This window comes from Sinohyriopsis cumingii, chromosome 16, assembly GCF_028554795.1.
Source record: "Sinohyriopsis cumingii isolate HCF-2022 chromosome 16, ASM2855479v2, whole genome shotgun sequence".
Classification (NCBI taxonomy): Eukaryota; Metazoa; Mollusca; class Bivalvia; order Unionida; family Unionidae; genus Sinohyriopsis; species Sinohyriopsis cumingii.
The window spans coordinates 73615230-73737125 of NC_142976.1; the positions used below are offsets into that span (position 1 = coordinate 73615230).

At 34.8% G+C, this 121896-nt stretch overlaps 3 protein-coding genes across 5 annotated transcripts; all 3 read left to right on the plus strand.

The window, feature by feature from the left end:
- The first annotated feature begins 21231 nt into the window (after window positions 1-21231).
- LOC149780783 (uncharacterized) lies at window positions 21232-24742 on the plus strand. Its single transcript, XM_089936231.1, has 2 exons — window positions 21232-21307; window positions 23190-24742. Exons 1-2 carry the CDS (start codon window positions 21265-21267, stop codon window positions 24740-24742), a joined length of 1596 nt encoding a protein of 531 aa, XP_089792357.1. The 5' UTR covers window positions 21232-21264.
- A 12625-nt stretch (window positions 24743-37367) lies between these two features.
- On the plus strand, window positions 37368-81340 carry LOC149780784 (carboxypeptidase B-like). 3 transcript variants are annotated; one of them, XM_089937860.1, is made up of 12 exons: window positions 37368-37561; window positions 47231-47329; window positions 49657-49732; window positions 50903-51039; window positions 53626-53725; window positions 55233-55337; window positions 60808-60912; window positions 64050-64160; window positions 65550-65643; window positions 66441-66658; window positions 77299-77383; window positions 81080-81340. In XM_089937860.1, exons 2-12 carry the CDS (start codon window positions 47247-47249, stop codon window positions 81262-81264), a joined length of 1299 nt encoding a protein of 432 aa, XP_089793986.1. In that variant the 5' UTR covers window positions 37368-37561; window positions 47231-47246; the 3' UTR covers window positions 81265-81340. The 3 variants fall into 3 exon arrangements, with proteins under 3 accessions (XP_089793986.1, XP_089793987.1, XP_089793985.1); XM_089937859.1 differs by lacking the exon at window positions 77299-77383 and adding an exon at window positions 72826-72910 and having other exon boundaries at window positions 37377-37561; XM_089937861.1 differs by lacking the exon at window positions 77299-77383 and having other exon boundaries at window positions 37371-37561.
- A 13396-nt stretch (window positions 81341-94736) lies between these two features.
- LOC149780785 (carboxypeptidase B-like) lies at window positions 94737-116499 on the plus strand. The gene is made up of 11 exons (XM_089936413.1): window positions 94737-94865; window positions 95107-95182; window positions 95875-96011; window positions 98183-98282; window positions 99076-99180; window positions 101565-101669; window positions 104154-104264; window positions 106024-106126; window positions 107494-107711; window positions 112161-112245; window positions 115830-116499. The coding sequence occupies exons 1-11, from the start codon at window positions 94783-94785 to the stop codon at window positions 116012-116014; spliced, it is 1308 nt and encodes a 435-aa protein (XP_089792539.1). The 5' UTR covers window positions 94737-94782; the 3' UTR covers window positions 116015-116499.
- The last annotated feature ends 5397 nt before the right edge of the window (window positions 116500-121896 follow it).

Sequence of the window (121896 nt, forward strand, 5' to 3'; positions counted from 1 at the left end):
GTCATCTTCTTGATAAACATTGTAGCTATGAAAATGGAGATTTATTCTTTATACTTATACAATATCGTAATATTGTGGAAATAAAAAAAAAACAACATATTAAATAATCAGTTATATCCCGATGATCGGATTTGTCAATTCAACACGTAAATGGAAGCATCAAAATTTAACTACAGAACTTTTATGTGCCAAAAGAGTTTGCAAAACAGATATCTTAAAAAGCAGAGGCTTGAATATCAACCCGTAATCTCAAGATTTACACATTCTCAATGACAAAGGTCTAATCCAGGTCATAATATGAGAAGAGAGAAGAAAAAAAAAAAAAAAAAAAAACAAGGTACTTAACACTGTCTGTCTGTCTGTCTGTATGTATGTATGTATGTATGTATGTATGTATGTATGTATGTAAAACAAAGAGATGTCGCTAACGTGCTATACTTTGTTAAACGTAAACATTCATTTTACTTCCTTTTGTCTATGGACACAGCATCACATTAAAGGTTACATAGTGCCTCTGCAATAGGCTTACGTTCAGTTTAAACTTTATTTATTTTACGTCCATTTCACAAAACATCTTCCAGGATGCAATAATTATAAAATGCCTTCCAGAGAAACAGCATGCTCTTCCATATGATGGGTCCATTTGCCATGATACAACCGCGGGAACCTGACAATTGTAAAGATATCGATCAGAGGTTCAGACACGATCTTGGTCAGCCGAAAAAAGTTATTATTTGTTCAGATATCCCTCTGTCCGATTGAAGAAATGTCTGATGGGTACATTTGCATGGCAGCTGCTCACTTCTGGAATGTGAAGTCAGAATGATATTTGTTCTTTCAGGAGTTTATGGCGATATCTCCGGAATGATTGAGTCCAGTACATGTGAGTAGGTTTTCCCCCATATACCTGATGTTTGCCACTGCTATGCTGTTCTTGTGTTTTGCTTGGATGTGTTGATTTCGACGAGAAGATGCAATATATACGGCATTCACCTCCAAAATGACTCTTTTTTGCAGACCATCTCTCTGCCATTGGATACTGCCTCAACCATTCCTGAGAAGAGTCTGTTGTAATTCTAAGGTATGAACCAGGAAAGTGATTAGGTTTCAGTTTACTCTGTGGAGTTTCTGCATCTATCTGCAGCTCGTGTACTGTTTGGGGTGAAAGGTTCATAATGATATCACTGGTTCAGCATTAGAGCACTGGAGTTGTTACTTTCCAAAGCGTAATCAAAGAGAATTGGTTGTAAAGTCAAATGTGGTGCCCCAACAACCTCTTGGGTTACGAGATTGATGATGACAGTGATGATAAAAATATAATCAGTAGTGGAGGGGCATGGGTAGACTACGAGAAAGGTTGTTACTAAATGGCGAACCACTTGAGCAACGTGTCGTATTGTGGGAGACTCTGTAGTTGTAAAGTGTTAACTGTTTTGCAACATGAGCAGGCTTTAGTCTTTAGGAAGAAATATCAATTTGACTCTAATTCTGAAAAAGAGTGCAACATTCTTGGCATCCAACTGGTAGGTTCTGGGCGTCCACAGAGAGTGTAAAACCTTCGCATTGAAGGAAAGCTATTGATGGTCTGGTCCAGATTTTGGGCCAAAGCAAAGACACAAAAACACGAAACTACCGTTGTTCCAAATGAATTGCTGATACTTTAGATGATATTTTGTCATGGGTTTGCTGTTGTAAGGATCGCAAAGGTCAAGACTAGTAGGGAAATCTCCTTTCTGAATTAAACTTAAGGCTGTTTATAATGGTTTCCAATTTGATATGAAAAGTCCAAGCAAAACGACTGAGTGGTCTCCGATTTTTAAATCGGTCTCACTTCTTCCGTTTGCTTCAGTCACAACCATGTGGTGAACATATATTCCGGAGCTAGAAGAATTTCTCCATTCTGCAGGAAAGAGACAAATTTTGTGTAAATAAATTTTCTTTTATCTTGATTTCTTGCTAATGGAGTATTTGAATCTGATTTGTATATGGGCTGTTGATAAAGCTGATGATGTACCCATGAATGAGATTCAAAATGTTTTGATTCGTAGTCAAATGTTGCCAGAAGCTTTTCTTGTTGTTTGTTGCTGTGGGGTTTTTCTTCTGGGAAGAAAAATGATTTGTACATTGTTGATTGCTATGATTTCTCGCTAAGTACATTTTGCATGAAAAGAATTTTTCCGAATGACTTTGCTAAATGAGAATGGGGAACTTGATTTTCATGTTTATTTTGGCAACTCTTAAGGTATTAGTAAAATGTTTGCTTGTTGTAATTTCACTAGGCTCTTCTATTCTCCAACGTTCCTCATGAACAAATAAATAAATAAATAAATAAATAAATATGAGTAATAAGCATCTAAAAAAGACCAGAACGGTAGTCTTCCAAAAGGCATTCCTTATGTATACCACACTAATCCATCCTATACTTCGCAGTTAATTCAAATTGTTAACAAGACTGTCAACTACGCTGGGTGACTGAGCGAATAATACATGGCGTCAGTTCTGAATGAAAGAGCTGTATTCCATAATTAAGCTAATTAGAACATGAACTAAACGCTGTATTAAAACTTTAATTCTTTTACCTTGACCTGAACACTGAGTTTCTACATTCGGCCAACACTGTGCGAAATTATAGTCCTTTGTAATTGGCTGACACGAAGGTAACGTACAAACCCTGCCTCAGACATTTTAAGATAGTGCTAGTATACATACTCCTGATGGTGTACATTGAGCATTGAGTTAAAATTGTATATATATATATATATATATATATATATATATATATATATATATATATATATATATATATATATATATATATATATATATATAATGAGGACTTTGTATAGCGCCTAATCTTTACAAGCCCTAAGCGCTTCACAGCATTAGACAGAACCTATAAGATAAGAAACATAATAATATTATTACAAAAACAAACAACATGAAATTATAAAAACATTAAACAATAAAAAACATGCTGAGAATATTTCAGGTAGGAAACATTATTAGGTCTTTAAGCTTGTTCTTGCAGTCGAAATAGGTGAGTTTTGAGAGCCCTCTTGAATGTGTTCACTGTTTCTTTGTGCCTAAGTTCAGTGGGCAATTCATTCCACGTTGCTGGGCCCTGGTATGCAAAAGAACGTTGTCCATATGACTTTGTTTTCATAGTGGTAATAATGAGTATACGATTGTCAGAAGAGGAGCGTAAGTATCTTGCTGGTGTGTACACTTGGGTGAGGAGGTTGGACAGGTATGTTGGACTAGAGTCCGACAGTGAAATGTAGCACAGAGAACAAATTGTGTGCTTGATTCTGGATCGAATGGATAGCCAGTGTAGGGTAGAGAGCAGCGGGGAGGTGTGCTCTGATCGTGGTACTCTAAATATGACCCGAGCAGCTGTGTTTTGAACTTTTTGAAGTTTCTGGAGCAGATATTGAGATGAACCAGACAGAAATGAGTTAAAATTGTCCAGTCCTGAAATTACTAATGAACACACATGAGTTTTAGTGGTATCAACTGAAAGATATTTGCGAATTGAGCTGATGCGTCTCAGCTCAAGATACACAGCCTTGCATATGTTCATGACATGTTGGTGCAATGTGAGAGTACTGTCCAGAGTAACACCTAGGTTTCGTAGCGATTGTGTGAATTTAATGTTGGTGTTGCGGATATTTATTGTTTGAGGTAAAGGATGTGAATGGGAAAGTCTTTGTGCTGTGATCAGAATGGCCCCAGTTTTATCATCATTCATCTGCAGCTTGTTACATATCATCCATGCTTTCACATCAGAAATGCACCTCTCTACACCTTGGATGGTACCATCAACTTCAGTTGGGTGGCTAGATTTGTATATTTGGGTGTCATCAGCGTACAATTGGTGAGACACTGGATGATGATCTATGACACTTGAGAACGACTGAGTGTACAGAATGAAGAGAACAGGTCCAAGAACAGACACCTGTGGAACACCACAACATAGATCAACTGGGCTGGAGTGTATTCCATTTGCAGATACAATTTGTGTCCTGTTGACCAAGTAGGACTTGAACCACAGTAAGGCTGTATCAAGAATGCCAAATGCATGCTGGAGACGGTGAAGTAATATATCATGGTCTATTGTGACAAATTCTGCAGACAAATCAAGGAGGGTGAGGACTGTAATCTTTCCGCTATCCAGCGCAGAGAGAATGTCATTAACTACTTTTACAAGAGTAGTTTCAGTACTGTGGCAAGGGCGATATGCAGATTGTACAATGCTAAAAGACTGTTTGAATTTAGATGAGATAAAAGCTGGGATAGAACAACCTTTTCTAAGATTTTTATATGAATGGGAGATTAGAAACTGGGTGGTAGTTTTTTAAATCGTTATGGTCTAGTGTTGTTTCTTCAGCAGAGGCTTTACAATGGCAGTTTTGAAACATGATGGGAATTCCCCGGATGAGAGAGAGAGAGGTATTAATAACATCAGTTAGTGAAGGCAATACTGGATCTAAGCACTCAAGCAGCAGTGATGTTGGAATTGGATCAAGTTCACATGACTTTGGTGCAATTTTCTTCAGGACTGTACGTACAAAATCCATAGAGACAGGTTCAAATGTTGCTAATGGTTGCCGCTCAAATTCTGTATCCCAACTGTATGGTGACGACGAGTCAAATGAAATTGTGGCGTCAAGCTTGTATCTAATGGTTTGTACTTTGTCATGGAAGAAATTTGCAAACATGTCCGGAAGGTCGACTGGCGAGAAGGTAGTTGGAAGTGGTGTAGATTTTTTTCCTTGACATTAGCTTGTTAGCAATCTCGAAGAGCTCTTTGCAGCTGGAACTTTCCATGATCTTAGTAGTGTAGTAGGCTGATTTCACTGCATGGAATATATTTGTGACATTCTTCTTAGCGGCTTAATAGATTTGCTTATATATACATATATACGCTCTCACTCGCAATGAAGGATTCAATATTTGCTCTTTGACTTCAAATCCAAGTGGAGCTGTTTTCATAATGTATGATATTGGCTGGAATTCTTGCGTCGTGATCATTGTGGATGGAACGATAAACAGACCGAGTATGGTCATGGAACATTCGCAAGATTCTTGGTGCATCATATGCGTTGTTTCGTCGTTTGATTTAATACGAGCATATCCCAAAGTTTCTGACTTTTGTAGTTTTTCTCTTCTTTTTGTCATGTCCTTGTTATTTTAATATTTTACTACGTCTCTTCCTGCGTGGGCATCGCAGCAACGGTTTCATTGACAATTCTCTCTGTGAATGAAAGAAACAATTTCTCCGAGCATATAGCATGTCGTAAGGTGCTTTTGAGACTTTGTTAATCGACCATTACTTCTCTCCAAATCATGTCCTGGTTGTCGATTTACTCCTCGACAAGGAATACATTATTTACAAAATATTCGAGAATCAGGCTCCAAAGTAAAGCTGCACTGCTGTTTTTCCTTTGGCGAACACAATAACTGGTTCACGATCTCCTTTGATACCAATATGCATACTGTCGTGATATAATTTATTGACAGGAAGATAGTGCGGGTGAACAAATTCTACGTGATACATGTTTCTCACGATTGTTGAAAGTAGTAGAGCTCTCTTCAGATGGATTGCCCACATTGTATTCTTCTCCCTCTGGGTATGCAACCATCAAACTGAGTCCTTCGTTCATTTGGAAGGGGTATCCAAATAATGCAAGAATCTCTTGTTGCTGTTAATGTCTTCTAGGTAACAAACTAGGGGTATGTTTCACCCCAAGCCAGCACATGTGGAAACATGGTATAAACCGCGTTTTGCTGCCAGAAACACTCTTTTTGGACATAGTAGTGAAGAAGAACACTCAAAAACGTCCGTTCAAATTGGCGAGTGCCTCATAAAACCGATCACTCAGTGTATTCCAAATCGCATCGACGAGATGTCGAGTATTATAAAAATATCCCTCAGGAGTATTCATGTCACATTCAGTTTGGGATTTAGCAGTACATGGTATGTACATGCTGAACCACTACGATATACCAATAAAGCCTGTTTATTTCATTTTTCAAAAATGAATACCTTACCCACCACGACACAACACTAATATTTCAAGAACCAATGCACTATCACCCACGATATTTCTAAGACATTACTCTTCCAAGACAAGCGACAAAAACCTAATTTTCATTTATCATAAAACAAACCAGGAGACAAAAACAAATTAATAGCAACATGGAACTTAGCTCTGATGTTTCAAACCATACTACATAAATCATTAGCCATATCGTTGTCACACTAGCGTGCGAGCAACGCGAGGTACACAATCGTCGTAGTTGATTAATTTTGACTTTAATTTGGTTTTATAATCATTCAGCATAGAATCCAAAATCCTCTAAACACCAATTAAACTGAACTACCAGACGCTAATAATCAAAATTTAATCTTACCACCCCTAGATATAATAACCAAATATCAGCAGTTAATCACAGTCATTCAGTCGTTGTCATTCATGTCATTGTCCAGCTTAATCAATGTCCACTCAGTCGTTGTCTCCTAAGTGATAACTGACAGTTATCAGCATTGGACACTCAAGACCAAATTGTTATTATGTAAGACAGCATCACGCCCGATATTCGCGATAAAAAATCGAGTAGTAATTTTTCCTGCATATACTCCTTGTAATTTGTTTTCGACTTAAAATTGCATAACTTCAGGAAAACATCAGCATTCAGTCAGACCAATGATTCGTCAGGTCAATGACCAAAGGGTATTACATTATAAATAGATGACTTCATTTATAAAGTATGCGGTATAATAGAACAGTTCAGTAATATGTACATTTTAAGTTCTTTGGAGACAATGCTAGGACTTTAGCGTTTTTCATTAAATAAAGTTTTTAAGAAAGGCTGTACGACATTAAAAAAATTGTAATAAAGTCACATACATATACAAATAAGCTTGTGAGCTTGTGAGATTTTTCACGACCATATATTATATATATTTATGAGGTTTGTGTAATATTGACCTTATTGGACTGCCGGTCTCGCTTTGATTTTAGGATAGATGTGGCGTCAGCTTAGGTGCGCACACCTCTATGGTTACCTGAGACACTTTGTACCTGAAAAATTCCGCACGTTTAGACTTTCTCCTAGTGTAAAATACATAATTCTGTTTCAATCTCTGTTGTCCGGTATGCGATATCTCATGAGTGTATGGCAGACAGACGCTTTGTCTGCTAACATTTTTTTCGTACTTGTTATGACTAAAGGCTATGTCATATTATATCTTCTTATCACGACCGAAGCGATATATCCCTCTTAAATAGATCGGTTGCCATGACATGCGCATGAACATTTAAATACCATGCCATGCAATGTACCGTGTATTCGAATGACACCCAGACCAAAGTATTTTCATTTATATAATTGGGAGGGGGCACTGTCTTCTATTCCTTATTCATTCTTCAGAATAATGGTCTACTTGTAATCACAAGTTACACACACCCTTGATCGTAGACAAATCAACAGAGTTTCTAAAACGATTGATTGTACTCTCTCACTAGCAACATATATAGAACCCCTACGTAAGACGGTGATATTTTTCAGTTACACTCAGACAATCAAAGATTGAGGATGGAAGAGGAAGAAAAAGATTAAACTTCTTGTGAGAAATGAATAGAAAGTAAATCTAAACTACATGTCGTCACTCAAGACCTATACAGAGACTTCAAACCACTCCCGAGATAAAGGTGAATATACCTGTTACGCCCGTCAAGAGAAAGGACATTGGGCCATATAATAAAAGCAACCACATATCCTACGAACCGTGAAAGCTGGTCACGAATCAAACGTACAGATGAATGTTTACTGTGGGCTTTATGAAATGATGTGTTTCATTCCATTTCAACCCGAATGTACACAAAGTAAACAAGAATCTAACAGTCTGATTTCTGTATTATTCTCCTTCCCCCTCTCTCTCTCTCTCTCTCTCTCTCTCTCTCTCTCTCTCTCTCTCTCTCTCTATATATATATATATATATATATATATATATATATATATATATATATATATATATGGCTTGTCCCTTCCTTTTCATTTACAAAGATCAAACATGTTCATATTTACAAGGTTGACAACGTTGTAAAGTAAGTCAAGATTTCGAATCATTCGGTACAGGATAATTTTACTACCGATTCTAAAGAAAATAGATAACTATAATGTTCACAAAACCTCTTTTCAATTGACCTTTATGATAACCCGTGAACTAATTTGACATTCTACTGTAAGTTCCATCGTCACTTGAACATTCTTTCACAATAATAAATATCAATGTTAATTTCAAGACATTTTACTTACTAAAGCGACCGCTCCGGTGGCTAAGTGGTTAGAGCGCCCGCCTCGGATGCGGAAGTGGTGGGTTCGAACCTCGGCCGAATCATACTAAAGACTTACAGAAATGGTACTAACAGCTGCCTCGCTTGGCGCTCAGCATGAAGAGGTTTGTGTTAGACTGGTTGGCCTGGTGTCAGGATAATGTGACTGGGTGGGACATCGTACTACATGTCTGAGGCATGATGCCCCAGTGCTAGACATCACTATAAACTGCCACACTGCAGACATCGTAGCGATATGACTGAAAAATTGTTAAAGCTACGTTAAAAATCCAAATCTCACACACACACTTACTAAAGCGAGCAATGGTTCATGTTAAATGTTCTTACAAACACAACGTTTGATTGACTTAGTTATAATACAGTACTAATCGTCATTAAGCAGTTTCGCACTGGCTAACTTAGCCATATTATGTACCGAAATTAAGTGCTCCTCAAACACACAGTTTCGTAGTGATTTATCTAGCTATATTACGTTCTAAGCCACTATCAAGCCGTTATGCAGTGATTGCCCTTGTAACACATGTACTAAAAGCAAGCAATCGCAATCTGATTAAAATTGGATCTCCACTGTCCTACGTGAAGATCTGACAGCGACCGCTTAAGTGTCATGTTCTGGTGACCATCGAAATGGCCAGTGGAACTGCAGCTGTCAAATATCTCAAAGTGAATCAAATCGTGCGGCACACATTGATGCTCTTCTGCCACTCTCCTCTGTCTCCCGAACGCTAAGATATAAGATTTCATGTGATTGGCTGATAAATTTAGTGATTATGATATAACATAGGTCACTAGAAAACGACCCCTAAGCGATAGCTCTTAGATCTTCATGTAGCACAGTGAAGATCTGATTTTAATCCCCGCAAACACCCCGTTCCATATTGAGTGATCCACCAGCATGAACGACCTAATAAGTTACTGTGGGCGTGCAGTACCCAATGACATATTGTCAAATGAACGCAGTAAAAATTTTCCAAAACCTATAGCTCAAGCGATGCAGCTAAAGAATAATACATATTTCAAGTACAACTACGGCAAATTTTCGAGTGGTATGTTCAGGTGAAAACAGATGCCATTATATAATTTATAACCTTTGACTTAGTGCTGTAGAGTAGCCAAATCGACTTACATTAAAACTTACGATATCTTCAATTTCATTTATTGCCATTTTTCAATGTAAAATATTTTTATTTTCACCTTATTCATGTAATACTATTTAAACAAAAGTGAAACGTATGTGCGGTCATCCTCGCTACAAAAGTATCTTGGCGTCTTCAGAGATCATTTAGATTATTTTTTACAATCATACAGTTCTTATCACCGTTTGGTGTTCACTCCAAAACCAGCAGGTACTGGTGATCCACTGTATTATAATGTATGCAGCATGAAATCATTATCGCAATGAATCAGAAAGGAAAATGTTATCGTTACTTCGGATTAAAAAAAAATTGACATTTGTTTCGAAAGGTGCTTCTTACAGTGTTGCATCAGTTCTCTTTCGTTTGATTCGAGGGCACAGTACTCAAAGGGAGGTAAGTAGTATAGCATTCTCAAAGGTTGGTCGCTTACTTAGCCCCCTTTATTGGAGACTGACAGGAAAATACATTAAAAGTAGCGATATCATGCCCAATAAATCATCAATTTTAATTGGTTGGAGATATTGATTATATTTTAATCATGTCATCTTCGCATACTTAGAAATGGTTAAGTTGTTTGCATGATATAATGTCGGACGGTTTGACCGGCTTGTTGTCTGCCAGGTTTTTGAATGAGTTGTACAAAACAGAAGGCTATATTTACTGAAACCTGTTTTTAGTCACAAATTTTATTTTTCATCTATGATTTGATCCCAAAATGCGGATCCGATGGAAATAAAATAATATAAGCAAATTATATTTGATTGCTTCACGTTTCCGACCAATCTTTGCAGGAACGGTATTAGCAAACGCAGGGCCCGATTTGGATCATTTTGCACCCCCCCCCCCCGGGATTTACCCTGTGATCACGCCATTTGGAAATAAACGTTTAAACAAGTTTTATATGATATTGAATTTAAAGTTTTCTTCCATCGCTTTAAAATTACTTTCGCTCTATAGGTATAGTTTTAAATATTACTAACGCGCGGGGCCCATGAGAGCGTGGGGCCCGATTGGGCCTAGTCGGTCCAATCGGCCTAAGGCTGGCCCTGAATATATGACTATTTTGATTAATTACAAACTTAGGGTATACAGTAAGCATGAGAAAAGTAAGATGTCAGAAGTACATATATTCAAAAATCAAGGGTTAATAGACGCAATATTTTTACACATTTCATGGCAATTATTATTGTTTATTATTTGAAATTCTAAAATTCTAAATTACACATCGTTGAGTTCACATGTCAACCCATGTAGGTTTGAAAACAATATAATTTTGTTTTAGTACTGCGTTCATTTCATGGCCTTTGAAGCTATATCCACTTACTTTGCACATACATACATACATACATACATACATACATACATACATACATACATACATACATGTGATACAATATGATATAAAGTAGCTAGAAACTTGAAAAGCAACTGGCGAAGTATTTCAGAATTGTTTTATGTTTTAAATTTAAACAATCATTTCGGTCTCTATGCCCGAAAACCTAAACAAATTTTTTTATAATCATGCCCTATTATCTTTTGATACATTAAAATTCCAGAAATATTATTTTCTATCTACTTATGCAAATTTAAATTATTACCGTGTATTACGAAAACATTTCTGAACTACTAAAATTTAAAAGGAAATAACCTAAGTGATGTTTTAGAACTGGACCACTCGTATAGAAAACCATAACACCACAAAGGTGCATGAACCATAAGTGATATTTCAGAGCTGGACCACTCGTACAGAAAACCAAAACACCACAAAGGTACATGAACCATAAGTGATATTTCAGAGCTGGACCACTCGTGTAGAAAACCAAAACACCACAAAGGTACATGAACCATAAGTGATATTTCAGAGCTGGACCACTCGTGTAGAAAACCAAAATACCACAAGGTACATGAACCATAAGTGATATTTCAGAGCTGGACCACTCGTATAGAAAACCAAAACACCACAAAGGTGCATGAACCATAAGTGATATTTCAGAGCTGGACCACTCGTATAGAAAACCAAAACACCACAAAGGTACATGAACCATAAGTGATATTTCAGAGCTGGACCACTCGTGTAGAAAACCAAAACACCACAAAGGTACATGAACCATAAGTGATATTTCAGAGCTGGACCACTCGTGTAGAAAACCAAAATACCACAAGGTACATGAACCATAAGTGATATTTCAGAGCTGGACCACTCGTGTAGAAAACCAAAACACCACAAAGGTACATGAACCATAAGTGATATTTCAGAGCTGGACCACTCGTGTAAAAAACCAAAACACCACAAGGTCCTTGCACCACAAGCTGGATCCTATTAATATTTCAGGTAAGGACCACATTCAAATTTAAATTTTTACCAATCACGTATAAGGGTGTGAGAACATTTTAGACCATTTATAAGAAACCAACTATACTTCAAGATCCATTGACTATAGTTCTATAGTCAGAGCTGGACTATAGTGATATTTTCAGCAATACACAAAAAGCAAGAGACTGAGAAATCTGATATGAACTCTACAACGAAAGTGAGTATCAACAACATCAGAGCAGATTTCATTGCAGTCGCAGAGCGTCATAGCCTGGGACAGGTTTCTCCAGAGTGACAAAAGCCTTTGCACAAAAAAAGGACAGAAAATAGTCAATTGGCATTTGTAACATCAATAATGGCACACAACTATATTACGATAAACTGAGCTGCCTTTAGAAAAGTGTTTTAAATATTTAATGAGTTTAGCATAAAACAAAAATATCGTGTCAATGAAAAACGTGTATTTGTTTTCAAGTTTGGATGGGATAAAGGTATAGTCAAAGCTAGATGGGTAAATATAATTTTTCAAGAGAAATAAAATGTTGATTTGTCAATTTAAAACATAAAAATTACATCCAACAATGCTTAAGAAAAGATGTAGATTTACAGACTACGTTGAATGATCATAGCAGACGACGAAGACAGTGCAATGTGTAAAAGGAAGAAATTACGCATTGGATATGAATAAGTAAACAAATTTGAAATCTGATAAATTAACAATACAACTTGATGAGATCGATCTGTTACGAGTCTACAAAACATAGATAAAATTTGTGGAAAAAAGCCATCGTTTCAAAACTCGAAATATGAAATAGATGTTTTTAAACCAGCTCTAAAATTAAACATAAATTTGAAATCATTCATACTTTCTAAAAGATGGAAGAAATGTTGCTGAAAATAAAAACACCTGTTTTAGAGGATCAGCTGTTTTTGCCTGTTGATAACACTTAAAGACAATTTGTCAAGCGTATTCACTATATGTTTGTATACCGTTTTACATCACGTTAGTGACATTGCAGAGCAAGACACAGAAAATCATTGAAGGCATCTTTACTACGATCCTAAAAGTCCAGTTGCTTACACAAATATCTTTCAATTACTGGAGCAAATTAAACTGAACAAAAGAAAAGAAAATACACTGAATTGAAAGAAGGGTTACGCAATACACAAGGAAGCGAGAAGAACGATTTCTATACAGAAAGGTACATGTTAGTGGATGACCAGGTGGATGTTGTTGACATGCAGACATATGAAAAACGCAACAATGGATACAAATACACCCTGAAACTGATACATATCTTCTCTGCTTAGGCTGAGCAAGTATAAACTAAATATGGAGATCACATGCACGATACTTTCAGACAAATCTTCAAAGGTATAAAGCCAGAAAAGATCAAGTTCAATCGTGGAAGATACTTTTACAACAGGGAAGTTAAGAATTTTGTTGCAAAATGAAAACAATGAATACATTTCAGCTTACTCAGACAAAAACGTATTTGTTGTGGAAACTTTTTAAGAGAACTCTGAAGACTAGGATATATGCGTTTTCCTGGCAACTGATATTTTTGGAATTCCTAATTGTTGATTCTCCAACAGAGTTTCTAATTACACAAGACTATTTGGAAAGGATGGCCTTCATTTTTTTACCTAAGGAATATTCAATAATTTTAAATTTAAAAACCAGGAGATTTAAGAGAAGAAGATACAGAAGGTGCCTTTTAGGATCATGACCTACATATGTCAAACAAGAAGACATATACAAAGTTGAAACGACTTTGAAGACTATAGCAACGCAAGTTTAAAAGCTACATGTATTTTTGACATCAAAGGACTACAAAAAAAATCATTTGACAGTTGAGAATCAGCTGAAAACATTGCTATGTTAAAGTAAGTGATATATATATATCAGAATCAGTGAATATGAAGACGTATAGTTTTTCAAAGCTAACAAGGTTTTGGGATATAACCGAATCGGAAAACAGCTGTTTAATACATGACGGATTTAAAAGGTGTACTACATGATAATTGTTATTTATCAGAGGGAAAAAGTTATATATCCATAAAGAAAAATATCCAAAATATCATAGTTAAACAAAAAAATATCGTATACGTGAAACTGATAATGCCACTACAATATCCTTAATGGTAATAAATGAAACCACAAAAGAAATAGAAAGAGACAACACTGAAAAACAATAAGCTTCTGTTCAATAAATTTAGAAGAGCTAATAAATAAATACGATGTTGAACACAAAAAGCCCATCTTAGAGATAAAGGGCGATGGGAATCCATAAAGACGTTCATATACTCATTAGAACGATTAATCTTATTTTAAATTTCACTCAAAGAATGTATATCAGAGACATATAAAACTATTCAATCAACAATGCCGTTTCCAAAATATTTACGATGCTGAATGGAAAAGCATCCATGAAACCATTAATCTCAAAGGATTACCGCAAAATTAACCAAAATGAGTTGATGTGGGAAGAATTTGTTGACCCATCTGTATGAAGTAAATACCAGTACACCTTCACAGGACATAGTTTGTCACATATATTTATTAGTAATTTAAATCAAGTTGTACACATAAATGGTACAGCGAGTTGAAAAATATCCAAACGTGAGAGAGAGAGAAACATATAAAGCGATTTGAGAACATAAAATACAAAATATCAGAAGTGTGAAGATTAAAATTGTATTACAATGGAAAAACTAATCAAAAGAGTGAAAAATCCGTTGAGAATTCCACGTGAATGTGTTTAAAAAAGTAAATAGATGGTCGAAGTATTTGCACAAGAAAAGCCAATGACGTATACCGTGTACATATTTTGTTCAACAGTTTTGTCATAGAGAAATGGACTTCAAATTTAAATACTTACAAGTATATCACCTTATCATAAAACTTACTTTTACGCTCCAGTGAACCAGGATATTTAAAGCATATTTAGCACGATACAAAATTACTACGGTATAAAAGATTTTAATTCTCCCCACATACAAATCAGTCAGCATTTATGAAAAGTACTCTTGAAATTTTAACAGCGATGATGCTATGAAAAATACAGATTACGGTATAACATAAAGGTTTGAATCAACTGAACTGGGCGATTGGATGTCAACAGCTGGTTGCATGGTTTCCTGCTTGCATTTGTTAAATAATTTTTTATATATAAAACATATACAAAGTTATACACATATCATATTTATATCCAGATGAATGAAAAACTGTCATGATCACAATGCAAATATCATATCAAATAGCAATAGCAATGATAAGAAACAATTAATTTGATACGTAACATTTTTAAATATCTGGGAACACATCAAAAGGATAAACAAATCACTCGATCGATAATAGACCAAAAGAACATACAACTCTACATAAAGTCTTGCAGAGGCTACATGTATTGTTGTATTAACTACTGACACTCTTGAATATAAGTATCTAGCATATATACAAATATACAAATCTAGCCACCCAACTGAAGTTGATGCTACCATCCAAGGTGTAGAGAGGTGCATTTCTGATGTGAAATCATGGATGACATGTAACAAGCTGCAGATGAATGATGATAAAATTGAGGCCATTCTGATCACAACACAATGACTTTCTCATTCACATCCTTTACCTCAAACAATAAATATCAGCAACGCCAGCATTAAATTCACACAATCAGTACAAAACCTAGGTGTTACTCTGGACAATAATCTCACATTGCACCAATATGTCACGAACATATGCAAGGCTGCATATCTTGAGTTGAGACGCATCAGCTCAATTCGCAAAGATCTTTCAGTTGATACCACTAAAACACTTGTGTGTTCATTAGTACTTTCAAGACTGGAATATTGTAACTCAATTCTGTCTGGTTCATCTCAATATCTACTCCAGAAACTTCAAAAAGTTCAAAACACAGCTGCTCGGATCATACTTAGAGTACCACGATCAGAGCACACCTCCCCGCTGCTCTGTACCCTACACTGGCTATCCATTCGATCCAGAATCAAACACAATTTTTTTTCTCTGTGCTACATTTCACTGTCGGACATACCTATCTGACATCACCCATGTGTACACAACGTGGAATGAATTGCCCACTGAACTTAGACACAAAGACACAGTGATCCCATTCAAGAGGGCTCTCAAAACTCACTTATTTCGACTGAAAGAACAAACTTAAAGACCTAGTTATTTTTTTATATTTTAATGTTTTTCTAATTTCATTTTGTTTGTTTTTGTAATAATATTATTATGTTTTTTTTTATCTTATAGGTGTTGTCTAATGTTGTAAAGCGCTTAGAGCTACTAAAGTCCTCATTATTATTATTATTGTCATTATTATTATTATATACGTAAGTACAATATCGAAAATAAAGGAAATATACGTATCGAACATATCTAAAATATAAGTATCGTACAGGTACTGTTGCATAATGGAGAACATTGATAGCTTGTGAAATGAATAATACGGTAGACCAAACATGAGGAAACAGGCCGAACTGATTTCGTTCTGTGATAGAACAATGTAGTGGCAGATGAGTGAATATCTAGATTGAGTCAAATTATGATGTATTACGCAATTTGCATTTCGGTCCACATATACAAAATTGAATATTTACTTTACGGTCCGTTTCGACAGAACCAAACCCTGTTAAAAAAGCTAAATGGGGCTTGTTTTTTTGGAGTGCAAGGTCACCACACAGATAACAAAATTATGGTGATATTTTAATTATACACAACAAATTAAAAATGTGTAATTGAAATATGTTGTTATTGGTGATGGTGGTTTTTTTTAACCACGTGACATGGTTACGAAATCGGGTAGAATAGTAGAATATAACAACAGTTTACAAAACTCCAGTGACTAGTTTGAAATGAGGTTAAACTGTAGCGTCAAAACAGATGTAGCAAAGGGGGGGTGGGGGTCAACATTTTTATAACAATCTGTGGCAGTAAGCAAGAAACTGTAGAAGAAAAAGTTAAAGAAAAAGTTGGCAAATAGTATAATGAACACTGATTGTAATAATATTCATAATGTCCGGTCTGCCAATGCTATCGGACACTCGGAGGTTCAAAGAATACAGGGTAATTATGAACTGTAAACATATTTAAAACACGCAAAACTAAAACAAAAATAGGCAAAATAAAAAACAAAAACAGTATTGACAATGAAAAATAAATCAACAATCATTTCTTTCAATTTACATGGCTATGGAAGCTTATGTGCTTTACTTTAATGAAACAATTTACTATCTATTACTAATCTAGATACTTGGCTTAAACCTGTAATCAAAAATGCAAATAATAAACCCACTAATGCCAATTAGCAATTAGCATATTCAGTAAGGAAAGAAACTGTACAGTACTCCAAAGCAACCAGTTTGGCACGCCAGTAATTCCAGATAATTTTGATGCTGCTTGTTTGCATAAATCAAACAAACATTCAGCTAAATTTTTCAAAACAGTTTTGATTTTATCAAAATAAATGATTCGCCGTGAGTCGTGAGAAGGAAGAGTAGTTGGGCCAGGAGTAGGCGGTTTACCAGCGCAATGTAGAAAAGAAAACAACAAGAATACCAAATTTGTCATAGATATAGCTGTTATTGATATTGCCAATGCTATCAGTTTAGCTAAAACAGCTATTGTTTGCACTTTTTTCTTTAATAGCAGTTTTTGTCCAGACAGAAGGTTCCCTTGTCATTTCTTCAGATTTTGTCCATGCTGAACATGCATATACATCATTTAAAATTTTTGACATCTACCACTTGTTCTCACCTTATCATGTCAACTTTGTCAAGTTCATTTATCTGGGACCGCTAAGGAGGTCTAGTGGTTAGAGCGTCCGCCTCAAAGGCGGGACGTTGCGGGTTTGAACCCCGGCCGACTCATACCATGGATTTACAAAAGATGGTACTAACAGCTGCCTCGCTTGGTGCTCAGTATTAAGAGGTTAGTGTTAAGACTGGTCGGCCTGGTGTCAGGATAATGTGACTGAGTGAGATATGATGCTACATGTCTGCGGCATGATGCCCCAGTGCTAGACATCACTATAAACTGTCACACTGCAGACATCGTAACGATATGACTGAAAATTGTTAATGCTACGTTACAAATCTAAATCACACACACATTTATCTGGTAATATATTTGCTGTCACGATCATTGTTTCTTTTTTTAATTTCTTCTTCGAGTCCTTTAGTCAGTCCGTCAAAAATAAAATGTTGATGCATTTTATTTTGTGAATGATGGTGAAGCTGACATTGGAAAAAATCTACATTATATGTTTCAGACATTTATAAATGTAAACGTAACCCCATAGGATGATAATTTGTGGAATGAGTATTTGCGTGGAAAACATTGCACAAAATCTGATAGAGACTAATGATAAAGAATTTTTTCCGATTAGGTCAATAACATCTATCCTTATTGCCTGTGTAACAAGGCTTACATTAAAAAGTGGTTATTCAAGAGTGAAAAGGTAATCCAGATGATAAATTAGATAAGTGGCAGGGGTAACTAATTTACGTTTATCAAGGTAAACAAACTTTATTTTAATGGATGATTGTGCAAACACAAAGATATCTTTCCATCTTTCTTTGAGTAGTGGTCTTGATGTGCCTTTGTGTATATGTATATGTTTCACTTACTCCACTACGAATTTCATTTTCAATCATTGACAACACGTCAAAAAAGTTCAAACGCAGAGCCAGGAATCTTCAAACTTACGTCATGAACTTACGCTAGTTGATATATGTTGTGGGTTTTATTGCCATTCGTCAGCACATAATAAGCAATACATAGCAACCAGTATATTTAATACATAATACATAATAAGCAATACATTGCAACCAGTATATTTAATGAAAGAAGAACCCGAAAACCCCCCATCGATCTGAAGCCACTAGAAAGCTTTCTCACATAACCCGGTTGGCCGAGTTAGAGATTGGAACCCGCGCGGAAAGAGGTGAGATGTCAGTGATCTGTAAAGACGAGGGTCATAGACCATTGCACCCAATCCCTACATTGTTAAAGCATTCAAGGCTAAATTTGGTAGCACTATTAAGGCTCTCAGGCGTTAGCAACGTATCCTTTTATACTGTACAGTATACGTGATATGCATTAAGGATTAACATTAACCCGAGAGCCTCAACAGTGTCAACAAATTTAGCCTTGAAGGCTTTAACAATGCAGATATCGGGTGACCATTCAGCCACCGGGCCCCAGAGTGTTAGGGCAAAGTATATAGTGTTTTATACACATATTTCTAAACTCCTTGGAAATGTCAAACAACGTTAATGTATCTTTTTCCACATAATAGTTTTATCAATCATCTAATGCTTGAAGGACGAAGTATCACATGGCATCAAGTTCTTACAGGTAATCATCATTCGATATGTTCGAATCGCTCAGACTTGAAGATAACTTTTCTTTGATTGATACAGCTTTTTTAATTAAGTGTACCAAAGCTATACATATATTCGTATGGGTAAATGTTCTTTCACACTGGGTGACACTGCATCTACGGGCGCAACTCTTGTCCTTTCAACAGATGACTGTCATTACAGGACAAGTTATGAAAGGATAGTGAGATATAGTTTGAGCATCTGAAATTCAAGTTTCAGTCATTATGAACAGTACATCTAAACATTCCAGTTAAGCAATTATGGCTCTCTTTCAAATATTGTCTTTCACACATACGGCATTTGTTTGCGGAGACAAAATGTCTCTTATCTTTATTTGTGAATACTGTAGGTTTAGTATTTTAATAACAAATCTTCAGGCTCTAGTTTTGCTCTCTAGCCGATTGTGAAATACCTCAAGGAAATCAATAGCTCTTTAATCGATTGATCTAGTACCTCTTTGAACTGACTTGACGTACTGATGGAACGTGTTTAGATGTTGGTATTATCCATAATATATATGTTTCATGAATAACACTACTGCAATATTGTGGTTCGACATCACGAACAGTTGGTGTACGATACCTTTAAAATCAAAATAAAGAAGGTACCGAGATTTTAATTGGTGTTGATACTTTTTAAATTTGACAGCTGCCCTCTCTCTTTACTGCTGTCAACACGATAAAACATCCCTTCGCATTCTAATAATCTTTTCGGCCCATGAATGAAATTCAAGTATTGTTTAGATGTATTCTGCTCGTGGTGTAGGAAGTGATTGATCTATTAATCCAACGTAATGGTACATTCTATATTTAAGCTGTTCATATATATATGTTGCATATTCTTCCTAATGTGAACCGCTCCGGTGGCCTAGTGGTTAGAGCGTCCGCCTCGGATGCGGGAGGTCGTGGGTTCGATCCCCGGCCGAGTCATACCAAAGACTTACAAAAATGGTACTAACAGATGCCTCGCTTGGCGTTCAGCATTAAGAGGTTAGTGTTAGGACTGGTCGGCCTGGTGTCAGGATAATGTGACTGGGTGGGACATCATGCTACATGTCTGTGGCATGATGCCCCAGTGCTAGACATCACTATAAACTGCCACATTGCAGACATCGTAGCGATATGACTGAAAAATTGTTAAAGCTACGTTAAAAATCCAAATCACATAACACATATTCCTAATGTGTCCATTATTCCTGAATCTAACATTTAGTTACATTTTCATTCTTTTAACTTTATTGATACTCAAAGTTTCATTTTGAGATATTATTATATAGAGAAAACGTGGTTACAAGCAGAAACTGGGTCAAAAAATTATGAAATAATTTTTCCCTACTCTTCGTCTCGTGATATATTGGTAACATTAAAAGGACAGGGGTCTTATTTCCTTTGAAACGTAATTTAAGAAAAATTCAAGTAATGTTTGTGGAAATAATCACGAAGGGCAGTTAAAGAGCACTGAACCTAGTGTCGTGTGTTGAGAAACGTGTGCAATAAATTTCCATAATTATTTTGCCTACATTGACTATGTTTGTACCAAAAATCATACAACGCGCAAAAACAATTTAAAAATTAAAACATTTTAAACCAGACAGCATCCATGACAAATACGATCTGGGAAATATAAATATAGCTACACAATTCCATTTCACAAAATTTATATATTTTGTCATGAATTTTCGTCAGATGTTATTACTAATATATTATCAGTACCTACGTAAATTAGTACGTCATCTTTGTCATCTTTACAACAGGAAAGCTTGTCTCAGGTAGATGTTATCTTTGAGGAGAAACCAGCCCTAAATACTCTGAGATAATATTTTATTTCGATACTGTAAGTGACCTGTCATCATATCCGAATGCGGCAAAGGTCGCCAGTCCGTAACACGAAATATGAAGTTATCGTGTTTGTCTGTGACTGTATCAAGACAGGTGAGCTGCACCTTGACTTTGTCTTTGATATTTAATTCCTAGGTGATGATATCAGTCAGAACAAATTAGAAACAAGAACAAAGTCAAACAGAGCAGGAAGACTAGAGATCTGAAGATGGGTGGCGGATGCTTTATTTTGTTATGTCTATTTTGTGCAGGTAAGCAAAAGTTGTATTTAAGTAATATTTCAAGTTCAGTATTTAATTCAATATTTGGGACAAAAATACGCTTGACCTTAGATGTTTTTATATAAATCTGACAATATATTCAGGAACTTGCGAAAATCAAACTTTGTACACAAGTGTTTACTTAGTATATTCTTTTTTTGGCATTTATATTTTTATCAAAATGTTATTCAGTTTTAAGTGGCCGTCAAAACGTGTTTCTAGTCATCGTCGATATTCTCGAATTTTATTGAAAATGCATTATTTAGGTTTATATTTAAATTCCGCCACATGACTGCAGCATTGGAAAATGTGTTTCTTCATTTTCGTGTGTTCAGTACTAAGTACATACTTGTCGGTTTTTAAATTACGTACAAATTAGACAATGAACTCAATCGCTTTATAAGAAATTTCTGCCTGGTTTCAGCAACAAACGAGCTTGAGGGAATGAAATAAACAGTGAGATAAATGTTAAATCTCTTCATGAAATTGGGGACATATACATACTTCCAAATATTTCTGTCTCCCCGATAAATCCAAAACTGAAAAGTCTACAAAGTACAGATCATTGATTAGTTTTTCAATTTGATTTTTAGTGTGCGTCTTTGATCTAAAATTGATCACTTTTTCATCCATTTTACCAAAAATATAATTTTTGTGACAAATCTGTTTTGTAAAAATTACTATCAAAAGAAAGTGAAAATGCATTTGCTTAAATTATATATATTCACATTTATTTCACTATTTTAGTTTTTGTATTATTGCATTTGTTGATACATCACATCAAAAAAGATGATAAATATCGGGGAGAATAAAAACTGAATCGAATTAAACTGCACTTTTCAGAGCTGACTTGCATAATGAAAATGTAAGCGCCGGAATTTTCGGATTAAAGCTGTTCTTTAAACAAACCAAGCCGTGGAATAAACGTGTAAAATCGTGCAAATTGAATCTTGAGAATTTGTTTTTTGTACATTTGAAGGTGTAAACCTGTTTAGCAATTTCTCCAATGTATTCTTGCACTATCATTGTCTATTTTCTCTTTAACGCGGATGATAATTAATGCATGATTCTTTGCCGTCTCAGTAAAATAGGCTTTAGATGTCTTTCTTTGCTAATTTTGCACTAATAATAGAGCAAATAAAAAATACCCGGTCTCTTCGGCATGAAATATTCATGCATGATAGTGCCCCGGATGTGATGTATGTAACGTGCAGTCGATGGCTAAGATATGCCGTGGATGGTCTTCAGTGTGCAAGCTGCAGGAGAAACCATATAAGACCACTGAATTTGAATTGTCCTCGCAAGTGATGGAACCGGGGGTCGAACCTGGGACCGTATATCAATTGGTCATAAACGGCACATCAGGATATCAACACGTGAAAGTCTTTTCATGCCGTTATTTTTGGAGTAAAGTGCTTTTTCATAAGCATGCCGGAGCGGTTGACCAGACCTTTTATGGGCAGGTTTTGAACCCGTACCCTTCTGTATATTTTAAACAGTCATATTAATACCATCTGTTAACAAGAAGGTCCACGTGAATTCTATGGGGGGGGGGGATGCTCGAGCAAATTGTGCCATATTTGGTAACTGAACATAAAAGCAATTTCTATGTTTTCAAATTCTTTGGGTATATCATGTGTTATACAATAAGTTGTTTTCGAAATAATATTCCGAATATTTGCTAACAACATATTTAGAATAAATTTGTTAAAAGTATTCCTATGAATTATTTAAAATTAATAATCTATGAAATTTATTGTTTATAGATTACTTTTTCAAAATTATTTAATATTTACGTATGACCCTTTAAACCCAAGATATTTAGTTCTTGCAGAATTTTATCAATAAATAAAATGTATATCGTCTTTTTCAGCAGTTCAATCGTCTGTCATCATGAGACGAGAGTACGCATTTGATCCCAACAAACTGATGGATAGATATATGAACCTGAGAACAAACCAGGCAACATTTGGATCATACCATCCGGACGATATGGTCCAGGCAATTGACAGCTTTTTCAAAAATGAAGGAGCTCAGAAAGAAAATAACTGGGGCCTCAACATATACAACCCTAACAAAGCCATGCCCCAGTATCTAGGTCATCTCAGCGACAGCGCGGGTTCACTGGTCCCAGGTGGTTCGGTGGCAAACCCCAGTACGATGAAGACGGAAAATACGAAAGGAGACACACATACTGCGTTTGACCCTAATGAACTTAATCAACATTTATTGACTTCCATGAATTCTATGTATAACGCTAACGTCAATAATGGTGGGAAAAATAATGGTGGGTATGACCCAGATAAGGTGAATAGTGCTTCTGCATTGCAAGGTGGTCCTGTTCCTGCACCGTTTGACCCCGCGAAGGCAAATACATTAACAAGAAATGGTTTCGATCCAAACAAAGTTAATGAAGGTCTTATGCAGACAGCACAGTCTAAAGGATTAGGTGCCGGCGGGAGTGAGCACACAAACGGGGTTTTGACGAACAATCAGGACATGTCGAGGCAAGACGTTTCCGGAAATGATAAATCATCTCTCAGTCACGAAACTGGTCAACACTCACCAGGACAAGGTGGATTAATCGCATATAACCCGGACGAGGTGAACGCAGATTTGTACAATAACCTTGGATACAATCCGGATTCTGTAAACTACGCCGCACTGAATATGCCTTCCCACAATAATTATATGAATACGGCAGCCACAGGAGGTGACAAATCAAGCGATGGAAATCATTCCGGTGCAGATTCCACGGGAAATCTCAGTGGATATTTACAACCGAATGGACATGGTGGTCAAGGGTCAGGTTCAAATATAGGAGTTCAATCAAATGGACAAAGCGGAACTCAGACATTGCCAAACGTCGGGACTGGCATATCTAGTTCTGGCGGAGGATCAGCGACTGTCGGCCAGAATGGACAAAATACGATTCATGCATCAAACCAAAACGTGGCTGGCATTTCTGGGATGGGATCCGCAACCGGAAATCCTTCTGGAGGAAATTCTCCATCAACGACTGGTGGCGGGATAGGTGTCGGAACAGTCGCGGGTACTGGATCCGGTGGTTCTGGTCAGGTCGGTATGGACGCAGGTGGCAAAACTGGAACTGACGCAGGCCCTGGACAGGGCACAGCCCTTTCTCAGCATGGCGCAGATGTGGCTGGGATAGCTCCTGCACAAGGCATTGGTGGACTGAACGGGAATTCTCCATTCGGTGTAGCTTTAACTTCCGGTACTGGACAACATGACAATAGCAACGGACTTGGGGGGAATGCCTACGGGATTGGAGGAATGGGCGGAGGTGACCAAACCAATAACGGAATTCCACCTGGAGTTCCGTCCAACGATAAACTGCAACAAACTTCCGTGGGTGATGCAACGGCGACCGGAATTGGTGGTCTCGGTGATAATACAAAAAACTGATTCTTGAATAAAATGTCGTCAATAAACCTCACTTTATTGCTTGCAACTGTGTATTAGCATATTCTTTGATGTGTCGTAGCTGTTCTTTGAATTTTCTTAATGCGTGATTACAGATTGTTTAGAATTCGTATATTTCTTGTGAACAATTTTCTGAATTTATGAAAAATCCATATTAGTATATAATATAGAGACCTGAATATTCCAACTGAACCCTGAATGAAATTAAGTCTCAAATAATTGTCATTCTATATGTTTATATTAGAAATTGTACAATATTTAAAAATGTCATTGCTAATCACACACACACACACACACACACATATATATATAAATATATATATATATATATATATATATATATATATATATATATATATATATATATATATATATATATATATATATATATATATATATATATATATATATATATATATATATATATATATATATATATATATATATATATTATTTACCTGTCATGAGTCTAATTATATATTCTTAGCTGTTTGTTTATTTTGGTGTAATTACGTTAAGATTATGAATCGTTGAAATAAAAAAAAATGAAACTGTGACTCGGTATAGTGAACTATGAAGTCTTATATCTAATTAAACATTGTGCGACTTTTGCTGATGCTAGTGCCAAAACGATAACAGTAAAAATAAAACAGAGGTGCGTTAATTATCGCGGAGTTAATAATCATATGTAAAATTAAAGAGACTTCAGTTTAGATAAGTTCTCCGAGGTTAGCACGAATATTGTAGTTATTTTACTTGAAGGACACCAGCTATGGTTGGTACGGATCAACAAGACAGTAAACTATAAACATTAAAAAAATTAAGTTCGTAAGGTATCCAAAATATGTTTAGAATGATTTTAAGAAGTAATGTTTTGCATGAAATATGTTGACTTTTTGATTTTAGTACTGCAAATGTATTCAAATGTCTAACAATTTTGATTATGCTAATTAAATACGACAATACAACGACAATGATGAACTGATGCATACAAATATGTTAATTACATTCAGTTGCATTACCTTCATGGTTGCTTTACAAAATTTGTGTTTCAAAATTGCTTCCATTCAGATAAAATTCGAAAACCTCTGTCCGTACAATGTGAGAATGTTATAGTCCACTTCGGAGACAGATAAAAAAAAAAACGACCTGCATCGAGGCAACTTTAAACAATGTAATTCATTTTATTTTCTAATTCACATATTATAAAAATTAACGCATATAAAATTATGATCTAAACTGTTTACCCAAATATTGACTTGGCCGTTTTAATGGATGATAAATAAAATCATCACACTCTTACGTTTAAACTAAGAACATTAAATGTATGTATGTATGTATGTATGTATGTATGTATGCATGCATGCGCATGCATGCTTGTATGTATGTATGTATATATGTATGCATGCGCATGCATGCTTGTATGTATGTATGCTTGCATGCATGCATGGATGGATGGATGGATGTAAGTATATATGTATGTATGTATGTATGTATGCATGCATGCATGCGCATGCATGCTTGTATGTATGTATGTATGTATGTATGTATGTATGTATGTATGTATGTATGTATGTATGCATGGGCATGCATGCTTGTATGTATGTATGTATGTACGTACGTACCTACGTATGTATGTATATATGTATGTATGTATGTATGTATGTATGTATGTGTATATATGTATGTATACAAACACATACATATCTATTGCTTTAAAAATTAAGTAATTTCTTTTTATGACAGATAAGCATAAATAGTAACATGAAGCGAAAAGAATCGTATCCTCAAAATGTTAAAGGTGAGAACATAATTTGTTGACGACAACAATTTGAGTCATGAACCACTTCACCGTGAAGAAGAAAATAACTATTTGGTGTATGAGTCATGATAATTCCAGTCCTTTAATTGAACCTAAGAATTCCTGCAGAACAATATAATAGGTATAAAATATATAAAATAATACCTACTGATGGAGTAGCAAAGTATTGTAAAAAAAAAAAACCACACGGACTTTGTACAGAAGTCAAACGTGTTCTCATGCCCATGCGCAGTTCATGGATTCTTATCTTAATCGCTGCAAAAAGCCATTTCATGAAAACTTCAGCAACTGTCGGCTCGTAAGATTTACCCCTTTCAAATCTCAGGGACATGTGCAAGTAAAGAAATAATGTTCGCTTACATGTTATTCTGTTTTGCATGTATGGTTTTAATTAAGAAATACGGTAAGAAAGTATTATACAACTGCTATATTTTAAATCGTCAACATATGTTGCCTTATGTCTGTAACTCTTTATTGTTTTCATATGATCTCACTTGCCTCGCTGACATTTGAAATCTCTCTCTCTCTCTCTCTCTCTCTCTCTCTGCCATGCCGATCATTCAGAGTGATAAACCTACCTTGGAACATAAAGAAAATGAAGATAACACTGAAATACACATTTATACTCCCATATTAGAGAGTACTATATGTTGATTAAAAATCTTATACGTGTTACGGGATGCAATTAAGAGTTATCAAGGACGGCGTGAACATTTCCATTTCCTTATCAGTCGCATTAATAACCTTTCGTTCATTTTATCTGTAATCAATTACACAGATGACTGATTCTGAAGCTGGGACACGCGCATTTAGAAGATAGTTCAACGTGTGATGACGTCATAATGGGCATATAAATCACTAGCACTGCACTTTACTGCTGGACAATGAATAACAAAAGCAAGAGGCGAAAATATTTACATGATATATTAAATGCACAAAATTGATTTTGAAGACACCAGATGTCGAAAGAGAACTAATTGATGAACATAAAATTCTCTTTTACAACCGCGCTATTGATTTTACCTTTTATACAAAATCTTCGATCGGATATGTTCAAAAGCTCCTAAGTTTATATAAAGTTTAATACATTGTGAGAACGATCCTGGATATCGGAGATAATTCTGTGTTGAATCCTGTCAATCGAGGTAAGTATTTCTTACATCAGCTCAATAAATATTTATGTTTCTTGGCCTATGATGTTTATAGACGGATACATATTAACAATTTATAGAACGAAAGGCCATGACGTAAGAGTTAGATTTAACACATATACGTGTCTGTGTGTTTGTATGTCTGTATGCATGTAGGTGTCTCAGAAATTATGCACCGTAAATAATTTCATAATTAGAGAAATGAATTTGTAGAGAGTAAAATTGAACTTTCACAGATATATTGTTCTTGTGCTTTATTTTGTTGATTTTTATTTAGTAAGTGTACATAAAATTGGAAATAATATACAAGTATTTATCATTTTAAACGAAGTCGGATAATATACGTACACTTGTGCGGAAATTACTGTAAAACTTATGTAATCAGCTTTGTAGAAATTGTAAAAACGTATGAAAAGATGAACAGTAACCATCCAGGCAGTAATATTTCGCCAGCCAATAGTTGTATTTAGGCACATTTAAACACAATAGATACCAGTCAATATATATATTCTTAAATACAAAACGGTCGTTCATGTCCCACTCTCCAATTCGCACTCTCGGGAGTCTCAACTCACAACAATGTTTACAAATACTTACAAAAAAATGAAACATACAAACAAACATAGAACATTAAATGATCACCATACAAAGGTGTACGCTACAGAACAAGACGAAATTTCATCTGACGTGTTTGTCATGGCGAGTTGTGCTTGTTTTATATATGGTTCAATATCTATGGCGTATCCTTCCCTACACTACAGTGTTGGATATACCGGAATGTGAAGAATCTCTTCTCTACAATATACTACACTAATGTATACTGGAATGTCCTCCCTACATCACAGTATACCGGAATATCATTTAGTACAGAACGGTATACCGGAATGTCCTTCCCCCGTACTACAGTATAACGGAACGTCCTTCCCTACATAACAGTATACCAGAATATCCTTTCCTACATTACAGTAAATCGGAATGACTATTATTATCATGCTAAAATAGTGAAACCAAAAATCACGTCAATATATGTTGAGTGTTAGGAAGACAAATATCCCCTCGTAGCATATATGCCCTACTCTTAGAAATTTTGACCACTAGACAAAGAACAGGCGCTCGGATCTAATTTTATGCAAACCCATTCTATGGTAGTTACAAACGCCATCTTCGGAGTGTAGATATATCCGTAAATAATGCGTATATTGCATATTCTTAACCATATTATTTGTTGTGCTGTGAAATCAATGGAATACTTTTTTGGAAATACAACAATTTTGGTGAAATTATTCATAACATGATTTAATTTACCATTATTTTTAATTAATTCGTTAAAAGGATTGTCAGCTTAGTAAGTTGTTTGTTACCTACCTACATACCGGATATTCGGCACTTTACCAATTGATGAATGTGCAAATCCGGCATCAAATTTATTTATGAATAAATAAAGCGCATATTTCCCATATGTTGGAGAAGGAAAATGGATAAAAATTGCTAAGACATATGGAATGCAATTTAAATCATAGATTTCATCCCAAAATTAACAACAACTACAACAACAACAAAAACAACACCATCAACGCATCCTTTCCTCAGAACGTACTGATGTAAAATATATGTACTTTTTTATACGAACACATTGCTAATGTGTCATCTGGAGACTGACAAATAGTTGCATGACATCTTTCCTCGTAGTAAGCAAGGCTGGTGTTGTTACCTGAGCTCTCGTGTTTGCAAATCTATTCTGGTTTCCTTATCACATGTGTTTGCCAGGTAAGTGAATTTTCGTGATTACATGTGTTTGGAAGGCTAGTGTATTTTTCTAATCATATGTGTTTGTAAGTCTATTGTTTTTTTCCTTGATTAATACATGTGTTTGCAAGTCTGGTGTATTTTCCTGATCACTTGTGTTTGCAAGGCTAATTGTTTTCCTGATCACTTGTGTTTGCAAAGATAGTGTATTTTCCTTATCAGATGTATTCATTTACAGCGTACACTTATTCTTCAACGTGTTCACTTTAAAGAGTGGTAATTATGCAAAAGACGATGTATTTGGGATTACACAAGGGTTATCTTTACAAAAAATATGCGTGTATGTATGAATGTTTATGTCTTTTATCTTCAGTCAAGGAATACGTATGCTGCTCTACTAAACTCATAAATTATACAGTGTCACACGATTAGAGAACGATCGGATAGTAGTGCCATTAAAAACTTTTTAAAAAGTGTTTTCTTTCATTGCATTGCCTATTCATCTCGGCACTTTTCCCTCTCTCTCAAATATATTTCGAACTTAATTCCTTGAAGTTCTTTCATTGTGCACCATTTTGTGCAAGTTCCATTAGTTCATTTTAGTTTCAATAGAACTTTTGTATATATCATAATTTAGACCTTGATTCTTGCAACAATTGCTATGCTAAGGAATAGGTGGAGCTTGTCTGTTATGGTATGGCTGACATCTTGTTGCTTGGATTATCAAAGAAGCTACGGCACGTTCATGAATATTCCATTCCAACATTACAAATAAAAAGTAATTAAAACTACAGAATTTCCCCACTCAATTTTCGTAAAATGTTTAGTATACACTGAGAATATATTTTTCTTACCAAATCGTTTTTGTATAAATGCGTATCTTATCAATAGACAAAGCAATCTCTGTTTTGTTTCTCAGTATGCTGGGTTATTTCCGCTGTGCTAATCAGTAGGCGGTGCTATTTCTTCTTCGGCGATCCATCAATTACCGTCTTATGATGTTATTTAGATGATTTTCTAAATCTGCCTTTCTTTCGATTTTATAGTACGTTTCGATTCATGCACTTTCTTATATTTCGAAATACACGTGTGAACCATTCCTCATTTTCTCGTCAAAAAACAGTTGGTAAATCTCTTAGCGTGTTCACAGCGGAAACTGTCATCAAATCGTTTTTAGACCGGGAACAAAGCGCCATCCGTCTGTTAAAACATTCATTTGATAATCCCACAGTTGATGGAAACAGGAAATTTTCTTTGCTACAGCTGCTACTAATTGGCATTACAATGATGAGCTGGTCCCGCTGGAAAACTGGACACATATGTTCTTCAAAGAGGCAACGTTCTTTATTCGCCTTGCGTATCTTTTTTAACAGTTTCTACGTTCATCGTTTATAATTAGCGGCTACTTTCAAAATGGAGCGGAATGGAATTGGTGGGCATTGCAGATGGAAAGAAAGAAAAAAAATCATGTACTTGGTTCAAGTTCAAAACTGAATATTACAGAATTTTTCAAATTAAAAGAAAAGAAAAATGATGGTTTTTAGTTTTAGTTTATTGATGTCTAATGGAACTTGGAAAATAAGGCAAGACAGCAAATGCCGCCTCAAACGATATTTGTTTATTATTATTATTATTATTATTATTATTATTATTATTATTTATTTATTTATTTAAACGGCAGTTTAAACACATTATTGGCTATGTTATGTAGATGAAATAGAAGCCAAGCGCCTTTCCCAAGGATGCACAGAAGTAGAAAGCCCGACTTGGTCTGGGTGGGTATCGAATCCGCGACCCTTGGATTACGAATCCAACGCTCTCCCATCTCTGATGAATGCGACTTAACTACTTATGTAGCGTTTTGGTCAAATGCGAACACTTAAAAAAAGGGGTGTTTAAACACGACGAACGTTTACTATAAAGAAAAAGAAAGAAAATGATTTCGAAGAACGCAGCAGGATTACAAGTTTTTCAGCTGAAAACGAAGATGGTATAAATGAATGCGACTCCTCAGCAAATACATAGCACCCCCAAAAATGAGTCATGGGTATGTGTTTTGAGTGAATACATGAATTGAATTGACATGGAAGGATGCATATATAGTAATCCAGATTAATATTTAAAAAGTTACATATACGTGGATTTAAACAAACATATTTGTTAACGAACTTATTGATTTGCAAAATAATACAAATTCTAAATTTGTACCTGAATCAGCCATGTTTTTTTTGTGTTTTTTTTTAAAGCATCAACAAGCTGAAACTTTGGTAAGTACATCGTAAGTCACAAGGGACACATATTTACTGTGTGTTAACGATCATTTCTAAGGAACTGTAAAACCTTTTTATCAGTGTTCACATTTCACTTGGTATATACAGAACGCTATTTCTGGGAGAAGTATGCGAAAGCGATGCAAAATCGCTTTACCATTTGTAAATCGATTTAAAAAACAAATTTGACATTCGTCAAGGTATGGTTTTATTCAATATCGTGTGGTACCAAAAATGTATTTTACTACGTGGCGAAAACACAAGTTAAAATGTATAGTTCTTGGTACCACACGATGAAATATATCCGGTATTAACGGAGGGAAAAGAAAATTTTCTTTTTGTTATGTAACAAACTTACTTCAGAATCGATGTTGAGAAGATTAAAATGGCTCTTCGGCACAACACACTCACCTCCCATTTTCATAAATTTACCTCATTTTCATGCTCTGATCACACACATAGATGTGACTTAAGAAAACAGTAGGACTGGGTTGACGTAGTATGTTGCAGTTAATTACATTTGTGTCATTTTGTAAACTATTCGACCTTATCTGAAAACACTTAAATCTACCTTGTGCTAAAAATAGACCATAACATCATTGTGCCCGGCTGCCGCCATACTGTTTTCGGACAAAGCACCGAGAGACGCTTAGTAACACGTAGTAAGTCGCGACATATATGCAAAAATATTTTATTTTTTTTTTGCACTTCCCTGACTATGTAATGTTTTCATATATTCAACTATAATATGTGAGCGTGTAGAGTAATAATTTTGTGCATTTTATTTCTTTGTCATCCATTTTTATTGTTTTCCAATCTTTGTTTAGTAAAACTCTCCTATGTGCATATTATATATGTATTTGTGTGTGTGTGTGTGTGTGTGTGATTTAGATTTTTTAACGTAGCTTTAAAAAAAATTCAGTCATATCACTACGATGTCTGCAGTGTGGCAGTTTATAGTGATGCCTAGCACTGGGGCATGATGCCGCCGACAGGTAGCATGATGTCTCACCCTATCACATTATCATGACACTGGGGCCGACCAGTCCTAACACTAACCTCTCAATGCTGAGCGCCTGTTAGTATCATTTTTATAAGTCTTTTGTATGACTAGGCCGGAGATCGAACCCAGGACCTCCCGCATCCAATGCGGACGCTCTAACCACTAGGCCACCTGAGCGGTATGTATGTCTGTATGAATGTGTCCCAAATGAATGTGTTGAAACCAATAATATTTATTTATATCTACTTTGTTTTCTTTTCAGTTAGTGTTTGCGTGTAAAATATCTATTATTTTAAGGTTGGCTGTTGTCATTAGGGACAGCAGTTTTTGTGTTGTTGTTTCCATGAATACATGCAGAAAATTATACCTCCCGACAAACTTTAATTGTATATATATTTTAATTAAGGAAATGTATTACCTACGTAGTATAAATATAATCAACCATAACTGACGAACATAATGCATTCTTATATGCTCTAAACTGTCATTCAAAATTACGATTTGTTTGTAAAACAGTTAACATAAATTTACTCTCTTCTTTTCTTAAGTTTATTACAGAGTAACACATCAGAATCAGAAAAGGTTAATAAAATCACTAACACATAATACCAACAAAACAAACAAACAAACAAATAATACCCCAAAACCCCACATTGATGCATTGTTTTTAAATATATGGAATATCTATGCAACATTTCTAGATTATACAAGCATATCACATCAAATAAGCATAGTGTAATTTTATGCACTGAACAAAATGTAAGAAATGGTCACTTACTATATACACACCTCTCTTTTTAAAACATGACTCATATATAACAATACTTCATCGACATTATGTAAGGGGGTGGGGGCTGGCAGTTCCCTTAGAAAATGTAATTGTGTATATCCTTTAATTAAGGAAATGTATTATTCACGTAGTATAAATATAATCAACCAGTACTGTTCCCTTCAACAACATAACTCTAATGAACATAATGCATTCGTATATGTTCTAAACTATCATTCAAAATTAAGATTTGTTTGTAAAACGGACATTGAAATAAACATATAAATTTTCTCTCCTCTTTTCTTAGCTTTGTTACCGATTAACACATCGGAATCAGAAAAGGTTAATAAAATCACTAATTCATAATACACCCCCAACCCCCCCCCCCAAATAAAGAGAAAACATCGATACATTGTTTTTAACCTTATGGACTAAATATTAAACATTTCTAGATTCTACACGCATAATATCACATCAACTAAGCAAAGTGTAATTTTGTGCGCTAAGCACAATATAAGAAATAGTCACTTTCCTACATACATCCCTCTCTGTGTGTATGTTAAAATATGAATCAAATATAAGAATACTTCATCGGCTTTATTTAATGGGGTGGGGGTTGGGGTTGGCAGTTGCCTTGGAATTTTCATCTCAAAATATCTATCGGTGATGAAATGCAAGCAATTTGTCTATTATAGTGTTCTAGAAAGATTCATCAAATTTGATTATATGATTTATACAGTCTGCAGGCTTAAGCACCACTGTAACAAAATATTGGAATTCACATCTGTATTCAGATGAACAAATTTAACGTCTGGTACATGGTTTTCAGTAAGAACAATATACGAACAATATCACGGAAAAGAACAATGAATGCCATTACACCGGTTCGCCTTGTCCGAATGGCTACTTTTAGAAACTGACATCACTGCGTGTGACGTTTCACAGAGGTAAAAAGTACAAGTGCCATACAAAATCCGATTCGGTCATGCATCAGCGGGTTTTGTCGTTATTGTCAAGGAACTCCAGAGATACGCGAACGACGTCTGGTCAAATTAACTCATCAAAAATTAATTTCCATATCTGAAATGGAAGGTAGTTTCTATTTATTTGTTCTAGCTTACAAATTACTTATTTTTGTTGTTGCAGGTACAACTTTTGCAGGCATGCACAACCAAGCGTCACATGGCATGATGGGGAAATCTTATATTTTCACACGTGAAAATATATATTTTTCACATGTGAAAATATGGGAATGAAAAAAATGATTTCATCATTAAGTCTGTACATCTCATGCTTAAGTATATAATAAATCTTTATAGCTGTTTCAGTAAAGCTCAATTATTTGATATAATACCTTATCATCTGAAATATAGAAGTTCTTTTTGTGTACAAACACTATGACTTCTGTTGACTACGGCTATTGAATCATCGCAGAGTGGGCAGGGCCGTAGAGAGCGATCATGGGCCCTGGGGTAAATTAAAGTCTCGTTCGATCTGGGCCCCCTTACGGGCGCGGACCCCGGGGATATATCCCCGGTTGCCTCCTTCCCACCCCCGTCGGTCCTGAGAGCCGGGAGGGTAAAAGTCTATTGGAACTAAAAATTCACTTCCGTATTCCTAGTCCGTTTGTAGAGGGAGTTAATTACGTAACAAAGATCGCAGCTGGCTATGTGGAGATGCACCACGATAAGAAATTAAATGTTGCAGTTTTTACGTTTTTCTATCTGCAAGTAATATGTTGCGTGTGAACCTATCATAGGGTTTCATAGTTTATGATCAAATTATAAAAAAATAACCTAGCGGTGGTTTTTTATGAGTTTATAAAATCAGCTCAACAGCTGTTCACGCCATATTAGTATTAATGGCTTTGTATATCTAATGCCAATGTATATTTCTGTTTGGATTATGTGACCATGTCTTTTTGTATCGTGTTCACTTTGACTGGATAAATTGCATCAGCTCAGAGTACAGGTGTGTGTGGTACATAGTTTGGAAATATACCATTCTGTCACGAATTGGGGCGTAATTTGTCGGAGAGAATGGACTGGGGAGATAGCGCTTTAGATCCACATTGCGCACTTTAAACTAACAGGTGAGTGTAAATCTAATTTCCTTACGTTATCTCTCTTCCTTAGTAAATAAGATACAACCACAGACACATACACACGCGCGCGCGCGCACACAAACACACATACATACATACATACATACATACATACACACACATTCATACATACATACATGCATGCATACATATATATATACATACATACACACACATATTCATACATACATACATACATACATGCATGCAGACATACATACATACATACATACATGCATACACACACACACACACACACACACACACACACATATAATGAAATTTCTTAAGTACATTAATAAGGGACCCATTTTGCTAATGAGAACATTTAAATTGGGTAAATTTAAGATCGATGGAATCTTGAAGTTAAATCCGTGAACGCTGACATTCACTTGCTAATTGACAGTGTCCGAATACAGCGCTGTGTGAAAGTGGTTATTTTATGGAGGCGAAATGAAGTTATTAAACTAAATTATTATCATTACACACACACATACACACACACACACACACACACACACACACTTTCAATAATTTGGTCTTCAAGTTCATCAAATATGTTTAAACCATTAATATAAACGTAGCAAGCACTGATGAAATGGAAATGATCTCCTACACACATTGATCTAAAATGTGACGTGTTGTGCTTGTTGAGGAGCATTCCCACCAATACCACTAGCAATATAAACTTAGACACCAGAGAAGCAAAGATACCGAAAAAATGATCTTTATCATGATCATGATCATCATCAGCATGATCCTCCTCTTCCTCCTCCTCCTCCTTATCATCAACAACAACAGCAACAACAAAGACAACAACGTTTGTGACATCAGTAAATCAAAACACTTGTACTAGTCCTATTTTCTCAAAGAAATTGTAATTTCATCATGAATATTCCCGTGACATGTAAAAATCAAGACCAAATTAATAATATACTCAAATAATATTTGCCTTAGCTTAGTAGTAAGAATTATGTTTGACAAAAGAACTGTGGAAGAAGTTTGCAACATCAAAATAAATATAAGAATTGCTACTGATGTTGTTATGTGTTGTATAATAATAATAATAATAATAATAATAATAACAACAACAACAACAATTATTATTATTATTATTATTATTATTATTATTATCGTTTTCCTTTTTGTTGTTGATGATATTGTTGATCTTATAAAAGAGAATAAAAACAGAAAACGATCTCAGCATATATATATATGTTAGTCCGCTATCTTCTTCGTGTTTGCATTTATTTGAAATTGTTTATCTTTCTACATTTTTCTTGTGGAATTCAATTAAGATTTTTTCTAATTTTACTTTTGATTGGCACCATATTGCCAATATTGTACTGGTGTACCTTAAACCGTTACTAAATACATCGTCGATCACCTATCTATGGGAGCTACGATAGATCCATCCGATACCTGTATAAAGGCATTGAGTTACCATGGTATAGCCAAATAAAGCACAGAACGTGCTTTTAAAAGCGAACCAGCACCCATATATCCATTCAGTCGGTCCTCTATTCATCCGTCCATTCATCTATCTATCCATCTATCTCATTTCACACAACTGGCGTAAGACAGTCTGCACATGCAAGTAACAACACGTGTTGTACATTCATGACTTGGATCTCATTACATGGGAAAGAATACACATCCTGTTTTCATGCGAAAATAATATTCATCCCCCGTAGCAGACTCACTTCCTGAGTGTTATTGGTACTTCAAGTCGTCGCTTTAAGCCTCTATAAAATCTCTACTTTGTGGTGCAGTGTTCAGTATATTACATCCTAGATACAACACATCGAGATCAGAATCAAACAGAAGCACTGATATCTTTGTATACATTCTATTGAAGAAGACGTGAAATCTAATGGAAAACAATAGAAGGAAATTTGTTGGATTCTGATTCTCAAGGGCTAAATAATCACTTAAGGTACCGTGTTCATGATTTAATTTCTTGCATTTTTTTTTTTAAATTTAAAATCCACACTTTTCAAACTTGTCACAAGATGGCGCTACATGTCAGACTTCAGATTTACGATTTCCATACATGTGATCAAAAGTTGTTATTTTTATAGTTCCGTCGTTTCTTGACGAGGAAGGGAATACAAGTGTGCTGATTTCGCTTTAAGCAGCTGCATTATAAGCAGTTAATCACGCTTAAAATAAAAAAAAATAATTTCTTTCCATAATATATGGGGAAGTATTATTAAATGACATTGACTGTATGAATATTACGCGTAACATGAAAGCGTGAAATCTATATGAACAACTATATGTGTACTAATGCAATTCGCTATTTAAATCTGAATTGTATTGATTAGAAAATGTCAGGATGTACACGGTTTAAATAGCTTTATTATCTTCTATATTTCATATACCTTTACATATCCGACGTAAGATGTTCGTAAAACTGATTTAAGAAATTTTTGTTATGGCTCCAAAGATGATATATAAAGAAAAATGATGAAAAATGATCATTCAGTAGTTGACATAGATATTACAACTAGATGGGACTCGAAATATTAGGTTACAGTTTTAATATTTGTATAATTTCTTCTCTAGAATTTTCAGCCTTCAAAATGAGACAATTAAATTTGCCTTTGTGGACATTTTAAAAATAGTTTTACTTATTATTATTTATATTATTATTATTTATATTATAATTATTATTATTGTTGTTGGTGTTGTTGTTCTTCTTCTTTTTCTTCTTATTGTTGTTGTTGTTGTTGTTTTTCTTCTTCTTCTTCTTCTTCTTCTTCTTCTTCTTCTTCTTATTATTATTATTAAATGGATAGGGCTGAACATAATGTAGTGTTTTCATTCACACATATAAAGCGGACGTTACAAAAATTACTGTGACGGGCATCCGGTGAGTAATCACTTGCAATGACGTCATTAACAAGCCTTGCATCAGAAAAGTCAGCAGGAATAGCATCTTGGGAGATTGAACATTAGCTTCCAAAATAGCCCAAGTTTATTTGAGCAATGGTAGAGCTATGAAATTGTCTTGTAAACTTCTTTTCAGTCCATTCCAGTTGTAACTGATGATCATGTATGAATCTTATTTGTATAGAATTTTATGTGGAATAGCTATATTGAAGATTACGTTGAATCAGCAACTATAAGTTTTCTTTGATATTAAATTGTCCTGAAAGAATTATCCAAGGTAAACTTTCGCTTCTTGTACTCCTTGTCAATTCAGGTGTCTTTCTTTACACCTGAACAGGGCAGTTGTTCCATTGTAAAACCAACAGCAAACATAAAATGTCTGTCAACTTCGAGTGTGGCGAAGCAAGATATTCTGACCCCCTGCATAATTTAATTCTGGGGCCCTCTCCCAATAAAAACAGTTATTTAACGGGTTTTTGTGGGCTCACATTGTGTCTGTCCCTCCTCCCGCGCCTTTGATTGGACGTTTGCTACATTTGAAAAATATGGTCTCCTGAGACAGTCGGTTCGTTAGAAATTATTTTCCTCCACAAAAATGTATTTATAAGGAATTTGAAGACGTAAATGTTTAAAATAAGTGATTGATTGATGACGTGGTCTTTAAGGCATGCTCTGCTACGTTCGGATGGGCTGAGAAAATTCGCTTCCACAGACGTTTTTGAATCAATCAATCAATCAATCAATCAATCAATCAAACAATCAATCAATCAACCAATAAATCAAGCGGGATGTCGTGGGTTCGATCCCCGGCCGAGTCATACCAAAGACTTTATAAAAATGGTACTAACAGCTGCCTCGCTTGGCGCTCATCATCAAGAGGTTAGTGTTAGGACTGGTCGGCCTGGTGTCAGGATAATGTGACTGGGTGGGATCATGCTACATGTCTGCGGCATGATGCCCCAGTGCTAGACATTACTATAAACTGTCACATTGCAGACACCGTAGCGATATGACTGAAAAATTGGTAAACCTACGTTAAAAATCCAAATCACATCACACATCACATTATCGATTCTTCTATGATAAATTCTGTTCACCCACCCACTTGCACGCTTAATCACCTGCATACATACTTATCTCTGCACTTACTTGCTTCTCCAGCCACCCACTCACTTATTCGCCCTGATGCATGTATTCGTCATGGATATGTGTATTTCCTCTGTTTATTTCTCTTTTCCAGGCCTGTTTTATTTTACCAGTGAACACTCCTACTACATATAAACCTGCAGGAATGATGATTAGACAGTACTTAAAAACATGCGTACTAAAAATCATGATTTAAGAAACCTTTTCTCTTGTTTTCTGCAAATCCGTGTCTATTTCCGGTTGAATAAAAGACCCTTTAACAAATGTTATGAAACTTGTCAAATTTATTCCAGTCAGTCGTGGATGTCGTACTCATGACATTAATGAGTTAGGATATTGTTTTACATGTTGTTTAACGTAAAACAGGGTTCCTGTATCTACTATCTTCATATTAGGATTCATACGGTATAAATGGAACGAATGGTGTCCCCGAACAGTGTCGCCTGTCTTTATTCCAGATCGGTATTACTGGGTAATCAGAACTGGCCAAAATTAAGTTCACATCATATCAACAATGTATGTAGATATGTATGTAGGTAGATATGTATGTAGGTAGATATGTATGTAGGTAGATATACGCAGACAAAGGGGTAATTATTTCGAAAGAGTATAATACAATTTTAAATGTTCTTAATGATTCTTCAATTTTTTTAGCGGATGAATTCAAGCGCTGAGAATAACAAATTATCTACTATGCTGAAGAACCATGGTTTATATGTGTCTCTCGCTGTAATGAGAGTTACGTATGTGCACCAGTAGACTGAGCTCTCTCTGTAACGAGAGTGACGTATATGCACCACTAGACTGAGTTCTCTCTCTGTAACGAGAGTGACGTATATGCAACAGTAAACTGAGCCGTGAACAATTAAATTGCACGTGAAGTTGAGTGTTCCTCTTATGACCTTCTTTCACTGGAATTAGATATAAGAATTTTTCGGGGACATAATACTCAGTTTGAAGTTCCCTTTATAAAAAAAAAATATTTGCTCATTTATAGCCTTATTAGCATCTATAAGGACAGTTTTAAATGTTTGTATGTGTGTGTGCGCGCGCGTGCGCGTGTGTGTGTGTGTGTGTGTGCTTGAGAAATCTTAAGATAGTGTCTTGTTCAGAACATATTTATGATGGAAATTCATTTGTATGATTTATATGCTGACGTTATCTCACACACGTGATTTATGTTAAGCAAACATAAGGCTGCCATAGCGAAAAGGGAAAATAAGTAACTAATACACCGCCATTATGGATGTGAGAACGAAACTAACTTTTTCCATGTAGAAATGTTAATATTTTATTTAACAGTCATGTAAATCAGATATTTTGCCGTTAAACAATGTAACAAGATACAAAAGAGATAGTTTCTAAAACAAAAAATTTTCTAAAACAAAATCCTCACTAATGTATCAAGAGATTTTAGATTTTTGTCTGGGTAGTGTCATATTTGTATTGACAATGAAATATTTATTAAGAACACTATTAGCTACTTCTATGAATACAATATGAACATGAGACGATCGATATTCAGACGGGTTTACCTCTTCTTCATGTAAGAATAATCAGAAATGTTTGAGTTTAAGTGGTGCAAAAGTATCAACACATATTTCGAACCAGTATTTGGTTAGTTATGTACATTGTAAAGATGTAAAAAAGCTATTGTGGTCATCAGTTTATGGTTTTAATCTTTTATCGATCTACATGTCTATTAAATACTGAGCCATTATTTTCATGGAAAATTAAATCATGTTGCATATAGTACAGGCCTCAGTTCATGTCTTTGGATATGAAACTTTTTGTATATTGAAATATTATTGCACTAGTCAAAAAATATTACTGTTGGTTTATAATTGTAATAAATCTCTACGTAAACGCTGAAAAAATAAACAAAAGTGAGTAATCGCACAAACACTCTTATTGGCGTTCCCAAATGTTCATTTTTCAAAACTCCTACAACGTTTTTGTTTACTTGCAGAATGTTATTGATTTGGTCTTGTGATAGTTACAAGCATCTATATAATTGATACTTTGTTTCATATTGTCATAAAAGGTGTTTGTCTAAAAACACACACACACACACACACACACACACACCGAGTCGGTGTCAGTCATCAACAGTTTTAACAAGTTCATAGTATCTATTATTTTTAAAATCCACCATCCTTCGATCCATATAGTAACTTTTGTTTGATTTTTCTTCATATTCACAAGTATACATCGTCAATAAAAATTTTCCTTTACAACGGAAGATCCTTTTAATGTATTAAGTCTTTGTTTTCATCTTACATATCTTCACTCTTGTCCTTTGTCTAAAGGTCTACATTTTTTTCCCAGACACTTCATGTTTTCATGAATCTGAAGATATTCTTTTCAAAATCATTTTTGTTGTCGTTGTTGTCTCAAGGGCATATTCAGCTCCGTACAAGGTTTAAGCGACAGTTGTTGATTGAAAAGGATAATTCTGTGAAATTTTGTAATTTCTGTCATAATTGTATATAAAGGTTGAGATTCATGTAGTGGACAACATATTTATTTTGTCTCAAGTACAAGTGTTTAATCTTTACAATGATCAAGAAGATACCGAGGAATATCTATATCAACCTATAGTTTGTACCGATTTGATTATCGTCGACGATGCTTAACAAGTTTTCATTACCCCTTCAGCTTCATATATGCTCGTCCACATTAAGTTTTTGACACGCAAATGTTAACAAAGTGTCCAGCCATAACAATCTACATACCATTACAGTATCATTAAGAATTTGGTTCGGATTCTTCGCATTCATCGTCATTTTTTCCCCTTGCCATTTTCCACAATTTGATTACGCATAGCTATTTGGGTTCAAAGTAAATCCTCCCATAATGCCAGAGTATATGAAAAAATCTTGTATGTTAGCAACCCTAGTTCAAAATCGGATATTTTCAAACTAGCGTCATTTGTTGGTAGATGCAGTCTGATATTACGCCGGACCTTCAAACATATGTCATATAGCATCAATGAATTTTTCACGTAGCATTAAGTTTCAGCCTTTTAGTGTTTGTCTTTAAACGTCTCTTCTCTTGAACATGTCTCCTTCAATCAGTCTTATGTAAAATGTGAACCTCTTCTAACTACAGATCACGTTTACAAAATTGTTTTGAACGACAATTCGTATTTACTTTCGTATGTTGACGTAGTAACTTTGTTTAATTTCAATATTTTTTTTCTCACTAGACGTATTCGATTTTTGAACCTTGTTCTCTATCAAGTTATATTTATAAATTTCAGCTTTTGAGTTAGATTTAGTTAGTGTCTATCTGTAACACTTAGTGATAGTGTTTACCTACTTAATTTAACCTTGAATGCATTTTTGAAGTTTAATGTACCTATTGGTTTGTCTGAAACAAGCAATGACTATCTAATAAGTTCAGGTTTGTTTACAGACAAAATTTATCGATAATATGTGTTTTATTGATCCATCCTAACATCGAATTTCAAGCTTATTTTAAATTTGTGTTTCTCCACTCTACTGTCGAATTTCTGACACAGTTGTCGGCTATCGTGAAGTTTAAAGTAGCATACAACAGGCGCAGACCGGAAATCGGATTGTAATAATGATTAAGACAGTTTAATTTATACTTTTCGTACTTGTTATTACCTTTTGTCAGTTTCTCCTGTATCTGTTTTTGTATTCAGTCAATGTGTGTGTGTGTGTGTGTGTGTGTGATTTCTGCAGCAGGATGCCCCACTATAAACTACCACACTGCAAATATCGTAACGATATGACTAAAATTGTTAAAGCTACGTAAACCCCCCCCCCCCATACACACATTTATTTAGAGACACGGCATTTCAACCTTTGCCGCAGTATATGATTACTTTTTCAAAACATTACTACTTCAGTCTGCTACGACGCTATGGTCTTAAACTAAGTAACAGAAAAGAGTGATTACCAACAAGTTTTGTAAAATTGAACAAACAATTTATTTCCCTAAAATAGAAAGCGACAAATTAAAAATAACTTACAGCATGGTAAATGTAATCCTAAATCCTAAATAGTCTTGAAAGTTCTATCACTATTCCAAAAGTGTTGAGTATTCCAAATGAGTTCCAGTGGTAATCCAAATGAAGATCATTCCATTGTGCTTATGCGACAATAGTCTTGGTATATCCCAATTATAAAATTCAAAATGTCTTTAAATGAATTCACGTTAATTCCAAAACAGCTAGTAAATCCGAAAGTCTGACAACTTTGTGATTCCAATGAATAACTGAAATCAATAAATAAATCCTCTCAAATAATCACAACTATTTGCCTCTTCCTAGACTGATATTGGTGCTAGGAATAAACAATTTTCAGTCAATTATCCCTTATATGAAACACTTAGATGCAGTTTCAGATGGTAGAATAATCATCTCGAAATCACTAACTTGTCAATACGTTCAATTACTTTAGCAGCTAGCCAATCAGAAATTAAATTTACCTGGAAGTTCCAGAAACAGATGACCTACACTCATAACTCATGAACATGTTTACTCCGATTCAAAATACATCCCGCTATCTTGAGGATATGAAACGTGTTTAACTAAAATGATCTCATCTTAGAGAGCACAAACCTACAACAACAAAAAAATTAGAATTTAATGTTATTTACTCAGTGACCCATGCAATATATAATCATGAAAATTTGTAAATATGCATAACAAATCAAATAAAATAAATATTAAAATGTGAGAAATCTCTTTCATGCTATACCTTTATTTTTTCCGAAAACACAGTCATCTGTTTTGAAAAAGCATCTTCTTTCTCCACCCAAAGATAATCTTAAAAATCGGTTTTTGTCTTGAAACAAGCGTATTAATATATCAAGACTTTTTAACTTTTGTTGCAATAAAATAATTTATGGTTCTCATAAATAAAAAATTATTTTATGGATCGGAGACATATCTTAATGAAATAAATTGATTTTGATTTTGTGGGGAGAAGGGGGCAACATTCGACAATTTTGCAATGGCTTTAACAAGTTCCTTATGTCCTATATTCATTAATAACACGATTTCGTTAGATTTGTCACGTAGCAGACAACATTTCCGACACGTTTTTGATAAGAAGGGACCCAGACTTAAACCCCTTGTCTTGACCGTTGCTCTAGTAGTGGAAAAATGTCCCCGATATGACGTTGAATCCGACCATTTTAATTGCCAAACCTGCAAAATCGGAATGTAGAGTCATGTAGGCTACGATTGGCTTCAGCGTGATGTTATTGTATAATAATGTATTAGTGTCATTCATTTAAAAAATGGTTTAGGTAGGAAAAGTAACCGTATGTAAGTTATGGAGATGGAATAGCTGTCATACATAATATATCATGCACTTTGTGGAAAGATCCAGTACTGTTATCAGTCCATGACTAAATGTCATTAAAGCAAATGCCATGTTCTGTTACTATAGTAATTTCATTTTATGTTCCCAAGGTACATGTATATACAATGTACAATTTTTCCACCATCATGGCGACACAACTCTCTCTCTCTCTCTCTCTCTCTCTCTTTGACATTGGTTTTTCGAAGGTTTTCAGCAGCATGTTTTTTTTTTCTTCTGCTGTTTTACAGCACAACACTAGCACAGAGGTTATTAGTGCCGAGTGCAATTAAAATAAAGCTCTTTTTTGGGGGACACACCAATGATGTCGTTTCATGGGTCAAACTGGTATTTATTCGATAAAATTAGATATCTCATAAACAATATAAGATATAATATAAAACGCTATAAAATATCTCATAAATTCATAAAGATGTATAATAAAATTGTTCATTATTTACGATAAAGTATATATTTTATGATATATCCTACAAGTATTTTGTTATCTTATAAATCTTGTTCGATATATAAACTTTATGAAATATCATTTTTTTTAAATCTCGATATCTCGTAAATAAAAATAGGACTTTTTCTAAACTTTATTACGTAAATTTATAATATGACTTTAAAAATGTTTATTATGAAATATATGTTATATTTATTATGGAATATGTTGAGGTTAGTCAGATATATTATAACTTGATATGATATCATATAAACTTCATAGGATACTTTGTAAACATTATTAAGGTGTTTTATATAATAAATAAAATATCCGATGTAGTTTATAAGATATCATTCGGAAAAGCAAGATATCTTACAAAGTTTATAAGATATCTGATAGAATTTAAAAGATATCTAATGAAGTTTATAAGATATATTAACGTTTATTAGAAATCTGACAAAGTTAATGAGATATATGAATTAACTTTGTTCAAATAATTTCTTTTTTATTTTATAATATATCTCTTACAAACTTAATCAGAAATCGTGTGAACTTTATCAGATATCTTTTAATGTTCAGGATGCATCTTTTTAAATTATAAGATATTTTGTAAAATGTATCAGATATCGTAAACCTTATGAGATATCATACCAATTGTATACAGATATCGTAAACCTTATGAAATATCATACCAATTGTATACAGATATCGTAAACCTTATGAGGTATCATACCAACTGTATACAGATATCGTAAACCTTATGAGATATCATACCAGTTGTATACAGATATCGTAAACCTTATGAGATATCATACCAACTGTATACAGATATCGTAAACCTTATGAGATATCATACCAGTTGTATACAGATATCGTAAACCTTATGAGATATCATACCAACTGTATACAGATATCGCATAGACATTCTGAGATACATCATTACCCAGATTAGATCAAGAGACCTAATTCAGTTTATAAGATACTTTAAAAGCATATTCAACTATGTTTACAATTTATTAAGATATTTGAATTAAAATTGTATATACTATCTCTTATAAGTGCATATGAGATATATTATGAAGTACTTAAGATATCTTAAAATGTTTTTGTGACGTTAAATAAAGTTTATAAGATATCTATGTTTTGGAATAATTAGTAATCCACCACCCACCCACCCGCCATGAGATTGAAACAACCGGAACACGTTTCCCAGAGTGATGTTTCTTTTCATTTTGATGGGGTTAAAATTATGCCCCGGAAACGTTGAGGATGCAAGATATATATATATATATATATATATGTGTGTGTGTGTGTGTGTGTGTGTGTGTGTGTGTGTGTGTGTGTTCATATCATATTCTGAACTAACATGTTAAAAAGTTTACAATGAATTTAGCGCAGAGTAATCTCATCTTTAATATCTTATCGCCCTTGGGACCATTTGCTACTTTAATGCATTTATCTCCCTTGGGACACTTTCTTCTATGCGCCATGTTACCTTCCTGCTGCTGTAATGAGAATGAAATCAAGCCAAGTACAGTAAAATATTTCAATAAACGATCATAACATTTTTCAAAGCTGAAAGTATATTGCTTTTATATGCTGTTTTTATGTGTGGCGTTTTTTTTTTAAATATACATTAGATAGTATATAGTGAAACACAATCTCAAGTTTTATCTGATGCACGATAAGAAACGACAGTGTTAAAATATAGATCACGGCATGCGTCTCACAATCTATAAATTCTAGAAGATAAAAGTGACACCAGTCTTTCACTCTTCTCCAGACGAATCGATTGGAGGATGAGGTTCGCCGTCTTTCTGTTGGTCATTGAAGCAGTTTACCTGTCGTCTGCAACACCTAGTAAGCAGAAAACTTTCCATGGGTACGTTTATTTGCTTGTTCGCTTTTCAGTCAATCAAACCATATGGAATTTCGAGACGCAGGCAATACAATCATGTTTTGAAAATAGAAATTATAGAAATCCAATAATGGTGATGATGATGTTACTCCTACTGCTACTACTACTACTAATACTGCTGCTGCTACTACTACTACTACTACTACTAATAATAATGATAATAATAATGTTGCTTGAGTTGACTATATTTCAGGAACTGATATAATTTAGGAGTACATATCATTAGTAAACTTTTTCATGGTCTTGGAAATTAAATAATTTTTACTTTGACCCGATTAACATATTTGCTAACTGCATCCATGAACACATCATTCACCTACATTCACAGCGAAAACCGCTAAATAAATAAGCATTGACACTCCCCTGGTCGTTTGAGCATTTCAATACATTCCTTCAACGTATGAGTTCTTCCTTCACTTAACAACACAGATGGGTGACGTGTACTACGAGATTCAACACAAGAACATACGCTTAACTTTATGACGTAAATTCTTGCAGAAAATGAGTAATATTACAGGACCGAGCTTCTTGATTTTGGTTGCTGCGAGAGAAAAAAAAAGAAGAAAGATTTTTGGATTATATTTCTAGATAACAGTTTATCCAAATAACACATCTACGTGCTCACTCTGCCTCGACTACAGGATCGAAGAACCGACAAAGCACTAAATCACCTTTCCGATAATTAATTTGTAATTAATGACACTCATTTTCGTTCGACTTCCGAGCTATCTAAAGAGATAAGTCCCTGGCCCCTTTGCCTCAACTGATAGTTATAGGTCACTACACCTCTTCGTGGTAGATAAGGATGACGTTGAATTCATGTTCGTATTAAAGGAAAGCGATTTTTGAAAGTGATATTGTACTGAGAAGCATTTCTTTGTGTTCTTTGTGGTGTACTTATTTCTTAGTATTCGATATATATATATATATATATATATATATATATATATATATATATATATATATATATATATATATATATATTTGTGTGTGTGTACATACATACATATACTACTAATAGACAAAAATTGCTTTCTTTTTTTCACGATACGCATTAGCTCAATATATGAAAGTAGAGTCTGGCACTTTTGTGTCAATGCTAATAACTTTAATCTTTACTTCAAGCTGCTAACATTTTTAAACACTGTGCAGATTTTCTGTGATCTAATCAAGAAAATATAATTTAAAAAAAGCAGCCGGAGAAGGAACAAAATTAGCAAAACCTTGCTTGAATTCACGATGTTGTTTCTATTAGACACATGTCCAAGTACGGACAATTTTATTTCCTTGCGTCTATATCTTTGTGCTTCTGGAAATTGAAAGGCAAAAATGTTTGGAAAACAGATGTTTTGAAACTTAGTAAAAGCTGTACCTATTTTGCGAAAATAGTGATTGCTCTTTTCAGAGTAAATCCTATCCTTAAAAAAATCACGTGGTCGAAATCATATAATCATATATATCTATGCTGCAACGTACACTAATTTATCGTTTCCAAGCAACGCTGAACCTAATTCAATATTAGAACCTATGTTTGCTGCAAATTAAACTTGAGGTTTTAATTTTCTTTATTTAAAGTGTAACAGATGTTGATGCTATAATAAATGTAGACGCGTTTTTAATAGCTATTCCCCCTCCATTGTCAACATGAATTTATGAAGTTGAACCTGCCATCACTTATTTAGTATAGTGTTAACTTGAACTGAATATTCATGCGAACATGAATGATTCTTGTACTCAGTCCTAGTTTCATGTTATTTCTTGCGCAGGCCACGAAGCATGGCTGTTAGATAAGGGAAAGATTGGTTGCAAGTTCTAAATGCCAGTGAATGAAAGATATGTCGTTGATTGCGAGGTTTTCACCTAATTGGCTTATTCAGGGAAAGGGCTTGTCTCCACGTGGATTTAGAGTAAAATTCAGAATTAATGTAAGGTAGTTAAAAAATTTTGGTAATTTTTTGGTACATTATAGCCATTTTTGGTACATTATAGTCATTTTTAGTACGTTATAGTCATTTTTGGTACGTTATAGTCATTTTTGGGACATTATAGTCATTTTTGGTACATTATAGTCATTTTGAGTACATTACAGTCATTTTTAGTAACTACTTATAGAAAACAGAACAGAATATAGCTATAATTATCAAATCCAAAATAGTCCCAATTTCCGTTTCTAGAGAAATTTTGAAATCATTAGCCGAAGCAGGACCAATCGCAATTTTCAACGTATATAACTCTCGTTATTTTGCCGTATTGATCTGATGTCCCGTTTCATTTTGTAATTTTTTTTTCAGACATAAGGTGCTAGATATATTACCTACGACAGAGAACGAGCTGAAATCAGTATTAAATCTTATAAAGGAATATGAGGTAATTTTTTTAATTTATATATCAGCTTGCCGTGTTTTACATATGCTATTAAATATTTCTGACACTTTGGAAATATTATTGCTGAATAAATAAATAAATAAATAAATAAGTAAGTGAATATATAACACTTTAAATATACCCCATTTCAACTTAATACGTACGGTGCTGAAATTAGGCGCGACTAACGAAGTAATTCAAAATTACAATTGTCATAAAACATACATACACACATACATACATACCGCACGCACGCACACGCCGCACGCACGCACGCACGCACACACACACACATGCATACATACATACATACATACATACATACATACATACATACATACATACATGCATGCATGCATGCATGCATGCATGCATCCATACATACATACATACATACATACATACATACATACATACATACATACATACATACATACATAGAGAGGGGGAAAGAGTTGGCATTACCTAAATGTTGACTTTTTGAAGCAATCTGTTAGACTAGATGGGTCATCTACATATGAACTGTGATTGGTCAGGTTGGTATATCTAACTTATACATAGCAAGGTAAGAAAAATCTATTATGAATTGGTTGATTTCACTATGTGCGAAGTTAAAGGCTAATTAGAATTATTCGACAGTCAGTTTATACTCATAGATTGTGCAACACGGTATCAAACTTCTAGGGGCCACTGCCATCTCACCTCTGTCTGCGCGGGTTCGAGTCTCAGACTCGGCTAACGTGGGTATGTGAGAATTTCTGCCAGTAGCTTCTCGTGAGTCGGTGGTTCTTCCCGGGGTTTTCCAGAGTTCTTCTCCACCACTTATACTGGCCGCCATGTATAGCCTATCTTGTGCTAAAAAATGGCGTTAAACACTACAACAACAACATCAAACTTCTATTAATGAATATATCATGTGGCTACCGTGTCAATCCAGTCAATGAGATCCCGACCAAACGTATCTATCCACGATGACTGCTATGTAGAGTATGACCCACCGTATTGATTCTTCCTTTTATTTTGGACTTTCTTCCTTTAATGTTAAAATACAGTGAAATGACAACGTCAAGCAAGATGAAACAATCAAGTCCCGTCAACCGACTAATTAAGTAAGGTGCCCAGGCATAATTTCTACCAAAAAATGTCCAATATTTATTCGTTTCTTCTTTTCAGCTAGACGTTTGGCATGAGCCCAAGAACTTGAATGACAGTCTTCACGTACATGTAGAACCTGAAAAACTTGGACAGGTGCTCAGTCATCTTAATAATTTGGGTTCACGGGTCAAAGTCTGGATTGAAGATGTCCAAAAGTGAGTACACTATATGTTTGAAGTGGAATTTTGCCGTATCGATTTTTATTACACTAGATTAGATGTTCATTCAGCCAACTGAAATTGCCGTCAATTTGTTGTTACACTAGATCAAATGTTTTAACAACCAATTGTTCTGAGGGAAAGCTTTATTTATGGCTATCAACTGCGTGTCTGATCAATCTCACAATTTTCGTTAGACAAAGCACATGTTCATCAACTGTTAAATTATGCAAAAGGGGTCGGGCAACAAGTTCCCAAAAAATTACATTAGCCCTTCATCATACTTATATAGTTGGAGAAATTAATCACACATGACAAGAAGCAGAATAACAAATAATGATAGCGGTTTGTAAAAGGAAATAAAATATACCCAAGACAAGTAAAGGAAATAAAAGATACACAAGGCAAGTATATAATAGTATTGCCACAGTTCGGAAAGAATAGTGTTTACAGGGACGCCCGTAGAACATTTTCGGGGGAGGGGGGGACAGACACATTGTGGCCAGCTATTAAGTTTTATAAATGAAGGCCAAAACATGCTAGTGCCCCCTCCCTCCTTGCCCATGAGCGTTTAGTTTGTAATGTACCTGCATCACATATCAGTTAGTCATTGTACTGTCTGTGAAAATAAAATGCCTTTATATTTAGAACCCAAGGAAAAACATTAGTCTTCGCGCCTTTTATCCTTAATGTATCCGTATCCTTCATCTAAAGACAAGAAAAAACCGTAAATGTATTCAAATTTTGTTTAGTTTGGAGTTCATGTGAGCTAATTAGAAGAGTATTTGTGGATATGGGAAGAAATATTTCAATAAGAGTAAGAATTAGATTTTGCCTTTGAACCGTGTACAGAATGCAGATGAAAACATAACCATATTCACTTTCTGCTACTACCCCACAGCTGCACAAGAGTTATCGATTAGGTGATTGTCATACCGATCTCTTGAAAGGTCGTTACATTAGTTTCTTATCCTAGTTTGTATAATCGAGTATTTGCTATCACCAAACGATAATAAGAAGAAACGCTATTGCTTGTTTTGGGTTATATACTTTTTATGTTTTAACAAATCGCTTTCCGTTTTCACATTTCATGTAGAGTATTATATGTGAGAATAGAAGAGTTAAGGAAAGATTTTGTTGTAACGTCAAGTCTGACATTAACCCCAGAGAAGTATTGTCGATTAATGTAAACTGTATCTTGACCGCCTCTGCAAACAAAGGAGGAGGTAGTTCTATCACATAACTGGGCGAATCATTATAAATATTTATATGAAAGATAAAGAGTTTGTTGGCGTTTCTTTTTTCTGAGTGAGGGAACGAGTCTCATTCCTCATAAATATTGCATGTGTGGACATGACTGGTTATATCAGTGACTAACGTATGTGCCTCTGACTGAAATCGCTTACCTATCTGAGCCTGCACTGCAACGTCCATCCCAAAGGAAGTCTGCACTGGAACGTCCATCCCAAAGGAAGTCTGTTCCAGCCTGCACTGGAACGTCCATCCCAAAGGAAGTCTGTTCCAGCCAGCACTGGAACGTCCATCCCAAAGGAAGTCTGCATATTCTAAAATAGGTCTCATAAACTCTAAGGATTTTCTACCCCGTTTGTAGCTGAGAGTCTTGTAAATATTTATCGATTTAGATGCATTAAGTATTTTTCAATATGTAGACTCCAAGTCTAAGGCCCGAAATTTTAAGACTGGTCTTATCTGAGTGTATTCAGTAGCATCTAAGTTGATGGATGAAACCGTAACGTCAGACACGGTCAAAGGTCTTCGATGCATCGCAAAATATTATATATATATATATATATATATATATATATATATATATATATATATATATATATATATATATATATATATATATATATATATATATATATATATATATATATATATAATTTATTACTATATAGAGATAAACAGTTTTATCAATATTTGTATTATGTATAATGCACACTTATTAGAGATATAGAAAATAAATATATGAATATAAAAATAGTAATAATAATAATAATAATAATAATAATAATAATAATAAATAATAATAATAATAATAATAATAATAATAAACTAATGAATATAACACATTCTACGTGCCGGTGTTGTTTATTTTATAATATATATATATATATATATATATATATATATATATATATATATATATATATATATATATATATATATATATATATATATATATATATATATATATATATATATATATATATATATATATATATATATATATATATATATATATATGTGTGTGTGTGTGTGTGTGTGTGTGTGTGTGTGTGTGTGTGTATCTACATTCATACACACATACATGCACATGCACACATAGACGTACAATGAGCCACGAATATGATTTTATATATATATATATATATATATATATATATATATATATATATATATATATATATATATATATATCCATCGCATTGTAAGTAATAAAATAGGTGTTTTTATATTGGGTGGAATCATATGATCTTATGTAAGCAATATAACTAAAGCCACTGAATCTCTGTCCTTACTCAGAGAGTGGTCATATTTATAGGAGTTCCTCTTTTCCAGATTGATTGATGGCAGTTTTACCCCAAAACCCAGGTTGCATAAAAGGGCCATTCTGCAGCGCGGTCTTAACTTGGACAATGCGTATTACAGCTATAGCGAGGTAAGTAAATCGAGACGACAAGAGTCCTTAGGGAGCTAATCTGTTTGAAACAATTTAGATAAACTCATCGCCGTTCTCCTCCTTTGCATCCCTATTCTGATCTTTCGTCATCTTCTTTCTTCTCCTCCACTTTCTTCTTCTCCTCTTACAAACCTTGTGTTAGTAATTTTCACGCAAATGTTCCACTTGGCATAAAAAGTGACAAAATCCGTCACGAATAAAGCAACAGCAATGACGACAATGACAGCAACAACAACTACAACAGCCAAAGAAATAATTGCCTAATGGCAAATTACTTTAATAGAAGAAGAAAAATAACCCTAAACAAATGCAACAAATTTACATTGTAGACTACCTATTGTTATCGTAAAATCAAGTCACAAAGATGCATCTTTCCATGCAGTTACTCCTGCATCGAAAGGTGGGGGAGATGAATGTCGATACAGTCACATGCCAGTCTGTACAGTTATTCATTTTTGAAAATTATTATTGGTGTGAATTAAAGCTAGGAGCGATATAGTTATTGAATTTTATAAACTGAGTATATGGATTTAAAAATTAATTACTTTCCACCCAAAACTTTGATAGTCATCCTACACAACCGAAAACAGTAAGTTGGGAATTGCCTATATCGAAAGTTTTTTTTGAGCGTATTCCTAATCGACGAGCCACTCTGTCCTGTGTTTTGAAGCAATGGAGTATTATTATGCAAATTGTTCCATTTTGAATGTGTAACCATTTTTCATACATAAAATTAGTTCGAAATATCTTTAAACACGTATCATTATTTTTAAACGATTTGTTGTTTTGTCGTCTCTTGTCTGGTGGATACACGTACCTTAAATTCAGAAATTTGTGTGCGTTGAGAATAATGCAACAGCTTGTGAACAAACAAAAATACGAAAGGAAATCAATGCGAGCTCTCCGCGAATTAATGAAACTAATAAGGATTAACAAAATAAGAGACAATACATCTTAATGCGAATTTTCAACGTTGCTGTTGGTTGTTAGATTTGTTCACATGAATTATCATTGCATTATTGTTCTCAAGATACACACACACACACACACACACACACACACACAGATATAAGGAAACTCAAGGAACCACACAAATAATATTGTTATGTGCAATTTTCATTACAACTGATTTCAGATATTATAAAATGCATAGAAAGAGAATTTGCGATATGCTCGGTAATATCTGACATTGTGTTACATCATATGCCATTATAAATGGAGTTTTTATATCTTTGGAACTTAAACCACGTTTAAGGTTCTGATAAAGTCCTTCCTAATTAGTGCTGGATAAATATAATCTCTCCCTCTCTCTCTCTCTCTCTCTCTCTCTCTCTCTCTCTCTTTTGGAGGCAGATTTATATCAAGGATGAAATTACAGCAATGAGAAAATAATAGGTTATGTTATTTACTACAAACTTAAGATAGTCTGCTCTATTTCTCATGCTTCGAATTAACGCTCTTAAGTCGAGTTCACTTCGAATTGCAGATCATGGCCTATTTAGATTACGTCCAACTGAACGCCAAAGGAGTTCAAGTTAGCCAGCAAGTGTTTGGTCATTCTGCAGAGGGCAGAGCCCTTAGGGTTCTCAAGGTAAGATTAAGAATTAGGTTACACATGCCTAGTCATGGACATTAAGGAATTAATGGTTGGGGTGGACGATGCGGATGTGATGGTGGATGCGGTATTATAACTGCTTTACCAGTTCTTATCGCAGGAAAGCGATTGAAAATGCATGACAAGCACTGGATGGAACACCAGACATTTGCAGATTTATTATAAAAACAGGGGTTTGATGACGTTTCGTCCTTGATAAAGACCCAGGTATGACTGGTCGCGTTAGTATGACGTGTATTGTATATTTATATCTCCATATACATGAGCTGGGAATTCCCTTGTCAGTGTGTGTTAAGTGAAAATTAATTATGACAGAATGGTAAACAGAGAAAAGAAATAAAAACTTTTGGTGGTTTCTTTTTTTTTTTTTTTTTTTACACCGTGCACGTCTAACACACTATCCAACAGCTCTAACCACCACCATATTTGTCGTTGGGGAATCGCCGCAAAGTAACGGCGAAATAAATCTAATGCGAAATATATGTGTGATTTGTAGTACGTTTTAAAATTTCCACGACAACTGTGGAATACAGATTCGTCTACCCGGGCTCGGGCTCGGGACTAAAAACACAGCTGAAGAGTTTATATAGTCTGTATGTGCCATCATCGAACCAGATATCCTATTTTTAATCTTCTGAATCACACCCAAGGTTGGAAAACATGGTAACAGCAAAGATACATGCCTGTAAATCCCGGTGGAATGGATTGATATCATATGTGCTCGCTTATAAGTTGCGTCCAATTGCGAACTGCACAGACCCAGATCTGTCGTTGGCTCATTATGCTGAGTTTGTTTGCAGCTGGACTCAAGTTATTAGCGAGTACATATGATATCATTCCATACCACCGTGTATGTATTCATAAAGGGACTATATTCATTAGCTTTCAAAGTTTAGTTTCACTCCAAAGGGGGTGAGGTGTAGTGGTGGGGATGAGGATGGGGGGACTTACGGTTACATTCCTTCAGGGACGGGACTAATACCATATAAAATAGCTGACATTGAAAACAGCAATTCAAGTATTGTTAAGTATATTGGAAATTTAGTATAAAGCTATTGCAATCTCTATTTTATAGGTCAAAGGTCGTAGGTCACTTTTTTCTGTACTTATTGTCTTCTTAATAGGATAAAAAAAGCATAAAGAGATATACACGAGAAGAACCAGAAATTTTAATGCAGATTTTTGAACTAAGTGGTAAAAAAAAGGAATATTCAGGTGTTAGATTAACACGTTAATGCTGTCTTCAGTCAGAGTCAGGTTTTAGAGTAAAACATTATTAATACAGTATTCAATCATCATATGTTAGATGAACACATTATTATTACATTATTCAGAGTCAGGTGTTTGATTAACACATTATTAATACAGACTTCAGTCAGAGTGAGGTGTTTGATTGACACATTATTAATACAGACTTCAGTCAGAGTGAGGTGTTTGATTAACACATTATTAATACAGACTTCAGTCAGAGTGAGGTGTTTGATTGACACATTATTAATACAGTATTCAGTCAGAGTCAGGTGTTAGATGAACACATTATTAATACAGACTTCAATCAGAGTGAGGTGTTTGATTAACACATTATTAATACAGACTTCAATCAGAGTGAGGTGTTTGATTAACACATTATTTATACAGTCTTCAATCAGAGTGAGGTGTTTGATTAACACATTATTAATACAGTATTCAGTCAGTCAGGTGTTAGATTAACACATTATTAATACAGACTTCAATCAGAGTGAGGTGTTTGATTAACACATTATTAATACAGACTTCAATCAGAGTGAGGTGTTTGATTAACACATTATTAATACAGTATTCAGAGCCAGGCGTTTGATTAACAGACTTCAATCAGAGTGAGGTGTTTGATTAACACATTATTTATACAGTCTTCAATCAGAGTGAGATGTCTGATTAACACATTATTTATACAGTCTTCAATCAGAGTGAGGTGTTTGATTAACACATTATTTATACAGTCTTCAATCAGAGTGAGGTGTTTGATTAACACATTATTAATACAGTATTCAGTCAGTCAGGTGTTAGATTAACACATTATTAGTACAGACTTCAATCAGAGTGAGGTGTTTGATTAACACATTATTAATACAGACTTCAATCAGAGTGAGGTGTTTGATTAACACATTATTAATACAGTATTCAGTCAGATTCAGGTGTTTGATTAACACATTATTAATAAGTCTTCAATCAGAGTCAGGTGTTTGATTAACACATTATTGATACAGTATTCAGTCAGAGTCAGGTGTTTGATTAACACATTATTAATACAGTTTTCATCCAGAGTGAGGTGTTTGATTAACACATTATTTATACAGTCTTAAATCAGAGTGAGGTGTTTGATTAACACATTATTAATACAGTATTCAGTCAGAGTGAGGTGTTTGATTAACACATTATTAATACAGTATTCAGTCAGTCAGGTGTTTGATTAACACATTATTAATACAGACTTCAATCAGAGTCAGGTGTTTGATTAACAAATTATTAGGGTTACATGTAGATTATGCGTCACACACGTCAACGACGAAATATGATAAATCAGAGAAATAAATATTTTCAGTCATTATCTAACGTACAATCACTAAAATAATAATGATTGCAGCACATCAAATGAAAATTTCAAGGAATACGTTAGATAATGACTGAAAATATTTATTTCTCTGATGCATGTTATTTAGGTATAACCTTTTGAACCAATCATATTTCGTCGCATAGTGTACATGTTTAAAGCACGAGAGTCACTTGCATGCGTTGAGTGTGGAGTGAAGAAGACAATGTCTAATTCTTTCATGGAACAGGATTCATAAAGTTGAATCGAGTTAGTGGTAAGGAAAAACTTACTTTTGCATCTACCACTGTTCTGTAATTAAAGAAGGGATTTATCGTCGAGTGCAAACATGGTATATGTAGCTCTTTTAACCGGTTTTCACCTGAGCGTAACGTTGTCCCAGCAGGCAAAATTTGTGAAAATCGCACCGTTCGGAGCCCGTAACTTCAGTCTGGTGCAACGCAGAAAAGTCAGTGATGGCTTGATGAATAGAAAAATATATCAGAAGTAAAACAAGCCATAGAGAATAGTCGTGTGCCTTTAAAGACGAAAACAGCAGAAGGAAATCGAGGGTCATGGGTGGAACGATGTATTTAGAAGTTACTTACCTTCTCTCATATATAGTATGTTATGTATATTTGATTTACTTGTATCTGATTTAGTATATTTCAATTTAATTGTTTGTCAGTTTTAATTTGTTTTATATTTTTCATTACATGATATTGTAATGTAAATTTATTCACTAGAGATGATACTTTTTCAGAAAATAATGTGACCATGACTGTTTGTTTTATAAACACCAGGTGTTGATCTAGATCCTGATCTTGATTCAAAATTTGTAGCAACCACGCAAACAAATCCTATTTTTATTTTAAAATGACTGGTTGTTGTCAAGGTCATGATGGAAATATGTATTTAAGATGTAAACACTTTTTTTTATTTATTTATTATTTCTTAGAGTAAAATGATTGGTTTTCTTCATGGTCACACTGGGTGTACGTAACCTTTAACAAGCACTTAATTTCTATGACCTTCGAGAGCACGATCAAGTGACCCCCTGTTTACGTTTAGAAGACGATATAACCTATGTTTTGGAGAAATAATCTCAGTAGAAGCTGGGCTGTTATACTGGAAGTTGTATGTTGTGCTGTTTTCAAGTTATTTCAAATTACTTGGATTGGAGTTATTTCAAATTATTTGGATTCAGACAGATTAATTCTTTTTCTGGAAAATACATGTGCTCATGTGAGATTCTTAATCAAAGACAGTTCTTATAAAAAAAATTTATTCAGCTTTCCAAAACCGGAGTGATAATTCTTGTTTCTACAAGGAACTGTTGACTTCAACACTACATATTTCAGCATACGTCATCGTCCTCCATCTTGGTTTCTTCGTCGTAACTAGTACTTTAAATCATTAGAACATTTTGTTATTAGGACTTCAAAAAAATTATTATTTAATTATTCTTGGATTAATTTTGGATTTGATTCTTTAAAACCGTAAGTTCATTTATTTTTTTATTTTTATTATTTTACAGAATTTTTCCAGGAAAATAAATTATTTTATTTTTTCAAAGTTTGTTGTTTTCACTCTTTCTTGTGTTACTGTTTATTCGAGCCTAAACACGTGACATAAGAAGTATGATAATAATAATAATAATAATAATGAGGACTTTGTATTGCGCCTAATCTTTAGAAGCTCTAAGCGCTTTACAACATTAGACACAGCTATAAGATAAAAAAAAAAAAACATATAATGATATGATTACAAAAACAAACACCATGAAATTAGAAAACATTAAAAAACATGCTGAGAATATTTAAGGTAGGAAACGTTATTAGGTCTTTAAGTTTGTTCTTGCAGTCGAAATAAGTGAGTTTTGAGAGCCCTCTTGAATGTGATCACTGTGTCTTTGTGTCTAAGTTCAGTGGGCAATTTATTCCTCGTTGCTGGACCCTGGTTTGCAAAAGAATGCTGTCTATTTGACTTCGTTTTCATAGTGGGAATAATGAGTATACGATTGTCAGAAGAGGAGCATAAGCATCTTGCTGGTGTGCACACATGGGTGAGGTCGGATAGGTATGTTGGACTAGAGTCCGAGAGTGAAACGTAGCACAGAGAACAAATTTTGTGTTTGATTCTGAATCGAATGGATAGCCAGTGTATAGTACAGACCAGCGGGGAGGTGTGCTCTGATCGTGGTACTCTAAGTATGATCCGAACAGCTGTGTTTTGAACTTTTTGAAGTTTCTGGAGCAGATATTGAGATGAACCAGACTGAATTGAGTTACAATAGTCCAGTCTTGAAAGTACTAATGAACAGGCAAGTGTTTAGTGGCATCAACTGAAAGATATTTGCGAACTGAGCTGATGAGTCTCAGCTCAAGATATGCAGCCTTGCATATGTTCGTGACATGTTGGTGCAATGTGAGAGTACTGTACAGAGTAACACCTAGGTTTCGTACTGATTGTGTGAATTTAATGTTGGTGTTGCTGATATTTATTGTTTGAGGTAAAGGATGTGAATGAAAAAGTCTTTGTGTTGTGATCAGAATGGCCTCAGTTTTATCATCATTCATCTGCAGCTTGTTACATGTCATCCATGATTTCACATCAGAAATGCACCTCTCTACACCTCTCTATAGACAGGGTCCTGACGGTCATGGGGGTAATCTGAAGTATTTTTGTCAATCTGTATGATTTTTCCCCCTTCAGATTATTGTTGTTTTTTCTCAACTTCAAGCTCGCATCGAGCGCCTGTATTTAAAACAGTATTCAATCAGAGGCAGGTGACAATAAAGATAATATTTCGCATGTAAGCATTTCGAAATGATGTTGGCGACTTCTTCATTCACTTGTTCTTTGTATACTTGACAGGTTTCACATCCATCAAGAATTTCTAAAAAGGCGATAATTATAGACGGCGGAATTCATGCCAGAGAATGGATTGCTCCCGCCTCCGTTATCTGGATGATGGATAAGGTACATTATTGGACCATTCTTGTCTCTAGAAATATTAAATATATTCCATGTTTATCTCCTAAACCGCATGCCAAAGAAAAAGCCCCTCGCCTCCATTCGGAATATCAACAACACATTCAGTACACTTTAATATAAACTCAGGATGCCAATGGTTCGCGGAGAAACCAGCTGTTGCAAAATAGCAACCCTGACAGCTCGTCCATTTTAATGTGTGTTAAATGTCATTATTAAACAGAATAATTTGGATTAGATATGGCAATATTATAAAAGTTTTGTTTTATCAACTGCACACATTCCGATTGTTTTCTTCGTACAATTTACATAAGTCATAAAAGAAGACGCAGTGAAATAAGTCATACAGTTCCTGCAAGATTATGGCGTACATTCTATTGTAATAAACCAATGGTATTTGCTTTTATTTTATTTGCGTCACCGTTTATTGCTTTGTTAAATTTCAGTGATTATTTGATGATTATCGGAAGAGGATATTGACACAATATTTCTCAAAGCGAGTAATTAGCCAGTATCTCGTAGCCGACGTTATAACGTACAGCAATCACGATACTGTATGATGCATGGTTTAGGTGGCGCTCTACTGTTTCGTATTTTGCATAGGGTTTAGAATTTTAAAGAAAAAGAATTTCCCCGAGTTTCCTCACTGGTTATACTGGCTATTTAAAAGAGACCTTGTATATCTTAGATATCTTTCAAAGAACTTTTAATTCCCTTTATTTTAATGTCAATGACGTGTGTAATATGGGTTATAGTATACATCGTGGCCTTACTCCATATGTGCACCTTACAAAAAACTGCTAGCGCCACTTGGTCATTTTCACTTCCTGGACTTCAGAGGTTAATTGTAAAAAAACCCATAGCCGATAACCTTTTTACACCTGAAATATTTGGTAATTCATCCATTGCACTTTCAGAAGCTGGTATTGTCTGGTTGGGCAAAATTCATCTCCCTATTTTAATAGTTGCTAAAGATACAGTACTTTAGACTAATTCAGGGTGATTTTTCTAGCACAAGGGAGCAGCCATTTTAGTTAGCATTGTGCTTAGATCATGTACAATTTCCATAAGTACAATATCCAATGAAATGTCAGACAAATTACATCAAAGTAGCACAGAGGTATGCCAACATTCTCTCCACTGTGCATGTTTCAAATGCAAACAACTTCACCTTACATACGCCACTCTCTAAAAAGTAGATAATAAATGGTGAGCGCCCCCTTTGTTTTGTAAAATGAACGCGTTCCAATTTCTTAACAAGATGCAATATCGGGGTATTCGGATGTGTAGGTGTTTAGTAATTTGAGATAGGAATAACTCTTTGTATTAGGCGTTTCCTTTGTGTCTTATGGTGCTTGACGTAAAGTACCAATCTTCTGCTTGGAAAGACTTAACGACGAGTGATACAAATGAGAAGCAAGAAAAACTACGTATGTGTAAAATTAGAGTTTCGTGATGTGTTTTCAACAGTTGATTAGATAAATTATATACAGTACTTGTACTCATAAGAACCTTCTCGTTGACATATTTTTGTCCCGAGGTCCTGGGAAGCATTGTAAACTATGGGCCTCAAACCAGGGCCACGCAGGTATTGGCTCTGAGACCCCTTGAGTGTAACACTGTGTAACAAAAATGCCAGCTGGAATAAAGTTTGATTGGCTTTGTTTTAAACTCGGGAGGGATCTAGAATGCTACGCTTAGGTAATTGGCAAATATTATTTGTGCGAATCAGTCAGTCGAGAAGCACTTTGTCTGTTGTATCCGATATGGTTGTAAGATTACGGTTGTGGTGGAGTATGGAGGAAATCCTAACAGGCAGTGCTTTCCAGGTTTGAGTTAAATGAGGGAAGTTATTCAATCAGCTTCTGTACCAAAATTCCTAATAACATTAATTTCTTTCAATCGAAAATATCGTGTTAGCATTATGTTACCAGTATTTTTGAAAATATCATTGCAATACAAAAATAGTAGAATAAACAGACAGCCTCAAAATATTGCTGTTTTGGGAAATGAAATATAACAGTGTCTATAACATTGGCTAAGCGATGGCAAAGGAAAGGGAAACAATGAAAGTATTTGGGATTAATGATGAGACAATTAGAGTTATACCCCTTGGATATAAGACTTGACTGCCTTACAATAATTAATATAGACTTATTTTTAATTTGCATAAAAATAATAATAAAAAAAAACAAAAAATTACAGCATACTATCTTTTTTTAAGCAAACTATTGTTTCGATGGTGACAAACAACACTTTTAGGGAGGGATCAGCGAGTTCACCCCATACGCGTGCAATATCGTTAACATTTGACTTGGTTACTATAACCTGTTAAAAAGAAAAAGAAAAAGAATCTGGGATAAAAGAACCATCGGTTGAAAGTGCAGCTGAAAGAAAGCATGTCTCAAGAGTCCCATTGAACGAAGGAGCTTCTCAAGAGTCCCATTGAATAATAGCATGTCTCAAGGGTCCTACTAAACGATAGCATGTCTCCAGAGTCCCACTGAACGATAAAATGTCTCAAGAGTCCCACTGGACAAGATGTCAGTCTAACATGGCTTTATGTGCTCTTTTAACTTCCGTAATGTGCCTGAAAATTTGGAAAATGAAAACAGAAGTAAATAGTTACCATTAAATACACCGATAAAAACTAGTCCTTAAAGAGGCATCAATCAAAACCGTTGGGTTAGACTTATAACAATAAAAGAAATTTGTCATAAAAACATTTCGCTGATGTGCTGAAAATGATCCCAAATCAGACCCTTATATTGCGTTTCTGATCTCTTTTAATGCCATGCATCATTTTGAGGGCATTTTACTACTTTATCAAATTCATACATACATACATACATACATACATACATACATACATACATACATACATACATACATGCATACATACATACATGCATACATACATACAGACAGACAGACATACAGACAGACAGACAGAGAGTGGGAGGGAGGGCGTTTTTGTCAAATTTTGTACTTTTAATTAGATTTATGTCGGAGAAGAAGATTTATTATAAATTGCATGTTTCAGTTAGAGTTTGCTAAACTTAATAAGCACGAAATAAGACAGACAGGTATTTTTATTTTGTAAACTATGCTTATGTCCATTTCAGCTGGTATTCAATCCTCTCAACGATCCCGAAGTGACGACACTTTTGAATCACTTTGACTTCTACTTGATTCCCGTTCTTAACCCAGATGGATATGAATTCTCGCGTACAACCGTAAGCTTTTTTTATTTTATATATTTCTGTAAACATGAAGTAACGGAGATCACCATATAACTGTTGACTTTTTATCAAGTACGATTCGAGCACGGCGTTTTCTCGCATCCTTCCGATCCTGTTATCAATATGGATTGAAATCTGTGTTACGATGAAACTTCCTATGGTTTTTTTTCGAGGGTATGAAATAACAATATCTGTATAATTGAAAGAGTTACAATCAGAGTTGCTGTGAAACTAAACTTCCAGCTGTTGTTGTTTTGAGGTTTAACATCCTTTTCCAGCAGACGATAAGCTATAGATGTCTTCCATATATTTGGTCGGGGATGAACCCGGAAAAACCCTTGGAAGAACCACCGACCCACGGGAAGCTACAGACAAGCTTTCTCACATACTCACGTTGGGTGAGTCTGAGACACGAACCCACAAAGGCAGATGTGAGATGTCGGTGATCTGGAAGGTGAGCGCCTTAGACCACTCTGCCACCCTGGGTCACGACTTACAAATGTATTCGTCTGTTAAAGGTAGTGGTTTTCAATCCGTAAAGAAAACCTACTTAAAAACACGACGAATATAGTAGCAGATAATACAAACGAAAATTTGCATAATATTAATTTCTGAGTGGAAGTCAGCTCCTTACAGTTAGCCACAGAAACGCCATTCACAAAAAAATTAAATATTTTATCATACGGAAGCCTAGGATTGACTCAAGGATTTATATTTGATATATCGTACCTCAGACAGTACTCGTCAAAATTCCGATTTGTACTAGAGTCCATGAAGAACATCTGATTTAGAACTTCAGACCTGCACGGATGAAATGTAGTGATGAAAGAATTCATACTTTGGGTTTAGACTTCAGACTTTTAAGTAAGAGTCTGAAGTCTAAAATGAAGCCAGAAGTCCCGAGCACAAAGACTGAAGTCCAAAGTCGGAAGACGGAAGTCCCGAGTACAAAGTCGGAAGTCCAAAGTCGGAAGTAGGAAGACCCAAATACAATGTCTGAAGAAGGAAGTCCCGCCTGTATTTCCATACATGTCTGAAATTCTGACGTCAGAAGTCCTAAGTATGGAGTGTGACAGTCGTTCTTGTGCTTTTTGTACAAGTCTGAGTTATGCAGACTGAGGTATAAAATAGGAAACTGAAATTCAAACGTTTCTAAGGTCTTTTGTGATATTCCCGTTTTCCTGCTAAAATTGATGTACATTAAACTTTCACTGAATTTTATGTAACAGCGAATATGTTTAGCATATTTGTATTTGTGTCGATCTTATATAAGTTTCACAAAATGAGGGTAAAAGTTAATGACTTAATAGATAATCTTGAGAACTCATTCAGATCTGTCAAACTCGCACACTACAACTGATACAATAAAACCAACATTTTTAGGACAGACTATGGAGAAAGAACAGGAAAATTAATTCTGGTTCCACCTGTATTGGAGTGGATCTTAACAGAAACTTTGACTACCAATGGAATCCAAGTAAGTCAGAGGATTTTTTCATTAAGATACATTTTGGAATTGTAGTTTGAGTTGGGTTGTTTTAATAATACTTAAGCAAAGTGACTAGCAAATAATATTCATTATTTAAATAAAATCAATCAGGCACCGTGCACTAATGAGATGTGAGACAAAATATATAAATTTACATCAAAGTTGCAAGGGGGTGGGATGGGTCAAGTATCTCTAATTATTACTACTCTCGAAATCACAGAAACGTTCAAATTAATAATTTATTTTTCTTTTTAGTACGTTTCATTAAAATTAGCATTTATATCGTATAAATGAAAGAAATCATACGCATAAACTGCGACTCAAGGTGACTTTTCGTTTCAGATTATAATTCACTAACGTTGCTGTTTCAAAAGTGTTATAAATATCACTTAATTGATATCACTATGACAAAAAAATACCCCCCCAAACCCCAACAAAAACAACAAATATTGATGTATTTGAATGGGACGATAAATGTGAAAGTCATGTCTAGTACCATTATGTACCATTATTACCATTATGTATCTTGTCTAGTACCAATATCCTTATATTTCACGACGCGTATACAGCACGCAGTATGTCTTCTTTCAGGTGAGACGGGCTTTAAAAATAAGCTGAAATTTAGGCTTCCATTTTTGAATTAGATACCACGATCGAATTGAAAAGGTCATGGATCAAAACTTGTGACACCTTCTTTACCAGATCTTGACTTTAACATGAACGACGATTCAAATGCCAAAAGCGACGATTTTCCACACTAAGCTTAGGTGTTTTCTTTCGCTCAGATAATGGAGGAAGTACAAACCCATGCAACTCAGTGTATTCTGGAACGGGCGGTCTATCAGAACCGGAAAGTGCTGCTCTCGCCAATTTTATTCATACACTGAAGGGAGTGGACAACGGAGGTCCAGTCCAAGCCTACCTCACCATTCATTCATATGGCCAGTATTGGCTCTATCCATGGGGATTTACCACTGCTTACCCTGTCGACCGATTGGATCTGGTAACTTGATTTTTTTGCTTGTTGTTTATTTTTAACCATGCTATATCTTGAGGACAGTGGCGTCACTAGGGGTGTGTGGGGGTGCGGACCGCACCGGGTGACACCATCAGAGGGAGTGACACCAAAATGACTGGCTATAACATTTTTGAAATGTTGTGCAGGAAGGAGGTTCATGGGGGTGTGTGTGACACCATGAGTTACCGCACTGGGTGACACCAACCCTAGTAACGCCACTGCTTAAGGAGGGGCAAATAGTATCATGTATGTCCCTCCTCCCACTTGTTTCCTATGCGACGAGTGTCACTTCCACCCGGTAACGTTTAAGGAAGATTATAAAGCTGTATCAGGTGTTGACGGTGCTATATAGTCCATTTTCCGTTAGAAGATTGTACTAATAGTGTGCCATATTTGTTGGAGACATTCTTTTTACCTGGACTCATTCTGAGATTTTCGGATTCTTTGTCGTATCGTTTGAATTGTATTTAATATGCATTTATAGGTGATAGCACATACTTACTGCTAATTTTAAACAATGTACCTTATATGTCGCATGTCAGTCGATTTTGTAACGTTTACATCACAGTTTTCAGTATCTGTTTTAAAGCATACATTCTTTTTTCATGTCCAGCGTAGTCACTTAAAGCATGTTTTTTTTTGTTGCCAGGAATAAATGATCGAGATTAAGACAATACATGTTACAGTGCACGTAAATGTCAAAATCATAGTGGCCATTCAGGGATATTCTCATGTGAAGTCATTGTGGCCACTGAGGAGTATTTTCAAGTTAAGTCATAGTGACATTCAAGGAATATTTTCATGTTAAGTCATAGTGGTTATTCAGGGGTATCCTCATTTTAAGTCATTGTGGCCATTGAGGGGTATTTTCATTTTAAGTCATAGTGGCTATTCAGGGGTCTTTTCATTTTAAGTCATAGTGGCCAAACAGAGGTATCCCCATTTTAAGTCATTGTGGCCATTGAGGCATATTTTCATTTTAAGTCACTGTGGCTATTGAGGGGTATTTTCATTTTAAGTCATAGTGGCCATTCAGGGGTCTTTTCATTTTAAGTCATAGTGGCCAAACAGAGGTATCCCCATTTTAAGTCATTGTGGCCATTGAGGGATATTTTCATTTTAAGTCACTGTGGCTATTGAGGGATATCTTCAGATTAAGTCATGGTGGCCATTGAGGAATATTTTCATGTTAAGTCATAGTGGCCATTGAGAGATATTTTCATGTCAAGTTGTAATGGCCATTGAGTGATATTTTTATGTTAAGTCATAGTGGCCATTGAGGAGTATTTTCAAGTTAAGCCATTGTGGCCATTGAGGGATATTTTCATGTTAAGCCATTGTGGCCACTGAGGGATATTTTCATGTCAAGTCATAGTGGCCATTGAGTGATATTTTTATGTTAAGTTATAGTGGCCATTGAGTTGTATGTTCATGTCAGGTCATAGTGGCCATTGAGTTGTATGTTCATGTTAAGTTATAGTGGCCATTGAGTTGTATGTTCATGTTAAGCCATAGTGGCCATTGAGGGATATTTTCATGTCAAGTCATAGTGGCCATTGAGGGATATTTTTATGTTAAGTTATAGTGGCCATTGAGTTGTATGTTCATGTCAGGTCATAGTGGCCATTGAGTTGTATGTTCATGTTAAGTTATAGTGGCCATTGAGTTGTATGTTCATGTTAAGCCATAGTGGCCATTGAGGGATATTTTCATGTCAAGTCATAGTGGCCATTGAGGGATATTTTTATGTTAAGTTATAGTGGCCATTGAGTTGTATGTTCATGTTAAGTTATAGTGGCCATTGAGTTGTATGTTCATGTTAAGTTATAGTGGCCATTGAGGGATATTTTCATGTCAAGTGATAGTGGCCATTGAGGGATATTTTCATGTCAAGTGATAGTGGCCATTGAGGGATATTTTTATGTCAAGTGATAGTGGCCATTGAGGGATATTTTTATGTTAAGTTATAGTGGCCATTGAGTTGTATGTTCATGTTAAGTTATAGTGGCCATTGAGTTGTATGTTCATGTTAAGTTATAGTGGCCATTGAGGGATATTTTCATGTCAAGTGATAGTGGCCATTGAGGGATATTTTCATGTCAAGTGATAGTGGCCATTGAGGGATATTTTCATGTCAAGTGATAGTGGCCATTGAGGGATATTTTCATGTCAAGTGATAGTGGCCATTGAGGGATATTTTCATGTCAAGTGATAGTGGCCATTGAGGGATATTTTCATGTCAAGTGATAGTGGCCATTGAGGGATATTTTTATGTTAAGTTATAGTGGCCATTCAGTTGTATGTTCATGTTAAGCCATAGTGGCCATTGAGGGATATTTTCATGTCAAGTCATAGTGGCCATTGAGGGATATTTTTATGTTAAGTTATAGTGGCCATTGAGTTGTATGTTCATGTTAAGTCATAGTGGCCATTGAGTTGTATGTTCATGTTAAGTTATAGTGGCCATTGAGTTGTATGTTCATGTGAAGTCATAGTGGCCATTGAGTTGTATGTTCATGTTAAGTTATAGTGGCCATTGAGTTGTATGTTCATGTGAAGTCATAGTGGCCATTGAGTTGTATGTTCATGTTAAGCCATAGTGGCCATTGAGGGATATTTTCATGTCAAGTGATAGTGGCCATTGAGGGATATTTTTATGTTAAGTTATAGTGGCCATTGAGTTGTATGTTCATGTTAAGCCATAGTGGCCATTGAGGGATATTTTCATGTCAAGTCATAGTGGCCATTGAGGGATATTTTTATGTTAAGTTATAGTGGCCATTGAGTTGTATGTTCATGTTAAGTCATAGTGGCCATTGAGTTGTATGTTCATGTTAAGATATAGTGGCCATTGAGTTGTATGTTCATGTGAAGTCATAGTGGCCATTGAGTTGTATGTTCATGTTAAGTTATAGTGGCCATTGAGTTGTATGTTCATGTGAAGTCATAGTGGCCATTGAGTTGTATGTTCATGTTAAGCCATAGTGGCCATTGAGGGATATTTTCATGTCAAGTCATAGTGGCCATTGAGGGATATTTTCATGTCAAGTCATAGTGGCCATTGAGTTGTATGTTCATGTTAAGTTGTAGTGGCCATTGAGTTGTATGTTCATGTTAAGTCATAGTGGCCATTGAGTTGTATGTTCATGTTAAGTCATAGTGGCCATTGAGTTGTATGTTCATGTTAAGTCATAGTGGCCATTGAGTTGTATGTTCATGTTAAGTCATAGTGGCCATTGAGTTGTATGTTCATGTTAAGTCATAGTGGCCATTGAGTTGTATGTTCATGTGAAGTCATAGTGGCCATTGAGTTGTATGTTCATGTTAAGTTATAGTGGCCATTGAGTTGTATGTTCATGTGAAGTCATAGTGGCCATTGAGTTGTATGTTCATGTTAAGCCATAGTGGCCATTGAGGGATATTTTCATGTCAAGTCATAGTGGCCATTGAGGGATATTTTCATGTCAAGTCATAGTGGCCATTGAGTTGTATGTTCATGTTAAGTTGTAGTGGCCATTGAGTTGTATGTTCATGTTAAGTCATAGTGGCCATTGAGTTGTATGTTCATGTTAAGTCATAGTGGCCATTGAGTTGTATGTTCATGTTAAGTCATAGTGGCCATTGAATTGTATGTTCATGTTAAGCCATAGTGGTCATTGAGGGATATTTTCATGTCAAGTCATAGTGGCCATTGAGTTGTATGTTCATGTTAAGTCATAGTGGCCATTGAGTTGTATGTTCATGTTAAGTCATAGTGGCCATTGAGTTGTATGTTCATGTTAAGTCATAGTGGCCATTGAATTGTATGTTCATGTTAAGCCATAGTGGTCATTGAGGGATATTTTCATGTTAAGTCATAATGGCCATTGAGTTGTATGTTCATGTTAAGTCATAGTGGCCATTGAATTGTATGTTCATGTTAAGCCATAGTGGTCATTGAGGGATATTTTCATGTCAAGTCATAGTGGCCATTGAGTTGTATGTTCATGTTAAGTCATAGTGGCCATTGAGGGATATTTTCATGTTAAGTCATAATGGCCATTGAGTTGTATGTTCATGTTAAGTCATTGTGGCCATTGAGGGATATTTTCATTTTAAGTCACTGTGGCTATTGAGGGATATTTTTAGGTTAAATCATGGTGGCCATTGAGGGATATTTTCATGTTAAGTCATGGTGGCCATTGAGGGATATTTTCATGATAAGTCATAGTGACATTCAAGGAATATTTTCATGTTAAGTCATGGTGGCCATTCAATGGATAGTTTTATGCTAAGTCATTGTGGCCATTGAGGGATATTTTCAAGTTAAGTCATAGTGACATTCAAGGATATCCTCATGTTAAGTCGTAGTGGCTATTCAGGGATAATTTCATGTTAGATCATAGTGGCCATAGAGGGATATTTTCAAGTTAAGTCATAGTGACCTATACAGGGGTATCCGCATGCTAAGTCATAGTGACCATACAGGGATATTTTCAAGTTACGTCATTGTGACCACACAGGGGTATCCACATGCTAAGTCATAGTGACCATACAGGGATATTTTCATGTTAGGTCATAGTGACCACACAGGGGTATTCACATGCTAAGTCATAGTGACCATACAGGGATATTTTCATGTTAGGTCATAGTGACCATACAGGGGGTATCTTCATCTTAAAGCATAGTGGCTATACAGCAATCATCATGTTAAATCATAGTGGCAGTACAGGGTATCCTCGTGTTAAGTCATGGTGGCCATACGGAGGGTATCCTCATGTTAAGTCATAATGGTCATATAGGAGGGCAATCATTATAAGTCATAGTGACCATACAGGCGTATCCTCATGCTAAATTATAATGGTCATATAGGAGGGTCATCATGTGAGGTCATAGAGGCCATACAGGGTCATCCTCATGTTAAATCATAGTGGCCATACAGGGCTATCCTCATGTTAAATCACAGTGGCCATACAGGGCTACCCTCATGTTAAATCATAGTGGCCATACAGGGCTACCCTCATGTTAAATCATAGTGGCCATACAGGGCTAGCCTCATGTTAAATCACAGTGGCCATACAGGGCTACCCTCATGTTAAATTACAGTGGACATACAGGGCTACCCTCATGTTAAATCATAGTGGCCATTCAGGGCTACCCTCATGTTAAATCATAGTGGACATACAGGGCTATCCTCATGTTAAATCATAGTGGCCATACAGGGGTACCCTCATGTTAAATTGTAGTGGCCATACAGGGCTACCCTCATGTTAAATCATAGTGGCCATACAGGGCTACCCTCATGTTAAATCATAGTGGCCATATAGGGCTACCCTCATGTTAAATTACAGTGGACATACAGGGCTACCCTCATGTTAAATCATAGTGGCCATACAGGGCTACCCTCATGTTAAATTACAGTGGCCATACAGGGCTACCCTCATGTTTAGCCATCGGGGACATACAGGGATATCCTCTCAAATAAAAAAATAATATACTACAGTAATAAATAAAACAGTAGAATTCAAAGATTTAGAACAAGTTCAAAAATTCTAAAGCTTGTTTGGAAACGTATATAAAGGAAATTAAAGTCTGAGGAGATAACCTGCAAAATCAAAGTTATAAAGCATATTTTATAGTGATTACTGGGACAAATCTCCCCCATTTGCTAGCATGACAGTGATTACTGGGGATAAGTATTCTACCTCCTCGAAATTTGCCCGCATTAAAGACATTATAATGATTACCAGGGGCAAGTCCCTCATTTGTTTGCCAATAAAGCAATTACAGTAATTACTGGGAACAAGTCTTCCTCCATTTGCTTATATTATAACTTTCGTTTTTGTTTCTGTTTTATTTTTATGGAAGTTTACATAGCGTTTACTATCGTGCGATAAACATTTTCTGATCAGATTTAAAGTTGCTTTACCGAACCAGTGTAATTCAGTTTGCTATTGTAAAAAATAATTCTTTTTGTTGGTAAAGTATACCTTGAACAGAGAGGGTTGACGTTGTAAATTGATATTTTCTCGATATATAGCCATAGAGAACATAAATTAATACATTTAGAAAAATGCAAACTATGTTGCTGATTTTGAACACTGATTCCAGTTTTCATTAAGTTCGAGAAAAATTATTCTAACATAATGTGTTTGTAATGATGACATAAACAGGACAATCTTGCCCAAGTCGCAGCGAGCGCAATTGTAAAGGTTCATAGAAAGAGATTCACCGTTGGTTCATCAACAAACGTTCTTTGTAAGTACGATATTTCACTTCCGCCTGACGTTGGCTTGGCTTATCAAAGGTTTGGTGCTTGGATTCCCAACGGGTTTGCTCTAATTTTTTTCTTGCCCTTACTATTTTCTTTTAGGTGCTGCACAGAAAGAATCATTGAACGTTGAAAGGTTATTGGAATTTCCTTGTCATGACCATAAGAGAAATACCCCACCCCCCATTTAGCACCGATGCACTTCAGCAAACGATATACGGAGAAAACGTGGAGCAGGTTTTTTTTTTAAAACAAGAATACGAATGGTTGCAAGATTTGAGTGTGTATGTGTTACTTCATCAGCCACTAGAATACAATAAAATTATCTCAGGTGAACTTTCATTTACGTCAGTCTTGACAGGGAATCGGAAAAATATTTCCGTATAACAACCCAAAATATACTTCGCAATGAGGAATTCAGGAGAATAAAGAGCAGTTGTTTCCTTAAAGAATGTAAGATCCTGAAAACTTCGTCGAAGTTCTGACCCAGTAGGTCCCAAGTAAGGGTATGCATTATTATGATCAGTCGAACAAGGGGAACTAAATTACCTATTCGTATCAAACAAGGTGTAACAACAAAATAGTTCTCGGTCTTCATCGCGGTGTTCTAAACAGTAAGCTATTTAGCCACCCTCAACAGGCAACTAAAATTGACAGATGGTCAGTTAAGTGTTAAACTTCACCCGTCAATCACGTAATCAGGTATTTTTCGATATCTAACATTCACTTGTATCTCGCAAAGGAGAGTGTGTTGTAAAGGTAAACTTAGGTTACCCCACCCCCTTCGATTTTATATAGTGGAGTCTTGGCCATTAAGAACAAAAATCCTCCCGTCAGAAAGAATGTATGAAGTTCCTTCACAAGTCATTGCATTTTAGCTTGCTTGTCCAAGAACTTAGTTACCCTGACGATTCTGGTTCCAACTTGATTAAAAAAAGTTTCAGAAATATCAAATACGACGAATTTAGAGCTGGAGTTTTGAAGTTTTGGAAAAGAATTTGAAGAATACGGAGTCCGATTTGCAGGCACATTATACCACGGAACCTGATTTGCAGGTGAATTATGCCATCGGGCCTGATTTGCTTCAAGATAATTATTTTTAAAGCTAATATAATGGATATAATAGTTTTTTTTCCCATATAAATCAGAGCTAGAATGCAAGAATATTATTTTCATTATATTTATCTATTTCAGGGCACACAATTAAAAGAAAATACACCTCCCCCCAATTAAACGTTTGGACCCATATACCCTTATGCCACAGGGTCTGATTTGCAGGCGCATTATACTAACATATCTAGGTCTACGCACTTGACTTTAAGCTAATGCATAAATCCATGCTGAGTCCCTGTCATTGTGCAAAGAGGGTAATATAAATATTTAATGAAATGATAAATATCACCTTCATTCCATACACACTCGAGAAAAGCTAGTGTAAAATTTTCACAATCTTCAAATAGACAGTGTCAGGTATTTCCATTTATTTTTATAAGTGATCAAACTGCTGACTAAACGATGAAGTAGACTGCTACAAATACACTGGATTTTAATTAACTCCGAATATGACTGCTAATATTATATTGCATGATTATATTGAGTTCATGTCATGAAATGATTGCAAATCAGCCGAATTATTATTTAATATCTTGTTTTCACGAGAAACATTAATTGTGCTAAAAGGAAAATAATTACATTTTAATTGTTTTCTTCTTCCGGTTCTACCATAAGTAAATTTCGTATTTACAAGAGTATACAGTACATACAACAGCGAGTTGTGTAGACCTAGATCTTCTTTACCATAGTAAGAAAGTGGACTAAGGTCTACCCTCTTAATTTTAATTAATAAGTAGAACTGACAGTATCGACCCTGATTTGCCGGTGCATTGTGACGGCAGATCTGGGTTATCATTGTTTGCAATTTGGTGCTCGTAAAACGCAGAAAGTTCCCGTGACTCGAGTCCTTGTGACTTTACAAGAGAACTCCAGTTTACTAGTCAGCACTGTTCTACCTTTGTAGAGGGGGCCCCGACTGGCCGAGTGGTCTAAAGCGCTCTCCGTTACGGATCACTGCCATCTCACCTCTGTCTGCGTAGGTTTGAGTCTCGGATTCGGCCAATGTGGGTATATGAGAAAGCTTGCCAGTAGCTTCTCGCGGGTCGGTGGTTCTTTCTGTGGATTTCTCGGGTTCTTCCTCCACCATTAATACTGGCCGCCTTGCATAGCCTATCGTGTGCTGAAAAATGGCCTTAAACCCTACAACAACAACAACATCAACAACAACCTTTGTAGAGTGTGAAGTTTATATAGATTGTTTTCAGTTTATGACTAATCACTCCCTTGGCCCAGGTGGTTAGAGCGTCCGCTTCGGATGCGGGAGATCGCGGGTTCGATCCCCTGCCGAGTCATACTTAAGACTTATAAAATGGTAATAGTACCTGCCTCGCTTGGCGCTCAGCATTATGAGTTTAGTGTTAGGACTGGTCGGCCTGGTGTCAGGATTATTTTACTGGGTGGGACATCATGCTACATGTCTGCCCCAGTGCGGCATGCATTCTGCGGCATAATGCCCCAGTCTAGACATTCACTATAAACTACCACACTGTTACGTTAAAAATCCCAAAACACAACACACACAGAGATTACGTCATGGTGGATGCTACAAGATATAGAACGTCAGCAACAAGCAACTGCTGAATATAAGTATGTGCTCGTAATTTCACAATGCTACCCATCCCCCACAAGAACACAAATTATATAACAACACCGTATATTGGATGAGAGTTTCATATGCAGCCGCAATTAAAACTGAAAATAAATTCGTGATCGAATTCTCCTTGTAAAACGCGGTTCTTTTCAAAGTATGCCTTTAGTTAATTAAATATGGATATGTTCGAAAGCATGTCTGTTTAAAGCAGACGCATCGATTTTAAAGTCCCATTATTCTTTGATATTAAAGTCTCATTATTGTCATCAATATTGAAGTCTTATTACTGACATCAATATTAAAGCCTCATTTTTTGCATCAATATTAAAGTCTCATTATTGGCATCAATATTAAAGTCTCATTATTGACATCAATATTAAAGTCTCATTATTGACATCAATATTAAAGTCTCATTATTGGCGTCAATATTAAAGTCTCATTGTTGACATCAATATTAAAGTCTCATTATTGATATCAATATTAAAGTCTCATTATTTTTAATATGTTCTGTACCACACGTTTTGTTATTGGATATTAAAAGTTACAAATAAACCGCACCTATAAGTCACAATTTAAAGAGAGAGAGAGAGAGAGAGAGAGAGAGAGAGAGAGAGGGAGGAGGGGATTGCAGCAACAGACGAATATAAGGCAGTGTCGGACTGGCAGTCTAGTGTTCCTCTGCGGAGATCTTCATTTTCTAATTATTATTCATTTCAGCAACACATTGAACTTATTATTTACGGACAATTTTCAATCATCAGACCTCTGTTCTTATTTGCTGGGCTGTACTCTGTGGCAGTTGAATCAGACGCTCCAAATCAAATTGTCTCGCGTAACAAGTTACACTATTTTCTCCATCAAATGTGCTGTTTTACCCTGAAATGGGAAAGATAATTATATCTCTATTGATATTTTCTGTGCAAATAAGCAAAATACAGCAAAATAGAAACTTCTGACCACTGACATCGCACTGGATACAATATGAAATGTGCTCCTTCAATATATATATATATATATATATATATATATATATATATATATATATATATATATATATATATATATATATATATATATATATATATATATATATATATATATATTGCTAGCCGTCGATGCGTTTGAGTATAAAGCAAAAAGAAAATTTGCTTGCTTCGACTGGATGACGGATATATTTCATCTCGTAGGTGAAACACTTAAGTATTTTCACATGTGGCTTGTTCCAATGAGTAAGTCAAGTATTTTCGATGAAATATATGTTATTCACCCAATACAAGCATAAATCCTATATAAATCCTGTTTATTTAGACGTCAAGACTGTTTATATGTATTAATACAGTATTAATTCAGTGTTGGATAGATTGGTTGTATTGACTGATTATTTCATACAGGATCATTAGACACGAACCCTATGTGCGTTTATCGGTTCCACTAGAATTAAGCGAAAATCCCACACAACATTAATTACTATAATATAACCATTATTTTTAGCAACTTATTAAAGGGCTGTCGTAACAAAACTAAGCTTTGAAGAAATTTGATTGGAAGTGTAATCGAAGAATTAAGCACTAGCCCTGACATTCGCATTGCTGTTGTCACATTGAGATTTCAAAAGCAACTACAGTTTAGACATTTTTATTAAAGCTACTGATTTCTGTCTTTTAAATCCAGGAAGTGATGGCTAAATATGGAACCTATGGCATTTGGGAGTCCCACCAGACGTATTTTATGACGGGCTCTATAACAAATACTCTTTGTATGTAAAAGTGTGTTCCATAAGTAGCGTGCTGTCTCATTGTTGTATTGGAATGATAATACTCATTTGTCTGTGGTGTAAATTTGTTATTCCATGATATACGTTGTCTTCTTAGCAATTGCATGAAATTATTGCACGAGGGCAACTACTAAAATCATCTTAATCTCATCTTTATCAAATGGCTTGAAATATTAACACAGACTGTTGCGTCATGAACATACTAGTTTTAGCGTATTACAAACAGTAGAGGCTTCTTCAAGACTGTTGGAATTTTTTTTATTATCTGCAATAAAGTCTTGCCCTTATGCCAGGGCGAGTAAAACATTATCAAACTCAACATTAATACTTAATATGAACAGTAGTTAGCGTGTGCTTGTATACGAAGTTTTGGTTTCATCGTCTCAAAGCTGTCTTAACTTCAAGAGTCGTATTTTCTGTTAATACCTATATGTCACTGACATTCGATGTTAAGCTCATTCCAAACAATATACCTTTTATCATGTTTGGAATAACTGGCTTAAAAAAATTAAAGTGTTTCCATTTGCGATGTTAAATACATGAACATTAATTAATTTGTTAATACAAGCTTTAAAATGATGGAATAATCAATAAGTTATATCGAGTTGATAACATTCCGCGAGAACATAGTTCCAGTCAAAATGACATTTTTAAAATATAAGTACAGCAAATATAAAATCTTGCGATTGGTGCCTACTTTATGTAGAGTTATACTCACTCTTTTCAGTCACTAGATGGCGTGTGTATCTGCTTTAGTTAAACAAACTTTCGCGTGACTCTGAGAGATCTACGTCGAACTCTTGGGAAAAGTCTGTACGAATGATAGCAACGTCAAAATCAAGTTTGATCTAAAACCTGGCGAGAGTTAATAGGTCGACAGAATACTTACTTTATAATATCTGGGTCCGACTGCATCTGGAAATATTTTATTTTTCCGCCTCTAATGTCACATGTCTATTGCATATAAACAACTCTTTTTGATGACGAGTAAAATGAAATATCTTACTTAGACGTAGAATTCAAATAAAGGGAACGGAACGCGGACAGCAGATTACTGCTTAATCACACTTTTTTTTTTGCATGAAGCTAGGTGTATATTTTGGACTACAGACGTGTTTTGTAAGTTTGGCTGGTGTATGCTCAAGTTTGATAAGTGGTTCTATGGAGGTGACGTTTATTTTGATATCGTCTTCACAATCCTGGTCTAAATTAAAGCCGCTTACCGAAATAATTAGCAAATTCGCAAATCATACGTACTCTAAGAAATAAACTAGAAATTAAGTTTTGACTCAAGATAAGTAGTATAATGACATAATTTCTGGGATGAAAAAATTGATAAAATCTGGTTAAATCTCTACTGCCAAACATTGTAAGGAAATAAAACAAGAAAAGACTACGCAAAACAGAGTTTAAGCCAAACAATTTCTGTAGGTGATCAAGGTAAATCTTTACATAACGAACATTGACTTGTGATTTTTTTTTCTTAAAAATAAATGACAACTGTCGCCCGCTGGTACTTTCTTACGAACTTAGCGCAATTATATCCCAATACGAGGTCAAGCGTCTGATCACTCAGATCACGCAAAAAATACTCATTGTGTTCTTTTGTTGTTGCTGTGTTCATTTTTTGTTGCTGTGTTCTTTTTTTGTTGCTGTCTTAGACTCAGTATTTATAGTTTGTACAAGAAGGACATAATTTTGCTTCTCACGGATTCATGCGAGAGTCTGGATGAACCATTAAATAATATACAACTTCCAGACTGGTTCTTTGGTGCACTTGGCATTTGGAAAACCTATCGGCCATTTCCATTTGTCGTGAAATAAACCACGGATGTACTTCGTCGCCATTGACAAATATATTGCAGACTACTTTCGTTCTCATAGTACAATATGGCGGCCGAAATAGACAAATCACAACTGAAACAGTTTCGACCTTTGCTGTCGTAACATACATGGTGCTCTCTGCTAGAGGCGAGCACCAAACACATCAAATTGATGTATATTCCAATAGCTACTTCAGCTGATATTTCAAGACCGTACGGAAATGTCCCAGCAGTATTCTGATATGAGCACATGGCAGTGTTCATTAGCTTCGTAAAGAAAGAACCGAGATGTCAACAGTACTTACACTTATCTGAATAAGTCTGATTTTATGTCATGTCATAACCCACCGTATTTTAAGAGTGAACAGTGTAATCAAACACTATTACAACTTTGTCTCCCTTGTTAGTTTTGGAAGCAAATTAAATATGGAAATATAAATATGCGCATATTTTTCCCATTTTTGTCGCTTTAGTGAGTTGTTTCCCTTGATTTCTTCAGTCTCAAATACGACTCCATTCAAATTATGTGACTATCTTTCTGTCAGTTGACCGATCGCCGGATGCATTCACCTACTCAACAGTATTGTAATCGACATTTTAAATCAAAGCTAAAATGTTCTACAACAATAAACTAAAATAATTTAGACGAATTCTTAGCATTTAAAACGATTTGGCGAAAATAAGTTGAAAATACTGATGTTTGGACTATTTGAATTTTGTAAATGGCTCGTGTAATGACTTACACCAAGCAAGCGCTAATATTGGTTAGCGGATCGTATGAATTTTCCTTACGTTGAAAACTGAGAGGTGGACGAGGCGGCGATCCATCAATTGTATTCACCCGCAGTTTCATTCATTACCTGTGTACGTCTTGCCTTGTGGACCCGCATACACCCCAATCCAGCATGCCGCGTGGTTCACTTCCCTTTGTTGACAGAAATGCTGCATGAAGCAATATCCTATAGATTACTTTAGTCCTAAAAATGAACAACTGGAGAAAACACAAACATTTTCCACAGTTATAACCTTGTGCTGCGACGCGTACAAAGGTTTATTACATGACTAGGACGCTATTTAGGCTGTTTGACCAGTTTCATATCTTTGCACAATACCCATGTGTAATAACACCTTAAAACGTCACATATGGCATCACCTGTGTTTTTGTTTAAGGTAGAATGCAGTGACTATGATCCCTGTAAAGGTTGCACATTGGTTGTAAGATATTTTATTAAATTTATTTAAATCATAATATATTTCCATGTGATGTATTACATGATTTCATTTTGTATTTAGAACATAATTAAAACTGTGAATTTAGAAGGATTCCTATGCAAATGCTTCATTTCTAAAGCTGTTGTATTACTGGCAACTTTTGGTATTTGTTTAATTTTTATGTCAACATTTTTGTTCTCATAGCAACCTGTCACTCACCAGTATCCAGACTATCTTGGTCTGGAATTTACTTTTTCTAACGAAATATTAAATTGCAACAACATTGCTAGTAATTGTTTGTTACCATGTTAACACGTATTAATCTGTTACCGTAGTTCGTGAAATAGTTGAAAACATAGACTGACAATTAAGTAAACGGTCATTCCTACTTATACAATCTGTCAGCTGTATTTATTACCCGTAATCTCTGAAATTAAATTAAAATTTAATTATCAGGTTCTACAGCTTTTGTTCGAGGAGACACCTATTACATTATATATTGTTTTTAGTTTGTAACCAGGTATTGATTATTGACAATAACAATGTAAAATTTACCATGATCCAAGCGGAGAAAGCGACCACACAAATGACAACATTGCTTGCTCAGTTACTCGTTTTACTGATTTTCCACTCCCTTTGCTAGACGCAGCCGCCGGAGGTTCTGATGACTACGCGAAGGGGTTCGCCGGGGTGAAATATTCCTACACATTGGAACTGAGGGATACTGGAGTGTACGGGTTCGTCCTTCCCGAGAATCAAATCTTGCCCGCTTGTGAGGAGACCTGGGCTGGAATCAAAGCGTTTGCCTTAGCGCTTGCGACTTATTAAAGGACAACGTTCCTTAATGTGTCTTTCGATCATCGTCAATTAGTAAATAAAGAAGAATTTTTCTGGAAACGCAAAATTAATTGCATTTTTTTTAATGTGATGTTGGGTCAATTGTATTTCCATAATGGGGTGTTGGGTTAATTGTCATTCACATTTGAATCATGTTTACGTTCTCTTGGTTTGCACAAAAGAGCAAATTCAAAATGATATGAAACCTTTATTGGTGACCGACACACCTGGATACGCAGCAGTCACTCATATTCACGATCAGGTGCAATCCAAGCCTTTTTTGGAGATTTTATTCACCTAATATATATATATATATATATATATATATATATATATATATATATATATATATATATATATATATATATATATATATATATATATATATAATGAAACTTAGATAACTCAAACATCAGCCTCTCGAATACTCGATAACACTTGAATGGCTCGTTCAGTCCCGACTTAACATTTTCTTATTTCTGCAAGGTCCAAAAGATTGAAACTACCAAACCCTTGAACCAAAACTTTGGATCTGCAGCGCTAATATTTTTGGAAGTTCTACTCCGTGGTTTGTTCACATGACATTTACTCAAACAAAACTGTCAACTGCAAATATTCTTTTCCTTGTGGCACAGTACAGATCGGAACATCGCTGAGCCATTTCCGTCAGGTCGCGAAACAAAGCCAGATGTTATTCGTCGCCATTGAGAAGTATATTCTAAATCACGTTCGTTCAGATGGAACAATATGGCGGCTGCAGGAGGCAAGGTCACAATCGGAATGATCCCAGCCTTAGCTGTCGTAACATAGGTGGTACAGGGCCCCGAGTGTCCGAGTGGTCTAAGGCGCTCACCGTTACGGATCACTGCCATCATACCTCTGTCTGCGTGGGTTCGAGTCTCGGGCTCGGCCAATGTGGGTACTTGCCAGTAGCTTCTCGTGGGTCGGTGGTTCTTTTCGGGGGTTTCCCGGGTTCTTCCTCCACCATTTATACTTGCCGCCATGTATAGCCTATCTTGTGCTGAAAAATGGCGTTAAACCATATAATAGCAATACTAACATAGATAGCACACTCCGCCAGAGGCTCAGAACCAAACGTATCAAATTGATAGGTATTCCTACAACTGCTTCTAAGGCCTTTTCACGACCTGATGTATATAGCCGAGCGAGGTTCCGATTATGTAGGTACATGGTCCAGGATTCAGAGCACAGTTGCTGTTTTAAGGTAAACATTTTAGTCCTGATGAGATTGTGTACCTTTCATGCAGGGGTCCTCTGTTTCAACATTATCATTACAAATGGCACTAAATTTACTCACCCATCCACAACTTTCAAGCCAGACACACAGCACATTTTGAAGAATTTTGCCCGTTCCCATATATTTCGGAAAATCTCCAGGAAAATTTCAACAAGATCAAACGATGACAGATCCATTACAAACATTAAACGTGCCATCAAGGTTTATAAAAGGATTCTCAAGCTCAAATAAATGGCCAACTCAAAATTCTACAAGTTGATTGGTCAGACATTTACAGCCAATCAAAAATCAGAATTTTGGTTAGGTCTAAGTGTGACGATGATACTTCTTTTCTTTTCAAACCTCTTGGCCTGGTATTGATTCAGATATTCTGAAAGTGCCTCCTTATTATTTAGTAAAATAATAAAATAAACTAGAGACAAACAGTCATACATATAATTATATTGTTATAAAGGATATACAATATATCAGTGTAAATTATACAATTTTATATAGTGCATTAGCATTAAGTCCATTAGGATACAGAGTATCTAACTTATGAATCCAATAAGTTTCTTTTATGAGTCTATTCATGTCACCATGCACAATATCTATTGGCATGAAAGAAAAATCAAGTAGAGAGTGATTATTGGTGTTAAACTGTGTTGAAACATTAGAGGAAAACTGAGGATCCCTATAATTTTTTATATGAAAGCGGTGATTATTCATTCTCTTAGAAACTTGTTGTAGTGTTTGTCCAACATATTGCATGCTACATTTTTTTTACAGGTTATTAAATAAATCACATCAGTTGATATGCAGTTAGTGTTATCGCGTAGAGAAAATACCTTTTTTATATTAGCACTACTGAAAGAAATACTTTCTCTTATGTTTGCACATTGAGAACACCGGTGTCTGTTACATTTAGATGACGAAAATTGTATTTTTTGTATTTTCTGTCTGTTTAGTTCTGATTAAAAAATCTTGCAAATTCTTGGGTCTTCTATAAGCGAGAACTGGTTTAATTTTGAAAAGTGATTTGACGCTAGTTTTATTGGATAAATTTAGGAGACTATAATATTTATTAATTATACGACCTATATTAGGTAATGAAGGATTATATTGTATTGTGAAAGGAATTACATCTCTCTCTATTTTACATTCTGCTGTGTTTAAAGCCTCATGTTGAGTAAGATTAAAGGCTTTGCTCAGTGCAGAATCAATTATGTATGTAGGATAATTTTTTTTTGTAAATAAGTTCGTAATTTATTCAAAGAATTTTGTAATTGACAATCATCTGAAATAATGCGTCGGTATCTTTTAGCCTGGCTATATGGTATACCGTTTTTACATGACATGGGATGACATGAAGACTATTCTACATATTGGTGGATATTAGTTTCTTTGATATGAATATTTGTAGAGACAGTGTTATCAATATTTTTTATTACATTTACATCTAAAAATGAAACATGCGTACTTGATGCAGTATAAGTAAATTTAATTGTCGGATGAAAATGATTCAGGCGATCAATACATTTTTTCAGTTCTTCAGTTGAATGGTTCCAGATCATAAATATGTCATCTAAAAATCTAAACCAAACAGATGGATTAAACTTTTCGTTTTGAAGAAAATCTTTTTCTAATTTACCCATGAAAAGGGACGCGTATGAAGGAGCCATGGGACTACCCATTGCTGTACCCATTATTTGTATGTAATTCATATTATTGAATTGAAAATAATTGTTTTCTAAGATAAGTTTTATTATTTTACATATATCTTCACTAGATAGTGTGTTATTATTAAGATTGTTATCAATAAAATATTTACATGCTTTAATACCATCTGCATGCGGAATGTTGGTATATAGTGATGTTACGTCTAATGATACAAGGATTGAGTTATCAGATAGCTGTGGAATAAACTTCAACTTTTTTATGAAATCAGTGGTATCTTTAATGTATGAAGGAGGTGATTTCATTAAAGGTTGTAAAACACTATCAATAAATATAGATAGGTTTTCAGTATATGAATTATAACCTGATATAATTGGTCGTCCTGGATAATTTAAAGGTAAATTATGGTCAGGATTTTTATGAGTTTTGGGTAATATGTAGAATTGAGGTGTACGTATGTTAAGAGGGAAAGTATCAAATTCCTCAATTACGGAATTATTATTTTTAGCAATCTCATTAATGCGTGTTGAAATATTTGATTTAATTTCTATTGACGGGTTTTTGTCAATATGTTTGTAGCATTTTTCATCATTTAATTGACGTTCAACTTCTTTAACATGATCATCTTGATTCATAATAATAGTGTTTGATTTATCAGCCTTTTTAATAACTATACTGTCGTCATTCATTAGATTATATAAAAACTTAATTTCGTCCTTAGAAATATTACTATGATATTGCTTTTTATGATTATCAGTTAAAATCTCTTTTGTGATCGCGTCAATATAAAAATCTAAATATGAATCACGTCCACTAGCTGGTGTAAAAGATGATTTAATTGTGTTAAAATAACCCATTTGTTTTAGAATGAAAAGAAAACGATTTACTCTCTGAATTCTTGTATGCTTTATCATAAAAAATTCTTTTAATTTTAAGCGTCTAGAGAAATTAACAATTTCTTCAGCTAATTTAATTTTATTGTGACATTTTGGTTTAGGACAAAATTTTAGCCCTTTGCCTAACAATACATAGTCATTATCAGTTAATATTCTACGTGAGAGGTTTAAGACTGTTTCTTTACCTCTCTTAATTTGTTTTCTTCGCTTTGTTTCTTTCTTCCACTCTCTTCTACTTTTGAATCTGTGGAACCTCCTGTTATTTTGTCTTGTGATGTCGTCTCTATTAGATCTTGTAAAATCTTTACCAGGTTTGTCAGTGTCTTTTTCATGGTCACTGTTTGTGATTCCCCCCGTTTTACGGCTTCTGCGTATGTCTTCTTTGTTGTGCCCTGGGGAGTCAAGTTTTTTCGCTGTTGTTCATCCTGTTGGTTCTTATTTGAATTTTCAAAATTCCTACTTATGTTGACTCTTTGGGTTACTGAAGTTTTGGGAGGTGCTTTAGGAGTATTACTCTTCTTTGCAGTAGTTTCTATGGGTTTAGAATACTTCTTTTCTTGCTGTTTATTACTCTGTTGTTGTGCTGATTTGTTGCTTTTATGCTGCTGTTTATTCTGTTGTTGTGATAATTTGTTGCTTTTCTGCTGCTGTTTTTTCGGTTGTTGATGGATTATATGCTGTTCTCCATTTTTTTTACTTGTTTATTTTTCTCTTCTTTACTCTTTCGTAAATTGTTTAGTTTTTCATTTTGCTTCAGAAGTATATCATTTTTCATTGATTCTGTTTTCTGATATACTTCTTGGTCGAAACTGAAAAGTCTTTGCCCATCTATTTTCTTCCTCAGTTCATCTCTAACATTTCCCATCTGTTTTCCGACGTTTTGTGATATTTTTTGTTGTTCTTCTGCTAATCTCTCAACTATGTTTTGCGAGACTTTATGCAACAGACTGTCGATAGAATCTTGGAAATCTTCATTTCCGCTTCCTATGTATATCTTCAGTTTCAGTCATAAACCTGATGGAACGATCCCCTCCTCAACACATTTGTTCAATAAGCTGCTGTGAAGGCTGCTTTTCATTTGTTTTTCAGATAGTTTCAATATTTGATATTTCAAAAACGTCATTACTCTCGGCTGATCATAATTTGATGCCATTATGTTGTTGAAAAATTTAAGAATTGTGATTAAAAAACAACACAATAAAAAAAAACACAAACGCCAAATTTTCGGCGTTTGTGTTTTTTTTTAAAAATCACAATTCCTTATTATTCAGGACATATTTTACGAAGTTTGCTTGATGTTGAATCTCATTAAGGTTGATGGCTTGTGAAATGTTGGCATATTTAAATATTTTACAAATATATCATTTTTAATACCTATCGATCCAAACAATCCCAAATCATAAAATATTTGTAGTTTGGTATGCATATTATTACGATAGCGTTGGTAGAATATCGTCCGCAAGTAAGAGTCGTTCCATATATAACCATGGGAAAAGTGCCTTATTAATAGTTGTCCACAGCTGAATGAAAATTAAAAATTATCAAATCTGCACAGGTTGAAGAACACAGACTCCTATTACACTGGACAACAAATTTTTACAAAAGTCATGTTACTGAAATAAAATTAGTCAATTCTTATCAATTTTTATGTGCTGAACACGAATATGACAGTCAAATTGCAAAATTGGCTCTAGTTTTTTTGTAATCTGCAAGAAATTAATGTTTACATAACGAAATGCATTCCAATAGTAAAAGGTCAACTGTAATAGCCTACCTATAAAAAATCAAGTCATTGACTACATCTTAGATTTCTTCGCCTGTCTCTTGTACAGCTGTTCGGGAGCATCTCTGAGGAGTGTCCAGCAGTAGTCAGCCAGCATTGTAGTGGACCATTTTCCCTGGTATCTTTGTTCCATTGTTGCGATATCTTGATGAAAACGTTCGCCGTGTTCATCACTAACAATACCACAGTTGCTAGGAAAGAAATCCAAATGGGAATGAAGGAAGTGAATCTTTAGAGACATATTGCAGCCAAGTTTCTTATACTTCATCAACATGTCTTCTACTAGTTCCTTATAGTTTTCTGCCCTAACATTTCCGAGGAAGTTTGTAGAAACTAGGCGAAAAGCATTCCATGCTTGTTTCGCGTCACCTTCCAGCAAGTTGTTGAACCGGTCATCTTTGAAAAGCTCTCGAATCTGAGGACCCACAAAAACTCCCTCTTTAATCTTTGCTTCGCTGAGTCGAGGGAATTTTTCATGCAGGTATCGGAATGCTGGCAAAGTCCGGTCAATGGCTTTCACGAAGTTCTTCATCAAACCTAGTTTGATGTGAAGGGGTGGTAGCAAGATTTTCTGAGCCTCAACCAGAGCTGGGTGTTGGATATTCTTCTCTCCAATGGCTACATTCTGCCTGTGAGTCCATTCCTTCCTCATGTAGTGCATTTCCCTTGCTCGGCTATCCCACTCGCATAAGAAACACATGTATTTTGTATATCCTTGCTGCAGTCCCATTAAAAGGGCAACTACCTTCAAATCACCACAGAGGTGCCAGCTGTACTTGTTATACTCAATGGAATTCAGTAGCTGCCTTAAGTTATCGTATGTCTCTTTCATGTGGACAGCATACGCTACTGGAATAGATGGAAGAATGTTTCCATTGTGCAAAAGCACAGCCTTGAGACTCATTTTCGAAGAGTCCACAAATAGTCTCCATTCTTGTGGGTCATGAGTGATTTTTAAAGCATTCATGAGGCCCTCAATATCGGAACAGAATATCAGATTACTTTCCTTTCTGAAGAAAGGCTCCAATTGCTGGTGGCGCTTTCGATATGCAGTAATTGTGACATCTTCTTCTAGAAGATTCCATTGTTGGAGTCTTGATCCTAGCAATTCTGCCTTGTTCTTTGATAAGTCCAAATCACGAATCAGGTCATTTAGTTCTTCCTGTGTTATTCTGTGTGGGGTTGATGATGCACCACAGTGAAAATCTGGATCACTGCATGCTGATGGACCAGGAGAAGAACAGGTCGACTCACCTTTGTCTTCGTCAGATGAATCAAGAGAATATTCTGCTGGAGGTTCTGGAATAGGAAGTCCCTCACCATGTGGAACTGGTCTCAATGCAGACGGAATGTTTGGGTAGACTATTCTCGACTTCTTTCGCTTCGTTATTCCGCCGGAAAGAGGAGGAACCAAGCAGAAGTAACAGTCATTTAGGTGGTTGCTTGGCTCTCTCCACACCATTGGGACTGCAAACGGCATTGATGACCTTTTGCAATTCAACCACTGTGAAAGCTGTGTTGTACATGTAGCACAGCATATATGCGGAGCCCAAGGCTTGTCTTGGTCACCAACCTTGCATCCGAAGTAAAGATGATATGCCTTCTTCACTTGAGAATTGATACTTTTCTTCTGGTTGGCAAATGTCACTTCCCCACAAATATAGCAAAAATTGTCCGCGGTATTAACACACTTTCGAGGCATTACTGTTCTTTATTGTACGTAAATGGATAAAATAATAAGTTTTATGTAACAGTAGCTTGAACTGTCTCGCACAACGTCTAAAATATTTTAAATGCTGAACCTATCTGATTGGGCTTTATATAGTACACTGCTTACGTCAGCTTCAGCAGCTGCCTGGCATTAGTATAATAGGCCTACACATGTATAGTACACTGCTGACGTCAACTTACTTCAGCAGCCGCATGGCATTAGTATTGCATTGCATCAGAAAATGATGCAATCAACTGTGGATGATGTGAGCATGATGGTATTATGCAATGTTACATCATTATTCCGGATGTTGCTGCAGTCCTACTGGAGAAATTTACACAGTGAAACATAGAAAATGAGGTACATGAATATCTTCAAAACGAGAGCCAATACAAATTTTTCACGGTTATATTCGTGTTCGGCACACCAAAATACTACAGATTAGGGCCTTTTCAAGTCAGTAATGATTTCACTGTTGACCAGTGTTATCGAATGCCTAAAGAAAATGGTATGTTGTTAAGTGATGTTTTTCTCCTATTTTTAGCATGACATCGGTTTTCGGCAACATTTACGACCGGTCGTAAATTGCTAAAGATTTCTCAAGGACATGTACACTTTCGTTAACTTTATCATTTGTTTCACAAGACTATGTTTGCTCTCAATACAATTTTATAAGCGATTTTCTTTTCGTTACTTGATAATTGACACGTCTCGGTTTAATTATTTTATGTCCATTTTGTTCTCGATTTCACGGAACTATGATCTTCAATGTCCATACTTTGAGATTCATCTACACGTACAGCAAACAATTACTAACATGCTTGTAAATATCAAGGTGCCAAGAATTATTGTTTAAAATTTTTTATAATAAAAATCAAACAAATTAAAAACACCCACTTTCAGCATCACAAGCGAGCATCGTTCAACAAATCGATTTTCATTTTGCTTTCTGTGAGTGATGCCTGCCAATGAATTAGTACTATATCACATTGCCGGCGGTATACATTTGCTAAATATGGACATAAAATAATTAATACAACGATTTTAGAATAGCAGACTTAATTTCAGATTAGAAACTTTGAGAGAAGAAACCCATACAATACTACCTCGTAACGGATTGTTATCATAAATGCATCACCTTTTTATCCACCGAAATAAAGAGCCCAAATAAAGGATACATATAGAAACCTGCTAATGTCTGGTAAGCTTAGGTCCAGGATAAAATATTTCAGTTAGGTTCTGTGTGTATTATTGAAACTTATGATATGATCTTTCTTCCTGGGGTAATTTTGGACAACAAAAAGACTGAGCTGGACCTTAGGATGTCTCGGAATGAATTTTTAACCGGGTCCCCGTAATAAAACTTAACTCAGCATTGCGTATGAAATGTTATGCCAGACTTGGAAATCCTACTCCAAAGTGACAAATGCAGCGTTCTGATTGGTTTCAACATTTTCGAGTAATATTTGGAATCGAGTAACGTTTTATGATGAAGGGACCGGAATAGACAAAAAAAAGTATGTTGAATGAAGAAAAACAATATAAAACTTTGAAACGTGTTTATGATTGCTATTCTTAAATGATGAATCATTTTATAATATTGTATAACCTTTGACAAAATAAAAATAGAAATCAAGCTGATATGTTAAAAATGATCAATAAATAGCTGTTATTCAGGAAGATAAAAAGATACACGTACTTTCTACTTAGTACAGTCATTTACATTACCAAGGAGAGACAGGCAGAATAAAATTATGCAATAAGGACCAGCATTTTAAATATGAAATAAAACAACGAAATATGACGAGTCATGTCATTTGTAAGATCACTCCAACATAATTAACTTACGCGTTTCACATTCATTGCATTGTCATAGTTGTTAATAGTCACAGTTTTAACATATTCATACTTCAGTGACGTAGAAGACATGGGCGCTGGCCCCTTCGTCCTTATACAGGATGTTGGAAACACATGGAAGATAATACAAAATGCAATACAGCGAACATCTGATCAGACTCGCACATGATCTCGCAAATGACAGGAGTCTTGCAATGAAATCTTTCTCTTGTCTGAATCTTGTAAAAAAAGATGTAAGGGGACTGCAAAAAATATAATGAATTGTGCTTGTTTGAAACTCGCAAATCAGTCGTTGCTTGAAGCCTTGCAAAGAAAGCGTGTATATTTTCCATTTTGGAATCTCGCAAATAAAATACTTTTGCTGCTGTTTTTACTCGTCCAATTCTGCTGATGACATTGCTATTGACTTTGCAAGAAAATTGTCTATATTTTCATTGTTTGAATCTCTCAACTAAAAAGTTACAAGGATATATATATATATATATATATATATATATATATATATATATATATATATATATATATATATATATATATATATATATATATATATATATATATATATGATCTTGTTTTCTTCACTTCTTATGATAGATGTTTTAGATAGCAGTTGACCAATACACTTTCACGCAGTCGTATTTTCTGGAATACAATAAGAAGGTCAACTTCTATTTTGCACAGGTTTGCTCCATGGGCTGAGTTACTAATTATAGTGGGTCATTACGTTCAGTTATGACGTAAACAAATAATAATAAAAACACTATCTTGAATATACCCTCATTCGGGAATCTGTTTTGCGTCTTAGACTTATTACTGATGTATTGAGAAAAAATAGTCAGTCGTGCCTTAACACTTGAGACGTCAAATTGTTTATGTTGTGTCCAGTTTGGGCTAATTATTTTATTTTCTTCAAATTATTTTGAAATCACGTGATTCTTTTCCCTGGAAATACTAGTGCTCTAAATTAATTCTTGGACAAGGACATTTATCGAAATATATACAGAATTCAAAAACTGGAATAATATTTTCTGTGATTCAACAAGAGACTGTTGACATTGCAGCACTTCGCAGGTTACAACAGACGTTATCGACTTCTATTTTGGATATCACCGATATTCGAACTCAGGTTTCATTCAGGAATTTTTATTACTAGAAATTTTATTTTTGAATTCTTGGATTATTTTTAGGCTTCATTCTTAAAACCGTCAGTTCATTATTTCTCGTTTTTCACTTGATAGCCTAGGGAAATAAATTATTTGTTACATTTTACAAAGCTTGTTTATCTTCACTTTTCTCCCTGTTAGTTTCACTAAGAGCCTAGACTCGCAACTATATATATATATATATATATATATATATATATATATATATATATATATATATATATATATATATAGAGAGAGAGAGAGAGAGAGAGAGAGAGAGAGAGAGAGAGAGGGGGGGGGTATGGGTTGAAAATGATTCAAATTACAAGTTATTCAACTTCTACTGCACCGTGATGCCTAACAGGATAGTTCGCAATCACCGTAGTTGAACTAACCGGCGGAGCTCCTGTGATTTATATGTTTCTGAATTATATAATTTCAGATAAAACATTTTAATGTACTTATTTTATATTATTTCTTTTATATGCAATCCTTTTCATTTGCCATTCATGTAATCAAGAGTCTTGAATTTCAGTTTTGCAGTCACTTTGTTTTGTGCTTGGTTTTTCCGTCCAACTTGACAATGATGTTGCCCAGAGTTCCTAAGATAAGAATATTGACAACTGAAGCGAGACAAGAAAGACTTTTTCTTTGTCCCTCTGTTTGTTCTTTTTATGTATTCCAGATTATCATCAGTATGTTCTGATTCTTTTTAAAAATTGTTGTAAAATGAAAAATAAGGATTGACTCTACGTCATGAAGTTTTTATTTTCTCTTCGAATGTTCAATTTATTTGAAAGCAACCCGAATAGTTCCTCCATTGTCATCTTGATTTCAGCTGCAGCATGGCTTTCTAGATCATGTTTTTGTAATTTGTCGTTTTTCTATTTTATCTTGTCGCTTTTCTCTGTTATTACAGGCAAAGGCTTTTTTTGGCTGGTTGTTTTAATATGACTATTCAAATTTTACCTGTCTCTTATTGAATGAGGGCAGTAAGGGCATCACTTAGGCCTGATGATTTAGATAATGAGAATAGTGAGTACTAAGAGTCACTAAATGTTACAGACTAGACATCACTAAAATGTTACAGACTAGACATCACCAAAATGTTACAGACTAGACATCACTAAAATGTTACAGAATAAATTTCACTATATGTTACGGACTAAATAAAGATAACAATTGTGTCAAAATAATACATTCTTGTATCGCTTAGAAGATTTAACCAGGTCATCGTTACATGCATACAAGTATGGCTGCAATGTTTCATTTAACTGTACTGAGTGGCTAATGTAAGAACTATTTATGAACGGACATTGCCAAATCAAAATGCTCCTTCTGTCAATGTCTGTCTCGCTCTCTAGAAGGTAGTTGGGTGAGTGGTGTTTTGCGTTCGTTGCACCTTGTATATCTTCTCTTTTCCCATGCCATAACTTATTTTGCACCTGCCAAAATCAAAGAGAGTAAACAAAGAATATTTTCAGAGATGCCGCATTTATACTAAAGGCAATGGGTTGGTCGATAGGCAAAATTGACTTAGGTCTTAGTCCTTGAATCCTAAATGTTTGAAACTAGGATACGTTACACAGGAAACAGGCTTGCATGCTTTACCAAATTGTTGATTAACAATCATATGAGACGAAAATCAGCACTGCAAAGAGAAATCATAATCACTTACTCTTACAACTTTCTATGCACTAGTGTCAAAAGAAGTAAAATTTCGCTCAAGAACCTTATAAAGCATTTTAAGGTGCCTAAAATTTAATTATGGATTATAGGTAACAACAAATCTCTGTTGTAGACGATTTTATAGGATGATCACGTAGACGTGTACATGTCTTGATGGGTTGACACGTTTCTGATAAGAAAGCCCATAACCTGTACTCATATGTTCTGATTGTAGAGATATCAATCATGTGAAATTGAACTTGTAAAGTTCCATTACTACAACGTCTCTTCTGAGCTTTGTATTATATTTAGACGCAAAGCCTAAATCAGGGGAGGCGGAAGAGAGGAGCTGAAAGAGAATATTTATATTCATCATGAAACACATATAATGTTTCACCATCTGTCAAACTTGTAAAAGTAGAACATTTCCACATACAATGGAAATAGGAAATTTAAATAAAAAAAATGACACGCATCCCTATAGTAGCATGACTGATTTCCTAAGAGATATTATGTATGTAATACAACGCATTCTTTCAAGCTTCTACTTTCATATTCCATTAGATCAACTGAGGAGGATTCTTTTGGGTTTCTGGGGACGACAGTTTCAATTTGTTTTTTTTTATTTAAACGTTTTAGATTTATTCATTTTCTGTGTCTAAAATTTTTTAAATTTATTTATTTAGTGTATATTTTGATATTTTGATTCAGTCGGGAATGTTACCAGGTCTTGGAAAAATTAACGTCAGTACTCTGTACTCGTTTGTAATAGACCCATGCTCCTAGCTGTTGACTCTGTGTGTGTGTGTGTGTGTGATTCCACAAGCTTGTGGGAACATACAATGACCATAAACTGTGAAGGTTCTACATTCGTTATAAACATAAATGTAGAGGATATATGCTAACTTTTAATTTTGATAACTAAAAAAGTTTTGATTGGATTAAACTGAAATTGTGATATAAGCCTGTTTGGATATGGATTATGGCAAATAATAGCAAAATTAGATAATCTTATAAAGCTTAGTTCCATCGTGTATATAATTTTAAAGACAATCTCCATTGTGTTTGTTAAATAAGAGATTACACACTGTTTTTATTTTTTATTTTTGTTTCAATAAAAACTTGAACAAAACTAACCTACTAAAAGTACACGCATACAAGCTGTCATTATCTCCAGCTCTTTATTGCTTATTCCTGTAAAAATTCTTCAGTGACTTTTGTAGCAATTGATGAAAACATGGAGCATTGCTTATCATGAGAAAATAATGTGAAATTTCACCAAATATCATTATTGATGAAGAATGAAGACAACAAATACGAATTACACTTGCACATACAATGTACAAGATGCTCCGAGACACCATGCTGGCTGTAGACTTGGGCTTCTTGCAAGGTCAGGGTTGCAGGGATTGCACGATAAGGAGCGATAAAGTGCAAATGTATATCACGGCACGAACTCCGTTATCTGTAAAGATTATTATATGTAACATCTGACACCGACACTTCACTCACCTTTGAATCGAATAGACGAGAGGATGAGATCCACTATCTTTCTGCTGGTCATTGGAGTGGTTTACCTGTCGTCTGCAAGACCCAGTAAACAGAGAACGTTTCACGGGTACATTTGCTTGTTTGCTTGCTAGAGTGCTTCTTTTTACAATCCTTGGAATTACATCCATTTTTAACACTCGAAACTCAAGCATTTGAATTATGTCGAAATATATTCAATTTATATTAATATATTAAGAATAAAACCCAATTTGAATTACCATTATCCTAGATGCCATGCAGAAAACTAGAAAGATTGCATAACTGTCATTTGCCGATTTTAATCACTGTGACTTTGTTTTTGTTGTTAGACACAAGGTTCTAGATATAACAGCGACGACAGAGAATGAGCTGAAATTGTTGTCTAACCTTATCAGGGATTATGAGGTAATTGACATTTTATATTTTGGTGCCAACCGATTTCCTATCCGACTAGGATGAAGCCAGAATGTGTTAAAACAGATTTCCTGTAACAATTTAGCTGAAATGATATATTTCTTGCATCTATTCCTCTCTATCATAATATTTCTTGCATCTATTCCTCTCTATCACATGTGCTATTTGGTGAAAAAGTCTTCATTGGGACAATAACATAATTCCAGTTCTTTCGGGAATGTTTCACACCACCCCATCCTCACCCCGATGAAAACAAAATTTGCCGTTGCTTTAGTGCTGTTTTTAACACATAACAAGCAAACATGCCAAAATGACATACGTTTATTTTCCAAATCATGAAAAAAATAAAGTGGGGAATCGGATTTACGTAGTTATGTGAAAATATTTTAGTTTACAGGTCTGTACCATGTTCACATATGAATGCAAAATTTAAATGTATTCTTTGGGCACATAATTTTGTAACGACTAAACAAAGAATTTGGACAGTAAATATTTTCGTTCAGAAAAAAATAGACAAGGATAGATAGAATTATGTTACTTCTTTAAGCAATGCCATTATAACTGTAACAACTATGAAAATTTAAGTTCTAATCAACATCTAATTGAAGGCAGACCTAATAATAGCATCTTCTGTAGCTCAAGCAGTTCGTAGTATTCTTTAAAAGAAAAATAAATTCTCACAGTTGGACGTGTGGCATGAGCCGAAGCACCTGAATGACAGTCTTCATGTACATGTTGAACCCGAAAAACTTCACCACGTGTTCAGTGTCCTTAGGAATATGGGTTCCCGTTTCAAAGTCTGGATAGAAGACGTCCAAAAGTAAGTATCTTATCTACATTGATTCCTAGATTAAGAATCTGATGTTGGTAATTATGGTTCTTTTGTCTCTAATCTAGCAATGCATTGCAATAACATTTATATACTTCATGTCTTGACAGTACTGCTTAATAAGTGTATAGTGTAATACCATTTATTTGGTCAGTGTTTTGACAGTGCTGAATAATAAATGTATAGTGTAATAACAGTTATTTACTTTATGTTTTGACAGTACTGAATAATAAGTGTATAGTGTAATAACAGTTATTTAGTCAGTGTTTTGACAGTACCGAATAATAAGTGTATAGCGTAATAATAGTTATTAAGTTTGTGTTTTGATAGTACCGAATAATAGACATATAATGTAATAACAGTAATTTAGTCAATGTTTTGACATTACGAATAAGTATGGTGTAAATAACATGAAATTTACTTGAAAATAAAATTTCAATGATTTCGCTTTCTCAACTGATCCCCTCTAAATTTCCCTCCAAAACTACTGCCTATAAGGAGTTCTTGTTGTAAAATGCGTGTCGTCATCTTACAGTGATACGACATTTTAAATTCGCGAACAAAGATAAGTGTTGCCACACCTCGCTTGAAAAACATCACAAAAACAAAGGCAGATATTGAATTTGTGTAATCCATTCGACAGGAATGTAGTTTAAAACAAATCACTGATTTATATTTTTATAAAAGTAAAATGTGACTGTTGATGGCAGAATTAGATTCAAGAACTTAATACACAGGCTAAGACATATATTAAATTTATTACATAACTACTGCGTGATTTACGCTAATATATTAATTTTTTAATATGAATATACCAAAAATTTAATATATGGAAAAGTTACGAAAAATTACATAAAGATAATATTCCAAGCAAAATGCTTGAAAAAGAACAAGATATGACATAATAATATGTACCAGTATCTACAAAAATATAACATGATACGTAATTTTCATAGTATCACAACACAGTCAAATGCATGAAAACAATATTTAAATTTTAAATATTAAAATGTATAATCAGATAATTCACATAAGTGTTGCATAAACCATTTAAATATAAAGAAGATATATTTTGAATTATGTTTGATACGTAATGCACAATGTACCAAAAGCTAGGAGTTGGTAACTGATGTCTTAGCAGGAACTGGAGAACAAACTGGAAACTCGGCGAAAACCGAAATTGTGACAAAAATGATTATGAAATCCAAAATGGCGAGATATGAGAGAGAGAGAGAGAGAGAGAGAGAGAGAGAGAGAGAGAGAGAATAATATGAAAGTATGATAAGATATATCTCTAATTTAAATTAAAATTTTGTTATAAATGATACCAACTATCGCAAATGATGATTTTACTAGAATACAATAGTCCAAAGTAGAATAAAAAGTCAGTATGTCATTCAAATCAAGAAATGTGGCTTATACACAATGTTTTTCTTCAACTTACATATAAACCCGCCATTACAGAATTGTTCGGCGTTTCTGTTGGATTTTCTTTACTGAATTAAAGGTAAATAACCGACATCATTAGACTATGAACCTAAACTGTCCAGTGTAAAAACTTACACGTACATGCTATCTTGAACATGATGATATTTTTCATAGTTGAATAAAACGTATAGATGAAGTTGTTATTACACGCTGTGAAATAAAAAATGGAAGCTGGATCACACTTTGTTACCATACAATAGCATATGCCAGCAGAAGCAGGTATTAGATGGGCAACTGTCTAGCATTGGCAGAGAGTAATTCATCCGGTTAATTTATGCTGACGGTTCACTGGAAGAATGAGTTAAGTATCATAATGGCTTGGAAATATTATGAAGAAAAAAAAGAAAACTGCAGAGTATCAAGAGACATTGGACTAATTTGAAACATAAGTTTAAAAAAAACGCAGTTTGATTATGCAGTACAACGATGATATGATGATGGTGGTGGTGAGGAGGACGACGACGATGATATCGGTAATGACGATGACGATGATACTGCTGCAGCTGATAATGGTTGTGTGGATGAGAAAAGTGCTTGTTCAAATGAGTTTTCACTTCTAATCGGAATCCCTATTAAAACCTGTGTATAGATTGGACTTTGATAACATTTAACTTAAGGTTTTTGCATTTCCCAAACTCATACCTTGAACATGTGACTATTATTTTTTGTTTCAGATTGATTGACGAAAGTTACACACCGAAAGCCATGATAAATACAAGATCAATACAGCAGCATGGCCTTGACCTTGATCATTATTACCACAGTTATGACGAGGTAAACATATTTCGCTCCTGGCCTGCATTTGCCTACAATATCATTCGTCAGACACTTTTCGTGTGCATTTTGATATTTTGCCAACAAATATTCATTTTCAATTAAATGTGGTCGACATTATCAGGCAAGAATGTGAATGAATTTACGTCCAAAATTTATTTCATGCAAATGGCAGCTTGGGTAGCTTGCTCTTTAAATCTTTAATAACTGGATTCCAAAAAGAAATGTATTTCAACTGGGGTTACGTGCTCCAGCGATTTGAGGATAATTTAATTTTATAGACATCTTCCGATGCATTCTTCTCCACTTTTTTTTGTTTTCACTATCCAGCTGCAAAATAGATATTGTCGCTTTATGGTAGATGTAAACATATCGTTGAAATCCAAATCACTTTGAGTCTTGATTTGTATGCCCAATAGAAAGAAGTAACTGAAGAAAAAACATATAGGCGGACATGAAAGACCTTTGGTAAGTGTGTCAGTTGTCTCTGATGACGACCCGATTAACATTCACATATATGATATTATTCCCTCCTAACTGTTGCCTACTTCACATTCCCGTCAGACAGCTAGAGTGAGGCAGTTTTACATCGAATACTACTACTTGCTTAAAAGTATAGGCTTATCATAACATAACACAAACCGTTTGTTTCTGCATGGCAGAGAGATGATGTAAGTCCAGATCGCAGAGAAGCCTAAAATATCCATTGTATTTATTACAAATAAGTGGTTGTGATTCTTGTCTTTGTCTTTCCATTCCGGAAACCACATTTGACTGGAGTACTGTTTTACAGATCATGGACTTTTTGGACTACGTGAAAACGAACGCCACCGGAGTATATGTCAATCAGTTTATCCTTGGTCATTCTTTAGAGGGAAGATCCATCCGGGCACTCAAGGTAAAGTATGGTGAGAAACAAATCAATTGTGCTCTCAGATGAAAGATTTAGTGATTGCCAATCCATGATCGTACGTTTTTCTACGGCAGTAACAAATCAAAGCCGTTAAACATGTCATACAGAGAAATAAAATGTTTTTCTTTTAAGCTTTAGGAATCAAACGCAGAAAGCAAGATATCATGCATACCAGTGCGTGCATTAGCGTGTGAATGCATTCGTGCACGTGCAAAGTCAGGTAACTCTTCTTACATTGTTTAAGATTTTAAAGTTAGGATATGTTTTATATCGGCTACGGGTATAATAGGTTTAGAATCTTGTCTTCTACCTTGAGACTCAGCTGGGAGGAGGTAGTAGGACAGACGATGGATTACCCAACTAAGCATCGTATTATGCTTGCAGTTTATGTTAGTTTTAGAAAAATGGTACAAACTAAACAAAACAGATATAGCACCGCCGATTCGTTTGCATAAAATATTTGCATAACATCAAACATTTCATTTTGACAATAACACCCTTTAAACTGAAACATATTTACGACATATTAAGTGAAACTATGATGGAAATTTAGTCATCAATGTTAAAGTTTGGACTGTTTGAATTATGCTGTTTTTCCGCAGTTTCTTGTCTGGAATAAGAATACTAACTTTTTCATGTTAAACTCCTAATAAATATTTCTTCATAGGGAAAATGTTACATTAGCTTCTAGTTTTAGATAGCTTGTCAATACGGACCGTTCGTGGTTATGTTTTATATTGTCTTTTTATTTTATCCTATGTCAAGTGGTTTTACGGTCTAGTTTCTCTACAAGTCATTAGGTTGGTCCCCGTTTTCAGTTATTGATGGACTCTCTTAGATCGAGATCAAGATCGATCGATCGAGAGATATAGAATGACGTCATTCTGGCTTCCTTTTGCGGATGTGTCCCACCGAGTGACGATGGCGTTTGTTTACCTCACGGGTACGCCGAGAGGTACTGGTTTAGTACTGCAAGAGGAAGTCAGAATACTGAAGGCCAGTGGCGTTGCAACTCTTAGCCGAGCTCTTGGCGCTGTGTGTATATATATATATATATATATATATATATATATATATATATATATATATATATATATATATATATATATATATATATATATATTAGAAGGCATGAAATGCGCATCTCTGCCCTTTAAAAGGCAACATTTATTATATACGCACTCCATTCCCACAATTGGTTTGTCCGTTACATGAATTTCACGCCACCTGACTTCAGAACCCTCAACCTTCCAAACATTAGTATATATTTTCAGTCCTCGTATGATGTGAATGTAGCTGCTGATATACACAGTTTTCTTGAACTCAGATGTTGCTTACACAGCGTGAAATATTGAAGGAAGCACTAATTTTTTTTCTGTAATGTAGAAACACTATATTATTCAAGTACGACCAGCTCTGTTGTTTTTTTTTTTTTAGGATTATAAAAATTTAAGTTATAACAATAAATATTGCAATTTTATAAGAAGTCCTAGAGAATCCAGTCTTAACAGTTAGATCGTATCCTGGAAAATGGAAAGGCTCAAATGACACCAACACCCCCTGCAATATTAATGGGTTACTGCATTTATATGGGAAAATATGAATTAGTTTTATTTTCGGATTAATACTGCACGACCTTTGGGAGTGAAATGTTCATCTAAAAAAATACCTCATTCATATTTTTCCATACAAATGCAGTAATATATAATTATTATATGCTCACTTTTGTCTCCGTTAACTTTACGTTTTCAGAATCATGCAGTAATTGAAGTTACTGAACACCTTGATATTGATATTTCACGCACGTGCACGACACGTGTGCTTAAAATTAAAAGTTAACTGAGACAGAAATGAGCATATAATAAATAAAGTTATACTTTAGTAGATGTTTTCATTTCTGTAGGAATGTTTAATATGCTTTGCAAATATTCCTAAGGAACACTAGATGAAGTCATTTTCTTAGTGCATGTTTTTACGTGCCATGCCGGGGCCCCGAGTGGCCGAGTGGTCTAAAGCGCTCTTCGTTACGGATCACTGCCATCTCACATCTGTCTGCGGCGGTTCGAGTCTAAGATTCAGCCAATGTGTGTATGTGAGAAAGCTTGCCAGTAGCTTCTCGTGGGTCGGTGGTTCTTTACGGGGTTTTCTCGGGTTCTTCCTCCACCAGTAATACTGGCCGCCATGTATAGCCTATCGTGCGCTGAAAAATGGCGTTAAACCCCACATCAACAACAACAACAACGTGCCATGCCATTGAGATACAGTTTGACCCCGATTTGGTCAAGGAGTGTACACATTGAGGAAGGAAGTATTCTATAATAATGATAAATATTTATTAAGTTCTCTAGCTTAAGCTTAATATTTTGCAGATTTCACTTCCTACCAGAAATTTGAAGAAAGCGATCATTATAGACGGCGGCATCCACGCCAGAGAATGGATCTCACCGGCTTCTGTCATCTGGATGATGGATAAGGTAAACGCACTTTTGTATTTATACAAAATGTATACTTTGAAAGAAAACGCAATTTGGACCTTTTAACACAGTAGTGACAGCCTTGTGTGTCATTTTCCCATACAATTCGCAAACAACTTGCTTCTAGACATTCTTAATTTCTAAATAAAGCTAGACCTTGGACTTAACATCGGTAAACTTGTTTACCCCCAATTAATAATGAACTTAATATATAATCTATAATCATAGATAAATATTAGCTATGCAATAATTGTTTAGAAAAAAATAAAAACAGATGTGAGTAGACAGGTAGGCCCTAAACTAGGTTTCTGACCAAGGTCAATCACACAATATAAATATACATAACATATAAATTAAATATATATAGCAAATTAAAGTAATATGTAACACAATATAGGTTTTCTGCAATGGTTCAAACAGATATAAAATTTATGCACAACACTTAAACAGTAGCAAAAGAAAGCGTGAAAACAACAAACTTTGAAAAATTTAACAAATAATTTATTTCCCTGCAAAAACAATGTAAAAATGAAAAAAATAAAATAAGCATTTACGGTTTTAAGAATCAAATCCAAAAATAATCCCAGAATAATCCGCGAATTAAATTTTGGAAGTCCTAGTAAGTCCTAGTAATGAAATGTTCTACTGAATTCAAGTTCTAGTCCCGACGAAAAATCCAAAATGGAAGGCGATGACGTATTCTGTAGTCAGTATAGCGCAAATGTGTTTACAGTTCTGTGCGAACCACAGAAAATAATATTTCGGTGTCTGAATTCCGAATAAAATTTAAAGGAATATCTTTGTCCAAGAAATCTGTATGAGCACTCAGATATTAGCTGGAAAAAGAACAACTCCTTTAGAATCCAAATAATTTGAATAAAAATTAAAATGTAACTCCAAACTGGTCACAAACAAACACTTTCCGGTGTAAAGGGCCAAGGAAACAATTTCTCTATAAACATCACTATAAAATCTAACTTCTGCGCAATTTCAGAAAACCCAGAATTGTGAAATAGAGGCTATTTACAATCTAAAATTACTTACTCTCAGTATGACCTTGATAAAAACCAATCATTTTACTCCGAGAATAAAATAAAAATAGAAAGTTGTTTACTTGTCTCAGTGATTTCTGAATCAAGGTCGGGAACTAAGTCAGAAATAGAAACAGTGATTCTATTGTAATAAAGCTGGAGTATGCGCATTTGGTTATAGCGCCCGTTTTAAGGAATTCTTAGATTTGTGTGATTAATTGTGTGTTTATTGGAATTCGGCGCAATGGAAATATCCCTAGCCCGAAATAATTAGCCAATTACTAGGAGCAAACGTCACGGAGTGAAGTGTTAGTGAGTTTCCATGATGGCATGGTTCACTAGTAGTGAATGCAGGCCAAAACCGAATGAATATCTGTCCCTGAGTAAGATAGTCCACATTAAAATCTAGTGGTGTACATTGGTGGTGTGACTGCAGTGGCAGTATTTACGGTAGGAAACCGGTAAATTACACAAAGGAATAAATAAGAAGGGACTGGGCAGATACCGTGTAAGTCGCCATGGTGGCAAATGTGGTGCATGTATATTGGCGAAATGTGCCTGGAAAGCATTCATTGACTGGCCTAAGATGGCGGAGTTAAAATAGTTCCCAGTGTTAGGGGATACTCGTGTAGTTTCTACGGCGTGAACAGCTGGCGGTACGGAAACCTGATGAAGAGAAACCATGCAGATGTGCGGTTGATAGATATTTGGCAGGTTGTTTTATCTGTGGTCTTGCATTGATTAGAGTAAAATTTATGCACAGAATGGACACGTCGGGCTTTTTAATTTACAACTGAAGTTGTATGGAAGTCTTGGAAATTCGGGGTAAACTTATGACTTCTAGCGGGAATCGCGCCAGGGTTTTGACAACCGCTCGGTCAAGTAAAGTCCCTTGGCTTGTAACACTACTATTAGGTGTTTATGAAAAGAGTCAGGTCAAACTGAATTTTCTGGGAAAAAAATGCCAAATCAAGTAAACAATATTACATTACTTTGACAGGTAATGAAATTAAAATAAAAAGATTTTTAAACTTACAGACAATTAAATTAAATCAAATATACATGACAATATATATATATATATATATATATATATATATATATATATATATATATATATATATATATATATATATATATATATATATATATATAGAGAGAGAGAGAGAGAGAGAGAGAGAGAGAGAGAGAGAGAGCGTTTGTCTATTTCACTTAGCTTTCAATATATTATCTCATTCTGGAAAGACAGACCGATTTGTGTAAACCATACTACATCTGTTTTAGTATGTATTCATTTCATGGCCTTGATGTGAACAGACATACATAAAAATTTGTGTAAGCCCTCGTTCTCTCTGATTCAGTTAGTGTCGATTCCATTATATGAATGATCCAGGTGTGGACAAACATAGACATGCACATAGATTTATGCAAAGTGTCCTTTTTTCTGTTTTAGTTAGTGTTCAATCCTTTCAACGAGCCGGAAGTGACGACACTTTTGAATCACTTTGATTTCTACATAATTCCTGTTCTAAACCCTGATGGATACGAATTCTCACGTACAAATGTAAGTAGGCAACATATTTATACAAGAAAAACCAAGTCCCAGTACACAATCATACCATTTAAGCAGCATAATGGTGAGAAAAAAAATTGTTTGGCATATTTTAGTTTTTAAAAAAATGTTTGGTACCATGCCGAAAATACATTTTTCAATGTTTCTAAGCACATGCACTAGGTTTTGTGCGTATTAAATGTCTAGACTGCTGAGTGTACTTATACTCGATTCCAAAGACATATACACTAACCAGAAATTTGTATCCGTCACTAAGGATACGTATGTATATTTTAGACAGTAAACATGACGATCTCTACTTACACGAAAATGTAAACATACATACCCAAAAACTATTTGAAAAAAAATCTTGCTGAAAATTTCTTTTAAAAAAACAACATATTTTGGCCTTGTCGCAAAAATTCGAATTATTGGAACCTCACTCAGCTAAACTGGAAAATACGAAGTCAAAGCTATGAATGAGGAAGCGTTGGCTATAAATGATAAAAATAATTTAAAAAATGTTGATGGAGGAGGGGAAACTAATTCTACATTATACCTATTGCTTGTAGTAAAGTTTCGCTCAAATTGTTATTTTTCATATTAAGCAAAATAAGGGATTTACTTTTGCTGTATGCTGATTTGGAGCTTGAAGAAAATTTTAACTAGCAGAGATTTCGATGGAACCAGCCAGTCGGGAAGTTATATTATTAACAGATTGGCATATGTTGTGTTACATTCATGCGTATTATATCATCTTATGATAAATAATGAATCCATAACAATATAAGAAGTGTAAATTTCTGCAAACCGTAAAATGAAATTACACCTTTTTACCAAAACTCTTATCAGGCGGCGGCAATTTTTTTGTATATATATCTTCTTTCTTATTGGACATCGTTGAAAGGAATCATAATTAAAACAAATATTATACTTTTAAAAAAATAACTATGAAAGCATTGTAAATGGGTACCTACGTTCATTAGGTAGCGGTTTCTAAAGTCAAAAAATAATCAAAAGTAGTGTAAAAAATAAGTTTCAAATCACTCGGCTCCTCTGATGGTAGATCATCCGTGTAATGTGAGGTATGTCCTGGGCTCAAGTCCTTTTGTGCAGTTCTCTCCCATTTGAGACATGGAGCCTACGCAAGACCATATTTCCACCAAATGACACCAACAAGTAAGATTATCTGGAGCCAACGTTGCGACTCAACAGTCACTTTTGGAGTTTCTACTTTAGCGTGATACGAGAGCAAGGTTATTAACACGAGAACACTGTTCTGGTGATTCTGCTCGCCCTAACGTCAAAATTCCTGACCGAATCATCAAGAATCTTGTTCTCAGGTTGAGAATCCGCACCATTACTTATATGGGAGTAGACAAAAACTATAATAGCAGACTATGCCGAGGGCATGCGCCATGTGCCATGTTTTTTGTTGTTGTTCCGAAATAGACCCAAATTATTAGGGCAATCATACGCATGAACAACTCATACAGGCCGCCCAAGGACGGTCACATGGGTTTATCTCTAAATAAAAAATATCAAAAGCGTTGCATGAGACGACTGAGAGCATCGGCTGAGATAGCTCAGATGGCAGGGCATCAGTTCAGAGTAAGGATATTCCGGGTTCTTGCCCAGTTCTGGTCGCGCAGTTGTTAACCCTGTGAAACGTACAGGTTAATTTCCAAATTACGATCCAATCTGGAAAACGTTTGAAAATACCAAAATCGATGGATTACAACCAGTGACGCTTTTATCTCATCTACTGTAGGATAGGCTCTGGAGGAAGAACAGGCGGATTAATAAGGATAATGGTGCACAAAACTGCATTGGAGTCGACTTGAACAGGAACTTTGACTATCATTGGGATCCAAGTAAGTCAGATTAATTTTACAACAGCCGTTGACATAGTTGCATGTTATATCTCACTGTATTATTAGTGGAGAAGAATGAAAACCGGAAAAGAAACTACCAACCACGCATGCTAGAAGAAAAACTCATGAAAATTTTTTTCCAAAAGTAGTGTTATTGAAATATTTGAGTGACCATTTTTTACTCCTCCCTTTCTGTTTTGAGTATAAAAATCGATATTTATTATTCCGTTAATAACAACGAGTTGCTCTCTTTCATTCATTTTTCGAAAGAACTATGTAAACGTGCTTAAACGCAAATTAACGAGACACTTTTTTGGTGGGTCAGATTTCCAAAATGTTTTATTCAAATTAATTAAAATATTGTATAAAACGTGATTTAAAAAATATTAAACGTAAATTTTTCCTACGATTCTGATACGACGATATGAAGCGCTATTTTAAATTAATATATGCTTTCTACCGTCCATGTTGCACAACGGTCATTCGTCTAGTCATTCTGTAAATCTTTGGAATGGAAAACACCCCATTAGAGATTGAGTTTTGAGATGGACGTTAACCAGTTCCAAACGACGTTCTAATTTTGAAAAGTGACTTTTGATTGGCTGTGAAACTCAGTCTCAGACTCAAGTTCCAAATTTCATTGTCTCCATGCTGACTTTAATGATGATGTCGATTTTACCTGGATGACTCACGTGATTCGTTTGCGTAATCTATAATTAAGTATCGATATTGCGCGCACTGCTTTAGTTCACACATACACACATCCATTTTGTAAATATTTACTTTAAGTATAAGATTTGCACTTTGTAATTGACCAGGTAAGAACAATAACTATACACGGTAAATGTCTGGTTCCATCTCTCCACTCGTGCTCTATTAAACGTCTGTACAGGTGAAACCGAGTTTGACCAGCTCATATTTTGCATACAATTTACAAACAAGAGAATAACCTATGTAAAGTATGTAATTGCCCCTTTTGATGTTATAGATTGCTAAAAAAAGTAAAAGAATCTTTTACTTTGAATTTCATTTTACCTCAACACGTATGAGTTAACATGTAATTTCAAACTATAAAGTTCTCTGAGCAGAAAAATACAAGGAGTATTTGAATTTAGTACACAATTTTTTTTTATTTGAAATCCCTTTCCCAAAAATACTGGCAGTATGCATTAGGATACTATTACTACTACTACTATTACTACTACTACTACTACTAGACAATTATTTAGCTCCAATTCTTTAATATATTTTAATTTAGTAAGGAATTGAATTTAAAGGTTACTGACATGATAAAAGTATAAATTGAACTACATTTTGTCATCAGATTTAGTTAATACAAGTTTTACATTTTTTGTCCCCTTCTGCAGAAAACGGAGGCAGCAATAACCCCTGCAGTATTTTGTATTCTGGAACACATCCTAATTCGGAACCGGAGACTGTCGCCCTTGCCAACTTTATTCATTTTCTGAAGGGAGTGGACAACGGAGGTCCAGTGCAGGCCTACCTCACTTTCCACTCCTACGGCCAATATTGGCTCTATCCTTGGGGATATACCACTGATTACCCTGTAGACCAACCGGAACTGGTGGGTTGATGTTCATCATCATCATCATCATCATCATCATCATCATCATCATCATCATCACGTGCTTTAGAGTTGGAGGTATTGAGATAAACCTCCGTCTGTCCGTTAGTATTATCTTGTCCACATGGTAATCATGTACAAAGGAGGAATATTCATGGATATTTTTTCCTGGGTCTCCCTTGGAGTGGTCTGACGGTCAGTTGTGACTACATACATTTTAATTACAGTAGAAAATTTTCCATCTCTTTTGACCAATGTCAATATGTGCAAAACCCCCACTCTCTCTATAATGTATGAAAGTACTCTAAGTCTAGAACCCTGGGATACAGTCGGAGCGTGGGATGAGAGGTGAGGTGGGGTCGGTTGTCTGGAGGAAAGATGGGTCGGGAGAATTAGTTGGCCGAAATTGTTTAAAAACATTTTGCCATGGTGAGCAATGGGATTTATTTATTTATTTAGAAACAATAGTAATAATATTACTACTAATATAAACCATACTAAAACATTATTATTATTATTATTATTATTATTATTATTATTATTATTATTATTATTGTTATTATTATTATTATTATTATTATTATCATTATTATTATTATTTGTATTTTGGTTGAAGATTACTTAAGTATTCAATGCTTGAAATGACAAATTATATTGATAAAAGTTGGTACATATTACATAATGACAATATACTTTAATTTTACAAACACTAACCGTATGTGGGTAAATGTAATTAATAACCATGTGATGAAGATGTATTATGTTAGTTGTGTATATGTTACCTTTGATAGCGCACACGGGGAGTCCCAACAACACAAAATGTTTTTAGTCCATGTTCACTCCCTAAGTGGATTGAGACATCTTATTGTCATACTCAAAAGCTAAGTATATTTCCAACTTTTCCCTATAAAATGTAAGTTTAAAAATAGGAAAACTCCACAAAAATAAAATTATATACTTTCAAATAGTATTTACCATAAGCATGATGTAGTGTTTGCACAAACCAGCCACCCAGATCTACATTGCAATAAATCATTATTATATAAGCTATGCAAGAGATAAAAGTTAACAGATCTTTATTCAATAATTTTGCAGCTATATTTATTATTTCAGCTGGAATATTTACAATATTTGCAAATTTAAACAATATAATAATATGGGCAAAAGTATCTATTTTAAGATCAGATCTTATGAATTACACAAACTTTTAGTTAGCATTGAAAGTTATTTTAAAAAGTCATTGATGTTGTGCCAATTTGTTAAAATGAGGAACAAATGTATTAAGCTATACCAGATAATGCGTCAACTGGAACTATTGCTGTCTTAATGGTTTAGAAATTGAAAACTTTCAAGTAATGAAGGAAACAATAACTAAACTGATAAACACAAACAACGACGATTCTTGGAAATCATTTACTTCATTGTATCAAAATGCATTTCTCACTACAAAGAAAAAGGAAATTGTCAGCTTAATTCCCAAATGCAGCAACCACGGTGGGACAGAGAATTTGAAAAAATCAAAACACGACTAATATGTACAATTGTGTAAATTTCGGATTTCCAGTTCCAGTACTGATATAATGGACTACAAAAGTTTTAGATCACTTTGTAAATTAAAGAAAAAAATACTATCACGAAGGTAAAAGGTAGAAATTAACAAGTTGATAACATGTTTAATTTATAATTCACTATGCAAAAGCATTGATGCAAAAGTAAAGGAAGATTTTATCTGCATTTTTGTTGATTTTAAGAAGGCGTTCAACAGAGTTGATCATGGATATGTGTGGGTTCTACTTATCCGTAAGGATCTACGCGATAACATGATAACTGTTTTAAGAAAAATGTTAGCATACTTGAAAAGTTGTCTTATAACTCCTACTGGTCTGATAGATAATGTTAAGTGTCAATGATGGACCAAGAATTTAATTTTCTGGAGCAGAGGTCTGACACTCGTTTTTTTTTTTAAAGAAAATAATTTCCGTCTGTCAATAGCTGAAAAAATCCGTTCATAACAAAATAACACCATATTATATCCATTAAATAATTTGAAAACAAAACCAATCATCTCGAGGTAAAAGAAAATAAAATATCACAGCTTAAACTGTGAAGTGTGCAGAAGAAGAAATATCTAGAAATATCTATATAATAGAAGACTAATTTATTTTTGTTTACGTTTGCTCAAACTAAGATCATTTCAGAAGACAATATGTAAACAATGTATAGTATAAAACACATATCTTATGTCTAGCAGTGATGCAGTGACAAAATTTATCAAGATACTTGTTCAAATTTGTTTGTTTTGAAAGAGTCTCGTATTTTCATCGGCAAAAATCATGTGAAAATATTACTGTTTGGAAATAAATGTATAAATACATAAAGAATTTACAACTTAAAGCTCTGTTAAAGTAAAATGAGGCGTTCTAATATTGAATATCATCAATAGAATTTATAAATCGGGCCTAAATTACTGAAATAACTTATTATTGAAAATACTATCTGAGGATTGTATTGAACTTGCTATAAATATTATTTTGCCAACAGGATCTTTCTTAATAGCGAAAAGGTTAAATTATAACAATGATATGAATTTATATAGTTGATATAAACAAACCGCCAGAAACTAATCAGACAAACTTTGTAAATATGTTTAATGACTTTTACTGATTTATGAGAACAATATATCATGATGTAGAAAAGAACTTGATAAAGATATGGGATCAATATTTGAACATCTGATCTACAGTCACCGCTGCAATTATAAGTGCTTAATTACTTTGGGATCAGATTAAGAAGTATAAAAGTAAGATTATATATAAAGATTAAAGACAATGTTAATGCAAACTTTACATTGAAGATTATGAATCCCCGAAATTTAAAAAAATACATTTATGTAACATATATTGACAACTAATAGCATGCAAACATATTCAAACAAAGACAAACATTCGATATGCGTATACGCTAACAGTATTTAATATATTTTCTTAGTATACTAGGGCTGCAAATTTGATGTTTGAACCTGTTGCTGAAGCTGCATTAATTTAGCAGTTAAAAGAATAGTCATAAATAGGAAGCTAAAATTGAAATTTGATCAAGGAAAATAATTTTTTAGTGAACATGTAAATAAAAATTAAAATGATTAGCTCATTAAATGTTTTTCTACTTATGGTGATCAAAAATGTTTATTGTCCTATTTAGAAAAAACCTCACAAGTATAGTTTAAATCAGATATGTTATTCTCCCCAGACAAATTATTTTTTATTCATCAGTTAAATCATTATTTTTTTATCATTTAATTTATTTCTAGTTACTTTTTCCAGGTAATTGCTCCATCATTTTGTTCTGAGTAATATGTAAAATCTAAGCTGGGTGATATTTTCAATAAATTACATGTTTGTTGATATTGCTTAGTAATAAATATTATTGTTATTTGCATTAAACATCATTATATTGTCATAATTGCACTGGTAACGTAGTTCCTAGGCATAGCAATCTTTTGTAATATGAAGGAATATATGAAATCTATACATTGTTCTTGCCAAACATGTGGAATTAACGTTATTTCCATCAAAGGGCCAAATTGATATCCCATATCCTGCTGTTGTTAACTATATGGCGCTGCTGTCCTGATTCATCCAAATCTTAATATAGCATTTTATTATGACAATAAAGCATCCTTATCAAAATAACAATTATATCCATGAATAGTAATGTAAACTGTTGTTTTAACATACTTATCTTCAGAATAATATTAAATAATTTAATATTAGCTTAATTCATTTACTAATTCATTTCAGATTTGCTGTCCATATTGTGATGTACTCATATTATTATTTATCGGAGATCCAAACTTTATAGCTGCAGAAATATATTTTTCACTACCATTGTAATTTACAGCTTGGATTCATTTATTAAAAATTTAAATTAAATAATTGTGAATGAATTGGATGAGTTGTAAAAATAGTATCTCATTACTATAGGAAATAATTTAAGTCTATTACTTGGTGGGTAGTTTTTGTTAAATTTTTAATAGGGAAATGATTGATAAAATACTTACTTTTTATATGAGGAAACAGTGCCCCAATCCACTTTTGGAGTACACATATTTGCTCATATTTTCGGGGATTGGGCCCACTAAAAAGTAGGTCTTGGTGAGATCCGGTGTGTGCCCTAAGGAAGGCAACATATCCACTACGTACGCGTATTGCATTTTTGAAATGTACATACATTTTATCTAACAAATATAATCTTTGCCTTTACAGCTTTAGTTGTTATATATGTAACCAAGAAATTTCAGAAACTTTCATAATGAACTATTCAAATGTAACTATTGCCATGGATACAAAAAGGCTTCTAAATCATTTGCATTAATAACTTTATTTTAAACATACCACTAAGTACAATGAAAATACAGTCTTGCAGTTTATTTAAGAATAATTGCTACAACAGGAACACCTCGCACAAATCACAGCAAATACGATATGGTCAGTTCATGGCAACAGATTTACGGTTGGCTCATCAACCAACGTGCTTTGTAAGTATTTTCTTATTTCTTACCTGTTGTTTGCTTTCGAATAGGTTTAGCGGTAGGGTCTGGCGTTTGCTAAAGCTTTCGCAATGTGGTGTTTTGTCTTTTTTATATACACTTACAATTTATAAATACCAAAGAATGAGAGGAAAACATATTTAAAAATGTATCCCTTTATTTACTACAGATAACTAAGGAAAAGGAGAATGTGAAGACATGCGTATTATCGATACTCCTTATAGCATTTAGCAACATTTTGTCGGAAGACTTGTCAATACGCAGAAACTTCATTTATCTTGCTGATTCGTACTACATTGACCCATAATGGCAATATAAAACAAACACGGTTAGCCCATTTGATTGATTGAATATATGTGGTTAATCTGAGGCTTCTAATTCTTTATAAAGTAAAACATTAAATGCAAACAGGTGATTGGCAAATAAGAAATTAAAGTAAAAAGGTCCAATATAGTATTTTTGAGCAAACATTTGTTTGTTTAAACTTGCATTTAGTGGTCAAGTCTAACACAGAAAAATAGAATTTAGGTAGTAAAATAATGTAAAGTAAAATTTTAAAAATTAAATGCTTTAAGTCCTTTCTCCTGCGAGTTAAAAAATCATATCATCGGCTGACAAAAGTTCTACTAAAGTTTCAGTCAGTTTGTCTTGAAAGCTTTTTAAGTTATTGAGTAAAGACTGATCTTCGAAAGAAAGCTACTTTTCGAGCTTAAAGATTTAGCTACCTCGGGACTGATGAAAAAGGTATTGAAAAGTGGAAATAAATGCGTTTTATCCTCCCTTCAAGATACGCACGCGTTTGAGTGGTTCTGTTGTTTCGTTCAGAAAATTTGCTAATATCACATGCAAAAACTTCTGTAAGGCGTCTATGTTCAAACTTAGGAACGCAACAGCACTAGTGAAGTAGGTTTCATGTGTTGTGTGAAGGAAGTTGAGGTCCATTGATATAATGTCAAAATATGTAAGTACCTCTGCCTGAAACAACATTTTAATTTGCATCACGTCGACCAGGTCTTGACGCTTTGTCTACCAAACGCGGCCACTATGGCACTCACCCTCGGTATCTGATTCCGCTTGAGTCTGTCGGAGTTTTTACACATTTTAAGTTTGGGGTTAAGGGCATTTTATTTTCAAATCTTATACCCATTTGCTCTAACAGATAAACTGCGAATGAGCGTAAATATGTTTGTGCCTTCAGCACGCGTTGTATTTCAACTCACTGCGCTAGTTTTGCTTAGCTGTGCTTTGGGGAGAGAAATGAGAAAAGTGATGTTGTGCGTTTTCGAGCGTGACTTGCGTGACCATTGCTTTATGATAAACATTTTTGGTTTTTATATTTTTCTTTGATGTCTTATTATTTCATTAATTCTTACTTCCTTAGAAACAAATAATAAAACCCATACTCGTTGTATATTGATATTGGTGAATTTGAACTACTTATATGACCGCTCCGGTGGCCTAGTGGTTAGAGCGTCCGCCTCGGATGCAGTAGGTCGTGGGTTCGATCCCCGGCCGAGTCATACCAAAGACTTACAAAAATGGTACTAACAGCTGCCTCGCTTGGCGCTCAGCATTAAGAGGTTAGTGTTAGGACTGGTCGGCCCGGTGTCAGGATAATGTGACTGGGTGGGACTTCATGCTACATGTCTGCGACATGATGCCCCAGTGCTAGACATCACTATAAACTGCCACATTGCAGACATCATAGCGATATGACTGAAAAATTGTTAAAGCTACGTTAAAAATCAAAATCACATCACATCACACATCACTACTTATATGCGGATCTGATTTTTGTGGATATGGGGAGGGGAGTGTGAAATCTAATCAATGTCCTAAAGTAAGCTTTATACATGTACTGACACGTCTCCCTTACCTAGAATTGTATGTATGTATGTATGTATGTATGTATATGTGTTTGTGTGTGTGTATGTATGTATGATATATATGGATGTATGTATGTGTGTATGTGTGTGTGTGTGTGTGTGTGTATGAGTTTAATGTTTTTTCTGAGTTTATCGTGGTATGAATTTTCAGTTGCCGAATCACACAGCAAATAACTTATAATTGCAATTCTTTATAATTTTATTTATTTATTTATTTTCTTTCCTCAATGATATTTCCCATTAGTTTTAGAGCCTTATTCAATCGTATCAATTGTTATTGAGGGCGTCCCCTGTGTAGTTATTTATAGAACAGGAGATTCTCCATCTGCAACGTCAGAGCTACATCAACATCAACAAATAATCCTACCAATGGCGATCTAAAGTTTTGAACATTGCACAGCATGTTCTTAATCTTTCTTCTAAATCGGCATGTGTGATCAGAGTAGATGTTCAATATTCAAAGCAAAGGATGTGATGTTTTGTTTGATATATGAATAACTCTTGGATTTGATAAGTTCTCACGAGTCCGTTGTGTCCTGGCCGAATCGTTATTGTCCAGACATGTGATTGACCAATTTATGCTTCTTTAAATATACATACGAATGAAATTAAGATTATCGGTAAATGGTTATAGTGTTGCGGATCCAATAGTCAAACAGTGCAAGACATCGATCATGACAGTTACGATGGGGGAGTAGCGGAATTTTTTTAGTTTTACATATCACCCTCACATCGAAACTATCAAGGTCGGCGCCTTATATTGTAGGACTGTGAATACGATTGTTATAATGCTAGTCTTTAGTCCTTGAAACCCCTCGTCCCAATCCCTATATCGATTTGCTTGTAGTTTTCATTTGTAACGAGCCGCAGCGAAAGTGATGTAGAACATGGTACCAATGTTCTTCTCTTACAGCTTTTGAGTTTCCCATCTTCTTTTTCAAATCTAATCAAAGAAAGATTTATTTGTGTTCAGAAAATTATAAAGAATTGTTATTTGATTCTGTCAAATCAATTTATTAAAGTTTCTAAATAAAATATAAACCCGACATTTTTATTTAAAGACCTTCCTATTAGTGTTTACATTAATTACTTTGCACGTGACTCTATTTATAGAAGCATAAAGTAGTTTTCCGTATAGTTTATACAGAAATAAACGCAACTGGGTATGATCACATGTTTTTGTTCTGACCATTGGTAATCTTCCCTATATTTGTCAAATAATGGCGTGCAAGTATGCATGTATGTATGTATGTATGTATGTATGTATGTATGCAGCTTAGCCAGATACAAGTTTGATTTCAGGGAGGCTGCAATAGGAGTATACAACCAGATAAATGCTGAGCATGTATTACAGTTCAGAAACTTTTATGAGTTGTTGCTACTAAAGATTTTAATGAAAATTGAAAAGCCTATAAAATAAATGAGGACTCTGATTTTGCAGCGAGATTCACAAACCACTAAATATTTCTGAATAACAATATTCAACTCCTGAATAAGGTACAATACTGCCGATATCGTTTAGTAAATATATACTGCAGAAATAAATCCACTACGATTATTACACGATTTGTCCAATCAACATTGTTATCTCAGACAAGTGTTATTGAATGGTTACTTTTTAATCTCTGCGAAGTATAGTTTCTCCATATAATTATACAGTGATTTTTCATCTATACCCTTTGTCAGATGCAGCCGCTGGCGGTTCAGATGATTACGCAAAGGGATCCGCCGGGGTGAAATACTCTTATACACCGGAACTCAGGGACACGGGAAAATACGGATTCGTCCTTCCCGAAAATGAAATCTTGCCGGCCTGTGAAGAGACATGGGCTGGAGTAAAGGCGTTTGCCATTGCTCTCGCTACCGTCTAAAAGGCAACGTTCACTGCCGAATCTTTCATTCAGCTTCACTCAGCAAATATAACATATTCGTTGTTGTTCCTCATGGCAACAATAAACTAAAGTATGTTGCGGAGACCAAAAGCCGTGTACTTGTCTAGTTTAATGAAATGTACTTTTCATTAATTTGGCCTCCGCGTTTTGATTGCACATTTCCCATCTTAATACAAACTAAATCACCCATCATCCACATGTATGTAATGATAATGTAATGTTTAGAATAAAGGTAAGAAGGAAAGAAATATGGTTCTATCTTAAACTAATCGACGATACCGAATGATATTGAGTAATTATACCTCCCATACGACCAATCTGAATATCGCTTCAATATTATACATCGTGTAATAGATCTAGACGGAAACCTTTAAGGCAAGCTTTATGAACTTTTGCATTTTTTGTTTTTGCAATTTTGAGAAAGTTATGTTGCTATGGAATACTATAAATGTGACATAATGTTATCTTGTATTCGATTCTCATTTAACACTAACCGACCTGCATACTAAAGTAGTACTATACATTCTCATCGGGTGTATTTGCTGGAGATGTCCCACACAGGCAAATATTAAATAACCAATCATTCAACCAGTGATCATTCTATCGATCGACGAATGGATCAATTAGTCTGTCAATCATACCACTGTTTTCACTCTCATCAGTTGGATTTCAAAGCGCATTGGTAACCAATCAATTTATCATTGAACCTTTTGCAATAAAGAATTATTGCGTTAAAAGCAAGTAGAATATCGACATGTCTTTTGGACATACCAAAACGTTTATCTTAAATATTGCAGTCTAATAGTACCATACATACCAACTCTTTTAGTCAGACAGTAAATGGTACTAACACCTGCCTAGAGTAGCCCTCAGCATTAAGAGGTTAGTGTTATGATGGGTAGGCATGGTGTCAGCATAATGTAATTAGGTGGGACATCATGCTACATGTCTGCGACATGATGCCCCAGTGCTAGACATCACTATAAAGTTACACACTGCAGATTTTGTACCATTGCGATTGGAAAATTGTTAAAGCTACGGTGAAAATCCAAATCACACACACACACACACACACACACACACACACACACACACAGAGTCTGACAGTACCATACATACCAACTGATTCAGTTTGTCAGTACCATACAAATTCATTCAGTATGACAATACCATACATACCAAATATTACAGCCAGGCAGTACCATGCATGACAACTCTTTCAGTCTGACAGTATAATACATCCCAATTCTTTCAGCCCGACAGAACCATATATACCAATTCTTTCAGTCTGACAGTACCATGCAGTCAACTCCTTCAGTTTGCCAGTACCATATATATCACATTTTTTCAGTCTGACAGTACCATACATACCAACTCTTTTCGTCTGGTAGTACCTTACATACCAACTCAATTCGTCTGGTGGTACCATACATACAAACTCTTTTCGTCTTGCATTACTGTACATATAAACTCTTTTCGTCTGGTCGTTCCATACATACAAACTCTTTCTGTATGGCTTCACCATACATAAAACTCTTTCGTAAAGAATCCTTTGTACAAAGTGAATCGACTTGTTGCTTCCTTCAGAGCAGAGTCACGGTGAACTACAGAGCTTGTCATATAAAATCACCTTGCTCGGAATTAAATTATTCAATTAACCAATCCTTTTGCAATTAAGAAGAAGAGCGCATATTTCCATATCATCATTGCACTCAACTTAAATTTTATGCAGTCACTTCACTAGTTACCTGATAGCAGAATATCTTCCCTGAAAATAGACATAAGAATTACTCTAACGAACCGTATTACGTTTGTTATTCCATGCATTTTAAATTTACTACGTACATAATAATTCATGTGATACGACGATCAGTAACATATTTGAAGAAAATGGCAAAATCTAAGGTAACACAGTTTACTCACAGTATTTTCGCCTCTCCTTAAGCATTGGTAGTGGAATTAATTAATTATAAAAGTTTGTCATTACCAAAATAGTTATAAAAGTATGTTATTATCTCAATGGTTATATAAGTATGTTATTACCTCTAGTCCACTTTGAATATGTGTTGAGACAGAATGTGGAATGAAAGTCTTTAGAATCTGGGCAAAGACAGTTTTTCAAGTGCACATTAATTTTACACCTTTCTTGAACTCACCATGTAAGGACGAAATCAAGTATCAGATTATTTTTGGGGCCCCGAGTGGCCGAGTGGTCTAAAGCGCTCTCCCTTACGGATCACTGCCATCTCACCTCTGTCTGCGCCGGTTCGAGTCTCGGATTCAGCCAATATGGGTATGTGAGAAAGCTTGCCAGTAGCTTCTCGTGGGTCGGTGGTTCTTTCCGGAGGTTTCCCCTGTTCTTCCCACACCATTAATCCTGGCTGCCATGTATAACCTATCGTGTGCTGAAAAATGGCGTTAAACCCCACATCAACAACAAAAACAACCAGATCATTTGAGTCCCATGAACTCTCGCATTAAAGAAATACTTTCGTTCTTGAATTGTCAAAACTCGAACGAAGTTTCTGAAAGTGAAACATTGTAAACTTTTATAAGTTCTTGGCCTTTCGCCATATTTTATTAAATCTATTTTATTATGAATGTTGAACGTATCTGTCGAAAAGTGAAAACAGTCTTAAATGTTTATACCCCCATGACCATTGAGAACACGTCGACCAAATGCGTGGACAATTTAGTCCAGATAGATGCTAATGAAATCAATGCACGTGGAGACATTATATTTGAACATCCAGGTCAGTAAATGCACCAGAGGTATCAGCAGCCTAACTGCTTTTTGCGGAACAAAAGAATGCTGGAAACAGAAGTCCCAGAATCGACAATTGTATTTGAAGGAACAATGATTTTTGGAGCCAAATGACAAAGATATCTGGAAATAGAGAGATTTTGAATTATTTGCAGTGGGAAAAATTTTTTTCCAAAAGAAAATGTAGTTAATTTAGGTATATGAAGTAATCAGCTGTCTTCAGTTTGTTAATGACCTTTCTGCCGCTGATGAATATAACCATCTAAACTTTGGAAGCATTCAGCTTAGAAACAATAAATACAGCTGGCAATCACATAGTGGACCTGCCAAAATGTGGAGACAATCAGCAGACATTCTGATTGAGAGTAAAGCCACCGCTGAGCAGATTGATAAAAATTGTATAAATTCGATACAAGTAAACTCATCTACTATTCTTGTCAAATGTCAAAGGAAAAGATTCTTCGCAAGTAACGTCATAAACTTCTGCTGAAGACAATTTTCGCAAAGCATGTTGCTGACGTGGAGATTGCCAAACATTGCTTTCTAGAATTATAATCATACCGCTGGAAATTGAGTTCTGAAGGCAGATCCATCTTCACTTTGCATTCATATTCCTATTAGATAATCTAAATCAACGTCGACCGACATGCTTGTACTCAGGATAGAAAGGTCTAAGGTAAGTACCGTCGCATCCCAAGGCACAGCTATTTTATGTTTCAAACTCTTTGAATATTATATCACCTCTTGATAAGCTGTTAAATTTATCGCAAAAGAAACCACTGTTGTGCCATTATTTCTGTTGTTAATACATTTCTATTTCATTTCTATTTTTCCATCAAACAGTAGAATGTGGTTCAGTACTCCAATGCAGGTTATGATTTAGAAACGTTTAATGTTTATTGAGATGCATTATTGGCATTGAAAGCGCAAGATTTGTTGCTAAGCAATACGATAACACTAGTTGTTTTTATTTACAGAGATGTTCAAAGATGCAGATAGGATTATGTTTGAAACATATCCTAGCGATGGATTTCTTCAGAGCTCTTGAGACGTAACAGCCCGTGCAGCATGAAGCACATATATAGTTCACACTGACTGGTTTTCCTTTTTTCCCTAAGAAGCATTCCATAACCACGTGATAAGGTTTACATAAACAGCGAATGGACTTTAAAAACAAAATAAACACGTCTCTAAAGAGTAAAATATAGCCGGCAGAATCCTAGTTTCACTATACGGGTCAAATAGTGCGCATACACGAACTAAATGCTGTATTTCTAGCATTATCAATGCTTTAGAGAGGAACAGCACAAAAATCGTCATAACTTATTCATGTGTAAATTATATCTCGTTGTAAACTCTCCTAAACATAGTGGATGACTGTGGCTAAGATGTAGTGAATGAATATAGTAAATTGTTTGTGAGAATCAGCCAAACACGAACAAGAATAAGAGAGCGGCACGTTATATGCCCACTTCATGTTTAATTCTTCCCTATGCAATCCGTTACTAAACTGAAATATAAAAATACCCATTATTTGCTTATCAGAATTACCATGACAATGGCATCTGACCTCTAGATCCTAGAACCTGAATTAACCTGCATGCAATCCACCCACAATGTTCAGAGAAGGTCAATACCTTAGAACAAAAGTTATTGAAAAAACCAATTTTCTTCACGCCTTGGCATTTGACCATTTGATTCCAACATCAATAGTTATTTAGTTTTATATGCGCCACATGTTCACCAGCATTGTGTCAAAGTATGTGTTTAATAACTAAAATTATTTAAACAAGTCACGCTCACCTTGTTATTTTAATGTTTTATCCCCGAAGTCAACAGGCTTCATTCTTATCTATCTTGTAAATCGTCACTATTTATGGTGAAGGTGCATGTTCGATAACTGGATTTTGTGTGAAGCGGGATTTTTCTTCATTAAGTTACAGATCTTTGAACTTTTCGCTACAAAATCGGAAGGCAAATGCTCTCCCAGGAGCAAAAAGACCGGACATAGATGGGACCAGATATGTGATACAGAGCTATTGCTATAGTGTGGAAACCATGTTTCTTCTTTGAATTACAGTGACCCGGACCTTTGACGTTTTGACCCTAACATCATCGTTCTTCTCCCATACCCAAAATGCATGCCAACTGCAAAGCTTAGTCCACGTGTATTATTGTTATTATGTGGAAACCATTGTTATTCTTTCAGTCCCAGTTACCTTGCCTTTTCATCTTTTGACACAAAATAAACCTTCTTCTTCCGTCTCCCTGTGCAAGCCACCCATAAAATTTGGTAACCTGTTTAATCTGAAAAACTTAAGTCATTGTGTAGAATTACTATTTTATAAACAGACGGATGGGAGGACAACATTATAACATTATATTCTGTTTTATGGTAGGAGTATAAAACTACTTAATCCAAATCAGTTAATTGCAAAACAGGTTATAATGACCTTTTCCATTTTGTTTGCAGGGAAGATGTTTATATACAAATCCATTCACACTTGTAATCCGGATTTTTTTCCTCAAGGTTTAGTAATGATTTGTGTATGTGTAATACAACGAAGTCTTGGACGGAACTATTTAGTTCGTTGCGGTATCTTTTACTGCTTATGAAGAGATATCTATGTCGACATCTTCAGTATTTTCATGGTTTGTGTCTATCACAAAATCAATGCATATTGGTACACAACAAATGAAATGTTTTCTACAGAATTTGAAAATATACACACATCTGACAAGCCGGTTCAAATGTTATCCTTGATATACAATGTTCTATATAGTGCCAAGCAATGATTTATATTTCGAAGACTCAAGTTTTCTGATGAGAAAATCAGGTATGAATGGTAAATAATACTTATTTGTGTGTTATATATTTGAAGTACAATTATAATGTTCAGCCTGAATCTTGTCTTGTCACAATATCTTTACCATTTTATGGAAATGCTACTTTGTAGTTTTTATGTTTAACAAAATGAAAACTAATATTGAAAACAAAATATTGCACGTTTAAGGAATACGTTGTTAATGGTATCTAAAACCATACCAATATTTATTAATCATAACTCTTGAAAACAAAATTAGTAATTTGGCAATT

What these genes read in the sequence shown, in the direction of transcription:
- LOC149780783 (XM_089936231.1), top strand. Translation starts at nt 21,265, where the DNA reads ATGGGTGGCGGATGCTTTATTTTGTTATGTCTATTTTGTGCAG. An exon ending in GTTATGTCTATTTTGTGCAG is followed by an intron (nt 21,308 to 23,189) that starts GTAAGCAAAAGT and finishes CGTCTTTTTCAG; the next exon opens with CAGTTCAATCGTCTGTCATC.
- LOC149780784 (XM_089937860.1), top strand. Translation starts at nt 47,247, where the DNA reads ATGAGGTTCGCCGTCTTTCTGTTGGTCATTGAAGCAGTTTACCTGTCG. An exon ending in TGGATTGAAGATGTCCAAAA is followed by an intron (nt 51,040 to 53,625) that starts GTGAGTACACTA and finishes CCTCTTTTCCAG; the next exon opens with ATTGATTGATGGCAGTTTTA. An exon ending in CGTATTACAGCTATAGCGAG is followed by an intron (nt 53,726 to 55,232) that starts GTAAGTAAATCG and finishes TTCGAATTGCAG; the next exon opens with ATCATGGCCTATTTAGATTA.
- LOC149780785 (XM_089936413.1), top strand. Translation starts at nt 94,783, where the DNA reads ATGAGATCCACTATCTTTCTGCTGGTCATTGGAGTGGTTTACCTGTCG. An exon ending in ACCTTATCAGGGATTATGAG is followed by an intron (nt 95,183 to 95,874) that starts GTAATTGACATT and finishes AAATTCTCACAG; the next exon opens with TTGGACGTGTGGCATGAGCC. An exon ending in ACGAATTCTCACGTACAAAT is followed by an intron (nt 104,265 to 106,023) that starts GTAAGTAGGCAA and finishes CATCTACTGTAG; the next exon opens with GATAGGCTCTGGAGGAAGAA.